This window comes from Schistocerca cancellata, chromosome 9 (genome assembly GCF_023864275.1).
Source record: "Schistocerca cancellata isolate TAMUIC-IGC-003103 chromosome 9, iqSchCanc2.1, whole genome shotgun sequence".
NCBI lineage: Eukaryota > Metazoa > Arthropoda > Insecta > Orthoptera > Acrididae > Schistocerca > Schistocerca cancellata.
Window position 1 is genome coordinate 266,448,267 of NC_064634.1, and position 144,179 is coordinate 266,592,445.

Here is a 144,179-nt window from a genome sequence, read left to right on the forward strand (position 1 = left end):
CTTTGCTTTCACTCATAACAGTATCACCGTACACTTCACAAATCTGTCGATGGACTTCCACAGCAGACAGCTTCCTTGTTGACAAAACCCGAATCATTGAGCGAACCTCATACGCGGCGGGCGAGTTGATAGTCTTAAACATTTTGAAAGCACAGAACAGAACCGTACAGGTTAGCTGCAAGGCTGAAACTGAGTACAGTTGCTCCCGAGGCATGCCGGTACACGACACACGGGCTCGTTGCGGTATGCGCGCGAACTACTAGTGTCTACAACAAAACGGATCTTACTTAAAAAACTCGCCTCGTACTTCCATATCCCACTTCTTCGCACATTGATTTTTTCTGAGAAGTCTCTTAAACTTCAGCCTATTTACTCTTCATGACAAATAAATTGTGGCCTGAGTCTATATCTGCTACAGGTACACCTTACAATCCAATATCTGATTTCGGAATACCCCTTCTTTCGAGTATACCCCTTCTTCTTGTGATTCTTGAACAGAGTATTCGTTATTACTAGCTGAAATATATTGCAGAACTCAATCAATCTTTCCCCTCTTTTATTCCTAGTACCTAGACCATGTTCTCCAGTAACCCTTTTTTCTACTCCCCTTCCTACAACTGCATTCCTATCCTCCATGACCATTAGATTTTCATCTCCCTTCACGTACTGAATCACCCGTTCAATATCCTCATGTACTATCTCTTCACCTGCTACTTGCGATGTCGGCATGTGTACCTGAACTACCGGTTTTGGTGTTGGTCTGGTGTCGAACCTGAAGTTAACCACCCTGTCACTGAACTGTTCACAGTAACTCACTGTTTGTCCTTCCTTCCTATTCGTAATGAATCCCACTCCCGTTGTATCATTATCTGCCGCTGTTGATATTTCTCTGTACTCACCTGACCATAAATCCGTGTCTTCCTTCCATTTCAAGTCACTGACTCCCACTAAAGTAATTTCAGTATTTCTCTTTTCAGGTTTTCTAGCTTTCCTATCACGTTCAAATGTCTGAAATACTACGCCCCTACTCGTAATTTATTCAATCTTTTTCTCATGTTCATCTCTAATTGGCAGTCACCTCTTGGAGATGCTGAGAGAGGACTGGTCCGGAATCTTTTGCCAATGGAGAGATCATCATGACATTTGTCCATTACAAGCCACATGTCCTGTAGACACACAGTAAATTTCTTTACTGCAACGTTCTCCACTGCCTTCTGTATCCTTATGCCGATGATCCTTGCTGATTTCTCCGCCTAAAGGGGCATTTTCCCACCCCAAGGGCAAGAGGGTGCCCTCAACCTCTTTCCGTTCCTCCGTCCTCCTTGAAACAGCCATTGGCTCAATGACAGGTGACGTCTTATGCGAAAGCCTTCGGCCACCATTTATGACGACTTTTTTTAAAATATGTGGGTTGGTGGGGTTCGAACCCGGGACGGTCCACATTTTGATCACTTATTAGGGACGTTATCGCTTGACCGTGGGTTCCTTATAGCTGCTCATGAGTACAAGAGAATTCGCATTTCCGAGGCAGGCGTGAAGAATAAGATTCCTGCCGATCAGAATCTAGTTTTTCACAAATGCACAAAGACAAATCCTCAGCACTGGCTTTAGCAGACGCCGATCGGCTCTCTGTCACAGTTCCTTTGCACTACGCACTGTAAATTTTGTAGCCTATTTATTTTGTAAGCAATTTAAGTAGCTCTCTTTCTCCAAATACAGCCTCGTGACCTTTTCTTAAGCGTTCACTTCCAGTGGTCATCTTCAATGGAGATCCTGAAGCACAGATTGCTAGTTACAAAGGCTACATTGCCTCAGCCGTAGAGTCTTAACACAACGAAACACCGACGAGAGAAACTCCTGGTACTGTCCCTTGAGCTGCGTGGGAAACCCTCTGTGTGACATCAAAGTGAGCGTTCTGATTAAATTGGCCTTGTTCGTTTGAATAAGGTCCGTATTCATAATTCTCCCAACTCATTTATAGCGTGTGCAGAGTTTTTTCATGTTTTTTATGTCCCCCACTACATTCCATGGAGTTAAAAACGTTTTTCTTCTGGCATTTCCCTGAAACTTATTGTTCATCTCCTCCGTGTCTATTCAAAATAAGACCTATTACAATACTTGCTTAGTATTCTGTACATCAAATAGCCCAGAAACTTACTTATTTTACTCGTACAGGATGCGGCAGCGTTCATAGTAGAATATTAAAAACACGCCATCAGGCAGTGACTGTCATTTATTTATTACCTCTTATGTCAATTAACAGTTAAAGATATGCCATTTACTAATGTGTAAGTCATTGTAGGTTGCGTGTATTACTTTTTCAATATGACTCCTGTCAAAAGATGGCCTCTTCTGCACAACACATTCATCTAGGCGGCGTTGGAAGCATTCCATAACTCGGCGTAACGTATTCCCTGGGCAGTTCTGATGCAGTCCTTCAACTGAGGAACGGTGGCCAGAATTCGCATGGATTTCTTGTTACGGACATTTCCCGGAAGAGTAATTTCTCGTTTTGGTGACATTTCCTGGCCCCCGTAACTGACCTGACCTTTCATGTGTACGCTTTTTTCTTTGGGGCTACCTGAAGCAAGACGTGTTCGGAACACGTTGTGCCACCATTCCTGAGTTGAAGGATCGCATCAGAACTGCTGTCGGCAATTTCACATGGAATACGTTGCGCCGAGTTACGGTAAGCTTCCAGCGCCGCCTAAATGAATGTGTTGTGCAGAGGGGGCATCATTTGCAGGAGTCATATTTAAAAATTAATCCACGCAATGGACAATGACATACACATTAGTAAATATCATACTTTCAACTATTAGTTGACATAATATGTAATAAATAAATAACAGTTACTGCCTGAAGCTGTGTTTTTAATATATTACTATGAATGCTGCCGCACAATGTATTATTTACTGCACAGCATAATTTTCACCTCATCTTATTTAGATCGACTCTTCACCAAAATTGTCCAGTGACAAATCTTAGAAAGGACTTTGCCATTCCAGATCATTGCATTCCTTTACATCTTCCCATCATTTTCTGCGACTTTTATTTTTTTATGCTTCAGATGTAGTTTAACAACTGCGTCTGCTTGCTGTTGATTTTCTTTGGGCACTTGTTTCAAAATACTCAAGATCTGTAAGAGCATGCGATACAGCAATTCGTAATAGATGTATTTACTTATTTGGTCAACTACGCTAGTAACCGAAATAGAAATAAAAATAATTATTTTATGAAATGTCACCTATCAGCTAATATTAACACAAAATGTCTCACAACTAATGAAAATATTATGAATTTGAAAAATATCCAAAAGCAAATATCAATAAATTAATTTTTTAAGTAAATCTTATTCGTAAAAAGTGTTTTATTGCTGAAACTTTTTAACTAATGAATATTTTCTTAAATACATCTCCGTCTGCCGAAGTTAGACTATTACATCAACCTTCGCCCCCTATATCTTGTACCTGCATCCAGTGTACGGTTTAATCTTGTGTCTACATAGATACCTTCCGAGACGCTTTCTCATCTAGTAATTTAATGTGCACACACATCCGCTCGCAGGACGAAACTACTAGCGTGTTACTCCACAAGATACTGTCAAGCGTATCGGACCGATATCAGATATTACTACAGACGATACTGAACGTATAAAGAAGGGCAGCTGCATGGATGGTAACAAGCTTGTAAGATGCGCGAGATAGTGTCACTGATGTAGTGCAAAATCTGAAACGGCGAAAACGTGTTTGTAATATTTTTTACCACCACCTGATTTTATTTCAGTAACAAGGGTTGTAATCGTAACTCAGCTGAATATATTAATTTTTGCACATGAACTGAACTGTTTGGAGATAATAAATTTTTAATTAACAGTACAACATTTTTAAATGCAAAAAATATAAAAAAGGGTGATTGGTAGAAGCGGTAATGATACCCCGTACCAACGGTTCGTCTGTCCGTGAACTAGACATTCTTTCACTTCTTTCTCTGACTCGAACCCGGATTTCCCGCTTATCATGTGAAATCTCCTTCTTTCTTGTTCTTGCTTGTTTTTGTTTCGTGTTTAGGCCCAAACTATAGCACCAGTAGCATGGCCGCGTGGGATTAGCCTAGCGGTCTGAGGCGCTGCAGTCATGAACTGTGCGGCTGGTCCCGACGGAGGTTCGAGTCCCTCCCTCGGGCATGGGTGTGTGTGTTTGTCCTTAGGATAATTTAGGTTAAGTAGTGTGTAAGCTTAGGGACTAATGACCTCAGCAGTTAAATCCCTTAAGATTTCACACACGTTTCAACATTTTTGAACCAATAGCAAGTAGTAGATAAAAATGTGTAATATAATGTAATCAAAAGGAGATATGAGGGGTAGCATCACCGCATTATTGCCACCTCTCTGTATGAAACTATCCTAATCGCCATCTCCAGCGTTATTGTTGAGTTCTGGTCTAGTCACTGTTTGATCTCTTTCTGGTGACCGATCATATTTTCCCCGGGACCGTCGAAATCTCAAAGTTCGTCTCCTCAGGCTGCCTGTAACTCACTGGAGTTATTTCTGTCGTTTAACTCTTTCGTTCTCGCGTTCCTTTTCTTTTCTCGTCCGTCAGCTGTAGCTCCATCTTCGCAAGGGACAAGGGTTCGTAAATGCCATTACATGAAAATTTGCTTTTGCATTCCTATACTTGAGAGTTCGTTAAAGACGATTTTGCTGTCTATTCAGAAAATTCCAAAAGTTCTTAATACTACGTTCTGTATTGGGGAGAACGTGATACATTGCTTGTCCTTTTAGACATTTGGAGGTGTTTATATATGCATCCTGGTAATGATCGTCCTTCTGGGAATAACTGATTACCAAGGGTTACGGTGTGTAGTGCGCGCTAACATCCAAAAGATGTTCGGTCTCACATGAGGCTCCTCTTCGCCAAAATGTCTTGGGCTCAAACTCATCTAGAGCTTGAACCGCACGTGTCGCATCACACGCGCTAAATTAGACACTTTTGATTCTTGGGTTAAATTGTCTGGCTGATGGCAAGTTTGCGAAATTGTATGAAACGAAGTTAATGTAACATATAATAACAGTAATAATAATATCGGGAGCTAAATTAACGACCCATAGGTGACGTAGACCACACAGTTGCGCTTTGGTTAGAATGATGTTCATTCAGAAAGAAAACTAACAACGAAAGTGGTCGTATTTAGAATTAATATTACACTAGAGCGCATATCCATTTGACACAGTTCGATCATTCACAATCTCAACCCGAAACAAATTTCCAATACTTTACCTCGAAATTTACAAAAAAAGTTAGAGTTCACTCCAGGCGCGTGGTCGGCCAGTGTGGCCGAGCGGTTGTAGGCGCTTCAGTCTGGACTCGCGCGATCGCTACGGTCGCAGGTTCGAATCCTGCCTCGGGAATTGATGTGTGTGATGACCTTACGTTAGTTAGGTTTCAGTAGTTCTATGTTCTAGTTGACTGATGACCTCAGATGTTAAGTCCCATAGTGCTCAGAGCCATTTGAACCAGGCGCGCGGCTGCTCACCATTCAGAGACAGAGTCCAGTGATACCACACAACACGAAATTTTCTAAATCGTTTCACTTCCTAGCTGCCTAAGACCGACCGTACGCCTTCGTGTCTGCATCCGAACTGTACTCTTTGGTATCTAGATCAGCACTGTCCGTCTTTTGCTTCTGCACCAGTTCTGTCTCTCAGCCCGTCTCCGGCCACGTTTCCCAGGCGCCGAATATCCTCCCTCTGATGACTAGGGCAGTTACCTTTGCTGATCCCGTCCATGTGATTGACTACAGCTTAATCTACGTTAATTCAAATTGTAACTTATTTAAGTATTCAAAGCTAGATGACTTTCACGTATTAAATAAAGTAACAGTAAAATGCATTACATAATAAACTTTACATTCTTTTACATAAAACCAATACAATTTCCTTATTAACTTTGAATGTCACAGCCAGTAGCCGTGCACCAACGTGCGTTCTGATAAATAAATAAAGAATAAAAGTAAGTATTATCCATTAAACTTTACAACAAATGTTCTATTACCTAATGATTCAATAAGGTGTAATGCTGTCATCGTTCAATGTGTTTGTGAAGAGGAAATGATGATCTGATGCTTAACTGAAAATACTGATAGTTTAAATTTACCATATATTTTAAACAAATGAAGTTACAGAGTTGACATTTACAACATCTGACATTTTAATGATGCGCTTGTATATGAAATGTCGATCGTTGAGATCGACTAAAGCGTTCAGGTTTTAGCATTCAGGTTTTTGTTATAAAACTTGTGATTTTAACTTCAACTGTAAATCTTAAACTGTTCTAGATATGAACAATACTCATGTTATGTTGGGATCACCATGAAAATTTTTGAAGGATGGTAGATTAAAAAGGCTGTGGCTTCATTTCCTCCATTACTACAAAATTAAATAGTTTTCATAAATGTTTTCCTTTATGGCCGATCTTAGGTCTACCATATTTAACACTGATAGTCACCTTGGCCACAAACTATTTCTACTGGGTTTCCCTATGACGAATGTTCTCGTCTGTCTCACTCACACACTTTAGCGCTTAGGCTTCAATATACAATACACGCATGTGAGTTTCCCCATCTTGTGGTGGATCTGCGCCCTTTGCGGCACACGGTCCTGTACGACAGGGTTCTTTTAACAAATCATGTAGGCTGACTCATTCGGCTATATATTTAAATGAGAGCGCAATGCTCGTTAACACACAATAGTGCTATACGTCTAACTGCTTCCCATATTTCAAGCACTGTTGCTCAGGTAAATTGTTATTCATCCGTATCTTGCACACCATAGACTGCACAGAGGGTAGAGTCCGCTAAGTGTATTGTTTGCAATTGGTGGTTTTGTAAGTAGGCTGTATAGGTTTTTATATTGGTAACTCCTTGTAGCGCTCTGTATGAAAATCACTGTCTGTGCTGTGTGCAGTCTGTGGCTGGGTGGCATTGTTGTAATATTCGCTATTGTAGCGTTGGGCAGTTGGCTGTTAACAGCGCGTAGCGTTGCGCAGTTGTAGGTGAGCCGCCAGCAGTGGTGGATGTGGGGAAGTGAGATGGCGGATTTTTGAGAGCGGATGATCTGGACGTATGTCCATCAGAAACAGTACATTTGTAAGAATAGATGTCATGAACTGCTATATATATTATGACTTTCGAACACTATTAAGGTAAATACATTGTTTGTTCTCTATCATAATCTTTCATTTGCTAACTATGCCTATCAGTAGTTAGTGCCTTCAGTAGTTTGAATCTTTTATTTAGCTGGCAGTAGTGGCGCTCGCTGTATTGAGTAGTTCGAGTAACGAAGATTTTTGTGAGGTAAGTGATTTGTGAAACATAAAGGTAAATTTAGTCAGGGCCATTCTCTTGTAGGGATTATTGAAAGTCAGATTGTGTTGCGCTAAAAAAATATTGTGTGTCAGTTTAGTGTTGATCAGAATGGGTAAAGAGCGAAATGTCTGAGTACGTTCAGTTTTGCTCAGCTATTTGAAAATCAAATAATGTAATAGATTCATCAGCACAGTAATTCAATAATTTTTCTAAGGGGACGCTTCAGTTTGAGTGGAATTTCCTGCTGGTCACATACGTGGTCTAGCCATATCTGTGTGATAACCGCCAATGCTCAGCGTCAGCAAGCAATAACTATTCATAAATATCAGGTGGCAGCACCAGCAAATGTTGATGAGTTAGAAGGCATGATGGGCGAACGCGGAAATAGAGAAGTCATTGTCGTAGTATGGAAACAGAGCTATTTATCTGAAGTCTGAAGGGCCATTCTACACCGTTTGCCCAGTTGCCTGTCTTTCTGAGATTGCCGACGCCGTCCCGCCGTTGCAGCGCTGCTTGCGTGGCCTTTTCAGTGTCGCATCCCTGCAGCCCCTCTCATCTGTCTGTTCGGTGGACTCTTTTCTTCAGCCTACTCAGGAACGGTCACCGAACAAGGCGTCTGATGATTTCCGTCTTGGTGGTTACCCGATATTCCTCACAGGGTACGGATGATCGTCTGTGCTCTTTCGCGCATCCGCCTTGCCTTTTGGTCCTCGTTTCGATGCGATACCCGTCGCTTATTTTGTATTTTTGCTGTGCATGTCACGGTCTCCCATTGTCACGATCTGACAGTGTGCTCTGCTCCTGTGCCACTGAGTCGTCCACCTCCTGTCATCCAACATTTTCACCTGTTACCTCTGATTTTGGTAGCCCAATGATCCGCTATGTCAGGAGGAGATTCTGTCTAGGTGGTAGGCATTGATGTGAAGCGTTTCCCACTAGCAGTCACTCCTTGATTTGCTCCTCGGCTTGTAATGCTTCTATTCCTGTCCGCCAGACTGCTGCAATGTAAGTCACTGGTAATGTTAACATTTGCGTCGAGTCAACTGCGCCTCCCACTGTTGATTGGGCCACACTGCTCAACAAAAACTTCAGACCATACGTGTCCTTCCTAGCCACAACCTGATCACGTTTGAGGCTGCCCTTCAAACATTACGATATACACTCCTGGAAATTGAAATAAGAACACCGTGAATTCATTGTCCCAGGAAGGGGAAACTTTATTGACACATTCCTGGGGTCAGATACATCACATGATCACACTGACAGAACCACAGGCACATAGACACAGGCAACAGAGCATGCACAATGTCGGCACTAGTACAGTGTATATCCACCTTTCGCAGCAATGCAGGCTGCTATTCTCCCATGGAGACGATCGTAGAGATGCTGGATGTAGTCCTGTGGAACGGCTTGCCATGCCATTTCCACCTGGCGCCTCAGTTGGACCAGCGTTCGTGCTGGACGTGCAGACCGTGTGAGACGACGCTTCATCCAGTCCCAAACATGCTCAATGGGGGACAGATCCGGAGATCTTGCTGGCCAGGGTAGTTGACTTACACCTTCTAGAGCACGTTGGGTGGCACGGGATACATGCGGACGTGCATTGTCCTGTTGGAACAGCACGTTCCCTTGCCGGTCTAGGAATGGTAGAACGATGGGTTCGATGACGGTTTGGATGTACCGTGCACTATTCAGTGTCCCCTCGACGATCACCAGTGGTGTACGGCCAGTGTAGGAGATCGCTCCCCACACCATGATGCCGGGTGTTGGCCCTGTGTGCCTCGGTCATATGCAGTCCTGATTGTGGCGCTCACCTGCACGGCGCCAAACAAACATACGACCATCATTGGCACCAAGGCAGAAGCGACTCTCATCGCTGAAGACGACACGTCTCCATTCGTCCCTCCATTCACGCCTGTCGCGACACCACTGGAGGCGGGATGCACGATGTTGGGGCGTGAGCGGAAGACGGCCTAACGGTGTGCGGGACCGTAGCCCAGCTTCATGGAGACGGTTGCGAATGGTCCTCGCCGATAGCCCAGGAGCAACAGTGTCCCTAATTTGCTGGGAAGTGGCGGTGCGGTCCCCTACGGCACTGCGTAGGATCCTACGGTCTTGGCGTGCATCCGTGCGTCGCTGCGGTCCGGTCCCAGGTCGACGGGCACGTGCACCTTCCGCCGACCACTGGCGACAACATCGATGTACTGTGGAGACCTCACGCCCCACGTGTTGAGCAATTCGGCGGTACGTCCACCCGGCCTCCCGCATGCCCACTATACGCCCTCGCTCAAAGTCCGTCAACTGCACATACGGTTCACGTCCACGCTGTCGCGGCATGCTACCAGTGTTAAAGACTGCGATGGAGCTCCGTATGCCACGGCAAACTGGCTGACACTGACGGCGGCGGTGCACAAATGCTGCGCAGCTAGCGCCATTCGACGGCCAACACCGCGGTTCCTGGTGTGTCCGCTGTGCCGTGCGTGTGATCATTGCTTGTGCAGCCGTCTCGCAGTGTCCGGAGCAAGTATGGTGGGTCTGACACACCGGTGTCAATGTGTTCTTTTTTCCATTTCCAGGAGTGTAGATACCCTGCATCTCTCCTCTATGTTGATCGTAGTGCAGCTGACAAACCTGACAATTACTTCTAATTACTGTGCAGAGAGCGCTACAAAACATGTTTTCATCCAATTTATTTGCTAACCAGCAAGCATTCCAAGAGAAATGGTGTAATTTTAGTGTGATTGCCATCTCAAATGAAATGAGAAAAGGAGTAATTCTATTGCGACATTTACAGTGCGCTGTAGTACATTAGGACAAGATAATTGGCGGCTACTGAGTTTGACATTCGTTTTGCTATAAAAATCATTCAGGTTCACGTTGTAAATAGCGATTACTAGAGGAAAGAGCGTAAACTGCAGTCTACTAACATTGCTTAGTACCATGCTGGTAATGGAGAGCAGCGTAAAGCTAACAGCGTGCAGAATACGGAGCCCAAGTAACTTTATACTGCTCCCAGTATTTTTCACACCTTTCTTTCCCGATTTCGAGTATATCTTGCTTAAATCCACTGTACTTCCATTTCACAAACACATATTACGGCAAAGAGCTCTCTTTTCGACACTCTAATCCCTTGTTTCATGTTTCTGACGTCTTTCTGTCGTTGTTTCCTGTGGGATGCCAGTATTCTTGAAACCCCACAACGCACTTCCCGTGTTCGAGTACATCTTGCTTAAATCCACTGTGCTTCCATTTCACAACCATATGTTGTGGCAAAAATCTCTCATTTCTACACTCTAATCCTTCGTTTCATTTTTGTGACGTTTTTCTGTCGTTGTTTGCTGTGGCACGCCCGTACTTTCGAAACCCCAGTTTTAAACGTTTCGGTGGGTTTTTAAGTGAACCATAATATAACAGTCCCCTCGTCTACCCCCACGACAAGGCAAAACGTTGATTCTTAGGTTGAACCCCATTAAACCTACAAAAATGTATTAATACAGTAATCCTCATAATAAATATGAAAGACTCAATAGTTATTTTATAGTCACATTCAGTGAATTCTTGCGGTTTCGACCAGCAGAACACACGTCAAAGTGTTGAACCTTACTGTTCAATTGATACACGGAAGATTACGACATGAGGCGGAACAGAATAAAGGTTTAACACAATGTTTTACGTTACAATCATGTACTTTAAATTTCTGTGGAAGTAGAATGTTAAGCACTTCAAACCAGCAGCTGTACGATGACGCTTAAAAGAAACAGATAACGATCACTGAGTGTCTTAACTGAAAGCAAGAGTGATTTGGGCGAGTTATCCATTGGAGTAGTTAATGAAATTCATGTAATATAAATTCTATTTGCTAAGATGTTTCTGTACAGTCTGTCACTAACAAATGCCACCTAGATTAACTTCGAAAGAATTATAGTAGCTTGAAAACATGTGGGACAAATGTTGCATGAGACAACTGGGCCAATTTTTTTAAACGGTATTCTATAGATTGGTACTTATTTTTTGATATAGGCTATCAAGACGAATCCAATGATGTGTAACAGTAAGGTCTTTGAAGGTCAACGGAGGTCACAAAGGCGGCATGAACGTCCATTTACAGAAGGTGTTCGAAGTGATGACCATTGGTATCATTGCAGTGCTGCAACCTTCTTATCATGGACTGAGTAGTATTCCTTATCACTTCGGCACTTATCGAAGCACATGCTCTGACAATTCTCTCTCGTATACTGTGCAAATAGTAAATATTCGCCGAACACGGCGTATCCATTGACTTATAAACACCATTCGACGGTTCGCAATACAGCACTAATAGGAACGGTAAGACTAGTATCGTCGAATCAAGTGAATGTGAATCACGTATTCCTTCGAAAAAAAATTCGATATGCTTCTCATTTACGAAGAATGCCAACGGAATTCAGTGAGAGTTAGAGACTTATACGCTGAAAGGTATCCTCAACGTACTCACCCTACACGTCGTACACGTAAATACAGTATGTGTATGATAAATTGAGAAGAATTGGATCTTTAACGCATCGGAAACATATCCGGCGAAGGAAAGTTACTAATGAGGAAATGGATATTGATACTCTAGCCTCTTTATTTCGGGATCCTTGTGTTAGTTCGCATCAAATCGCAAGGGAATCTGGCATGAGCCAGAGTAGTGTAGTTCGTGTTCTGCATCGCCATAGGATCTTACCACATCAGTCACAACAAAGAATGAACTGGTACGGATTGTATGCGTCGCATTGAGTTTTGCCGATGGGCTCCACTTCTGATTCAGAGGGATGACACATTCATTAATTTAATTTTATTTACTGACGAGGCTACATCATGAACCATGGAAACGTTAATTTGACTAATATGCATTATTGGGCAACTAAAAATCCATGAGGCTGCCCCAAGTTGCACAGCAAAGACCGTGGTCGGAGAATGTAGGGTGTGGAATTCTAGAGGACAGAATTATAGGCCGCTGCTTCATCGAATGAAATCTTAATGATAGGAAGTACACCACATTCCTGAAAGAAACATTAGGTTTGTTATTGGAAGAAATACCTTTAGGTACAAGGATCAGAATATGGTATCAACACAGCGAGTTTCCGGCACATTTTTCGCTGATGGCTAGAAATGAGTTGCTGAGACAATTCCCAAATTGTAGGATAGGACGTGGAGGAGAAGTGTCGTGGCCAGCTCGTTCACCAGACTTGACGCCTCTGGGTTTTTCCTTGTGGGGATTCGTAAGTGATATTGTTTCTAAAGACGTTCCACCTGCACCTGAAGATATGCGAGAGAATTTTCAGAGCATGTGCTTCGATAAGTGCCGATGTGATAAGGAATACCACTCAGTCCATGATAAGAAGATTGCAGCACTGCATTGATACCAATGGTCATCACTTCGAACACCTTCTGTAAATGGACGTTCATGCCACCTTTGTGACTTTCGTTGACCTTCAAAGACCTTACTGTTACACATCATTGGATTCGTCTTGGTAGCCGCTGTCAGAGAATAACTACCAAACTATAGAATCCCATTTAAAAAAAAATATCTTTTAAGTGACCCCACCTAGCTACCAAAAGCCAACGTTATATTATGGCCCTCGTTGTCCCATGCAACTTTTATCCCACAAACTTTTCAGTTCCTATCGTACTTTTGGACCCTTGGTGACAATAGTTAGTGACTCACCCTGTACATTAAGTAATAATTCTTCAAATATTAGTTATTAGTCTTCACGTATTTACACCAGATACCTGACTTTGTACACGATGTATGCATTATGCAACAGAATTACCCTCCTGCTGTTTGCGTCACTGCCTGATTGAATGAAAAGGAACAGTCATATGTGTGCTGCTCTGTGTAGTTACAGCATGTATTTCCTTTTGCTTCTTGAATGTCTAGCCTTGCTTTAAGTTTCGCTCAGAGAGGAATATAATTTTTCATTAGCCCTAAACAGTTGGGTGCCCGCCTCCTAGGAGACTGGTCGCGTATGTGGTTGCCATGTGGAAGACAGCATTCGACTCTGGCCATTGATAAGAATTTTTACATGAAGGAAGGCCCGGTACGGGATGCAATCAGCCTTGCGATGACGGATGAGGAAGTAGTGGCACAAAGGTCTGGAAAATCGGTAAAATAGCCTAGAAACTGTTGCACTGACCACATGCCCCCTCATACCGCAGCTATAAGACGCCCCATGGCATAGGTTAACACAGTGGCGGGATGGCCACCCCTTGGGCCTTCCCGACTTGGACCTTTTTCACGGTACAATCACATTAGTGTGACCACCGCTTATGTTCGACGTCATCGTAGAATAACCACTGACCGATTGTAGATTGTAAATTAGTATTGGAGAGTATAAATCGTAGCGGGGCGACGCGGTAAATAGTACAGTGGTTGTAATGCGGAAAGGGCGATTTATCTGACGTGCAAAAGGACAGCATCATTTTCTCTCGGGCCAAGGCTGGAAGCATTTCCGAAACTGCTAAGTTTGTAAATTGTTCGCATGCCGCCATGGTTAAAGTACATCAGGCATGCCAAATTGCGCCATCGACATTTGCACGCCAATACTGCAGCTGTACGTCCACTGAGCGGTGAGAGGTGGCGTTTTCAGGTGAATCAAGTTTTAAACTCCACCCTACAAACGACCGTAGGCGTGTGATACATGAAAAGTCACAAATAAAACATCCTGCAGTAATCATCGGAAGAGTCCACGCCGGAGGAGAGAGCGTCACGGTCTTGGGAACATTTTCGTGGAATTTCCTGGCTTATCGCCTAGTTCTTGAAGGCACAATGGATCAACACAAGTATGTAACTATCCTCGGGCCCCTTGTCCTCCCCTACATACAGTTTGTTAATTAGTTAGTTACATATTCCAAATATCATTTGAAAGATTCTTTTACCGAAATGATGTGTAACGAGCTAATTTAAAAGAAATGTATACATGATTAGTGTTAACCTTAACGAACAAATGATCATTTTATCCTCCCCTCATGCAACTACATTTATAAATAATTTTTTTTAACTAGCTAGCAGTTTTCAAGTAGAAATTCGTCAATGAAATAGAAGAAGTTGCCCAGGAGAAATAATTTTAAATTACATTTAAAACTGTCAAACATTTTGTATTATTGGGCAAATGAACAAACATTTTTAATGGTGCATATTGAACTCCTGTCTGAGTCACTGACAGCCTTATCAGTTGGCAATAAAGATTATTTTTTCCTCTGTTGTTGTAGGTATGTACATAACCGATTTTTTCAAATTGTGATGGATTCTTTACGACGAGTTTCACTTGCAAAAATATGTTTCTCCTCAGCACAATAGCATCTACCAGCAGGACAATGCAACGAGTCACAGAGCTCCCACAGTAAGTGCATAATTCGAAGAGCGGCAGAATGAGTTGGCCGTGCTCTACTGGGTATCAACCTCCCAGGATTTAAACCCAATGGAGAATGAGTGGGACTACCTTGGTCGGGCCGTTCGCGCCATGAATCCTCAACCGAGAAACCTAGCGCATGTGACTTCGACACTGCTGTAGACATGGGCATACATCCTGTCGGTATCTTCCAGAACTTCGCTTACTTTCTCGTAGCAAGTCTCGCAACTGTTCGCGTTGCAAAATGTGGTTATTGGCTTTGCACAAGTGGTCTCATTAATGTGGCCAGACAGGTTATAGTCGTATGGGTCAGCTAATCAAAAGCATCTTGTTAAATATTATGTGGAAGAGAGCTTTCACATTCATATTATTATCCCCGCAGTATTTCGTTCATCTTCGAAGTCCACTGTGAACATAGAGTAACGTACCTAAAATAGTAGCCCCACTACGTTCAATAGAACATTTCACAAATTGGAAACAATGGTACCTTTTCAAATGGTATATATTTCTCTTCGCACTTTGTGAGGGCATTATCATTCACATCTTGAGTTGTCTACATAAACTCCATATTCGTGGGTTGGTATGATATTATTGTGATCTTCACTCCGAAGACAAGTCTGACATGCAAGGCTATCCTCTGCAGAGCTCTTAATTTCTGCATAACTACTGCAACATGCATCTATTTGCACCTGCCTGCTCTCATCAGGCCACGGTTTACAGCTGTTAACACTAGACTTCCTACCGTTAACAAATTGATGTTTCCCTGACGCCCTACGATGTGTTCTATAACCCGAACCTTTGTTTTAGTCAAGTTAATCCACAAGTGTTGAGAGGCACCCACATGCCTTGCTCATACTGTGGCATCAAGCAGTCAGGCCTGCAAGGTGAGTGGTCTGCCAAGCGAGTTGATTCATTCTTATCTGTCGAGTAACATGAACTCTAGTACTCACAATAAAGTTACAAATTATCCTCCTGTATGAATAATGCACAACAGAAACACTCATCTGACTATCAGTAATTTACAGAACTCTGACTGTTCACTACGCACTGGCAATACCACATTTTCTTTTTTTTTTTATTTAACAGCTTTTATCAGCACGTGGCCATCGCACTGAATATGAGTGGCGCACACATTATAAATTCTGTATATCATGACAACATACAATTCGAAGGAAAAGGCCACCAATCTTTTTCTTTTCACTATCTTATTTATTCCGATAAATTCTATAACCTAAACACACAAGTTCTATAACCTACAACAATGACACATGAGAAATTCCGCCCAGTGGGCATGGCTTTACATTGGTGATTCTCTATCTTATGGTCTCGTAATTATTCAACGCTACAGTGCACTTTCTGGATGGGACGGTGGATCTTTTCGCTATATCTCACACTTCGACTCTCACAACCATCATCACGAAACTTTCCTCCAGACCGAGCGGTACAAAAGGAACACGCATAACCCACTACCTCTGCAACTACCTAGCTACTCTCCCATGCATACCACACATACCCAAATTACATAACATACACCACACTACAACATGGAATACAACACAATAAATAGTCACAACACTATCACTTTCAGCTTTCCTCCTTCAATTGGTATTTATCCCAGTTTCACACGACACTGCCCCACTTCGTAATTCTTCTTTCCTACTATGAACTCTGGAGATATATGCACGTCTTCCTGTGCAATGCAAGCCAAGTGGCGTTGTTGGATAGACGGCTGACTCACCGTGCTTCTCTCTCAGAGTATTATAGTTTGAATCAAGCGTCACACGGAAACATAACATGGAAAGAAATATTAAGAGCATATTCATCACACACGCGGGTCCTCAACTGATACCATGGACGAGTACTTCTCTTTATCCTTTGTTTCATACACAGATTGAGATTCACACAGTACTGACTACGTGGAAGTACTCGTCTCTAATTTCAAGTCCTGCACACGCCATTCCTTAAATATTCCAACTTATAATACACACGCTAGTAATTTCAGCTTAACTTAAGTACATGGAAGTATTTCAACTTATTGCTACACGTGGTTTCATTGTGACCGTTGGTCCGTTCCGAAGATTACTATGATCCCATTAATATTAACTGCCTGACATTTAATTCTCCCCACAAAAGTTCCTGAAATAGAGAAATCATTATTTCAAACTACTCTTAAATATTCCACATGCATACCATGTCTCCACTCTTTTGTCTTTACGGAGCACACCTAAGACAGGTCTTTAGAGCACAAGATCCAGCGGCAGAGTGCTGAAACATGGCCGTTCTTCAGGTTCTCTCGCACCTCTGCCGAAGTGGGGGAGCACCTTGCTACCGTATTGGTCAGCCACATGTCAGGCGCTCAAAGCTCAGGTAAACTTCATCTCTTTGGTCCCAAAGAGATGAAAGGATCGTCTCAAAGATGATCATATATTCCCATTCACTATCTGTGGTTAGCAGACGACCATACATTCATTCATTTCACAGATCTCACCAGACTGGATGTCTGGATTTATTTTGTGGGAGTGCACATGTGATCAATTAAATAAAAAAATTTGTCATGTGATCAATTAAATAAATAAATTGTCATTCTTTCCCACACTGGTATCCGGCTTCGCTGTATTAATTGAAATTGAGTTATTTTACAAAAAAAGATGTGTTGTTCTGAGCAAAATAATGAGGTATGTTGTACCTATTTTCAACGTCAGGCGGTACTATACCCTTTCAGTGTCTTTATCGCAATTTCGACGCGCTTTGTTCTCGTTATTTATCTGATTTTCTCATCTAATCTTGCTATCCCGTTGCTTTACATTACAAACGCCTCTAATCTCGACTGAATTTTTTATCGTCCACATCTCATTTCCATACGTGGCCATACTCCAGACAAATTCCACGAGAAGTGTGCACTGTATTCAAATTAATACCAACATAATAATGGAGTTGATTATGACACATGGAAAAAGTTGACATCAAATTTCCAAATGTTGTTACTATTTCCAATAGCTTTCTTACTATCTCAGAGTGTTCACAGCATTCTGATGTGTTCCAGCAAGTACAGCGCCACGCGGTCATCGTGTCTCTTGTAATGTGAACTTTGGTCTATAAAATTTTCAGCATTCGTTTTCATATTCGTAAACCCTCGAACAGAGTTACATGTACTGTTATTCATTAGTTCTATAACTATTTAAATTCAATAATGGACTTTTCTCAAATATTTTTAAAACGTTTACTTTTGCAATGACCATCTTCAGATATAAAAATAAAATGAAAGTAAACTTTAATTAATAATAATTTCTTTAGATGGCGTAGCAATATATTTGGAATTAAGCACCACCAAATTGTATCCTAATTTGAAGTTACATAGACTGCCATTGTCTGAAAGATAAAGCAATAAAACAGTACCGTATCAATCATGGTTCGTGAGAAGTCACCATTTTCAAAAAGAAGAACGCAGCCAGAGTTGTACAGTGATTGTAACCACATAAAATCAGTTATACAAATATTATATTGAAACCAATATGAAGGATGCAAATCTATATGTTATCTATGATTGATGGGGCAAGGACAAAGGTGGAGTGGGAGATAAAATACTGATACATGTGAAACGTCCCCTTAGAACAATTATACACGACTGTGCTTAAACTGACACACAATATTTTTTGGCGCAACGCAATCTGACTTTCAAAAATCCCTACAAAAGAATGGCCCTGACTAACATTAACCTATACGTTTCACAAATCACTTAACCTCACAAAAATCTTCGTTACTCGAACTACTGCAATACAGCGAGCGCCACTACTGCCAGCTAAATAAAAGATTCAAACTACAGAAGGCACTAACTACTAGTAGGCATAGTTAGCAAATGAAAGATTTTAATAGAGAACAAACAATGTATTTACCTTAATAATCATAATATATATGCCATCCAGTCTTACAAATTTCAAGTCTCCGCCATTTCTCTCCCCACATCCACCACAGCTGGCGGCTCACCTCCTACTGCGCAAAGCTACGCGCTGTTCGCATCCAGCTGCCGCTGCCCAACGCTACAATGGCAGACAACAATGCAAACTAGCCACAGACTGCACACAGCACAGCCAGTGATTTTCATATAGAGCCCTATGTAACGTTGCCAATAAGAAAACATAAACAGCCTACTTACATAGCCCCCATGCTCCCCACAAAAAATTTTACAAGTTGTTTTGGGCAGTGGCCAATACAGATTTGAAAAAAGTTTTCATAATTACAATAACAAAGAAATCAAATGCACACACTTATCGATACAATGTTGGTCAAAAGCTAAAATTTTCTCACAGACCATAAAGACAGTCCTGATCATTAATCACAATAAAATTGCAGCATTGTTTTTTTTTTCTCAAAGTCTGAGCAGTAAAAGAGAATGCACACAGAAGTAGTAGATTTCCATGCAGTCTTGATGAAGTAGTGTTGTCTTTCCAACTGAAAGACAGTGCTGACTCTTGACATGCTGACAGGTAATGGGCCACAACAGAGGAAACCCACAGCAGAGTCATTCGACATTTTGAAGAATATTGGTAGGTAGGTCATCACAGAGTAGACCCACTGTAGTCCTGGTAGAGATTACGGTATTGGTGGGCCACCAGAGGTGCAGACCCACTGTAGTCCTTGTAGAAATAATGGTATTGGTGAGCCATCAAAGGTGTAGACCCACTGTAGTCCTTGTAGAAATAATGGTATTGGTAGGTCATCAAAGATGCAGACCCACTGCAGCCATCTGTTGTGACTGTGCAGGTGCACAATCACCATCGAAGAGTCTTGTGGACAATATAGCAAGTCCATGAACCACCACTTGTGCACTCACAAAATTTTTTTTGGAATGTCCTTAGAACCAGCAATGTTGTTATCGAGTCCCTTGCTGAATTATGAACACACGTGCAAACACTATCAGTCCCTACCTCTCACATATTGTCCATATACTATGACCAACAGAAACGTGTGGAGTGAAATGTAACGTACAAGTTACTTAATTTGATGAACTGGTGTCAATTACAATTTTATAACATAAGAATACAATAACAAAGGTACAAAATACATCATTAAAGAACATAACAATACAGATAACATTTGTAGTACAGGCTTTACCACAGAATAGAAATAAACATATACATCAATGTTACAGGAATTATGAGATAAGTAGATACATAAAAGATCAGAATAACATTTGAAACATCAACTTCACACATGAGCAACGAAACTGAACAGATAAATAATGTCTAAACATCTTTACAAAGTAAATAACATATTATTAATGCAAATTATATTTGAGGATAACAGTATTCCCCATCATAGTGAATGTAACTTAGTATTAGAAGAAGAAATAATTCTATGAAACTACACAGAGACAGGAAGAAAACAAATACACAAGGGTACACAAACACATAGTGGGATAACATCAAAAAGGAAAGGACAGGGTTTGTTTTCAGTGTAACATTTGATACTGCAGTCCAACCCAAAACTTCATTCCATAGATCTTTCGTCTTATTTCAACCTTTGCTTCCAACAAAAAAATCCTATCCAAGCATGCTTTCTGTATTTTTCTCGTACAACCTCTCAGTGCATTTCTTCAAATTCATCGCAACTCATTCTCTTATAGGCTACCCCCTCTTAAGCTAACTTAAATCTACTGAGCTCAGATGCTAAACTAAGGGATGAGGCAATGCAGCAGCACAAAACAATTAACATGAACAGCAATGACAAAAAATTCAAATTTGCAAACTAAGCAACAATATTACAACTAATATGCAATGAGCAGCAAACAAGAAAAATAAATCAGTAATAAACTGGCTTAGCAGAGTAACACAACGTGAAATTCAGTAACACTATCCCTGGCAAACAGCAGTAACTTATACCTAAACAGCTCACGCAGAAAAAATATTACAGTAAAAACAACAATGCAGATAAGGGAAATGTATATTCACATCTTAATGTCTATGTAATTAAAGTGGTGCACCACAAATTATTCTACAAAAGAAATTACCAAGTACCTGAAAAGAAAATTATGTATGCAAGTCCTGTGAAGGAAAATGTCTTTTTGTGCTTCTTCATTTTTTTTAAACTTATTTTTTACTGGATCTGTAGGCATAAAATATCTATATTAGTACATTCATAAAATTTTATTTTAAACAATGCTGCAGTGCAGCTAGAAACTAGATATTAAAGAAAATGAGCAAATAAATACATAAAGCAAGCCATATGGCATTTCTTTCAACTAGAAAGACAGTAGTCATAATCAGGTGTATAGACATAAAAATATTTCTCGTCATTTCATTCGGCATTGCAGTAAATATCATAAATTAAGAGCTCCACAGTGTTATCATATTTTCAAGTTTGAGGATGTCGTATTTATGATTATTTCTACAAAGGAATGTCAACAGCGAGGATAATGGCCTCCCTTTCTTTTTCTACCTGTGCCTCTGGAAAGGCACACCCTAATGGCTTTTTCTCCAGGCGTCTGACACAGCTGGGTACCCACGACGCATTACGTGCAGGTGGTCACTTACCTTTCTTACGGAAATATATACGACAGCAGTTTCCGCTACAGTGACAGTCTCATATAAAAATATTTCACAGGTCAAGAATTTGCGTTACAAATCTGTAGAAACAAAATCCTATAAATATAACAGTGTTCAAAAAGTTTTCGTCTGCATTGTGATACATTCGCGCATTTACACACATTTCATAACTCTTAAAGTACGATTCTTGGTTTCCAACATCCTTTTCCACAAATCAGAGTCCCTAACCACTACTCATTATTCCTTACCTTATTACACATATATATATTTGTCGACACTTCTTCAATATTTCATCATAATAAATACGTAGCATAATCAAATTCCTCATATAACATCGGCTTATTGATCATATTTATACCTCAACAGCATAATACACATCGTCGTCGTAATAATATCATAACATCTCAGTGAATTCTCAAAATCGTCGTAGCTTCCTCGAATAATTAAAAAAATTCTCTGCTCATGTCAAAGGTGTCATCTGCCTCAAACGTACTTTAAAAATCGTGATCCCATACCAAATATATCATTCAAAGCTCTCATAATATCACAATGGGTCCAAAAATATATGAGCAGTTCACAAAGTACAGACAAAATACAATTTCGTACGTGTGAAGTTATCCAACTGTGTAGTTGCGTAAACATCTGGCACTGACGTAGTAAATAAAAAATGTTTGCTTTTCTGTTAAATAATCAGGTAGCTGTGTAATTCTGTTTTAGAGGAATATGGTACCGATGTGTAAAGTTGTATAAGCAGATACCATATTAGCTAGGGCTCCATGTGCTTGCCAAACACATGGTACACAAAGTAGGTGTGTACCCCCCTGAGGATTATTGTAATTATACCCTCAGGTGTTACAGATTACAGCACTGGAATGAAATGTATCATGGAAAACTTTCTTTGTAATTCAAAAATCTTTAAAAATAATGTTTTAAGTACAAAATTAATCACTCAAATACGTGTCCTGTAGCGCTAAATGTGCGTTTTGCTGTAAGATAATCTCTGTGGAAGTGTCGTAGTTATTGTCCTCCGAAAGCTAAGTTCTGCAGAAGTCAATGTACTTACCTCATGATAAACGAAAGTGCAATGCTTTGCGTATAGATATCTTAGTTATTACGCTTATTGTTGTGATGAAGAAATTACTGTGCTGTAACGTATTGTTGTGCTACGGAAAAGGCTGTCTCATTGTAGCTATACCACAAAAGTTACTGTTAAACATGTTTTACTTTCCAGAGGAATTCAGAAAAACTGTGCAGATATAAAACAGATACACCGCAAAAGCAACATTGTAAATTGTCACTCATTAGTAGCGTCGTGATAAAATCGTGTAGCTGTCATATAAACTAACCACTGTCTCATCTGGTATCTCACAGAAAGTACTTTAAATCCAGAATGATAGTCAGGGCCATGACTAACAGTCATTAATGCCTTTCGAGTCACGGGTGCTGTGCAGAAGTGTACTCGCCAGTTGTTTTGCACAGAGGCTCTCCTGCAAACACACCAACATGATTACACTGTGAGCTAATTTATTCGTAGATACGAGAGCTAACATAGTACAGCAGTCGCGCCACATCAGTGCTTCATTTTATATAGTCTCCAAAGGATTACACACGTACATAGCTAAAAAAACACGCATTTAATACTGTCATCACTAGGAAGCGCTTAACAAAATGTTTTCAAAAAGAAAACAGAATACTGAGTATATATGGACGGCAGAGACATATTTTCATGTCGCAAATGGCATTAGCGTCTTTTCCGCAGCTCCTGAGTGTTTGGGTGGACGTACAGTCAAAAGGATCATGTCACGCTTTTCTATACACCAGCTCACTCCCCAGACTTAAATTCGAATGTACGAACGAATTAGAGCGCTCTTGGCCATAAGTTCCGTACCTTTCCGATACCATTATCCCTTAACGAAATCGGGTGTGAGATAGTCCTCTGCTCCCCGACCACCCAACACTCACCATCATTATAAGCTCGTAACTAAACTTCGAAAAGAAAACAATTTTATTTAAATACTTTCATTTCTAGTATGACGAAAGATATATAACATTAACTTTTGCCGTTGTTTTATAAATGGCGAGCTGATGAATCAATGAGACATTTGGTACCACTTATTTTAATAGATTTTTTATAACGTGAAGAAAGAATTGTCAGTGCATCGCGATGCTGCCTACTACATTGAAAATAAACATGACCGTTCACATCGAGGGAAGACACTTATTACAAAACTTGATTCACCTGCAGCACTTCTCTCCCTAGCGACACGTGATTCACTCACAACTTCCTCCCCCCCCCCCATTTAAAATCAACTAAATTAAAACGTGTGCACAGTCGTACACCTACTGTTTGTAAACGACTTGATTATTGAGCAACTTATTCTGAACTGACAGATATACAAAGACTTCAAACTGCCAATGCTTTCCGTCTCGCCACCTACGTTAATAATAATAATAGTAACAATCCAATGTAGGTGCTATAGCAATACGAATTGCATTGTTACTGGTGTTTTGCTGTCAGTTAGTTCGCTTACTGATGCGGAGTAAGTACTGAAGCAATTTCTGGACTATGGCGGGAATTACGTAGAAGTTAGAAAAATACTTTAATGAGACATTTAACTTATGCGTTGCTGCACTCGTAGTTAGCTGCCATTACCTGTCGACTGGCTTTTTAAAGCTATAAGTCGTATTGACAAGTTTTTCGTTGGAATTTCAAAATGGTGTTGTGTGCTGTCCTTAGGTTAGTTAGGTTTAAGTAATTGTAAGTTCTAGGGGACTGATGACCATAGATGTTAAGTCCCATAGTGCTCAGAGCCATTTGAACCATTTTTTTCAATTTCAAAACATTTTCACGTTTATTAGGCTTTCTACTTTAAATATGTAAATTTTGTTATTGTTATTGTTAAATATAGAATATGCAGATGAAACTTCAATTTAACTGTAATAATCACAGAAAAAAATTGAAAAGGACTTCTAGTGTCACAATACTGTATGTAAGCGAAAATGTGATATTTCTGATTATATTTCTTTTGCAGCCAATTTACATACTGTAAAAAGAAACAAACGAAACACGAGACCAAAGCATCATTTTGCATTCATAACGATGTACAGTGAGATGCAAACCGAAACATCGAGAAATACACAGTCCAACATTACATCCACTGCATTTTTATGCTCACATTCATTTCCTGGTTTACCTGAAGTAGAATCTTTCCCAACGTCACAGTCTGTGAAAATAATACGAGAAATGTATGCAAGAAATCTTGAAAAACTGTAAAGTTACTACAATTTTCAGATGATGTGTAATCTGAATCAGCATCAAAGACTCCATTTATATCGTCAGGAGACTCGTCAGTGGCTTTGTAAATCATTTTCTCCAAACCTTTCTCCTCTTCAGTGCACATTCTGAACACAAATTCAAGAGAAAAGTACACAAAATGCATGGAACAGGGAGATCTCGAACGTCATCTATTGGCTACGAAGCAAGAGACAATAACAAAGGTTTACAAAACGGATTAATTGTTAAGTGATACCGGTGCTGTTATCTGCAAAGCCTGCAACTTCGCAGATGAGTCTGAAAACCGTAAAAATCGTAACTGGCCTGACGCAACATTAAATGTCTGCCGCACATGCTTATTTCCCACAAGCGAAATAATATGACGTCAGTTGCACGCTCCAGTGTCTTGGACATGAGACACACACGCCTCCATTTTGCCGTTATAGATACGTGGTATTAACTAGAAAGTATGCACGTACGCGATAGAGTATGTGAGAAACTTTCGTTCCACAAAATGTAGCCCCCACGTCATTAAGTCATTTCATGCTGCTGCTATTTCAAAAAAAAAAAAAAAAAGTAATTAATCGTAACCTTTAACCTTTATAATTGTGTTACACTATTACGGAGCAGCCATAATATTAATGACTTTTTTTTAAAGTAATTTAGTTTGATGACTGAAACACAACTGAAAATTTTTCTTTACCACTCAGAAAATCACACTTTGCCCCTCATGGAGTAATTATCGCCAGATTGGGAGCCACTGCTCCGCACTGACATATTGTGGTGCCGAAGTCACCTAAACAGACCACTGCTTACCTCCGAATGCTACTTGTCCAGTAATAGCAGGCAATGCCGAAACGATACTGGGCAGTGTGATCCACAGTATGTGGATCGGTTGTACATCATGTTCCCCAAGCGAAAACGTCACAAACCGTAATGGCACTCAGTATACCATCGTTGAAGGACAACCCTGAACCGTAATGGCACTCAGTATACCATCGTTGAAGGACAACCCTAAATATCATTTATCACGCAGATCTCACGTCTTACTCGCATTGTTGTACTACATGCTTTCACCGGAAACCTTTCAGGCAACGCGACGGGTTAACGCCATGGAGCTTCGCGGCATCCGGCTTGGGTGAGACTAAACCCCTGCTTTTTCTCTTTATAACTATACTCAATAGGAAAGATAAGGTGAAAGTTGGCAGGTCGGAGTAATATTACTGCCGAAAATCTAATGAGTCTATGTTTCATATAAAATGATAACGAGGCATGACTTTGGTGATCAACAGCGGTCTTGGCTAGCGAAAGAAAGACGGCACCAAGCCGTCACAACCACGAAGGGCACATGGAACTGCAACCTCTTTGGCGTGCGACGTCGAAGATCGGAAGAATATTGAATTCCTAGCAAGATACACATGTTTCTGATGAAGCTGTCTAATGTTAGAGTGAGTTTGGGGACAGATAAAGAGAGAATGCTATAGCCAGCAATATAGCCAGGTATATTAAGAGGCAGTTGGGCAATGACTATTATTGTGCATTGTGGTGCAGAAATTATGTCTTAAAGTGCTACAGCTTACTGCCCCTTTAACGATCAAGCATCTGCAGCTCTATTAATGTGGTTTAGCAGACGCATAACACGATTCCATGTGACAAAATTTGTCGTAACAGAGCTGACACGGGATTAACCAAAGCAAGATGACGTTCACGTAAGTAATGTCATAAGAGTTATAACAGCCGCACGGGATTAGCCGAGCGGTCTGGGGCGCTGCAGTCATGGACTGTGCGGCTGGTCCCGGGGGAGGTTCGAGTCCTCCCTTGGGAATGGGTGTGTGTGTTTTTCCTTAGGATAATTTAGGTTAAGTAGTGTGTAAGCTTAGGGACTGATGTCCTTAGCAGTTAAGTCCCATAAGATTTCACACACATTTGAACATTTTTTAGTTATAACAGCCTCATCACCGTAAATAACTAAACAGCCACGACATTCGAACAGTGCATCATGCTTTTTGTGAAGCTGAAAACCAATTTAGTTATGTGTGCCAATAACTGGTGCCAAATTTGATTAAAGACTTTCCTGCCCTGGACGACAGTGATTATTAAGAAATGGAAATTAAATGTCTCCTGAATGAGATTTTCACTCTGCAGACGAGGTACTGGCAGAAGTAAAGCTGTGAATACCGGGCGTGAGTCGTGCTTCGGTAGCTCAGATGGTAGAGCACTAGCCCGCGAAAGGCAAAGGTCCCGAGTTCGAGTCTCGGTCGGGCACACAGTTTTAATCTGCCAGGAAGTTAAATGTCTCCTGTTCGCATAAATCTACGAACACAGTACTGCCTAATCTCTCTCTCTCTCTCTCTCTCTCTGTCTCTCTCTCTCTCTCTCTCTCCCTCCCTGCTTAAAATCTACAACTACTCTTATTTATAGAGGATTGCACAATCATGGCAGCATTATCCCTGTGAAAACGTAGTGGCTTCGATATTCCCTTCTGTCAGAACATCAGAGATTTGCTGTCCACAGCAAGTCTCGGCCCCCAGGTATTGAGCTCGCCTGACGTTAAACGGTGGTTCGGGTCGGGCAGCCAATATATCGGGAAATGCTTACCGGGTGCACGTCATAGAGCTGCTTCGAACGGGCCAGGAAAGTGCTGGCGCTGCAGGAAGGCTCGTGTGCAGCCAATATGAGGCGCTTTATTTTAAGGTCAAAAACGTGGGATAGACCGTCACTATGGCGCTGTGAAGGAGTACCTAGTCATTCGTTCGAGGCCCAAAATTTGTAACCCATTTGCAGAGATACTCGCGAGAAGAACTCGATGTATTCACTGTAGTGTGGCGTAACGAAGTCACGCCCAATACTCTGTCAAGTGCTCTTGAAATTTGCTTAAAGAAGGGTGATTCCCAGTGTCGGCAAAGACAGCTACCTACGATAGTAATATTTACAAAAGGAAAGACCGAGTATCAGCTGGAATCTGTATGAAGGTGTACAATTTCAACAGCTACAGCTGGTAGCTGTGTGACAATTTCAGAAGATATGACTGCTACAGGCTTACAGCTTCGTCGGTAAGGCTACCTACCATCAAACAATTACACAGCCCCGACGGACAAGGTGATGCGTGGACCGACAGGGAAGAGTTTCATATTGAACTTTTATGCTCTCCTGAGGCCAGATAGTACACAACTGTTGTAACTGGTCTTTGATATCCAGCATACTGGCACTGGGATGGAATTGACATCCGACTGGTCACACACATGTTGTGTCGGGAACGTGTCTGGAGATCTTTCCGTCCAACGCATGCAGGCACTGAAATAGAGTTCATAGCAGAACGTTCAGTGTGTGAACGAGTACAGTCCTGTTGGAAAATGTCTTCACAATATTGTCCCATGCGAGTAACACATGGGATCGCACCATATGCAGGGTTTCTTATAGTTCAAGTTTCGCTTTTTCAGTGGGCCGTCATGAGAAACGAGTTATCATAGGACAGTTAAAGTTTGTGGAAGGTTTTGTGAGACCTGCGGAAGAGAAGTAACGAATAAACTATTCAAAGAAACACACTTTTTATTTCCACATGAGATAGTGGAATTTTTGTTAACTGCGTGTAATGTAGACGTTCGAGGTAACGAACGTTGCTCAATGTGACGAACAACTGCATCCACAACAACCTGGCATCTTACCAGATATTACTCTGCTGCTGGCAGAAACAACTGTGGAACATGGAATATTCAGCTGTTGTGACACAGCTCGGCAGTCTTGATGATCGCCCAGTGCGTCCGGCATTCTCAGGCATGCACCATTAACCTCTTCAACAGTTCGTGGGGCCATTGGCCTTCGGCCTCTACCAGGGCTAATACCCAAATCAACAGTTAATCGGAACTTACAAACTTCCAAATTCATATTCTTCAGCATCGATGTCGTAAGAGGGTCTCCCCGTACTCCTTCACTGCGTCGATTCTCGCGAAGAAGAGCAGCTCACTGCCGTTGTTTCGATAAAACACTTTTATGTCCTGCTCACCTTATCCAAACCAATGTTTACTGTCTGCAACTGCAATGCACTCTGATGCTTGTGTTTCAGTCCAACGTCTCTGTTGTCGCTTGGCAGGCGCAGATGTGAAGGGGTTGAGGCGTTGTTGGTGCACAATGCGGCCACCCAACTCTGTGATGGTTAAACGTGGTCGTCCAGCAAGTTCACGACGAGTAATCTGCCCTCGCGTTCACATGCAGTCCAGCATCCGATTATTGCCACATCCTAATGCCTCACAAATCTGTATACCGAACGATGTGAGCAGCCGGCCAAACGGAGACTCACAATGAAGAACCATTAACGCTCTGTCAGGTGATGATAACACTGTGACCATGCACTGCGGAGCAGAGCTACGTTTCCGATATTGCACATATAGGCCATATCATTCTTAGAGCCGGATTCAGACAATGTTTAATGTGTTTGAGGAACAGGTAGTGTTTATTCATTTTGCACAGACTTAGATTATCTTCAGCCGGAGATATTTTTATACTGTATGTTGAGCGGTAACAGCTGTTACGTCAAACGTATAATCGTACCCAGAGTACTGTGTTAAATTAAGTGTTGCTCTATATTTATAGCAGCGTCAGCATGGTTAGCTGGGTGGTAACGTGCTCGCCTTCCATGCAAGCGAGGCCGGGTTTGATTCCCGGCCCTGTTGGAGATTTTCTCCGCTCGGGGACTGAGTGTTGTTTCACCGTTTCATCATCGTCACCGGCGCGCAAGTCGCCCACTGTGGCGTGGACTGAAGTATGAATTGCACTTGGCGGCCGAACTTCCCCGAATAGGGGCCTCCCGGCCGATGATGCCATTCTCTCTTTTCCGTTTCTTTTTTATGGCAGTGAATTCGTACACTTTTAATTCAACGATTAACTGTTTCATGATGCGGGAAACTTCGTAAGCTATGTAAGAAAACGTTGGTTTGATTAATATAGAGGGAGATGCTGTTCAATTAACAGACTGTGCAAGTGTTTGTATTTAAAGCTCAAATATAAAGATTACGGTCTCACGGTTAAGGCGCTCAGTCCGGAACCGCGCGACTGCTACGGTCGCAGGTTCGAATCCTGCCTCGGGCAAGGATGTGTGTGATGTCCTTAGGTTAGTTAGGTTTAAGTAGTTCTAAGTTCTAGGGGACTGATGACCACAGTAGTTAAGTCCCGTAGTGCTCAGAGCCATTTGAACCAACCATATAAAGATTACACAAAGTTAGTATAGTTACACAGAAATCACATCGACAATGTTTCATTCGCAGGCTTCAAAGAGAGTTTATGAAGCGTACAGGACTATACACATTCGAAGTCCAAATAAGGAATTTCACATAATCTCGCATGTTAATTTCATAAAGGCAGCTAAATATATGTTTACACAATGATTGTTTTGCAGTCGTGTAATCACACAATAATAGGCATTATTGCCTATTTGTGCGCAATTACAGATGCACTCTACCAAAACTAAAATTTGGTACTTTTGATACACATCATAAATGACGTGGTAAATGGTAGAATTACCGGTAGAATTGCTTTAATTGGTAGTGAAAGAAACATAAATAATCGGGAGAGAAAATGGGAGCTGAAGTTGTTTGTTTGTTTGGTTGGTTGGTTCTTTGTTTTGCACGTAATTGGAACTGAACATAATTCAGTGTCAGTCGATGATATATTATATATCAGGATAGAAACAGTATTATATATATATATATATATATATATATATATATATATATATATATATATATAAGTTTTTTTTGTAATCAACAGACTGTTCTTAGAGTTTCCTGTTATTATCGATAAATACAAAAGTTGCTTACGAAGAACATGTTTTATGTAAATTCGATGAAGTACTGTCTGGTACCGCGTGCCACGGAATTTGAATCCGCGCCAGACGTCATGGACGTCGAAGACCCCTAGAGGTCTCTACAAGAACGCGCCGTAAGCCGTGGCGGCGCGCGCCTCCTGGCCCACATTTAGTGTGAGGGCGAAACAGTGGAACACGTTGTCCCAGCGGCCAATAGCGGCGTCCCCGATCGTGTATTTAAGCGCCTGCCTCTCGTTCAGCAAGGGAGTCTAATCGACGTCTTGACATATCGCCTGGACAACAGACAGCGTGTTTACCGTTCTTTGTTTTCATTACTAGTTAACGTCTTGGATTCGTTTGGTTGTCTCTGTCACTTCGTTGCTTATTGCGCGATGTCGTCGTAAGGTCTCTCTCGATGGTCCGTCGTTGTTTCGTGTTCGTCCTTTCCGTTCGTTTGGTCCCGCCGCGCGTTCTCGGCCACCCCATGGTTACAACATACTGAATCAATGTTTGGCATATAAATTTGTCTAGCGTTTTCTTTATTTTATCTTTTTGTAGAGGAAACTGCGTTATATAGCGCTTTATCGTTAATCTGTTTTTTTTTTTTTTTTCTTCAACTTCTGGCTATTTCACGTTACAAACCACCACCAGTTTACAAGTTAAGTCTGAACTAAGCATTAACAGTTTCAGTTTTGCTATAAATATTGATTATTCTTAAGTTATAGACAGAGGATAACCATGTAGAACAAAAAAAACTCTGTAGGTACCCTCAGTCAGTTTCTACACGGTTCATCACTTCCAGTTTTTAGAGGAATCTAGTAAAACAATGATCGCATATTGCATGGGGGCTTAATTAAAAAGAAATAATGAGTAAATGCAATACTTTTAGTAGCTGTGTGACCGGTTACGAAGTCTCGTAACCGGTTGGCCCTGACTAGTATTAGCACGCAATCTGACTGCATAAAATAAAAATAAAGAATGACAAGGAATTTCCATTAATACAACTGATTAATTAAGTCCCTTGCAACTATAAAAGCTACGAAAAAACAAAGCACAAGTGTAACTGTTCTGTGTGTGGTAGTGTGACTCAACGTACATGTATCTGTTTCGGTTCTTTCTCAATACGATAAATATTTTAAACACCATTTACAATGAACTAATTGAAAAAACAGAAATACTATAATTGAACATAGAAACAAGAATTACAAGTCTAATAAATGAACACGAGCCATATGCCTTGTTGACTGTACCTGTGAGCAAGAGGCATTGTCATTAAAGAAAACTGTAATACCTTTTTCCCTCGTTATGTATCGGCGAAAATTTTCCATTACACCAGCATCATAAATCAAAAGCCCATCTACTTTCTCAAATACACTCTGACAATTGCAACTTCTTCCATCTATACATTACACCAACCGAACCGTATCTACTCTCTCGCCCAACAGAACAACAAGTGCCCTCGACATTCTCTGAACTACTACTGCACCAGTAGAAGCGGCGGAATAATAATCTTCGGTGCAATCTATGGTGCTGTGCCTCAGTGTAGCCACCTTTCAATAAGTAAAGAAAGCGGTCCTTAAGAGGTAACACACAATTGATATGCAACAAACCCAACGTACAGGTTATACTGGCGCGACCTTAACTCAGCAAAGGTAGTAGCAATACTACCGTAGTTTACTCATCGCAATCTACCATAGGCTACGGTAGTTTTACAACTTTACGTGCAGTACATTACATTTATTTATGTTGAGGATCAAATGCGAGTCACAGCACATCAGATCTGTATCTGTAAAAACATAAACTGCACAACAGGATGAAGTTTTTTGATACAACCTATATATATCGATCCACTCCTCTTTTAAATATTTAATAATTTCTGTAGACTACTAGCGCGTAACCAGACTTGATTTTGCCTTCAAAAGTCTCCAATCAAGTTTTATTTATTGGCATTCTGAACGTGCCCATACAGCCGCCTGAACACTGCAAAAATAGTTCTACCGTTTGTTTTGACAATGAAGAATGTATGTTAGTTTCATCGGACACTGGTAAAAAGTTAAATAGTCTTAACAAAGGACAGCTTCCAGCACAAAACAAATTCTACATCGACAGTATACTGAAACGAGTTAAACGTTAATTAGTTGACGGAGGTACTGTAAACCCATCCGTTGTTGCGCAGTCGTCATCAAAAGGTAAAGTTGTTTCAGACCCCACCTCCGCCTGCGTCGACACCGACCTCGCCGACCGGAGTGTTACGAGGCGGTGATGAAAGTAAAGAAGAAAGTTGGCATTTGGAAGGGCGGCGCCTTGGGCAGGCCAGGGCGGGGCAAGACTGGTGACTTCCTAAACAGAAGCCCCCGGCTTCCCCCCCCCCCCTCCTCTTCCTCCACACCCTCTCCACAGACTCGCCAGGCGCCGTTAATTTGATTGCCGACGCGGCAAGGGTGGCGGTGGCACTTCGACTGCCTATAAACCTCGCCGTACAGAACCAAAAACTCCCCGGCTTGTTGCTGCGGCAGTGCCTCGCCGCGAGCGTCCGCCGTCCATTCGGCAAATTAAATTTCCTTACTCATTTCGTAGTCGAGGTGTCGGGCGTTCGCAAAAGGGAAACACTGTGCGCAAAAATGAGCAAAGCAAAGGCTGCTAACGGGTGTAAACAACGCGCAATGCACTTGTCTTTTGATGAAAATGAAGCTTCAAAAACAACACGGTGTTACGGTGTGGTGTCTTTCATCGTGTTATTCTTCGTATCCCTGTCGTCGAGCCTTGCACGTTTTCGCCTGTAGAGAGGTTTGTGCATATTTCTTCTTTGTAACTACCTTCGCCCTAAATAACACCTATCGAAAGTTAGCTTGCTGCCTAAGTTACGTTTTCTCCTTTGTCAACCTTTAACCTTATCTTCGGCAAGAGTTTCAACGATGTAATCTTTCAACGTGACACATTTATAGCTGTATTTTCTCCTTGTGTCAAAATAAACAATGTTATTGCTACCTCAAAAGCTCGTTTTTCATTCTGTTAAAACCAATATCACTCACAAAAGCATTATGGTAACTCTATACTAGAGTATTAGTTTCTTCTTGCAATGGAGCATGTTTTTCATCTTCTGTTGGCAATACTAACTTGCGCTGTCACATGCTTGAGATTAAATGACATTTCACTTTTATAAAATTGGCGCATACATCACGTGATGGATGCTATTGGAGCATTGACGGTCACCATTACCGCAAACGCATTGGCTACATTTACCCCTTGATATATCTGAGTGATGCTGATTGTCAGTTAACGTCTGATGACTACTTTTACAGTACATACTACTGGGTAGGGGAATGATGGTCAGTTGACTTTGCATGCATGTGGCAAGGATGGTGGGTGAAGGGATGGATGGCGATGTATGAGGGTGACTTCTTGGAGGCTTTGCTTGGACGTACATGTTTTCTTACTCAATAGTTTCAAGTTGCTGAGCAGGCGTTTTTCTTTTGGGAACAATTCCTGTCTAGCTTGTATTGCCAAGCCTCAACTTGCTTATTCACAACACATTCTTGTTGAATAAGTAGCACTTTTCATTACACGTCTCAACTTGTTTCGTCAGCGATATATGAGGTAACTTATTAAACTTGTGTTACAATGGTGATGTATTCACAATTCATCCCAATTTCATTTTGGGCTTGGGGTATTATTTGTGATCCACAAGCTCAAAAACCCCTAACAGCACGTTATGTTTCTCAGTTGTTGAATAAAATCAAGCATTTGCGTAAAGGCAGCTATATGTGTCAACTAAACATCATTGACCCACAGTCAATCGTATCTGAGGGTAATGGTAATCATTACAGCAGAGGTAATAGTGAACATCATTGCCCAAATAGTATTCACCATTAATTTACGAGATATGGGTCCATTTTATGTGGCCAGAGTGCCATGTGGTCTACATTGTGGAAAAGAATATCTTGGCATTATCAGTAGAAGACGACAAACAATTTAAACTGCAAAACGTTATTAATCAAGCATGGAGCCCTTAAAATATTTGGGTGACTTCCTAAAGTAGTTGAAAGTGATAGCTGATGACAAAGAGCTTGAGCCTCCTAATGACATCTGCATAAATACTATATTTGTTGGAAGTTCTAAGGAAACTAAAATGGAACTACTTGCGGAAACATAACTGAGAAAACTAGGAAATGAAAATACAGCCTGTAAAGAAGCGTAGAGTGATGTAGCATTGCTGATTGCACTGAGACTGCCATCACCAGAGGACGATACGCACAGGGATCAGACATGGGTGTAAGCAATTCAAGGTGTATGACGTGCAACGTACGATGGGTCGAAAGTAAATTAATTGCACCGGAATTGTGTAAAATCCAAAGACACATAACAGCAACAAACTATTATTGAGGGAAATTTCAATCAAACTGACAAGGGACACTTTAAGTGAAAGGGTGCAGTACTGCCCGACATTGAAAATAGGTACAACATTCTTCGTTATTCTTGTCAAAACAACATATTTTTTGTAATAATAATTCAATTTCACTTAATACACCGAAGCCGGATACCAATGTAGAAAAGAAGGACAATTTATTTATTTAATTGATCTTATGTGCACTCCCACAAAATAAATCCCTTCATCCAAGTCGGTGAGATCTGTGAAATGAATGAGTGTATGGTCGTCTGCTAACTGCAGATAGTGAACGTGCAATATATGATCACCTTGAGACGATCCTTCGGTCACCTTTGGTGGAATCAAAGACATGAAATTTACCTGAAATGTGGCTGACCAATACGGTAGCATGGTGCTCCCCCACCTCGGCGTAGGTGCGAGATGACCTGAAGAACGGCCATGTTTCAGCACTCTGGCGCTGGATCTAGTGTTGGTAAGACCTGTCTTAGGTGTGCTTCGTAAAGGCAAAAGAGTGGAGACAATGGTATGCATGTAAAATACTTATGAGTAGTTTGGAATAATTATTTCTCTAGTTCAGGAACTCTTTTTTTTTGGGGGGGGGGGGGAGAATTAAATGTGAGGCAAGTTATATGAAGGACATCGTAGTAATCTTCGGAAGTGACCAACGGTCACAATGAAACCACGTGTAGCAATCAGTTGAAATACTTGCGAGTGCTAAAGTGAAGCTGAATTACTGGCGTGTGTACAATAAGCTGGAACGCCACTTGGCTTGCATTTCACAGGAAGACGTGCATATATCCTCCAGAGTTCGTGGTAGGAAAGATGAATATGATATTAATATTACTTTGCGTGTTATGTTTCCGTGTGACGCTAGATTCAAACTCTGAGAGAGAAGCAAGGTGAGTCAGCCGTCTATCCAGCAACGCCACTTGGCTTGCATTGCACACGAAGGCGTGCGTATATCCTCCAGAGTTCGTAGTAGGAAAGAAAAGTAACGAAGTGGAGCAGTGTCGTGTGAAACTGGGATGAATACTAATTCAAGTAGGGAAGCTGAAAGTGAAGTGATTCTAACGTTGTGACTATTCTTTTTGATGTATTCTATGTCACCAGTGTGATGTATTTCATGTAATTTAAGTATGTGTGGTTTGCATGGGAGAGTAGCAAGATAGGTTCAGAGGCAGTGGGTTACGCATGCTCCTTTTTTTGTACCGCTCGGTCTGTAGTAAATTTTCGTGATGATGGGTGCGAGAGTCGAAGTGTGAGATACAGGAAAAGATCCACCATCCTATCCAGAAAGTGCACTGTAGCGTGAGATAATTACGAGACTATAGGATAGAGAATCACCAATGTAAAGCCATTCGCACTGGGCGGAGTTTCTCATGTGTACTTGTTGTATAAAATGTAATGGTGTGTTTAGGTTCTCTTTGAATCATAATAGAATTTATCGCAATAAAAAGGAAAGTGAAAAGAAAGAAATTGGTGGCCTTGTTCTTCGAATAGTGTGTAGTCATGACATCCAGAATTTATAATGTGTGCGCCATTCATATTCAGTGCGATGGTCACGTGTTGATCAAAGCTGTTGGGTAAGAAAGAAAATGTGGTATTGCCAGAGCGTAGTGAACAATCAGAGTTGTGTAAATTCCCAACAGTCAGATGTGCGTTATCCGTTTCCGTTGCGTGATATTCCAACAGGATGATAATTTGTAGCTTAATTGTGAGTACTAGAGTTCATAATCAGTCATTGATGTTACTCGATAAATAAGAATAAATCCACTCGCTTGGCAGACCACTCATCTTGCAGGCCTGACTGCTTGATGCCACAGTATGGGCAAGGCTTGTGGATGCCTCTCAAAAGCAGCGAAATATTGTTGTTTTTCTAAATTTTGTTTGTTTGTTTATTAGAACAGCTTGACTATGCAGTTAATGATTGTAGACATTAAGAGCTGGAAGTTTAATGCCGTGTCTACATAATCAGGTGTTTCTCTAGTCCACAGATTTTCGCACCATCATCCATAAGCTACACACGAGATAAATAGTTTATCTTGTTGTAACTGATGGGAGACAATGCAGTTCTGAATAGATTCAAAGTTCGTTGCCACACTTACTGATTTAGTACAAGTTATGATGGTAAAATATCAATAGGACGCTACAAATGCTGACTTTGCCGTGCACAAATCCTAACACAGCTTCATATGTTTTGTTATGAAGACTCTATGTCTCACATTGGTAAGATTATAAGTTTTGGTGTTACACATCGTATCACAATCACTACGTGGAAGCCAAGGTTAGTGGCTATGATGTGACATTACAAGCTGAAAAGACTCACCTTGCAGCGAAACAAGTGCTTAAGCCTTCGTGAGTTACAGTGGCGAGCGAGTGTGCCTGGACTTACCCCAGTTCACTGTTAGTAGCGCCACATCACCATAACGAGTCTGTGAGTAGCGCACAACTATTCTACCATAATTAAGAATAAAATTAAAAGTTGAAGTTACTTTTTCAAATTTTGTCAACATATGCTGTAATGTAATAATGTTTTAAACGTCAAGTCAGAGATTGATTAGAGCAATAGTTTACCTAAAGAGATCGTTTTAAGAAAAAAAATATGTGGCGCTAAATAATAAAGCTAGAAGGCCATAAACTGGTCATAAGATGCAAAAGTATATGAAAATTAACTGGTGCAAGTCTCAACGTGATTAAACAAAAATTGTGGTCAGAATCCCCGTTTTTAAGAAAAATTGAAGGCCCTAAACATTAGACGTACTAATGTGAAATTTTGTATGACGCTTCAGTTCAACATAAAAATAATAACTACGTGACCTCATTAAGCTACCTGTAACAGTTTTCGAATAATTTTCAGAAAACTAAATTTGAATCTAAACGTCATTATTTGTAGTAGATGAAGCATCTGTTATATTAATACTAGAAAGTTTTCGTTACAGCGCATAATAAAAGTTATAAAATGATAGAGCTATAACAAGTTTTAGAACCATGATGTTAACAAGAACCAACACAAGGTGTCTTAAAGTTATAGTTCAGAGATAATGATCTACTGTCAAATTAAGAATATTCTAAATTAATTCATAACTATGTTATTAAATATTGTGTGTATGAGAAAGCGGTCGTTTAAAGACTGCTGCCGTGTGCGTAAGGGCGTAAGTCAGTTGACAGCAGTTGTTCCCTTGGCCGTCTGCTGCGCGACATATATAAATACAGCCCGAGAGGCAAGAGTAGGCTTCAGTTCGCACCCAGCCACTGTGAGATCCGCGTCTGACAAACGCCGGAGTGCTCGCTGCCTTGGATGACGTCAGAGACAGGCTGTTGCAAAACGATTATTTTCAGTAATAAATGATAGTGAACTCACGAGGACTGTACACCGTCCTGGATCGCTTACATTTCGCTAAAGTAACTGTTAGTGTGCCGTCTGTGATATTTACCAATCAACGTGGCAAGTTGTGACATTATTATTCTCTTTTGTGCGGAGCATCTATTTTGATTATCAATCACGACAGAGGACAATTTGATTGAAACTTACCGTAGAGGTCGCCACTGAACTGCTCATAGTCCTATTTGGGACAGAGAGATATACTGTCAATATGAACATAATGAATATCACAATGTTGTGCATGTGAAGCTTGACCAAAATCATGAACCAATTGGAACTCTAAATCGTCATTTATGATCATAGTCTCGATCCCGCTAAGTAAATAGGGAATAGCAACATTTCTTTCAGTGGGCTGGACAAAGATTTGGACGTGCAGACTGCATACTATGGTCAGTATGTTCTCCATTGCCTTCTGGTTGACCACTGAAGTAGTTGCCAGGCCCTTGCAAAAGGCGGCGGACAATATTCAACAAAAATTTACAACTAGTCCAGACTGCTATAATAACCTGCGCCGCACGCCGACATTTGAAGGTGAAGGGTAGGCATGCAGCACGAAAGCGCATTCGTGACGGCTGGGCCCAAGTTCCACCATAAAACTCGCAAACGTTTGGACGTGACATCACAAGAGTCCTTAACAGGTCACACAAAGAGTGTCATTATAATACACACTGACGCACAAAGAGCGTAAACAACTAAATGTGCAGCAGAGCACGATACAATGAATTACAGAGCTCAATGAGACGATTAATTCGGAACTGCCTGTGGAACTGATGTATTTAATCAGTTGATGAGTGCAAAAGGAATGTGTAACGACTTATTGCAAAAACCATAATAACATTTACACCAACAAAGCCACAGCGAAGGTCGACCTACCAACTGAAAGCAATCCTTTATGTATTTAATTAGCTGATGAGTGCGTCTGAATCAAATGAATAATTAAATCTTGCGTTTCTTAATACACAAAACAGATTCACGAACAGCAATGCAGTATGTTTACAACAATTCTGTTTTATTCTTCTGTCTCAGATGCACGTTTTTAAGTGCGTGACTTATCTAGATCTCTCTGTATCACCTTCATATCTAAGTAGTTGCGTCAGTAATCCGTCGTTTCCGAGTCAGAACCTAATATCAGAGTATTGTGTTGCAGGCTTCTGACACAAATACTAATCCAACCACTCTGATCTGAAGTTAGTCCAGACGATCTAGAGTGAAATATATCAAGTATTTAAAAATGTGAAACTGAGACTGAAAAATAAATAAGAATAATTTTAAATATCAATACAGTTCATGTTCTCTTGCGACGAATATGTCGGCTATAATGACTGCAGCATATGTTGAAAAACATAAGCACACATTAATAACAACGTTGAGATTACCAGTGTGTGGTGTTCAACTTCCACTTTGATTAATTAATCATGTTTTTTTTTTAGTTTCGCCCATAATTCAAATTTTATCACACCTATATAAATTTGCATCACATCTGGGGAAACAGCAGATCATTAGCTATGAGACAAATGGCCACTTCTGTGTATATTGTCAATGTTCGAGGCACGGTTAAGACTAAATGTGGTACTTGTTATGTAAAAATTGTTGTCACTTTAATTAAGTTTGAGGGAGAACCATTCAGCCAAAAATTTATTGTAATGTGTCAATTCCATAAGAATTTCATCGCCCATCCTGTGATACCTCCACGTTTACGACAGCACCCCAGGAAAATATGTTCTAATTCGGACTGATGACATATCCAACTAGCTGTTGCTGCAGTTGTCGGAAATCTTGTGTCATTTCTTGGCCTGCAGTCAGCCTCCTTCACACGTTTGAAGAAGTAGGATCTGTGTCACACTTCTCAGCGATATTGACGCTTCACTTATGGACTTAGAAAATTTTGTATCTTTACTTTGACCTAGAATTATTTTTCCGTGAGTAAGCTGGCTTTTGAATGTTTTGCTGTGACGCAGACCTACAACTATGCAAGCGCATGTCGACATAGAATATTTCACATCTGTGGACACATGCCCATGGAATTATTTTACTGTATTTTTATTTAGTTATATTTATAGAGCGTTTGGAATATATATATATGGGGCCTCATGTCATGTTGTTGTTGTTGTGGTCTTCAGTCCTCAGACTGGTTTGATGCAACTGTCCATGCTACGCTGTCCTGTGCAAGCTTCTTCATCTCCCAGTACCTTCTGCAACCTACGTCCTTTTGAATAGTTTAGTGTATTCATCTCTTGGTCTCCCTCTACGATTTTTACCCTCCTCGCTGCCCTCCAATACTAAATTGGTGATCCCTTGATGCCTCAGAATATGCCCCGCCAATCGATCCATTCTCCTAGTCAAGTTGTGCCACAAATTGCTCTTCTCTCCAATTACATTCAATACCTTCTCATTAGTTATGTGATCTACCCATCTAATCTTCAGCACTCTTCTGTAGCGCCACATTTCGAAAGCTTCTGTTCTCTTCTTGTCTAAACAATTTATCGTCCACGTTTCACTTCCATACATGGCTACGCTCCATACAAACACTTTCAGAAACGACTTCCTGACACTTATGTCTATAATAGATGTTAACAAATTTCTCTTCTTCAGAAACGCTTTCCATGCCATTGATAGTCTACATTTTATATCCTCTCTACTTCTACCATCATCAGTTATTTTGCTCCCCAAATAGAAAACTCCTTTACTACTTTAAGCGTCTCATATCCTAATCTCATTCCCGCAGCATCACCCGATTTAATTCGACTACATTCCATTATACTCGTTTTGCATCTGTTGATGTTCATTTTATATCCTCCTTTCAAGAGACGGTCCATTTCGTTCACCTGCTCTTCCAGGTCCTTTGCTGTCTCTGACAGAATTACAATGTCATCGGTGTTCCTCAAAGTTTTTATTTCTTCTCCATGGATTTTAATTCCTACTCCGAATTTTTCTTTTGTTTCCTTTACTGCTTGCTAAATATACAGATTGAATAACATCGGGGAGAGGCTACAACACTGTCTCACTCTGTTCCCAACCATTGCTTCCCTTTCATGTTCCTCGACTCTTAAAACTGCCATCTGGTTTCTGTACAAATTGTAAATAGTCTTTCGCTCCCTGTATTTTACCCCTGCCACATTCAGAATTTGAAAGAGATTATTCCAGTCAACATTGTCAAAAGTTTTCTCTAAGTCTAAAAGTGCTAGAAACGAAGGTTTGCCTTTCCTTAATCTATTTTCTAAGATAAGTTGTAGGGTCAATATCACCTCCCGTGTTCCAAAATTTCTACGGAATCCAAACTGATCATCCCCGAGGTTGGCTTCTACCAGTTTTCCCATTCGACTGTAAAGAATTAATTGTAGTATTTAGCATCCGTGGCTTATTAAACTGAAAGTTCGGTAATTTTCATATCTGTCAACACATGCTTTCTTTGGTATATGAATTATTATATTATTCTTGAAGTCAGAGTGTATTTCACCTGTCTCATTATTCTTGCTCACTAAATGGTAGAGTTTTGTTAGGCCTGGCTCTCCCAAGGCTGTCAGTAGTTCTAATGGAATGTTGTCTACACCTGGGGCCTTGTTTCGACTAAGGTATTTCAGTTCTCTGTCAAACTCTTTACACAGTATCATATTTCCTCTTTCATCTTCATCTACATTCACTTCAATTTCTATAATATTTTCCACAAGAACATCGCCTTGTATAGACCCTCTATTTTCTCCTTCCACCTTCCTGCTTTCCCTTCTTTGCTTAGAACTTGGTTTCCCTGTGAGTTCTTGATATTCGTGCAAGTGGTTCTCTTTTCAACAAAGGTCTCTTTAATTATCCTGTAGGCATTATATATCTTACCCCTAGTGATATGCGCCTCTACATCCTTACATTTGTCCTCTAGCCATCCCTGCTTAGCCCAACATTTAGCACTTCCTGTCGATCTCATCTTTGAGACGTTTGTATTCCTTTTTGCCTGCTTCATTTATTGCATTTTTATATTTTCTCCTTTCATCAATTAAATTCAATATATCTTCTGTTACCCAACGGTTACTACTGGCCCTCATCTTTTTCCTTACTTGATCCTCTGCTGCCTTCACTATTTCATCTCTCAAAGCTACCCATTCTTCTTCTTCTACTGTATTTCTTTCCCCCATTCTTGTCAATCGTTCCCTAATGCCCTCCCTGAAGCTCTCTACAACCTCTGGTTCTTTCAGTTTATCCAGGTCCCATCTCCTCAAATTCCCACCATTTTGCAGTTTCTTCAGTTTTAAGCTACAGTTCATAACCAATAGATTGTGGTCAGAGTCCTCATCTGTCCCTGGAAATGTCTTACAATTTAAAACCTGGTCCCTGAATCTCTGTCTTACCATTATATAATGTATTTGATACTGTGGTGTCACCGCCAGACACCACACTTGCTAGGTGATAGCCTTTAAATCGGCCGCAGGCCGTTAGTATACGTCGGACACGCGTGTCGCCACTATCAGTGATTGCAGACCGAGCGCCGCCACACGGCAGGTCTAGAGAGTCTTCCTAGCACTCGCCCCAGTTGTACAGCCGACTTTGCTAGCGATGGTTCACTGACAAACTACGCTCTCATTTGCCGAGACGATAGTTAGCATAGCCTTCAGCTACGTCATTTGCTACGACCTAGCAAGGCGCCATTATCAGTTACTATTGATGCTATAAAACATGTACCGTCAAGAGCGATGTTCACAAAGTATGGATTCAAGTTATTCCAGAAGCTACGTACGTTTTCTTTACTAGTCTCATTCAGTGTCCTGTTCCAGACCTCACGCCAGCCTGCGTGAGCTTAAACGCGTGCCTTTCGGCTTCCTTCATAGTGGATTGGCTGTCTTGCCAGTCCACAACAGTTGGCGACAAGGCCAATTCGCGTTCGTAACTATACTGCCCTGATTTACTTGTGTAATGGCTTCGCCACCATCTCCAGATGTACCGTCCGAATTTTATCGCTTACAGAACCAGCAGACGCTGGCCTTACTGGATGCCCTTGGACAGCTCGTCCAGGGTCAACGTGCAATGCAAAACGATGTGGCAGCCGCCACTCCATCGCTCACGCAGCCACAACACGCACTTGCACCACCTTTTTGTCCTTTTGATGCGGCACTGGAAAGCGGGACGGAGTGGTCACGCCAATTTGGATTCCATCTCGCCGCCTACAGAATTCAAGGTAACGATCGGCAGCCTTTTTTATTATCCTCCGTAAGGGTGCACACGTACCGTGTGATAGTCAAATTATTTCCCCGACGCGACGTTGCAACTCTGTCCTACGTCGAAATTTTGTCTGCTTTAAATGCATATTTCAAAGAATCAGTCAATGTAGTTGCCAAACGGTATACGTTCTTTCGTACAAAACGTATGGCCGGTCAGACTAATTGGGAGTGGGTGGCAACCTTGCAAATCGTTACTAGGGATTGTACTTTTGAGTGTGAATGTGGACTCCCTTATTCAGATACTACGGTGCGTGATGCAATTGCACAGAACGTTTGTGATGTTCGTATAAGGGAACAGATTTTGAAATTAGTCAGTCCCTCCCTTCAACAAGTGATGGACAAATTGTATCGGCAGGACACACTTGACTTTGCTCAGGAATCATTTGAAACTTCGCCACCCGTGTGTCAGGTTAACCGGCCCGCCGGGCGAGCTGCACGGAACAGTAAACAGTCCTTAAGCCCGGTCGCGCCAAAGCCACCTGGCTCTCAACCACGTGTCCTGCGCCAGCACGCAAATGCAGTGAAATCATGCCTGTGGTGTGCTACTAGACATTCGCGTGAGAATTGCCAGTCACGCCAAGCTATTTGCTTTTTCTGTAATAAAAAAGGACATGTTCAGAGTGTTTGCCAGAAAAAGCTCAGATCGGACTCTCACAACCATTCCAGGCCCTTTGTTTCGCGCCGACATTGAACCAAGGATTCTCAGGCTCGTGAAACTTCGCCTATGGAAATTCATGTAGTTCATTCCACTCCGCCCAGTGCTACTCTCTCTAACAGTGACTGTGTTCGTCCCACAAATAGTGTGCACCGACATCGCCGGAAATCCCGTCAAGTCGCAAGTGATTCTGTACCAGTGTCAGTTCACGTTGCACGAGACAGTCGCTCTTGTCGTTAGCAGGACAATAATCTTTTTGTAGATTTGGACATTAACGGCAAAGTGATACCATTCCAGCTCAATACCGGAGCTGCAGTTTCACTGATCAATCAAGACACGTACAAACAGCTGGGCACACCTCCGTTGCGTGTCGCAAATGTTAAGTTAAGTAGTTATTTAGGACGAGTGATCCCTGTGTTAGGACAGTGCAGCCTTCTTGCAACATGCAAAGGACAAACAAAACTTGTGTCATTTTACGTCCTTCGTTCTTCTTCTGCAGTGAACTTGTCTGGTTTCGATTTATTTCAGTTGTTTCACTTGTCTATAGTAAATCAGGTCCTCTCAGTGAACCAGACTGTGCCTTCAGACAGTGTTTCTCGTCTATGTGAAGAATTTGCAGACATTTTTGCACCGCGTCTTGGTTGCGCTAAGAACCATAAAGCACATTTAGAACTGAAAGTAAATGCGGAACCGAAATTTTTCAGAGCGCGCAATGTTCCCCACGCATTGCGTGATGAGGTCGCAAAAACATTACACGATTTGTAATTACAAGGTGTAATTGAACGTGTGCAGGCTTCTCTCTGGGCATCACCCTTAGTAATTTTGCAAAAACCTTCGGGAAAATAGAGACTTTGCGTGGACTTCAAGGCAACAGTGAATCCACAACTAGTGACTGCAACTTTTCCGTTACCCCGCCCGGAAGATCTATTTGACAAACTGTGCCCGGGTAAATATTTTTCGAAGTTGGACCTAGCAGATGCGTACTTGCAAATACCGGTGGACGAAGAATCCCAGCGCGTTTTGGTGGTTAACACGCATCTTGGTTTGTACCGATTCAAACAACTGCTATTCGGGTGTGCATCCGCCCCTCCATTGTTACAGCAATATATACAAACTGTTTGTGCGTCGGTCCCCACTGCTGCAAACTATCTGGACGATATTGTGATCTCCAGAAAGACGGAAGAAGAACATTTAGCCAATCTCAGAACATTATGTCAGGTCGTGCGACAAAATGGTCTTCGCTTGCGGAAGGACAAATGTGTGATTTTTGCTCGTGATTTGCCATATCTGGGACATATACTTAATGCCCAAAGCATACATCCCAGTCCAGAGCACCTCCGTGCCATACAAGACTTGCCGTCGCCGCAGAATTTGAAGCAGCTACAGAGTGTGCTGGGAAGAGTTAATTATTATCATCGCTAAGTGCGCCACGCCTCTTCCATTTCAGCTCCGCTTCATCGCTTACGCTGTAAAGATGTTCCGTTCGTCTGGACGACGGAATGCGAACGCGCTTTTCGCCAGTTGAAATCGGCGTTGCTTTCACATACTTGCCTTACGCCATTCGATCCCCGGAAGCCCCTTTTGTTGATGGTGGATGCATCGGATTTCGGGATCGGTGCTGTGCTTGCGCACAAAGATGGATCGCACGATCGCCCTATTGCCTTTGCGTTCCAAATTGCTCTCGTCTGCGCAAAGGAATTATTCATAGATCGAGAAAGAAGCATTGGCTCTCGTATTTGGTGTTACAAAGTTTCATGATTTCTTGCATGGTCGTCACTTTACCATCATCACAGACCACAAACCTTTGACATCGGTTTTTCATCCGACCAAGCCTGTACCTCCACGTACAGCGCAGAAATTCATTCGCTGGTCTATTTTCCTCTCGCAGTAGCGCTACGATATCTTGTATCGATCCACTGCTAAGCACGGAAACGCCGATGGGTTGTCCCATTTGCCTGTTACTGAGGACTGGGCATTCGATTCCTCCGAACTTGCTTGCATGTTCATTGATTCGGAAACCAATGACGTGGTCGAATCGTTTCCGATTGATTTTCGTCGTGTAGCTACAGCCACAGCTGCCGACCCTGTCCTTGCTACCGTTCTGCGTTTTGTTGCTACGCAATGGCCCTTGTCAACGTCACGGATCGGGGATCCGTTGGTTTGCCAATTTTTTGCTCACAAGGAGAGACCTTTTGTACTACGTGGTGTTTTGCTGTTGCGTTCTGATAATGAGCAGTCCAGGGTCGTGGTCCCACGTTCGTTACAGTCCTCTGTCTTACGGCTTCTCCACCAAGGACATTGGGGTATAGTGAGGACGAAACAACTTGCTCGTCAGCACTGTACTTGGTTTGGAATCGATGCCGCTATTACGAATATGTGCTCTTCTTGTATGGTGTGTGCCAAATAACAATCAACACCACCGCGGAAGTTCTTTGCATGGCCAAAAGCCACTTCCCCTTGGCAACGCTTACACATCGATTTTGCTGGTCCATTCTGGAATGCTCGATGGTTGGTTGTGGTAGATTCATTCAGTAATTTCCCTTTTGTTGTCCGGATGTCTTCCACGACGTCATCTGCCACCATCCAAGCGTTATCCGCTATCTTTTGCATTGAAGGTCTTCCACAGACTATTGTTTCCGACAATGGCCCACAATTCATGTCCGCAGAATTTCAGTCATTCTGCAAGGCCAATGGTATTCAACATCTGACGTCCGCGCCGTTTTCGCCACAGTCAAACGGTGCCGCTGAACGTTTGGTCAGGACTTTCAAGTCCCAGATGTTGAAGCTGAAAGAGTCGCATTCTCGGGAGGACGCGTTATTTCTCTTTTTGTCCTCGTATCGCTCTCAGCCCCGAGATGGTCGTCCGCCGGCTGAGTTGCTTCACGGTCGCTCTCAACGCACCTTGATGTCTTTGCTACATCCGCCGCATCAGGTTCCTGTGCAGCGGCAAACACCTGCTTTTGCCCCAGGCGACGTTGTCTACTACCGCAACTTTCGAGGTTCACGGCGTTGGCTCGACGGGAGCATTCTTCGCTGCCTCGGCCGCGCTATGTATCTGGTTTTGGGGGCCTCTGGTGAGGTGCGTCGGCATCAATCAGCTGCGCCTCTGTCGTCGCACGGGATCTGCCGCTCCCCGTCTGCTTTCAGCGACGGTGCCGTCTGGTCAGCGCCCTGGAGACCCATCTACTGGCTCGCCTCAGCCCCAGGTGTTACCGACGGTACCTTCCATTTTGCCCCATGGTGACGCGCCGCCACCGCCGGCGCCTGTTCTTCCGCCGGCGACGCCCGCAGTGGACGCGTCGCTACAACCGCCGGAGGCCTCCCTGGGTCACGCGTCGCCGATCGCTTCCCATGATGAGTTGTCCTCCGCCATGGAACTCTTTCCCGCTCCGGACCATATGTCGTCTTCGCCCGTCGGTTGCCCCGGCCCGATGGAGGCGACCCTTCGGCCCCTCCTGTCTCTCTAAGGGCGCATACACCGCATGTGGGCGTGCACCCTGGACTAGGTTTTCAGGCGTTTCCTAGCTCCCCTCGGGCCGAATGGCAGGTTGCGGGTGGCAGAGCCTCGCCTGTTGTTAGGCTCCCCACTTCGTCGCATACGCCAACATGGGGTCCTCTCCACGGCGGGCGGAAGCTTTATACCACAACCGTCCGCCGATTTGCGGGGGAGGAATGTGGTGTCACCGCCAGACACCACACTAGCCAGGTGGTAGCCTTTAAATCGGCCGCAGTCCGTTATTATACGTCGGACCCGCGTGTCGCCACTATCAGTGATTGCAGACCGAGCGCCGCCACACGGCAGGTCTAGAGAGTCTTCCTAGCACTCGCCCCAGTTGTACAGCCGACTTTGCTAGCGATGGTTCACTGACAAACTACGCTCTCATTTGCCGAGACGATAGTTAACATAGCCTTCAGCTACGTCATTTGCTACGACCTAGCAAAGCGCCATTATCAGTTACTATTGATGCTGTAAAGCATGTACCGTCAAGAGCGATGTTCACCAATTATGAATTAAAGTTAAGTATTCCAGAAGCTACGTACGTTTTTTTTTTACTAGTCTCATTCCGTGTCCTGCTCCAGACCTCACGCCAGCCTGCGTGAGCTTAAACGCGTGCCTTACGGCTTCCTTCATAGTGGATTGGCTGTCTTGCCAGTTCACAACAGATACCTTCCAGTATCTCCAGGCTTCTTCCATGTATACAACCTTCTATTATGATTCTTGAATCAAGTGTTAGCTACGATTAAGTTATGCTCAGTGCAAAATTTTACCAGGTGACTTCCTCTTTCATTCCTCAGTCCCATTCCATATTCACCTACTACGTTCCCTTCTCTTCCTTTTCCTACTATCGAGTTCCAGTCACCCATGACAGTTAAATTTTCGTCTCCCTTCAGTATCTGAATAATTTCTTTTATCTCAATATACATTTCATTAATCTCTTCGTCATCTGTTGAGTTAGTTAGCATATAAACTTGTACTACTCTGGTAGGCGTTGGCTTCGTATCTATGTTGGCCAAAATAGTTGGTTCTCTATGCTCCTTGTAGTATCTTACCAGCATTCCTATTTTCCTATTCATTATTAAACCTACTACTGCATTGCCACTATTTGATTTTGTGTTTATAACTCTGTAGTCACCTGACTAGAAGTCTTGTTCCTCCTGCCATCGAACTTAACGAATCCCCACTATATCTAACTTTAACCTATTCATTTCCGTTTTTAAATTTTCTAACCTACCTGCCCGATTAAGGGACCTGATATTCCACACTCCGATCCGTAGAACGTCAGTTGTCTCTCTCCTGATAACTACGTCCTCCTTAGTAGTCCCCGCCCGGAGATCTGAATGGGGGACTATTTTACCTCCGGAATATTTTACCCAAGTGGACGCCATCATCATTTAACCATACAGTGATGCTGCAGGCCCTCGGGATAAATTACGGCTGTAGTTTCCCATTGCTTTCAGCCGTTCGCAGTACCAGCACAGCAAGGCCGTTTTTATTAGTGTTACAAGACCGGATCAGTCAATCATCCAGACTGTTGCCCCCCCCCCCCCAACTACTGAAAATGCTGCTGTCCCTCTTCAGGAACCACACGTTTGTCTGGCCTCTCAACTTAAACCCCTCCGTTGTGGTTGCACCTACGGTACGGCTATCTGTATCGCTGAGGCACGCAAGCCTCCCCACCAACGGCAAGGTCCATGATTCATAGGGAAGGCCTCGTGTCATATTAGCCAAAATAAAGTCAGCTACAACTTTCACCAGTCAACTGTTGTGTAAGAGGATTCTATTTAAAAAAATGCATTTTTAATAATTAATCTTATTGATGGGCAACATATTTTATACACCAAAAGTATTTATCCAAAGTAAGTGACAATTTCCCTTATTTATTTTATCAAAGACTGTTGATATTAATTGATAATGTCGAATAGACTGCAAACTGTATGACCACGACCGCTATAATGCAGAGATGAGCTAAGGACACTATTCACTAGCTGTATTGAGACAGGAATTTGTTATCATAACGTCGCAACTGGAAACGAGAAAGAAAGGAAGATGAGAACTTTGGTTCTCTCCAGCAAACGCCGAGCAAGAACAGAGGTTCCGACAGACGGATAATCAGGATACACTCTTTCCAAATGTATCCTCATTAACAACGCAAGTGCTGTCCTATGTTAAACAAACGTCATTTTAGTTTCAAAGAAGCAGAGTAATTTTAATGGATGTAAGTCGTTTCTCTGTCTTTGCGAGGTTAGTTTCAGGTACAGTAAGTTTTCATCGCAGAAGTTTATCATCGAGAGAAGTTAAGCAAATGACTGAATACGATAGTAGAGATCATACTGTTATGAAGTATACTTCGTTCGACGAGAACATGTGGTTTGACAAGGTGGGGGTCAACGCGTGCCACATGCTGAAAGTATGCTCAACGGAGTGCACAGCACAAGGAAAAGGTGATCTCATTGGCACGGCACGCAGCATTATTCCAAACCGCCAATTTCTATTCCAATCCCAAGAGCAAGGTGGCCATACCGAACGAAGGAATGTCACAATTTTCGCAGAATAATTTTCCTTCGTATTTAAAGACAGTAAAGGAAAATTTGTCATGCCACTCCATTGTCTTAAACCAAATTATGGCACTGCTTTGAAAGAAAACAGACTCTTTCTATCACAGGAAATTGGACCTGGTATTAATAAAACGCAAGTTAAAGGGACATGCAAGGGCACGCAAGCAAAAGACCACATGCTAGCAGGTCAACGAACTCGCTACGATGAAGAGATAAAGCGTAATCATGGGTCCTCCAGTCAATGGTCATACTTTACGAATAGAAAGGTAGTTCATTGAGCGAGCTACCGGAAAGATTCTGTGACACGAGTATTCTCCCTGACAGATTTGATACCGCCCACCACGATTTCCTCTCCTGTGCCAACCTCTTCAACTCATAGTAGCACCTGCAACCTACAGCCTCAACTATCTGCTTGATGTATTCCAATCTTTGTCTTCCTCTACAGTTTTTGCCCTGTACAGCTCACTCTGCTACCATGGAAACCACTCCTTGGTGTCTTAACAGATGTCCTATCATCCTGTCCCTTCTCCTGGCCAGTGTCTTCCACATATTCCTTTCCTGCCCGATTATGCCCAGAACTTCCTCATTTCTTACCCTGTCAGTCCATCTTATCTTCAATACTCGTATGTAGCACCATATCTCAAATGCCTCGATTCTCTTCTGTTCCAGGTTTCCTGCAGTCCATATTTCACTACCATACAACGCTGTGCTCCAAACATACATTCTCAGAAATTTCTTCCTCACATGAAGGCCTATACCAGTAGACTTCTCTCGGTCAGGAATGAGATTTTTGTGGTGTCAACGCCAGACACCACACTTGCTAGGTGGTAGCTTTAAATCGGCCGCGGTCCGTTAGTACATGTCGGACCCGCGTGTCGCCACTGCCAGTATTTGCAGACCAAGCGCCACCACACGGCAGGTCTAGAAAGACGGACTAGCACTCGCCCCAGTTGTACGACGACTTTGCTAGCGACTACACTGACGAAGCCTTTCTCTCATTTGCCGAGAGACAGTTAGAATAGCCTTCAGCTAAGTCCATGACTACGACCTAGCAAGGCGCCATTAACCATATCTGGAGAGAGTCTCACTTGTATTAACAAGAGCGATGTACCACAATGATGGAATAAAAGTTGAGTATTAACTTAGCTACGTACTTTTCTTTATAGCATTAATTACGTATCCTGTTCCAGAATTCACGCCAGTCGGCATGAGTTGACGCGTGCCCTTTCGGTATCTCCGCCTTGTGTCTAGACTGTCTTGTCTAGACACAACAATTTTTGCCAGTGCTAGTTTTCGTTTGATGTCTTCCTATCATTTGTTAGTTTGCTGTATAGATAGTAGAATTCCTTAACTTCATCTACTTCGTGACCATCAATCCTGATGATAAGATTCTCTGTGTTCTCATTTCTGCTTCTTCTCATTACTTTCCTGATTTACTCTCAATCCATATTCTGTACTCATTAGAGTGTTCATTCCACTCAGTAGATCAACTAACTTATCTTCACTTTCACTCAAGATAGCAATCTCAGCACCATATCGAATCATTGATATCCTTCACCTTGAATTTTACTTCCACTCCTGAACATTTCTTTTATTTCCATCATTCGTTCTTCGATGTACAAACTGAACAGTAGGGACAAAAGACTACATCCTTGTGTTGAACCCTATTTAATACGAGCACTTCGTTCTTGGTGTTCCGCTCTTATCATTCCTTCTTGACTCTTGTACATATTGTATACTACCCATCTCTCCCTATAACGTCTCCTATTTTTTTCAAACTTTCGAACATCTTGCACTATTTCACATTATCGAACGCTTATTCCAGGTCAACAAATCCTATAAACATGTCTTGATTTTAGTCTTGCTGCCATTCTCAACCGCAACGTTAGAATTGTGTCTCTGGTGCCTTTACCTTTCCCTAAGCCAAACTCATCGTCATCTAAGACATACTCAGTTTTCTTTTCTATTCTTCTGTATATCATCCTCGTCAGCAACTTGGATGCTTGAGCAGTTAAACTGATTATGCGATAATTCTGGCACTTGTCAGCTATGCCAGTCTTCAGAATTGTGTGGATTGTGCTCTTTCGAAAGTCCGATGATAGGTCGCCAGACTCATACATTCTACACATCAACGTGAATAGTCATTTTGTTTCCACTTCTCCCAACAGTTTTGGAAATTCAGATGCGATGTTATCTATCCCTTCTTCCTAAATCCTACAAATTTCTCTTAAATTCTTATTCTAAAACTGTTTCCTCTAAATCGACTGCAGTTTTTCTTCTATCACATTATACAAATCATCCCCCTACTCTTCCCATCTACCCACTCTCTTCTCGTTGCACTCTTAATGTTACCACCCTTGCTTTCAACATCACCAAAGAATGTTTTGACTTTCTTATATGCTGAGTCAGTCGTTCTGACAATCATTTCCTTTCGATTTCTTCACATTTTTCATGCAGCCATTTCGCCTTAGCTTCCCTGCACTTCCTATTTATTTCATTCCTCAGTGACTTGTGTATTCCTGAATTTCCCTAATCGTATTTGCACTTCCTTCTTTCATCGGTCAACTAAACTATTTCTTGTGTTACCCATGGTTTCTTCGCAGTTATCTTCTTTGTATTTAATGCTTTTCTTTCCAACTCTTATTATTGCTGTTTTTAGAGCTGTCCATTCCTCTTGAACTATCCACTGAGCTATTCTTTATCGCTGTATCTAAAGCCTTAGAGAACTTCAAGCGTGTCACCTCTTAATACTTCCATATCCCACTTCTTTGCGTATTGGTTCTTCCTTATTAAGCTCTTGAACTTCAGCCAACTGTTTTGTGACCTGAGTCTATTTGTGTTCCTGGGTATGCCTTACAATCCAGTATGTGATTTCGGAATTTCTGTCTGACCATGACATAATCTAACTGACATCTTCCCGTATCACACGGTCGTTTCCATGTACACTGCCTCCTCTTGTGACTCTTGAATCAAGTATTCGCTATTAATAGTTGAAATTTATTATAGAACCCAGTTAGTCTTTCCCCTCTCCTATTCCTTGTCACAAGCCCAACTCTCTTCTAACTTTTTCTTCTACTCCTTCCCCTACAACTGCATTCCAGTCCCCATTACTATTCGAATTTTATCTCCCTTTACGTACTGTATTAACCTTTAATATCGTCATATACTTTCTCTAAGTTTTCACCTTCGTCTTACGACGTCGACATGCCTACCTTAACAATCGTTGTCAATGTAGATTTGCTAACAATTGTGATTAGAATAACCCTGTGACTGATATGTTCACAGTAACACACTCTCTGGCCTACCTTCCTATTCATAACTAATCCTACTCCCGTTATGACATGATCTGCCGCTGTTGATATTGCCCTATTCTCATCTGACCAGAGCTCCTTACATTCTTTCCACTTCACCTCACTAACCTCTACTGTTTCTAGGCTCAGACTTTGCAGTTTCCTTTTCAGATTTTCTAGCTTCCATACCTAATGGCATTCAATGCCCCGATTCGTAGAACGTAATCCTTTCGATGGTTATTCAATTTTTTGCTCATGATCACCTCCCGGAAATTCGGATGTGGTACTGTTCCAGTAGAGAGATCATCATGACACTGCTTCAATTACAGGCAACACGCGCTGTGGATACATTTTATGTGGCTCAAATGTAGTGGTTTCCTCTTCCTTCTACGTCCTCATGGCCTTGATCGTTGCTGATTCTTCTGCCTCATGGGGCAGTTTTCCACCCCAGGGAGAAGAGTGTCCTGAACATCTCTCCGCTCCACCGGCGTCTTTGACAAGGCCGTTGACAGAATGAAGGTGACTTCTTACGTCGGAGGTCTTTCGCCGGCAACGCTGATTATTAATCAAAGTTTAAGCGGTGGCGGGTTTCGAACCCTTCACGAAGACGTTTTTATTAGTAATCAAAGACGCTACCCCTAGACCACGGGTTCGGTACATAACAGACAGCAAAACAACGGCAACAAACATAGTACAGGTATAGAAATAGAGTCACAGTGCGACAACTCGTTTCAAAACAGGGATACAGTTCGAAAACGGATATAAAATGCAACAAAACTATGTTCCTTTTAGCTCCTTTTGGCCGATGTCGAAATTACTAAATAAAATTGTAGATCAGATTTGGCAGATCAGGTATTACAAATTTAGCAGATTCGAGGAAAACTTCGGGTGTAAAGCATTTTGAAGTCGTTGATAACAAATACGAGATCGATAATGCAATACTCATAGGCTGCCTTGTCAATGAGAGTGTTTATTACTCACAGATAGCCTTTCCCGTACAAAGCTATTCGTGCCTTTTACACCATTTGTAGAACTAGTGACGGTTAAAAACAAAGTGTGTGGTTTGGGAAAGGGGGAGTCAGCTCGAAATCCCTAAACACTACAGCAAAAAATTGTATGTTCATGCAAGTGTGACGGACTAATTAAAAACTATCCAGTCTGTACATCGGAAAAGCAATGATGAAAATAAAAGAAAGGTTCTGGACTCTGATTAAAATTCAAGGTGAAAAGATATCAAAGATTCGATTCGCTAATAACATTGCTATCCTGAGTGGAAGTGAAGAAGAATTACTTCATATGATGAACGGAATAAGCAGTCTAATGAGTACGGACAGAGTAAATCGGAAAAAAGAAGAAAGTAATGAGAAGTGAGAGCAACAAGAACAGCAAGAAACTTAACACAAGCATTCATGATCACGAAGTAGATGAAGTTAATGGATTCTCCTACCTAGGCAGCCAGATAACCAATAACGGACGAAGCAAGCAGGACATCAAAAGCAGACTAGCACAGGCCAAAACGGTACTCACAGCCAAGTGATGTCTACTGGTATCAAACACTGGCCTTAATCTGGGGAAGACATTTCTGAAAATGTACGTTTGGAGCCCAGCATTGAATTGTAGCAACACGTGGACTCTGGGAAAAACCAGATCTGAAGAGAATCAAAGCATCTACTACAGCTGAATGTTGAAAATTAGGTAGACTTATAAGGAAAGGAGTGAGGAGATTCTGCACAGAATCGGGGAGGAAAGGAATATGTGGGAAACACTGAGAAGGAGAAGGGACAGGATGATCGTACATCTGTGAAGACATCAGAGAATGACTTCCATGGTATTCGAGGAGGTTTTAGGGGTCAAAAACTGTACAGGAAGAGATCGAAATAGATCCAACAGATAATTGAGGACGTATGTTCCAACTGCTACTCAGAGATAAAGAGGTTGGCACAGAAGATGAATCCGTGGTGGGGCGCATCAAACCAGTCAGAAGAGTGATGACTGAAAAGAAAAAAGTATTACAATCCGCTCTGAAAGAGAACGGACTTAAAAAAACAGCAAAGCCGAACGGAAGGCACGATAGTTTTACAGCTGCATCTGTGGACACATGCGGAACTCCAGGCAAGCCATAAATTATGAGTAACACCTATTTTTAAGTCCTTCACAGTCATACACCTGTCGAGGCCCTTCCCATGAAGACAATGACGTCGAATGTGTGGGAGGCAGACGCCAGGTGGTGGGTTGTTTATTACGTAAAAGAGAACTGCAGTGACGTAATGAGAAACCGTGGGATGGGGGTGAAGCACCACTAACCTGTGGTCAACAGAAGTGGCTGTAAAAGTGAACATCACAAATACAGTGTCACAACTGCTTCTTATATCACGATTGAACTTCATAGTGAATGCATCGCTATGGATATAATTATAATTGATTTCCGGTCTGAAGAATTGTCATTCTTTGTTGTGGTACGTAGAATCAGCTATGATTTGGCTACATGTGAAACCCCTAGTAATTTCCATTCCAAAGTATAAAAACATTTAATTCACCGTTACGTTAATTTTAAAATGTTAGTAATTTATAAACTTATACAGATGTAACTTTTACTGTGCATACTGGATACAGTTTAATATGCACGCTTTCAGATGTTTTCCGAAGTGAATGATCTGTTGAGATCTGAGACGATAACATTTAAGATAACATACACAGAAGTCTGCAGCAGACTGTTGTCCATCGACTATAACAGGCGGAACTATAAATTAAAGGAGCAATTGATTCCCGAGAAGAAAACAACATATTATTATTCAGTTCATTACAATAAGTCCCGTTCATTTGGGTATAGCAATGTTAAACGTGTAAGGCTACTAAAAGTGAGTGCTGAAATTGGAAGAAAAGGGAATAATGGAGCGCGCTTGAGCGAGAAGAGAAAAGTCAACAGATCAATTATTCTCAATAAAATTGTTAAGTGAATCTATGTTTTAAAAATGTTTAGGGCCAGTTAGTGATGACAACACGAGGAACAAATGTGAAGCGTTTATTATAGTGCTAGGGGTAAAGAAAGTGGCTTAGTGAACCACATTAAAAGCCAGAACAACAAGACGAACTTGAAAGTTACAGACCGAACAAGAAGTCTTTCACATGTATCTTTGTTTTTAATTCGTACGGGTTAGAGAGTGGCAATGGATACTGCATTTTATCAATTTGAACGTTAAATCTAGAATAATGAATTTAAGTGTAATAATATTCGTAGGAATAGAGAACACATTAATATTATTTGCGTCAAAATCTGAGGAACTCACTATAAGCCATCACTATCGTTTCTGTATATATAGACTCGAGAAATGGCAAAAGGATGGTGCAGTGGTCGACGTAAGATTCATTTGTCAGATGCGGCTCATAATTTTAGCTTCGGTTCACTGCAACGTGTTGTAGAGAAAACGAGACTCAATGTTAAATATTCAACAAGTGCAAAAACAGTAAGTCAGAGACGCACAAACTGCACAAGCTTTGTTAAGATTTTATCCACCTCATACATTTAGGACGAGTTAAATGATGATCTCAGAAACAACGCAGTTTCCTTCATAATTGAATGGAGTCCAGATGTCTACGATACCATGTTAATTTGGACGTTTGTGAAATATACAGACAATTCTGAAGAAGTCAAAGCACTACTTCGTGACGCAATTCCCATAGCTGGAGATAAAGATAACACAAACGGTCGGACAACCTTTTTAAAAACTGGACAGCAACCTTTGAGTTATATTTTGGTAACGTTGTTTTGCATTGATAATATCAGCGTTACGTTAGCTAAGAATGTATCTTTCAAGACCTCTCTCTGAGATAATTGTGAAAAGTTGCTTTTTTCATTCAGTACATTTCGTTGCCGTATCTGATTTGCAAGAATCCCAGGCAATGACGAGCTCTGATACACAGTATTTACAGATATTTCTCTCGCTCTCCTTAACGCCAGCGTATATTATACTGATTTAAAAAAATTCTCAATTAAAAATATAACACCCGAGCAAAGCAACATGGTTAATACTTTCGAACAGTGTTAGTTGTGTCTTGCAACGATATAACGTCCTTTTATTAATTTAAAAATCCGTACGTAGTGGCTTATCTTCATGTTTTGATCCACGTACTGCCACTAATTAACCGATTCATTGTGATGTTTCACTCACGAGAAGTCTCTGCACAGGATCTGTGTATAGAGAGTAGAAGATTTATTATAAGTCTGGCAGTCAATTGTATCAAACCTTTTTATTTCACAAAGAGGGGGAAGTTAACAATTTAAATGTATATGACCATTACGTCGTAGAACCACTAGCTGATCAAAGTATTGCAGTATTTACGGGTTCACAGAATTTTAAGAAACATTGATACGACTCAAACCTAAATTTACCAAACTCCATTCCGAATGAATTCCTTGCGCCTTGGCAAGTTCGAATCACATTTAATCAGGAATGTACCTGTTACATTAAAGTGCAATTACTATGTCAACAGCGACCTTGTGAATGATTCAGGGTCTTCATCACAGTTATTTTTGATTCGCTGATCGTCACATGTCCTTGCTAGAAAGGTATGTAATAGACTTGTTTATAATTTGTGTTCTTTATTTAGTCACTAATTTGTGTAGGTTATTTTATAAATTATGTTTGATATCGTATCGTAACGTAGCGGATTTGAGTATGCTCGTAGCGGAAATAACGTACTTTCGGCAGGCAACACTGTCCACATTACAAAGCGTCAATCACGGCTGTATCGCCGCAACCAGTCACGGGGACCGGCGGTTGCACAGTGGGTCGCGCGACCAAATCGCCAGTGTGTACCACTGCGTGGTAACAGTCGCATTCTTCGTCTAACTTGCAGTTCCAATAAGGCTATACACAATGGCTATTTGACCGCGTGACCAGCTGTGCACCCGCCGACCCTTGTGATTGGTTGTGGCGATACAGTCGCGTTTGACCGTTAATGATGTGGCGATCTATCAGCGCGATTGCAGAGGGCCGTGATAAACAGTTTCCCCCTTGCGCTGCAGTGCTACATTGTTCATTGGTTTGTTTCTTGTGGTTGTTGAAGTAAGTGCATTTTCTGTGTAGTATTAAAAAATTTTGAGCTCTTTCCTGCTGCAAAAGTAACTTTCGATCTGGAACGTTTTACCATTAAAACTGATATCGTCCTTAAAATTTGGGGTTTCAGGTAACAAGTATTACAGCAGGAGGATGAAGAAACGTAACGCTTAGAAAGGGATGTGTAAAAAATTTGTTATTGACTTCGAAAATAAAACTGTATCGATGGAAACTAATGTTGGTATGTAATTTTGTTTTTGTTTATTACTCATTACAATACACTTTATATCTTGATGTTTTGCCAAGAACAGAACCTTCAGTGCTAACAAAATAAACTACCATCTTGTAAATTAGAGGGCTTGCGAATTCTCTTGGGCTTGGTGATTCGTACTTATTCTAAGCTAATTATTTCTAATATTTCATCCAGACTGAATCTATCTCACTAGCTAACGAAGTTATGAAGGACATAACATGCTCTAACCATTACTGCACAACAGACTTTCATGTTAAAAATCAATGAAATATTTGCCATTTCCTGGATAAGATACCGAAAGTGCACTCTTAAGTAGCGACGCGTCCTCGCTAACCTTGCAGTTATAAACTTTACATTTCTCTGTAAATTTTCTTTTCCACTGTACGGACGTTGCATGTCGTCTGTAAGAGCAAATACTTCATCTCTGACAAAGCAGAATGGAAGAGTGTCATTTGAAACACACGCAGGACAATGTTTTGGCAATTTTGAATTATTATCTTTGATTATTTTATAAACACCACCATTTCTACCAATTTGTGAATATCAGGTTTTTCCGTATGAACCTGCGTCTATGAATGGAAAGCAGTAATCAGGTTCAAAACTTACTCGTAACACCAATGAAAATACACTATTGGCCATTAAAGTTGCTAGACCTCAAAGATGACGTGCTACAGACGCGAAATTTAACCGACAGGAAGAAGATGGTGTGATATGAGAATGATTATCTTTTCAGAGTATTCACACAACGTTGGCGCCGGTGGCGACACCTACAACGTGCTGACATGAGGAAAGTTTCCAACCGATTTCTCATACAGAAACAGCAGTTGACCGACGTTGCATGGTGAAGCGTTGTTGTGATGCCTCGTTTAAGGAGGAGAAATGCGTACCATCACGTTTCCGACTTTGATAAAGGTCGGATTGTAGCCTATGGCGATTGCGGTTTATCGTATCGCGACATTGCTGCTCGCATTGGTCGAGATCCAATGACTGTTAGCAGAATAAGGAATCGGTGGGTTCAGGAGGGTAATACGGAACGCCGTGCTGGATCCCAACGGCCTCGCATCAGTAGCAGTCGAGATGACAGGCATCTTATCCGCACGGCTGTAACGGATCGTGCAGCCACGTCTCGATCCCTGAGTCAACAAATGGGGACGTTTGCAAGACAACAACCATGTGCACGAACAGTTCGAAGACGTTTGCCGCAGCATGGACTATCAGGTAGGAGACCATGGCTGCGGTTACCCTTGACTCTGAATCACAGACAGGAGCGCCTGCGATGGTGTACTCAACGACGAACCTGTGTGCACGAATGGTAAAACGCCAGTTTTTCGGATGAATCCAGATTCTGTTTATAGCATCATGATCGTCACATCCGTGTTTGGCGACAGCGCGGTCATCGCCATACTGGCGTATCACTCGGCGCGATGGTGTGGGGTGCCATTGGTTACACGTCTCGGTCTCCTCTTGTTCGCATTGACGACACTTTGAAGAGTGGACGTTACCATTTCAGATGTGTTACTACCCGTGGCTCTAGCTTTCATTCGATACCTGTGAAACCCTACTTTTCACGGCCAGAGGTGGTTGTTCTGGGTACTGATTTCTCCGGATTTATGCACCCCAATTGCGTGAAAATGTAATCATATGTCAGTTCTAGAATAATATATCTGCCCAATGAATACCCGTTTATCATCTGCATTTATTCTTGGTGTAGCAACTTTAATGGCCAGTAGTGTATTATCTTTCATTATTTTATAAACGGCACCATTTTTATCAATTTGTAAATGTCCAGTTTTTTCATATGAACCTGCGTCTATGAGTGTAAATCAGTAATCAGCTTCAAAAACTACTCGCAACACCAATGAAATAATTTTGGTTGTTGTGGTGTAAAGAGCCACGGTGTCCAGGTTTAACAATTCTTACAAGCTTCCCAACAATTGCACCAAGGCAATTCGGAAAATCAGCGTGTTTTTTTAAACTTTCCTGCTATAAAAATCCAGCGTTTGTCCGATGCAGGTGGCACGCATATGCTTTATAAGTTAGCCTATATTTCCTGAGACACGTATCTCATGATTAAGAGTATAGTGGAAATACCACATTTGACGGATTGATGCAGCTCTGTAAATTAACTGCCTGTAGCAAGGTACATGAAATAAGAGAATTTTGTTTTGCTGCAACCACACAGATACAGAAGAAGTGGAAGAACTTTCGTGACGGTTGCTCAAGAGAACTCAACAAGAGTAAAGCCTCAAAAAGTGATTCATCTGCAGAATCAAACATATGTATATTTTGACACGATAACTTTCCTGTCACCTGTAATTGCCACTAAGCCAGCCGTGTTGGAAGAAGCTGTTGTTCATACTGATGTGGCTAATGACTCTGATTTACGGAATGGATTTGCCTCCATTTTTCGTAACAGACGAAGAATGACATAAGAGGAGAAATTGTTTCAGTTACTTACAGCAAACATCAAGGAGAAAAATCATAAAAGTCTGAAGTATATGACGTTGATAAGCATTTTTTTAAATCCATTATTAGATTATTTGAAATTTGTGCCACAGCATTTGAAGATGGACGCTAAATTTGAAATTATGCCACTTTTGAAGAAGTGCAGGGGATCTTACAGTTTAGTAGAAAACTGTAATTTTCAGATCACTTTACGCATAACAGTGCCAGTATACTCCAACACACACGTGACTGGTCTTGTATCCACTCCATGTCCAAGTATATCAAATCGCGATGTTATATTTTCACCTTCATATTCTGATTCATCGGTGGTCATTGATTCATTCTCTAGGCAGCGTAAATATTAAAACGTTCGTGATAAACGTACTTGAAAATGTAAGTGCACATGTGAAATAAGCAATTTATTTTCCTTATCGCTATTCTTTCTTCTATTGATTTACTATTCCTCATGTGCATACTTTTGGTATTTTAGATTATCATTCGGCACAGCACATAACTCATCAAAAGATGTCACAGATATTCTGAGTCAGTGAAAGAATGCTGCAGGACTTTCTCTGAATTCCTTATAAATTGTAAAAAAGGAGAGTCCGTGTTGCTCTCGAGTAGTTTACATAGGATGCATCAAGCACTTTCGTTGATGTTCGTGGTGCCTGTATTTTCTTTTCAGTAGCAAAGCGAAAAGCAACGTTTCCTCGTCAGAACCAATTACTCAACAGGCTCGCAGAAGCACACGGACTTCACTTGCCACAGAGCTTCTGTCGCATGGTTCAGGCACGTGCCTGTCTAACCGCAAGGTTAAAACGCTTCATAGCCGCGCGCGGCTGTATCACCGCGACGAAGTCGCCAGAGTGAAATCATCCTTCGCGAGTCTTTTAACCTCAGTTTCTCAATATCGTCAGAGAAGCTAATCGTAAAAAAGCAACATTTTGTTACTAACAAGTATTAAATACAGTCGTACGAAACATAGGCAAAGTAGATTAACCTTTAGGTGAATCTCCCTTGTTGGTGAGAAGCAGAGCAACGCCTGTCTCGGTGTACGGGTATTCGGTTACAACCACAACTACCGCCAATCCGACTACTATTACAGAGTGTCTGTCCCGGAAGCCATCGGAGACCTCTGCGCTGGTGCGGAAGCCCATTATTGACAGCTGGAATTCCGTTATCACCAGTATCATCCTCTTTTCAGCTGCCACTTAACACGGTATGTGCCTCGGACTCGACAATGGCGTTGAAAAACGTGCTCAGGTGTTCTGTAGATACTGATTGTTTGTGGGATGAGTTCCATGATGCAATCGGTGGGAACTGTTTCTTTTCAATAGTGCACTTTTGTAGGTATCGTACTTATGTGACACCCCTGAAGCACCTTGACTTACTGTCTATTTGTACTTTGGTATCGAGCGCATTCTTGCGTTTACCCTTTCGTATAAGTTGGACAATAGTGGCGGTAATTTATGTGATTTAAATGAACGTAGTGCATCTACATTTACATGATATTCCGAAGGGTACCTTTTTGTGCCACTAACTGAGCCCTCCCATCTTGTTCCATTCGCGAATTGCGCGTGGGAAGAAAGATTGTCGGAAAATATATGTGAACGCAAAATCATCAAGACTGGTGAGGTTTTAATAAAGCTTGAAATTTAATCCGGATATCAATGCGAGATGCATTTATTAGTTTCCAGAACGAAACTCTGTTCCAAAATCTGGGAGAAAATGCAGAGAGATTCGGGTCGCATGAAAATTACACCAGACACATTCAGTATCTACGCTGCGCTATGGGGAAAGTAATACTACCGATAATAGTGGCAGTAAAGCGACGACACTAAATACAGTTTTCCCAAAATCCATCAACCAGGAAAAGAAAGTAAATATTCTAAAATTCTAATTACCGTGTTTACGCGAATCTAGCGCGCGTATGAAGTATTCAAAACTGGGGTGCGCGTAAGTTACGATGGCGCATTAGATTCGAGTACAAACTTGAATCTTTCACCAGTAAGTCTTACCCTGTGTGATCTGAAGTAGCTAAGCATGTATTAAACTCTAGCAAGAATAACTACTGAAGGTACGGTATATGTGAATTAAAGAAAGGAAGCTGTAAATCGGGTAAGAGATTATCGACTTAAAAGAGCTGGTGTGTGTTTCCAGTTCTGAATTCTGTTCGCAAGCTTCAGAACAAAATCCATTACTGCCACGAGAGGAAATTTTCTATAGTCATCGATTCAAATAGAACGGGTCTTTTTTTTGTTTTTTATTTGCTCGTTGAAATTTAGGTAATGTCTCGTACATCACAACGCATTGTTGTATTTCTCAACCTCGTTTCATTATTGTTGGCCTACTACAGTGCTTCGTGTTGTGTTTGCATTAGGTAGTCACGAAATGGAAGGTAAGCAGAGAAGAATATCGTGTGAAGATACTTTCAAGCGTAAAGTAATTCTTCATACTGAAAAATATGGTAACAGAAGGGAAGGAAGAGAGCTCAATGTAGCTGAGCGGAGCGTTCGCTTATGGAAGAAACAGTAATTGGGATTACAGTATTTGAAACTACCGCTACTAGACACATATCTACTGGACCTTGTAAAGGAAGACATGCTGAGGTTGAAGTCAATGTTATGGAATTCTTCCGAGGAGGAGGAAGAATGGGCAACCTGTAACCAGTGACACCATAACAAAAGAAGCAAAAGAGGTGGCAGTAGCTCTTGATATACCGATGCATGAGTTTAAGGCTAGCCGAGAATGGGTTATCAGCTTTATGAAACGAGCTGGTTTATCTGTGCGACGCCGTACAACAATATGCCAAAAACTTCCACAGGATTTTGAGAAGAAACTTAAGGTTTTCAACAGTATGTTATCACAATTCGGAAAGAGAACAATTTTTCGATAAGCCAAATAGGCAACGGTGATGAGACTCCAATTTGGGCTGATATGTTACGTAAATACACATTTGACGAGAAGAATACAAAAGAACTTGCCATCAAAAATCTGGGTTTGAAAAAAGAACTCGTAACAGTAATGCTGGCAATCACAGCAGATGAGAGGAGACTTCCACCTTTTCTAATATTCAAGCGAAAAACAAGACCCAAGACTCAAAAAATGAAGTTATTCCATGATGACACCACTATTCGGAATCAAGAGAAGGGATGGATGACTGAAACACTGATACTTTACTAGCTCCGAAACGTGTGGGAACTCCGTTCTGGTGGGCTTTCCATGCAACCATCAATGATTTGTCTTCGTGCATTTCGTGGTCCTGTCACTGACGACGTAAAAAAGATCCACAGCCTACCCAGTGACCTTTTTATCATTCCTGGGGCAATGACATCTGTATTACAACAGGTGAAATTAAATGTACTGTACCCTATATTATTGATCACTGGGTTTCGGCTGCCTGGAAACTCATCGAAGCACCAAAGATCGTAAAATCATCCAAGAAATGCTGTATTTCAAATACTCTGGATGACAGTGAAGATGATGTGCTCTGGAACGACACCGAGAATGGCGGGGAAGGAGGAAATGAATCTGTTTCTGATGCAGACTCTTCCGAGGATTCAAGTAATGATGACAATAGTGAAAAATGAAGAAAACGACTGTAATTTACAATACGTTTCTTTGAATGTCACGTAGGTTATCAAGTTATTCGTTTTTTTATATTGAAAATGTCACTTATACAGTGATGAGTAACTTAAAAATAAATTATTGTCGTTTCTTATAGTTCATGTATACATTCACCATTGTTTGAAATAAAGTTAGCAATGTAAAATAAATTTCAGCAATGCAAATTCCTTACCAGCAATTTGCTTAAATCACTTTTTTCATCAATTTAATTTTTAAAATTGGGGTGCCCATTACATTTGATGGCGCTTTAGCTTGTCGTAAATACGGCAAGAGCAGCCAGCAAGATGAGTAATTTACGAGTAGATATCTGCGGTGCACCGAAGCAGCTTAAACCGTATAATTCCCGGGCGCCGTTCGAGAATGGAACGGTACAGAAATACCTTGAAGGTGGTTCCATAAACCCTGTGCCAGGCATGTAATCTAGTTGCAGAGTAGTCATGTAGCTGTACAAACAAATGAACTGAGATGTTATTACTTGCAGTACGGTGTCGTCATTCCCAACCCTACGTTCTATTCAAATCCAACGAATTCAATAGCTGCAGTTATCAAGAACGAACGCGATGTTTTTGGGCGTTACATATGATCGATTTGTTACCTATCAGTAAATGAACGATACAATTGTTAGTTTGACGAGGAATCTCGTCTCCAATAGTTTAAAGTAAATTACTATTAAATTTTAACCGAATCGTTTATGCTAATTTCAGTTTCTATAATGCAAAAGGTTACTAACAAGATCACTCGTAAAGAAAGAAATAATAGACGTTTTTTAATAAACATTATTCTCTCAATCGCTTTCTCTTTACTCTCCACTTACGTAATGCAATTTGGAACTCACTCAGTTGCCGTTAACTTTGCTACTGAATGTTACAAATTTATAACGAACATTACTGCTAATAGACTTTATTTAATAGAGAAATTCAGAATCACATTACCGTTCATTTAGTTGCTTTGAAAATTTTTAGTTTATTTACTTTTTTGTGATCGGAAATATTTTATGCTTCCGCAAATGAAATTGAATGAAATTATTTTTTCAAATAATTAAATCTCTCTTACGTGCAGCATATGAGCCAGAAAAAGTTAAAACCGTTGCCTCCCAACCCCGAGGGAAATGCTATTAGCGTGCAGCTGAAAAATGAGCCGATATTATCATAGCTACGCTGGTGACGCATCACTTGGTTGCTGTAGTGAACTTTTTAATGCTCACTAACTGCATTGGGCTCCAAAAATCTTGAGGCTATTGGGCACAGTAACAATTAGATTCTCTGAAACTGCTTACACAATTGCTTCTTATATTGTCGCTACAGTTGTAAAGTTACAGAAGTTATCCGTAGATACGTATTATTTTAAGTTAATCGTGATTAAAAGAGACAAGCCTCACCTTAGGTTTGCGATCAGATCTCGGTAACTTTTGAGGCAGGTTATTATACACGTTGCTACCTTTCTAAATATCTATTATGTCAAATAACTTCTCCTTCCTTCTCCGTAATTCGTAACACACTGTCATATTACTTATGACTATCGCGCACCTCGACACTGGTGGCGTATCGAACACATGACGCGGTAACAAACGTATGTAAGCGGAACAGATACGGTAGAAGAATCACCCTAACGAACGTATGGGCTGCAAATGATAAAATCCATTGAGGTGCACGACTTTGACAAAGAACACATTGTTATTGCGCAGAGCGTGTGAAAATCTGTAAAACGCCGAAGCTTGTCGGATGTTCACTTGCCCCTGTCGTGGGCATCTAAGCAAATGACATGGTCAGTTTTCGATTGAAGTGGGCACGAGAACACCGGGACTCGACCATTGTTCATCGGACACATGTCAGCTCCTGGGGTGAATTACATTTTTGTACAGTAGGTCGATGGTCGTCTCCCAAACGCCAACATCGCCTCGAAAAGCGCAGCGCGCCACGGACGTAGGCTGGTGGCAGCAGTGTTATGCAATGGAAGACATTCCCTTGCGCTTTCATGGGACGTGCGGTAGTAATCGAAGACACTCGGGCAGCTGCGAACCACGCGCTTTCCTTCAAGCTTGATATCTTCCCCAACGGCGATGTCATTTTTCAGCAGTATTACTGTCCATGTCTCGGAGCTAGAACCTTGCTACATTAGTTTAAGCAGCATTGTAGCGAACGCCCGTTCATGTCTAGGCTACGAAATTCAGCTGATGTGAATTCTATGGAATTCATAAGGGTCACTGTCAGGCACTATCACCACTTACGCAGATAAGCAACCCGTTATATACGCGAATTACATGACCTGTTCGTAGACATCTAATGCCACATACCTCCACAAGAAACAGTCTTTTTTTGTTGTGCGGGCCTCATTGATCATACATTAGACCGGTAAGATTCTGTGGGTAATAAATTATAGCGACAAATTTCATGGCGATATTAAAATGGAGGCAGCCATCATCGGTAACAAATTATAGAGATAATAAAGCGTTTGTTCACAAATTAAATCCTAAATAAACACAATGCATTGCCCTAAAACATACCAGATAACACCCCGGGATCAGATATTAGTTCTTAAATCAACAACACTTATAAGCTTCTTGAAGTTTTCCCAGCAAATCGATTATTTTTGGAGTTTAAAAGGAGTATTATCAACTTACATACCAATTGACTAGTCAGCTGACAGGTTGTCAGCCATTCTGAAAGAGAATCGTCTTAAAGCACTGTCTCAAAAACTGGCAGGAAACCCAAAGAGATTCTAATCATACATATACCACACCAGTGGCAAGACGTAATCAATACCTTCACTGCGCGATAACAACTGCTTGAAATGCCACTAAAGCAGAGTTATTAAATACGGTTTTCCGAAACTCCTTCACCAAAGAAGACGATGTAAATATTTCTGAATTCCAATCAAGAACAACTGCCAAGATGAGATACATAGAAGTAGATATCCTCGGAGTAACGAAGCAGCTTAAATCACTTAATAAAGTCGAGGCGTCCGGTTCAGATTGTATACCAGTCAGATTTCTCTCAGAGTATGCTGATAAAATAGCTCCATATTTAGCAATTATATACAACCATTCGCTCACAGAGAGCACGTCGAAGTTGCCGAGCGGTTCTAATCGATACAGTCTCGAAGCGCGCGACCGCTACGGTCCAGGTTCGAATCCTGCCTCTGGCATGGATGTGTGTGATGTCCTTAGGTTAGTTAGGTTTAAGTAGTTCTAAGTTCTAGTGGACTGATGACCTCAGAAGTTAAATCCCATAGTGCTCAGAGCCATTTTAACCATACTGAACCTCACAGAAAGAGACGTACCTAAAGATTGGAAAACTGCTCAAGTCACACCAATACCCAAAAAGGGAAGTAGGAGTAATCCGCTGAATTACAGGCCTATATCACTAACTTCGATTTGTAATAGGGTTTTGGAACATATACTGTATTCGAACATTATGAAGTACCTCGAAGAAAACGATTTATTGACACATAGTCAGCACGGATCAGAAAATATCGTTTTTGTGAAACACAACTAGCTCAACGAATGTCAAATTCAGTCCATATTTTTAGATTTCGGGAAGGCTTTCGACACAGCTCCTCACAAGCGTCTCCTAACCTAACTGCATGCCTACGGGGTATCGCCTCAGTTGTGCGACTGGATTCGTGATTTCCTGTCAGAAGCGTCTGAGTTCGTAGTAATAGACGGATATTCATCGAATAAAACAGAAATAATATCCGGCGTTCTCCAAGGAAGTGTTATAGGGCCTCTATTGTTCCTGATCTATATTAACGACGTAGGTGACAATCTGAGTAGCTGTCTTAGATTGTTTGCAGATGATGCTGTCTTGTAAACTCATCAGGTGATCAAAACGACTTGCAAAATGATTTAGATAAGGTATCTGTATGGTGCGAAAAGTGGCAATTAACCCTGAATAAGGAAAAGTGTGAAGTTATTCATATGAGTACTAAAAGAAATCTGCTAAATTTCGATTACGCGATAAGTCAAGCAAATCTGAAGGCTGTAAATTCAACTAAATACTTAGGGCTTACAATTACAAATAACCTAAATTGGAAAGTTCACATAGATAATATTGTGGGTAGAGCAAACCAAAGACTACGTTTCATTGGCGGAACACTTAGAAGGTGGAACAGGTATGCTAAAGAGACGTTTCTCCGCCCTATTCTGGAGTATTGCTGTGTGGTGTGGGATCCGCATCAGGTGGGACTGACGGATGACATCGAAAAAGTACAAATAAGGGCAGCTCGTTTTGTATTATCGCGAAATAGGGGAGATAGTGTCACAGACATGATACGTGAACTGGAGTGGAAATCATTAAAACAAATGCGGATTTCGTTGCGACGGGATTTTCTCATGAAATTTGAATCACCAGTTTTCTCCTCCGATTGCGATAACATTCTGCTGGCACCCATAGAAATCTCATAGGGAGAAATGATTATCACGATAAAATAAAAGAAATCAGTCCTCGCACAGAGAAATGTAAGTGTTTGTTTTTCCGGCGTGCCGTTCGAGTGTGGAACGATAGAGGGACAGCCTGAAGGTGGTCCATTGAACCTTCTGCCAGGCACTTTATTGTGAATAGCACAGTAATCACACAGGACAAACAATTTGTGCTGTAAAATAACGTCGCAGGTTCGAATCCTGCCTCGGGCATGGATGTGTGTGATGTCCTTAGGTTAGTTAGGTTTGAGTAGTTCTAAGTTGTAGGGGACTGATGACCTCAGAAGTTAAGTCTCATAGTGCTCAGAGCCATTTGTAAAATAACGTTGCATTGAACACCAGCGATACAAATCTGCAATGGCTGAAAATGGTTATTTCCACTGACCGTTCCATGGATTATGGGGAAGATATTCGTCAGAGCCTCATTCTTCTGGGATTCAGTGGTCAAGGAAGCTGTGGTAATGCAATTAGCAGACAACCAGCTCAACTGAGACGAAGGTTTCCACCTAGACAGATCACGGAAGCCCCTGACTTTACGTCTGCGCTCTCAGTGGAAAAATTGTACTAGGTCTTTACTGACTGGCATTTCATCACGTGCCGTCTATAATAACGAACCAAAAACTTCGTAAGCTCTCTGCATTCGCAGACTGTGCACTTGCTTTGTTTTCAATGCATAACTTTTTATCAATGATTGACGTTCTAGTTAGCAACGTATTATCTTTGAAGCATGCACATTTGCTTCAAAGTGTAAGGTTTGTTAAAATTATTACGAGCGGCTCACCTTGGGGTTGGCTGAAAGGTTGTCAACCGAAATAGATGCACTCTCAAAAAATGATGGAGTAAAAGCACAAGTGACGTACACGGAGATCGAGGAGAGAATATGGAAGGATACAGGGAGGGTGCTGACTTTGAGAGTGACAGGGGGGGAAGGAGGTCCTCAATGCTACAAACCCGTATCTGCTTTGCCACCACACTGATAGCGGCTTGCGATAAGTGTCGTCATCGGAACGAACTCTGAGTATCCGTATCTGGCTGGTGGCACGCTGTGACGGTAGTTGATAAGTGAGTAACCGTCAGGAACGGCCCTAGGTCCTCCCTCGGCCCTTTGGAGCATGTGCTTGACCGTGCAGATGGCAGTACCGAAGAACGACAGACCTTGATGTCTTTACCAGCGGACAGTCGCAGTGCGAGGATACTTGTCCAAGACTGTGATTATGGCCCATTACACAGCAGTCACCTGAGCCGTGGAGGCTTGTCGTACTGTATCGATGTCAATGTGCCCTTATATTTGGGTCGATGATGTTGGACAGCCAGCGCAGCTCTCTCTGGCGAGGCCTGAAGGGCCGGCTCACTGCGCCCGCAATGACAGTATGACAGCATGATGAAGGGAGTATCAGAGGAGTAACTAAGCGGAAGGAAGGCCTTATGTAGCCACCCACATGTCTCCGTGTTGGCGTAAACTGGGAAGAATATGCTGGGATCACGTTAGCCTTTATTTGGCTTGTAGTGCCTTGGAATCTGAGGAGGGGATTCTTGAAAACCCTCCGAGCTGTCAGAGGAACGTTTACCGCAATTTCTGGGTGCCGCGGTTCTGTTTATTGGTACTGAAGTCCGCACCTCCATATAATTTGCAGGCTGAACTTTATAAGTTCATAAGACCTGTTAAATATTGAAATTAAATCTTTGTACATCACATATTTTTGAAGTTTTATCTGTGAATTTTATGTGTTATTGGCATCTTTAATCGGGGTTAATGTTGGTGTCCACCCCTACAAAGTAGTTCGTTGTGAAGTTCGTTGGCAATGTAGTATTTATGTGTGTTTGTTTCTGCCTGCCTTCCTTGAGGCTAATAACTATCAGTTGATATTAGTTCTGGCGCACGGTATTGGCCGATGTTTAGCATTATCACCATTTGTCTGTTTTTGTGGTGGAAGAGGACTTTCCTGCTGCGCAATGTTATCAGTGTCAGTGTTAAGAACCGTGTGACTTACGTTTAATTTGAACATTTAGGAAGAGTACTGCGCTCAACTGTAGCTGTCGTTTAGCGGAACTTTAACCGTCTCTCTGCACTTGGCGCCACTGTATCTTATTCATTGAGGTTAATGTACTGTTTAATATGCTTCAGGTCGCGTATGTCGTGTGCTTGGTTTATTTGAGTTGTTGTTTCAGCATAAGTTGCCCCGCTTGTGGTCAACAGAAGACAGATTTGGTGATCGAAAAGCCCAAGGTAACATGTCGTCATTCTGAGGAGCATGTTGGGTTACAAGAACGGTATGTGGACGAACTTGATCGTGTTGGAAAACACCCCTGGGATGCTGTTCACGAATGGCAGCAGAGTAGGTAGAATCACTGTATTGAAATACAAATTTGCAAGAAGGTTGCGTGAAACATCTACACTACATCTACATCGTTACTCTGCAATTCACACTTAAGTGCCTGCCAGAGGGTTCATCGAACCATTTTCATACTACATCTCTACCATTACACTCTCGAGTGGCGCGCGGGAAAAAGGAACACCTACATCTCTCCGTTCGTGCTCTGATTTCTCTTATTTTATTATGATGATTGTTGCTCCCTACGTAGGTGGGTCTCAACAAAATATTTTCGCATTCGGAAGGGAAAGTTGGTGATTGAAATTTCGTAAATAGATCTTGCCTCAAAGAAAACCGCCTTTTCTTCAGTGACTGCTACCCCAACTCGCGTATCATATCAGCGACAGTCTCACCCCTATTCCGCGATAACACGAAACGAGCTGCCCTTCTTTGAAAAAGTGCTAAGTCCTCCGTCAATCCTACCTGGTAAGGATCCCATACCGCGCAGCAATATTCCAGCAGAGGACGGACAAATGTAATGTAGGCTGTCTCTTTAGTGGGTTTGCCGCATCTTGTAGGTGTTCTGCCACCAAAGCGCAGTCTTTGTTTCGCCTTGCCCAAAATATAATCTATGAGATCTTTTCAATTGAAGTTGCTCGTAATTGTAATTGCTAGGTATTCACTCGAATTGACAGCCTTAAATTTGTGCGATTTATCGTATACCGGTACCCAAAATTTATCAGATTTCTTTTAGTACCCATGTGGATCACCTCGCACTTTTCTTTGTTTAGTGCAATTGCAACATTTTGCACCATACAGAAATTCTCTGTAGATGATTTTGTAATTGGAATTGATCGTCTTTTGAGTTTACTAGGCGGTAAATTACAGCGTCATCTGCAAACAGTCTAAGGGGGCTGCTCAAGTTATCACCTAGATCATTTATGCAAATCCGGAACAGCAGAGGGTCTACGTTGCGGAACGCCAGATATCACTTCTGTTCTACTCGATGATTTATCGTCCGTCACTACGAACTGTGACCTCTCTGAGAGGAATTCACGAATCCAGTTACACAACTGAGACGATACCCCAAATGCACGCAATTTGATTAATAGTTGCTTATGAGGAACGGTATCAAAAACCTTCTGGTAATCTAGGAATATGGAATCGATCTGAGATCCCTTGTCGACAGAACTCACTACTTCGTGCTTCGTTTTGCACAGGAACGATATTTTCTGAAGCCGTATTGGGTTTGTATCAATAAGCCGTTTTCTTCGAGGTGATTCGTAATGTTCGAGTACAGTATAAGCTCCAAAATCCTATTGCAAACTGATGTCAGTGATATTGGTCTGTAATTCAGTGGGTTACTCCTATTTTCTTTCTTGAATATTGTTGTGACCTGTGTTACTTGCCAGTCTTTAGGAACAGACCTTTCGTCACGTGAGCGGTTATATATGATTGCTAAGAAAGGCGCTATTGAGTCTGCATACTCTGGAAGGAACCTCATTGGTATACTATCTGGACCGGAACACTTGCATTTCTTAAGTTATTTGAGTTGTATCGCAACACCTAAGGTACCTACTTTTATGTCACTCATGCTAATAGCTGTTCTGGTTTCGAAATCTGGAATATTTATTTCATCTTCTTTGGTGAAGCAATTACGGAAATCTGTATTTAGCAACTCCGCTTTAGTGGCACCATCATCGGTAACATTTCCGTCGCTGTCGCACAGTGACGGTATTGACTGTTTTTTGCCACTGGTGTACTTTACATACGGCCAGAATCTCTTTGGGCTTCCTACCATATTTTGAGACAATGCTTCATTGTGGAAATTATTAAAGCATCTCGCATTGACGTCCGCACTAAATTTCAAGCTTCCGTGAAACCTAGCGAGTCCTGGAGATTTGCCGTTCTTCTGAATTTGGCATACTTTTTTCGTTGCCTCTGCGACAGTGTTCTGACGTGTTTTGTGTACCCTGGAGAATTAGTCCTACAAAAAAAAAAAAAAACGTTCAAATGGCTCTGAGCACTATGCGACTTAACTTCTGAGGTCATCATTCGTCTACAACTTAGAACTAATTAAACCTAAGTAACCTAAGCAGATCATACACATCCATGCCCGAGGCAGGATTCGAACCTGCCACCAATTAGTCCTGTCTCTTATGAAGTTATGCAGTATGAATCTATCTGTCCACACTGCATCTTAGAATTTGAGCCATATCTGGTCCACACTTACATAATTAGCTTGGAAGGAAAGGAGACTCTCTCTTAGGAAGGCAGTAAGCGAATTTTTATCTGCTGTTTTAAATAGATATATTTTGCGTTTATTTATAGTGGTTTCGGTTGATATGGTTTTGAGCCTCGCTTCAATGACCTTGTGTTCACTAATTCCTGCATCCGTCATGACGCTCTCTATTAGATCAAGATTATTTGTGGCTAAGAGTTCAAACGTATTTTCGCAACCATATACAATTCGTGTGGGCTCATGAACTAATTGTTCAAAGTAATTCTCAGACAAAGCGTTTAGTACAATTTCGGAAGATGTTTTCTGTGTACCACCAGCTTTGAACTTGTATTTTCACAAACAAATCGAGGTAGATAGAAGTCTCCACCAGTTATAAGTGTATGAGTGGGGTACTTACTTGTAATGAGATTCAAGTTTTCTTTGAACCGTTCGGCTATTATATCATCTGATTCGGGGGGTCGGTAGATGGAGCCAATTATTATTTTGGTACGGCTGTTGAGTATAGTCTCTACCCATAGTAACTGGTGGGAACTATATATTATAAGTGTGTGAGTGGGGTACTTACTTGTAATGAGATTCAAGTTTTCTTTGAACCGTTCGGCTATTATATCATCTGATTCGGGGGGTCGGTAGATGGAGCCAATTATTATTTTGGTACGGCTGTTGAGTATAGTCTCTACCCATAGTAACTGGTGGGAACTATATATTTCAACTTCGCTACAAGATAAACTACTACCAACAGACACAAACACAACACCACCAACTTTATTTAATCTATCCTTTCTGTAAAAATTTCAGCAGAATTTATCTCCAGCATTAGACAGCTTTCTGTTCCTATAACGATTTCAGCTTTAGTGCTTTCTACCTGCGCTTCAAGCTCTGGTACTTTTCCAGCACAGCTCACAGCTACAACAATTTACAGCTACAATACCGACTATCGTCGTTTCTTTGCCCTGTACCCCTTGAGACTGGGGCTCTTTTTGAATTTTCCCGAGACTGTCTAACCTAAGAAACCGCCCAGTCCACGCCACACAGCCCCTGCTATCCGTGTAGCCGCCTCCTGTGTGTAGTGGACGCCTGACCTATTTAGCGGAACCCGAAACCCCATCACCCTATGGCGCACGATGCTACAGATGGTGAGCTGTGCCCTCAACTCGCCAGCAAGACTGGCAGTCTTCAACAACTCAGATAGTCCCCGGAAACCAAAGAGAATCTCTTCCGATCCATGGCGACACACCTCATTAGTGCCGACAAAGCCACCACCTGCCCTGTGCCCTGTGCCCTTCATGGGATCCTTAAGGACCCTTTTCACATCTTGGATGACTCCCCCCGGTATGCGCACGGAGTGCACATTTGTTTTCTTCCTGTCCTTAGCTGCCATATCCGTAAAGGGCTCCATCACCCGCCTAATACTGGAGCTCCCAATGACAAGCAATCCCACCCTCAGCGCTTGTCCGGGCCTCTCAGGAAGACCGGCCACTGCCGCAACAGGCTAGGCCGCCCTTGCTGGCTCAGAGTACTTTCAGCAGTGGGCAGTGCCTCAAACCTGTTACGGAGGCGTAGAAGTACAGCCTTGCGGCTAGCACCAACCTTCGCCTTCCACCTAGGGATTCGCGATCCCTCCACGGTTCGCCAATCACCGTCAGGCAAGTGTCGACCGACAGGGAGGTCCGAACGCGTGGGCGCAGTGACATCAGAGATGCCAGGTGATGCTACAGGTTCCAGAGCGCCAAAGCGCTCTCCTCAGGTATCCCAGTGTCACCGCGGCCCAGGGCAACAGCCTGGAGCCCGTCGACCACGGCCAACACAGCTTCCAGCTGTTTGCGGACGTGACCAATTCCCCCTTAATCCGTACACAACAGGCGCAGTCCCTATCCATCCCTAAAAAATTTCTCCTCTCTTATATCTCACAAGCCCTTCAGAACTAACAGATGACTGACTATTACGCGAATTTACACTCTACTGGTACTAAAACTCTGTGCTACAACTCTCAAATACAGAATACGTCCGAAATTTGTGAATTAAACTGTGAAAGTACCCAAAAACACGCAAAAGAATTAAGAATTGAACTATGAAACAAATAAGTGAGTTAAGAGTGTACGACTTGCTGCTGGCTGCTGTTTATCCAACGGCGGCAGGGAGCATCACTGTGATCTCTGCCATATGAATTCGCAACCCAGACCATAAATCCAGGTGGAAGTCCTCTGTCTCTAGCAAGCAGCACGTTGGTTGCAGATCTTCAGGTTTTCTCCTTCTATCCAAAATACTGGCGCCGAGGCAGAATCGTCTTTCATGAAAAAACGCAACAGACTGCCACACTGTCCGCCAATGAAATTTCGCTTGACGCCAATGAAGTCTCAAATGGCGGTGGTCTGGGGGTTAGTGCAGTACACGCTACAGAGTGCCTGGCTCGGAGCTGTCCTTGAAGTAATAGATTTGCAGCAGTGGTGCTAACAGCTGCTCATTTTGCAGTTGCACATGCACTCCTATGCCCAGAACCATACGCCGAAAGCTATGCTCTTCCCTCTCGGCATGCCATTTGGCCGTCTGGAGCTCTGTCTTCTTGCTACCGTACACTCTTGTGGACACCGCTGCCAGCACTGATGCACAGTTTCTACAATCCTGCGAAAATCTTTTTGCGATATCCCAGAAGGAACATCCAGCTTCTCATAGCCCTATTAAACGACCTCGTTCAAGATCAGTGAGGTGTTGAAAATGGCTTCTTTGTCGTCTTGAAGGCACTCTTGACTAACATCAACTCATTACGCCCAGTCTGTAAAGTGCGATATAACTAACGGTCACGACCGTTACAGCTTCTGTATGAAGCATCCAGATCTGCATCCTGTTCTGTGTCTGCGCTTATAGCGCATTTCTAATGCGACTCGCGGGAAACTTCAGTAGATGTCATCTTCCAGTTGTAGAAACAAGCGTACCAACTTAGGTTTATACCACACTAAACTTTCTTGGTGTTGCAATTTTTTTCCAGCAGTGTATTTTCATTCGGCTAAATTTACTGATACTGTTTTAGACTACCACCGTATTTCCATTCACCAAGGTAGTAAAATTAATGTCTGGATCAGTGTATTGAACTTTCCAATTGAAAGTCCTTTTAGCATTTTACTAACAGTTGAATGAGATACGCCGCAATCCACTGCTATGGCGGCGACCGAGGTTTTCTAAAAGCGAGGCATAACTCAGGCGGAGAAGAGGTTGCCCTGCGTACAGTGAAGGGCGAATTTACGGCCGCCTGCCAATAAAAGTGCTAATCCGGCGTACACGCGCAAAGCGCCCCCAACAATTGCTCTGTTTGGCCGGGCGCGGGCTTTAATGAGCACTAAAACGCCCCCTGGGGGGACGCGGCCGATTTTACGGCAGTGGTCGCTGCCGCTGCCAGCGTCCGTTCATCAATTATCCGCGACACGGGCGCCGTAAACGTGACGCAGAGGACGGCCATCTGAAATACTTACCCGACGCGGCTTGCGCGGTAATCTTTACCAGGTGGAAATCGTAAACACAACTGAGGTCTGACCCTCTACAAAGCGTTACGATAGAAGACCGTTTCTCACCAAACACTGTAAGAGTAAACCTAAAAGCAATCATAGAGTTTCTGTAACAAGAACTATAAGATGGCAAGAACTATGCCCCTTACATGGAGTCATTAAAGATCACCTAACTGACGTTGAGCGAACAGTAGGGCTGAACAAAATGACTGACAAGGCACAATGCATCTTGTAGAGGGTACAGTATGGACATAATGGAATAATTAATGTCGGGTGATGGTTTTAAAGTAATTCACACGACATGAAAACTTTGTGGAAACGAGTCGATTTTCTGGACACTAGTTTACCCCAGGGAAGTATTTAGAGTTGACCGTGGCCGGCCGGGGGAGCGGCAAAGGGAAGCGATATAGGCAGCTTAGGGCGGCTCAAGCTCTGAGAAAGCAGTAACGGTGCGCGGCCCCCAGCCGCCTTAAGATGAGTGACAGTCAGTGGGTGGTTGACCCTGACTCCATGCTGGTGTACCGGGAAACTGACGGAGAACTTGTACGCCTGTTGATAAATGTCCGGCGTTCAGTTTTCTGTGAAACATGCAAGAAAGCCGCGCTAAGCTACGGTGCAGCAGTCAACAGACGTCAAAATATGCGTGTTCGTGACTATAGCAACTTCATGCTGAATTCACGGTCTGCAGAGTCTGAAGTAAATCAGGTGAAGAGTGACAGAATGAAATACATCGGCCTCTGATGGGAACATAGGACCAAGGAATTTGAAATACTCTCCTGGGAGTCAGAATTCCGGAAAACTTGGTGTTTGTGCAGACGCTAACCTTGATGGGTGGCCTGGGGGGAGCTAAATAGAAGAAGTCGAGAGGAAGGGAAATTTTGTGGGAATTTGTTCACTTCCCAGAGCAGGCATTGGTCGGCGCTGGGAAGCGACACATAATTAACGCAACTTGCGCTGTAATTGGCGTAAGTGATTTTGCTGGAGGGGTAACCGAGGCGAAGAGCAGACTGGCAGAAGTTCCAGTAGAGGTCTTCCGTTCCCAGCTTGCCTAGAGTGCGGATGTGACATTCTTTACTCAGCTTGCCTGAGAAACAGTGAGCATCTCTGCAGTTTAGGACTCAGCAAATGGAACGATTGAGCTTGGAGATAGAAAGTTTTCGTTCAGCTATGTACTGAGTCAGATAGCTGGGAGTGAATAGACGAGCGCAGCCTTGCAGCACCATGAGGTCCGCCGACGTCCACACAACGACGCCGCTCCGCCACGCTGTATTCGGTGATATTGCTCCCGTTCCGTTAATTTGTTGGATCACATCGGCGAAGTTTCCACGAGGCTTTCATGGGCCGTGTATTGTAGAATTCTTCTAGCACTTCGCCTTACGCCTGGGTCAGTCGATAGGAATTACTTTTGATTTATCACGCTGTACTCCACGCAAACACAATTTATTACCACTGCCTGTTAGGAGAGTCATGTAATCTGATGATTGAAGGTCGTGAGTTAAAATAAATGTGTGCTAATCGACTGCATCTGTTTTCAGCCAAGTAGTTGAAATCCCAAGTCACTTTCTTAATTAATTATATGTTCAAAATTTGCATCAGGTGTTCAATAGCTGAAGATAACATCAATGTCCAACCCTTTTTAATTAAAGGTATCAATTCTGAATCAATTAATGGCAACACTGCCACTGCAGTTCAATCAGGAGTCACAGGACCTTATTACTTTCATTGCGTCATCCGACATTGCGGCAGTTTTGCACTCACTGTTGCTCTGTTAGTCAATTACCTGGGGTGAACACACAGCAAAACCAGATAAGTGACGTGTGGGGTGTTACAGAACGAGTGGAAGCAGAATTTTCATGGAAGGAGTGAAATTACGTGAAATGTAATTTTCATGGAGAACGTATATTCTATCCCCAATAATTATCAATATGCAGTTATTTCGTACACTCGACAATTCAAGAAGAGATTATCATTAGTAATATAGGACGTAAATTATCTGGTTGTGTTCAGTTTCCCAATGATCAAAGTAATTATTGTCAACGTGTTACAGGTCAAGGCATATCTGTGTACTGGAACTCAGTTTTGCCGGTCACAGCGTTCGAATCGCTCAGGCGCGGAGCGTGGGGGACAGCAGGCACGCTGTCAGTGGTAGGTGGCGTGGGGCGTCTTCTGTTCTGCCGGAAGCTGTGCCGACTGCTGACCGCTGTCCGCGGGTCTTCGACAAAGCGCGCCGGACGCGGTGGTGCCGTCAGCACGCAGTTGACGGTTGCGACATGTGAAATTATGTTCGCCTTTGTGCATATACAGCGCAAACCGTGATGCAATTGAATACGAAGTGTCATTCGAAAGAAAGTTTCGATACGATTCCAATATGTGCAGATATGTCCAGTTAATTAAGTCTTTAGAGAGGTACAGCGACGAGTCGATCTGATTCATTGTTATTCACTAAATAATCTGTAACTTCCAAACTATTTATGGTAGCCAAGAAACCAAGTTCACGAATTGTCAATTCGCGTCGACAGAACGATCTACATATTTTGTAACATTGTTATTTATTCTGGTGAACACATTTCAATTTCACATTTAATTATATCACAATTTCCTTTGTTCGAAGGAAGACACAGTTTTACCAGGTATTATTACACACAACACACACTATTTTGATTTTAAGATTTGTTATTTGTACTGTATGTTTTCATTATTTAGGGATCAATTTGCGTAGTTTCTCATGAAAGCTCAATTTGATTAGAGAAACATATAGTCCGCCAATGGCAATGGACCCATGAGTCAATTTAATATTAAAATCAGGTACAGTAATGTTTGTATGATAATTGTTAAAGGTACTGCGGACAAAAACTATTTTCACCATCATCAAGTTCAAAGTTGGAAATTTTTTGTTTGTAGGCAAGCTATGGGTCATATAGACACATCAAAAAATGTTTTGCATCACCCCTTTTCCCAGAACCCCTGATGATAGAAGTTGACTGTGGATATTGTATCACAGACAAAGTCCCTTTGACTGTTCAGAGATGTCGCTAAACCCGCCCAAAGATGTAAACAACCCTGCTTAAGCAGCGCCTATTCGACAGAGGGGGTCCTACAGCTGATTAGTTCCAGTCATTCCACAAGGAAGGATGTACACGGCTCTTGTTGTCTGTGGTTCAACCACGCCTAGACGGCTGAAACGTCCCCTTAGAAAAATTATGAATGACTGCTCGGATAAACTTTACGTTATTTTATTTTCAAACAACTGAGCAAAACTCCACGTACTCAAACAGTTTTCTCTTTACTTATTCTCATCATCACTAAACTGACACACAATATTTTTAGCGAAATCAATCTGACTTTCAAAAATCGCTACAAAAGAATGAACCTGACTAACAATAATCTATAGTTTCCATGAATAACTTACCTTACAAAAATCTTCGTTATTCGAACTACTGCAATATAGCGAGCGCCAATACTGCCAGCTAAATAAATTATTCTAATTACTGAAGGCACTTACTACGGATAGGCATAGTTAGCAAATGAAGCATTTTGATAGAGAACAAACAATGTATTTACCAAATTCATGACATCCATCTATACAAATTTCCTTTTTCTGGCGGGCACACGTCCAGATCGTCCGCTTATAGTAACCTCGCTAAACTCTGGCATCTCTTTCTCCACATACACCACTGCTGGCGGCTCACCTCCAACTGCCCAACGCTACGTGCTGATCACATCCAACTGCCCAACACTACACAAGCGAATATTCCATGAATGAGTCAAACCAGCCACAGACTGCACACAGCACAGTCAGTGATTTTCCTACACAGCGCTACGTGATGTTACCAACATAAAAACCTAAACAGCCTACTTACACCGTCAACGTCGCGGTTCGATAGCGTCCGCTTTGTTACTTTGTGCTAGGAAGAGCTCTCAACAAGATAAGTGTCCAGGCGTCTCTGAGTGAACCAAAGCGATGTCGTTCGTACACGAAGGAGATACAGAAAGACAGGTACTGTCGATGACATGCCTCGCTCAGGCCGCCCAAGGGCTACTACTGGCTAAAAAAATGGCTCTGAGCACTATGGGACTTAACATCTGAGGTCATCAGTCCCCTAGAACTACTTAAACCTAACTAACCTAAGGACAACACACACATCCATGCCCGAGGCAGGATTCGAACCTGTGACCGTAGCCGTCACGCAGTACCAGACTGAAGCACCTAGAACCGCTCGGCCACTCAGGCCCACGGCTACTACAGCAGTGGATGACCGCTACCTATGGATTATGGCTCGGCGGAACCCTAACAGCAACGCCACCATTTTGAATAATGCTTTTCGTGCAGCCACAGGACGTCGTGTTACGACTTAAACCGTGCGCAATAGCGTGCATGATGCGCAACTTCACCCCCGACGTCCATGGCGATGTCCATCTTTGCAACTACGACACCCTGCAGAGCGGTGCAGATGGACCCAACAACACGCATAATGGACTGTTCCGGATTGGCATCACGTTCTCTTCACCGATGAGTGTCGCATGTGCATTCAACCAGACAGTCGGAGATGTGTTTGGAGGCAACCCTGTAGGCTGAATGCCTTAGACACACTGTCCAGCACGTGCAGCGAGGTGGAGGTTCGCTGCTGTTTTTGGGTGGCATTATGTGGGGCCGACGTATGCCGCTGGTGTCCATGGAAGGCGCCATAACGGCTGTACGGTACGTAAATGCCATCCTCTGACCGATAGTGCAACCATTTTGGCAGCATAACGGCGAGGCATTCTTCTTCATGGACGACAATTAACGCCCCATCGTGCACATGTTGTGAATTTCCATCAGGATAACGACATCGCTCGACTACAGTGGGCAGCATGTTCTCCAGACATGAATCCTATCGAACATTCCTGGCATCGATTGAGAAGGCCTGTTTGTGGACGACATGACCCACCAACCACTCTGATGTATTTAAGCCAAATAGCCCTTGAGTAGTGGGACAATCAGTGCCTTGATGAACTTGTGGATAGTATGCTACGATGAATACAGGCATGCATCAATGCAAGAGGACGTGGTACTGGATATTAGAGGTAGCGGCGTGTACATCAATCTGGACCACCATCTCTGAAGGTCTCGCTGTATGGTAGTACAAGATGCAAATGTGCAGTTTTCTTGAGCAATAAAAAATGCGGAAATGTTGCTTATGTTGATCTGCATTGAAATTTTCTGTACAGAATTCTTAACTCTCGCAACCGAGGTGATGCAAAACTTTTTTAAGTGTGTACTTCACTCTGAAATACGAATCTTGTAAAGAATTTCAGGAAACAGATAATGTCGCAGTCAGATGTTTCATTAAATTTGTGGAAATTATATTGTGTGAAGGACTGGTTCTCACATAAAGTCATTGTGTGACGTCAATGCAAGCACTATCGAGAACTAGGGAGCCGGAAGCATGGAGGGGTTGAACCGAACATTTATAAGGGTGGTGGCCACATTGCTTGAAGTGTATCCGTGTTAGGCTGTTTTGGAGTGCGGTTCATGTTGGCTGGTACTGGAGGCAGTTGAAAGGTTGTAGGTGGCGAATTGGTTACAAGAATTTGGATTATGAAAATGTCTTGACGTGAGTTTATTTTTCGTCAGCAGCTGTTTAGGATTCTGATTTATTCGACAGTGACTTAGTCTCAGATTACCCCGTGGGGATTCTGATTATTTTCAGCACTGATACGCACATATGGCTGTGACTTAGAGTTTGATTAGGCAGTTCTTTAGTGGAGTTAGTCTTCAGTCAGACTTCAGCAATTTGTGGCTGTAAACACCGATTTGTTTTTTCGAGCAGACGTTATTTATGTTACATTGTGTGCTGCTGACACATACAGTGGGGGCTCGAGCCGTCATTGTTCGATACAATTACTTTTCTGTTGATCACCATATGACGATTAAGAGCGAATTTAGAGGATAATAAACTTAAATACCTTTAATTGGGACATGTTATATGGTTAGAGCACCTAATTCAACCCAGAAGTTGTGTGAGTTCTCACTAGTTCGTCAGTAACTATTTTAGTAAATCATTCATTTAATTTAAGGCAATACCCCTTGGAAGATTAGCTGCCCCTAGATAAATGTTAGAAAATCATATCAGTACAGGGTTACAGGTATTTCATAGATTGCTTATCTACACATATATTCTGCAAGCTCCAATACAATGCACAGCACATGTAACCTCTTACCAGTATTAGCAGTTATGTGTATTAACCAACTTCAAATATTAGATGGTATGTGTATCGTGACTAAACATGGTTGCGGAGAAAGGAGAAATACTTTGATGATTTTGTGATGTGGATTTTGAGATGTGGATTTTGAGAAGACATTAAGGTATGAAATAGAAAAAATAAGGTACGATGTTGTGGTACGCAGTTTGAACGAAGTAACATAACTACCGGAAATAATTAAGTGGAGCAAAAGAAATTTTCTAAGACACTGCTTGAGCTATAGAAAGAATGGTGGCGCGGAAGAAAACCTCTCGAAGAAGAAGGAGAAGAGATCTAAGTGACGAGACAGAGATAAATGCATTATACACAGCTACAAAAAGCACAGCAAAAACCGGGAGGATTGAACAAATGCTGGACCTGTCAAGTGGGCAGCACACATAATTAACAGATGAAACTGGATGTCTGTGATATGTATATGTAGACTGAAGCGACGAATGAAAATTTGTACCAAGGTCGAGATTCGGAACCGGGTCTTCTGTCCACTAAGGAGACGAACTCATCATTACGCCTTCCTCTTCAATCCAAATACTTGTTCACGCTTCAGCCCACTTGAGGTTATTCCCCCTGAATCCGAACAGCATTACATAGGCTCTATACCTGCATTGGGTTAGTACCTGAGCATTGAATGAAAAAGAAGATCATGCCAGAAACCAAGGCACAGGTGCTTTAATCAAATGAGACATCATTACGGTCATCTGCATTATTACAGTCGGGCTCCAAGCGAGAGAAAAATCGCAGTCTAAATGCCCTTGTAATGCAACATAGTGTTTCTTACTCTTACGCGAGTTCGAGTGCTGAGCAAAAACATTACGACCGCCTACTTAATGGAGTGATAGTCAACCTTTGGGGCGCCAAAACAGTAGTAAGGTTTCGATGCGTCCTTGGTAGTTTTCCGTACGTATGTTGCAATGGTTGTAGGCTTTAGCTGGAGTCCGATATTGTCACAATTTTCTTCGATTGTGTTCAGATCAGGTAAATTTTGTGGCCAAGACATCAGCGAACCTGCAGTATCCATCTCCTGTAACCACTTTAACACGATTCTGGCCTACTGACACGGGCAGGTACACGATGGGGGATGCCTTCGCCGTCTACATAACCTTAAAAACTTACGTTCAGCACATATCTGTCGAGCCACTTCGTGAACACAAAATTTTTCATCGACTATTAGCTTTCTTAATGTGTGATACTAAGGTACCACCAACGCTGCAGAATACTGACGTTCATTTTCTGCTCTAGAAAGGAACCAACAACTTCGTTGAAGGATTTCACGTAGTGAAATTGTATTATACCACTACATATGTCTTCATCGTTATCCTGTAGATTACACTGTGCTTTTAAAGCTTCAAGACACGATAGAAACAAATGTTAAGTTGGCTCGTCGTCACCATCTAGATCAACTACAGTTTCCTTAAATGGTTTAAGAAATGCAATAAGCTTATCTAAATTTGTTCGGTGGCGATGACACCATGACGACTTCTCTGCAGTTTAATTATCCCAAAAGCCGGATTCCATGCTTTGTCCAAATTAAAACTATTATCTCAATGTATTAAATTATAAGCTAATCTAATCTCTATAGTTTCCTTCAAGACAGAATCCCAACAGGAAGAGGTGGATGTCAGGATTTTCACATCTATTTAATAAATAGAGATAATGTTTTATTTAAGAAAAAGCATGGAATCTGGCTCATGGGGTAATTCAGCGGCAGAGAAATCGTCATGATGCCGCCGACGCCGAACATACATCGATAAGCGAATCGAATGTCCGTACGCTTTCGCCGAAGGCAGTGAGTGTGTAAGCGTATCTCTTCGCTGCCGACCAGCGTCTATGACTCGTAGGCCTGCACCACCGCGTTGGAGCACATAAAGCCGCGCTTGGCACCTTTTCGTCGATCTTGCAACTTACGCTATGGATGACCAGGCAGAATGCAGTTGATATGTCAGGGGAAGAAATTAAATTAGCCCGAAATTTAATGAAACGGCTAATACGTAAGAATTTCGCTGGAAATATCTGTGCGTCATATTGCATAAACCAGCAGGGAAATACATCTGTCGGTAGACAAAAAGGCGAAAATGTTCCTCTTTAAAAGACTGACACAACAATAGGGAACCAGCTGCCTCATTCTGTCTCCCTCGCCAAAATTTTGGCACTCTAACATATACGTGCTCTTTCAACGTAGAAAATTCTGAATTTTTTCATCCAGTCCCTCTTTGTAGAAAAGACTTCATCATCTTCCTCCCACTGCCAACGTCTAGGTCTCTGCCCCACTGTATCGTTTTTCTCTCACTCATTTACAGTACATCCCACAGCCACCGTCACCTCTCTGGCTTACACTTTCTTTTAGTCTTTCTTTGCATTGCCACTATCTCCACCGTACCTCGGACGCTCAAAAGTTGTGGGTGAGACGAGGAGGAGAAGGTTTCCTAATAATTTTTTCCCTATATTACGAGTTTAAAATTTCGGTCCAAAATGCACCATCCCCGATACCCACATGTTAAAGTTCCCCGCTCTAGGAGGTCTTAACCCATCAAGCCTCGGTAACGTGACTACTCATCTCTCTTTCTCCTTTCCACTGTCTCCTCTCTGTTTTCCTCCACCAGCTTATGTCTCCATGCATCTACCTGTTTCTCTTGCAGCCACTGTCTCTCACTGACTATCTCTCTTTTGCTTCGATCTCTTTCTCTTTTAATGAGTCTATCTCTCTCATCGTCCCTGTTCCACTAGCAGTGTCTCCTCTCTTTCCCACCGTCATTGTATTTCAGCTGTTCTCTTTCAACATAAAAACTGCGAATGTGTTCGCATGCAAAAATTTATGGTGAGAAAAGCGGAATGAGGAATAAGGTAACTGGATCCCCCTTCTCCATCAGATTCTTTTCAAGAGCAGTTTATTCACCCTTTCGTGCCCCAGCAAGAGCATTTTTCTGTTGGTTCCCTTCTTTTCGCTGCTACAGCTTATATAAAACGAATCCTGTACGTCAGTAAAGTTTCCACAGTCTATTCATGCACTTCGGCACATTTATATATTTTGACGCATATAAACAACAAACAAGTACGCATAATAAAAGGTTAACCCAAAATCGTTCTCCTTACGTTTGTTCTCAATACTTTGCGCATCGACAGCAATTCATCGAAAATGTCCGACCTATAGTTTGTATCGTAAAAGAGTAAAAATGTTATGAGAGATATTTTATTGTGTTCTAGTGTTCCGTAATTTTTATCAGTCATTTTAAGTTATCTTCGGGCATGTTAAAACCCTTTTGGCCATTCTTTGTTACTCCAGTACCTCTTTGTGCATATTTGTATAGACGTGAAATGCGCATGAGTGTGTGTCATAGCTTTTTAGTAACGAAGAAATGCTGACTAAAAACATAGTCTGATGAACTTAGATTAATTGCGAAGATCCTAGACCAATTGCCACAGGTTGACAACGTCAGTGAAAACCACAATTACGCCTCAGACAGGATATTATGTGCCTATTTTACTAAGTACGATCAGTTTGATCTTAGAAACAGAAAATGATATCGAAAAACGTTTCGACTTTTTGAGAGAATATTATCTTAAGAAAAAACAGCAAAATTGTCCACGTTCTTCCATCAACAGAAATTATAGAAGTGGCTGTCCCCAAAACAAGTACTTTTCGTGCACAAAAATTGTTGTTTTTCGTGGTTGTCTCAGAAATCGTCAACGCAAAAATGGTGCTTTTATAATCCGCCTAAGGACCACCCTAGATCACACCTAATGCAAAAGAACCAACCGATTTGCTCACTTTGCGTCGGCTAAAGAACCTATGTAATTTTTAATTTTTGACGCTGTACCGTAGGATAGACAATCCCTCCGACAGGAGTACAATTGGTCGCTTGGTTGAGGGCAATCCGAAACAGTCGACCTCTTATCTCTGTGATCAGTAAGGCCCGAGATATGACACCCTGAATAACTCAATTTCCGTGAACGGCTTTTTAGAATATTGGTACCAAACGCCGTTGTGCACGGACCGAGTGCAATTGCGAAGATATGTTTAGTGCTTAAGAAGAAATTATATTTATTTTATATTTCATCCCAATGAGTATTTTTTTTGTATGCCCAATAATCCCCAAATTGTGTTATGTTCAAATCATGTGAAACATTCTTTAAAATAACAACAAAACTGGGTTGCTATGTTTGAAGATGGGGTCTAGCCACACATTTTGTCCTGGGGCCAGTTCAGGCTCTCAGCTACTCTGGGTCTAACTGAATTAAGGAAAGATAATCCACTTGGGAGAGTTTCTTTCACAAGCTGTTCGGGCAGTACTAGCTTAAATACCTTGTTTAGACTATGAGCCATGCATGGAGGACGTTGTATGTGACCTGACACCTAACAATATTATTGGTCGGGAATGTGACTATAGATTTTGGCAATGTTTTCACGAAAAACACCTATAGTTTCTAAAAGATCTTCCACTTCACTACGAATGTTAGTTCCAGTTCTTGGCTAATAGGGAAACTCTGAGCATATATATAAATATACTCAAATGCCAATCTGAATTGATGTGTATTCTGACAAATATGTAATGAAACACTTTGCAAGTGCGTGTCCATAAATCAGTTGTGGGGTTGGGGTTGGGTTGTTTGGACGAAGAGACCAAACAGCGAGGTCATCGGTCTCATCGGATTAGGTAAAGACGGGGAAGTGTGTCGGCCGAGCCCTTTCAAAGGAACCATCCCGGCATTTGCCTGGAGCGATTTAGGGAAATTACGGAAAACCTAAATCAGGATGGCCGGACGCGGGATTGAACCGTCGTCCTCCCGAATGCGAGTCCAGTGTGCTAATCACTGCGCCACCTTGCTCGGTTAATCAGTTGTACTTGCACAGATACCAGAGTGAATTGTATGCACTATATCAGGGAGCAATTTGCTGCATGCTTTGTCAGCTAAGGTTTGTACTTTCCTAGCTACTCGAGTATCTAATAACCACTGAATCATATATTTTTTCCTTTTTCAACCAATATTTGTCCTAAATTTCGAAGGCCTTCTCCTTCTATACTGCTACTTGATCTCAAGTACTTAGCATACATTTCCATTCACATGTCAGCTATTAAGTCTTTGTCCTTTTTCAAAGTATTTATGGAATTAGGGTACTGCTGATTTCATTCACAAACAAGTTGTGACACACTAGAGGTTCCCGAATGAGTGCTTAGTAACGTTGTACACAATTTGCAATACGAGATACCTACTGACGTATCTGAAGCTGCCTGATAAACACACAAAAACTTTTCCTATGCTGAACACGGGCTGTGTTCCGTGGCTAGTTTATATATTGCGCAATTCTTAATTTCTCCTGAAGCATCCTTAGGTTTGGGTTGTTTATTTTGCGGTTTCCATTGTTACGATAACTGAGCTTCAGTGAAACTATCTACGCAAACATATACCTGGATATTCTACAGTCATGGAAGGTTGATGCGGTCTAAGGTGCTGCAGTCATGGACTGTGCGGCTGATCCCGGCGGAGGTTAGAGTCCTCCCTCGGGCATGGGTGTGTGTGTTTGTCCTTAGGTTAATTTAGGTTAAGTAGTGTGTACGCTTAGGGACTGATGACCTTAGCACTTAAGTCCCACAAGATTTCAAACACATTTGATCATCTGGTTGATAGCACAACCTCTTAAATCGTGCCGCGGACTGAAGGTATAACTTGAAACTTACCAGACTTGTGAAACCACGCTGGCTTGCTTTAACCTAATACACATCAGTAGACATGCACTCTAGCGTCTCCGTCGAGACGGGTTGAGTTGCTTCAGTGATTACGGCGGGTATAGGGTCACGCAGGCTGGAAGTAGAATTTGTAGACTTTTGCACTTCTCACAGACACATTCCGCTCCCAACAATGCGTGTTTCGGGGTGTGGGTACCGATTCATCTTCCCAGAATGCTCTAACAGCGTACACTACGATGTTAAATGAAGGAATAATTCTAGATATTTTCCCTTCAGTTTGGAATACTTACGTGGACAAGAGGGAACAACGTAGACACCAAGTAAGAAACCCTGTTTGCCCGGGAGACGCAAGCTTTCAAAACCGCGACCAGCTAACACGAATTCAATTATCAGTGGTTTTCTGAAAGCATGTAATGGATGTGTTGGAAAGTTATTTCAATGATCGGCTTCCCTAGACTCTGTTGACCTAATTCAGAATCTCTGATGATTTACCTTTTTAACTGTTTTCGTTTTGATATGAACACATATTTGGAAGGACAGTGTAACTAGGGAACGGGTCAATGATTTACGTGCCACACTTAAACTTTTTGGTCACTTCATTATTAAATTTCTGCACTCGAGTCATCATAATACAGGACTTCAACAGAGTTTAGTATGTTCCTTACGCTTTTTCTGTGCATGAGTCGAAATTTGGCCATAAAAAATAGGAAACTTAATAAAAAAGCGCAGTTAAAATGTTATGGACTGTAAATCTGGTGCAGGAAACATCATTTAAGATAGTCTACTTTAGACAACAACTTTCCATTCAGACTCGACGGAGGCACAGCTGCCGGAGGCATATTAGCATAGATAAGTATGGTAATGTTACAAGTACAAAATTTCATGAGACACACCAAAGTACTGTACCAAATAGTAAAACATAACTACACGTCTGTTGGCAAAGACTGATCTACATTACGTCTGTTGGTGGAGGATACAAAACAAACACTGCAACATCTAGCTGGAGAGAGTAAGTACATTGGCATGTGTCTATAAGTTAAACATTAAAGTCTGCATAACAACATAACAGAATAGAGTTGAATAGCGGTTGACAAATTTAGTACAAAAACACAACCTGGCCGAATTTAATTTTATTTAAGTAATTACCAAGATATCAAAAAGCCGTCACTAGGTGAGCTAGATTGTTACTAACCTTAATTCAGAAGAATAGCTATCAGTACAACGGAGTAGTCTGGTAGCCCAAATGTTTCGTTTAGCGATCTGCGTTGTTAGGTTAGAAAGTATCAAGAGGCGATATTTCTAGTAGATATGTTATCAACGTTAAGTAAACTATCTTTTTGGAGCGAGCTCGTAATGATATACAACACACCAGTGTGTGACATAAAATAAGAGAAAAAATCTTGTTCCAATTTGTAGCAAGTAAAATGTGGTTTAAATGAAGTAGAATTAAATGAAGTAGAATTATGACGAATCTTGTAAAGCACACGCAGTTTAAGTTATTGTCGCTTCAGGTACTCCTGTGATAAAGTGCGTCCCTGGAAGCCGAAGGGTCACGTGATCGAATTCCATCCGAATTATAGAATATTTCGGTCTGCCTATAACTAGACCTCACATCTCAAAGACGGTCATTTCCGACGTTATGGTGATTTACGCATATGAATGTTAAACTGCTTCCGTACGGGAGGATTATCGTTCACGTTCAAAACGAGTAGAAAATAAAGTAACACATCGTAGCATCTGCCCGTGTTCCCATGATATTCCTTTGCCTGAAACTGTAATAGTTAGCATCTGGACTACGAATGTGCTACTGAGAATGGAAGCACACTGACTAAAATGGGTTTGTGCAAGATATCTTTTATAAGGTTACAGAAACTAGACTTAGACTTAGTTGCTGTTGTTGGCTAGAGTCACACAAGTTAAAATTAAAAATTGGCATTTCTGACTGACTGAATAGTAGGGGCAGAATCTTCTGTATGTGAATTTTTACATGCAACAACTGACGTTGAATTACGCTGTATAGTTTACCAAAATATGATACTCCATTTCACACAGAATGTTGTATACATGAATGCTAATTCTTCTGAAACTAAATGAGGGCATAGGTTACTACTATATTTTCAACATTAGTTGTATAAATCTTCACTTATTTATATATATTTCTCAATTATCAGTAAGTTAGTTATTGGGTATATGTTTACATATGAACAATGATAACAAGGTTCTAACATTACTGGTGGCTGCAATTAGCACAGTTTTTCGGTAAACTGATTACTTCATAAACTCCTGACAGCCAAAGGGATGTAAGAAATGTTGAAGATCAATTTGAAGAACCCTATGTTAAAATTCAGATTCTTAGTTCTGTTTATGTGTCACAAAAATAACGGTATTGAAGAAGTTTGAAAGAAAACTGTGGAGAAGAAAAACATAACAGGGCAAAGAATCCAGTTGCTCTGTTACAAAAGTAATGTCCCCTTACAAAATTTATGAATGGTTGTGCTAGTAGACTTCTACGTTATTTGATACAAAGACAGCTGAGTAAAACTGAACGTACTCAGACATCTCTCTCTTTACTTATTCTGATCATCACTAAACTGAAACACAATATTTTTTTTAGCACAACGCAATCTGACTTTCAATAATCCCTACAAAATAATGGCCCTGACTAACAATAACCTATACCTTTTATGAATCGCTCACTCACAAAAATTTCGTTACTCGAACTCCTGCAATACAGTGAGCGCGCAATACTGCCAGCTAAATAAAATATTCTACCTACTTATAGGCATAGTTAGCAAATGAAAGATTTTGAAAGAGAACAAACAATGTATTTACTTTAATAATGTTCAAAAGTCATCTCTCAATTCATGACATCCATCTTTACAAATTTCCTTTTTCTGGCGGACACGCGTCGAGATCGTCTGCTTATAGTAACCTCTCAAAACTCTGCCATCTCACTCCCCACATTCACCACTGCTGGCGGCTCACCTCCAACTCTCAACGCTATGCGCTGTTTACATCCAACTGCCCAACACTACACTAGAGAATATTCCAACAATGAGTCCAACCAGCCACAGACTGCACACAGCACAGTCAGTGATTTACATATAGTGCGCTAAGTGGCGTTACCAACATGAAAACCTAAACAGCTTACTTACACATATAGTCCCGATATTGAAACTCAAGTATGACACATTTTACTTTTTAATGTGAGCTGTAATAATTTACGATCAGTTTTGGAACAGTCTGGGCCAGTCAGTGAGTGTAACGATCAGTAAATTTATATCTGCTTGCCTGTTATTCAACCTATGGTAAGAATCTGCAACTGTGATTATCTTAATCTTCCAGTTCAGTGAACATCTTAATCTTGCGATTGAATCAAATGAAGAATCAGAACACACCGGTCGTTTGGTCAGGCACAGTGTATATGTAGCATGTGGTGTCACCGCCAGACACCACACTTGCTGGGTGGTAGCCTTTAAATCGGCCGCGGTCCGTTAGTATACGTCGGACCCGCGTGTCGCCACTGTCGGTGATTGCAGACCGAGCGCCGCCACACGGCAGGTCTAGACACACTTCCTAGCACTCGCTCCAGTTGTACAGCCGACTTTGCTAGAGATGGTTCACTGACAAATTACGCTCTCATTTGCCAAGACGATAGCTAGCATAGCCTTCAGCTACGTCATTTGCTACGACCTAGCAAGGCGCCATTATCCTTTGCTATTTATCTTGTGATGCATGTACCGTCAAGAGCTATGTCACCAATTATGGATTAAAGTTGAGTATTCTACCAGTTACCTCCTGTTTTGCTAGTCTTATTTCTCTGACCTGTTCCAGACCTCACACCAGCCTGCGTGAGCTTAAACGCGTGCCTTTCGGCTACCGGTCATAGTGGATTGGCTATCTGGCCAGTCCACTACAGTTGGCGACGAGGCCAACTCGCGTTCGTAACTATACCTGTGTAAACTTGTGTAATGGCTTCGCCACAATCTCCCGATGTACTATCCGAATTTTATCGCTTGCAGAATCAGCAGACGCAGGCCTTATTGGATGCCCTTGGACTGCTCATCCAGGGTCAACGTGCAATGCACAACGATGCGGCAGCCGCCGCTCCACCGCTACCGCAGCCACAACACGCAGTTGCACCACCTTTTTGTCCTTTTGATGCAGCACTGGAAAGCTGGACGGAGTGGTCACGCCAATTTGGATTTCATCTTGCAGCCTACAGAATTCAGGGTAACGAGCGGCAGCCTTTTTTGTTAACATCCGTAGGCGTCCAGACGTACCGTGTGATATTGAAATTATTTCCCCGACGCGACGTAGCAACTCTGTCCTACGAAGAAATTTTGTCTGCATTGGATGCATATTTCAAAGAATCAGTCAATGTAGTTGCCAAATGGTATACGTTCTTTCATACAAAATGTATGACAGATCGGACTAATAGGCAGTGGGTTGCAACCTTGCAAGGCCTCACTAGGGATTGTGCTTTTGTGTGTGAATGTGGACTCCCTTATTCAGGTACTATGGTGCATGATGCAATTGCACAGAACGTTCCTGATGTTCGTATACGGGAACAGATTTTGAAATTAGTCAACCCCTCCCTTCAACAAGTGATAGACATATTGGATCGGCAGGACACACTTGACTTTGCTCAGGAAGCATTTGAAACTTCGCCACCTGTGTGTCACGTTAACCGGCCCGCCGGGCGAGCTGCACGGAACAGTAAACAGTCCTCGCGCCCGGCCGCGCCAAAGCTGCCTGCCTCTCGGCCACGTGTCCCGCGCCAGCATGCAAATGCAGGGAAATCATGCCCACAGTGTGCTACTAGACTTTCACGTGAGAATTGCCCATCACGCCAGACTATTTGCTTTTTCTGTAATAAAAGAGGACATGTTCAATGTGTTTGCCAGAAAAAGCTCTGATCGGACACTCACAACCATTCCAGGACCTTTGCTTCGCGCCAGAATCGGAATCGAACCAAGGATATTTCGCCTCGAGACACTTCACCTATGGAAATTCATGTAGTTCATTCCACCCCGCCCAGTGCCACTCTCTCTAACAGTGACTGTGTTCGTCCCACAAAACGTGTGCGTCGACATTGCCGGAAATCCCGTCAAGTCGCAAGTGATTTTGTACCAGTGTCAGTTCACGTTGCATGAGACAGTCGCTCTTGTCGTCAGCAGGACAATAAACTTTTTTGGACATTAAAGGCAAAGTGATACCGTTCCAGCTCGATACCGGAGCTGCAGTTTCCCTGATCAATCAAGACACTTACAAACAGCTGGGCAAACCTCCGTTGCGTGCCGCCAATGTTAATAACTAGTTATTCCGGACAGGAGATCCCTGTGTTAGGACAGTGCAGCCCTCTTGCAACATACAAGGGACAAACAAAACTTGTGTCATTTTACGTCCTTCGTTCTGCTTCTGCAGTGAACTTGTTTGGTTTGGATTTATTTCAGTTGTTTAACTTGTCTATAGTCAATCAGGTCCTATCAGTGAACCAGACTGTGCCTTCAGCCAGTGTTTCTCGTCTATGTGAAGAATTTGCAGACTTTTTGCACCGGGCCTCGGTTGCGCTACGAACTATACAGCACATTTGGAACTGAAAGTAAACGCACAACCGAAGTTTTTCAGAGCGCGGAATGTTCCCCACGCATTGCGTGATAAAGTCGCAAAAACATTACACGATTTGGAATCACAAGGTGTAATTGAACGTGTGCAGGCTTCTCTCTGGGCAACACCCTTAGTAATTTTGCAAAAACCTTCAGGAAAATTGAGACTTTGCGTGGACTTCAAAGCAACAGTGAATCCACAACAAGTGACTGCAACTTTTCCTTCACCCCGCCCGGAAGATCTATTTCACAAACTGTGCCCGGGTCAATATTTTTCGAAGTTGGACCTAGCAGATGCCTACTTGCAAATACCGGTGGACGAAGAATCCCAGCGCGTTTTGGTGGTTAACATGCATCTTGGTTTGTACCGATTCAAAAGACTGCCATTCGGGTATGCTTCCGCCCCTGCATGGTTTCAGCAATATCTACAAACTGTTTCTGCGTCGGTCCCTACTGCAGCAAACTATCTGGACGATATTGTGATCTCCAGAAATACGGAAGAAGAACATTTAGCCAATCTCAGAACATTATTTCATGTCTTGCGACAAAATAGTCTTCGCTTGCGGAAGGACCAATGTGTGTTTCTTGCTCGTGACTTGCCCTATCTGGGACATTTACTCAATGCCCAAGGCATACATCCCAGTCCCGAGCACCTCCGTGCCATACCAGACTTGCCTTCGCCGCAGAATTTGAAGCAGCTGCACAATGTGCTGGGGAAAACAAATTACTATCATAGATATTTGCGCCACGCCTCTTCCATTTCAGCTCCGCTTCATCGCATACGCCGTAAAGGTGTTCCGTTCGTCTGGACGACGGAATGCAAACGCGCCTATCGCCAGTTGAAGTCGGCGCTGCTTTCCAATACTTGCCTTACGCCATTCGATCCCCGGAAGCCCCTTTTGTTGATGGTGGATGCATCGGATTTCGGGATCGGTGCTGTGCTTGCGCACAAAGATGGTTCGCACGATCGCCCTATTGCCTTTGCGTCCAAATTGCTCTCGTCTGCGCAACGAAATTATTCACAGATCGAGAAAGAGCATTGGCTCTCGTATTTGGTGTTACAAAGTTTCATGATTTCTTGTATGGTCGTCGCTTTACCATCATCACAGACCACAAACCTTTGACATCGCTTTTTCATCCGACCAAGCCTGTATCTCCGCGCACAGCGCAGAAATTCATTCGCTGGTCTATTTTCCTCTCGCAGTACCGCTACGATATCTTGTATCAGTCCACTGCTAAGCACGGAAACGCCGATGAGTTGTCCCGTTTGCCTGTTGCTGAGGATAGAGTATTCGATTCTTCCGAACTTGCTTGCATGTTCATTGATTCGGAAACCGATGACGTGGTAGAATCGTTTCCGATTGATTTTCGTCGTGTAGCTACAGCCACAGCTGCTAACCCTGTCCTTGCTACCGTTTTGCGTTTTGTTGCTACGCAATGGCCCTTGTCAAAGTCACGGATCGAGGATCCGTTGGTTCGCCGATTTTTTGCTCACAAGGAGAGACTTTTTGTACGACGTGGTGTTTTGCTGTTGCGCTCTGATAATGATCAGTCCAGGGTCGTGGTCCCACGTTCGTTACAGTCCTCTGTCTTAAAGCTTCTCCACCAAGGACATTGGGGTATAGTGAGAACGAAACAACTTGCTCGTCAGCGCTGTACTTGGTTCGGAATCTATGCTGCGATTACGAATATGTGCTCTTCTTGCATGGCGCGTGCCGGACAACAATCTGCTCCGCCGCGGAAGTTCTTTGCATGGCCAAAAGCCACTTCCCCTTGGCAACGCTTACAAATCGATATGTCTTCCACGACGTCATTTGCCACCATCCAAGCGTTATCCGCTATCTTTTGCATTGAAGGTCTTCTACAGACTATTTTTTCCGACAATGGCCCACAATTCATGTCCGCAGAATTTCAGTCATTCTGCAAGGCCAATCGTATTCAACGTCTGACGTCCGCGCCGATTTCGCCACAGTCAAACGGTGCCGCTGAACGATTGGTCCGGACTTTCAAGTCACAGATGTTGAAGTTGAAAGAGTCGCATTCTCGGGAGGACGCATTATTGCTCTTTTTGTCCTCGTATCGCTCTCAGCCCCGAGATGGTCGTTCGCCGGCTGAGTTGCTTCACGGTCGCCCTCATCGAACATTGATGTCTTTGCTAGATCCGCCGCATCAGGTTCCTTTGCAGCGGCAAACACTTACTTTTGCCCCAGGCGACGTTGTATACTATCGCCACTATCTAGGTTCACGGCGTTGGCCCGAAGGGTGCATTCTTCGCTGCCTCGGCCGCGCGATGTATTCGGTTTTGGGGGCCTCTGGTGAGGTGCGTCGGCATCTCAATCAGCTGCGCCTCTGTCGTCGTACGGGATCTGCCGCTCCCCATCAGCTTTCAGCGACGGTGCCGTCCGGTCAGCGCCCTGGAGACCCATCTACTGGCTCGCCTCAGCCCCAGGTGTTACCGACGCTGCCTGCCATTCTGCCCAATGGCGACGTGCCGCCGCCGCCGCCGCCTGTTCTCCCGCCGGCGACGCCCGAAGTGGACGCGTCGGTGCAACCGCCGGGCGCCTCCCTGGGTCACGCGCCGCCGATCGCTTCCCGTGACCAGTTGTCCTCCGCGATGGAACTCTTGTCCGCTCCGGACCACATGGCGTCTTCGCCCGTCGCGTGCCCCGACTCGATGGAGGTCGACCCTTCGGCCCCTCCTGACTATCTACGGGCGCATACACCGCATGTTGGCGTGCACCCTGGACTAGGTTTTCAGGCGTTTCCTAGCTCCCCTCGGACCGAATGGCAGGGTGCGGGTGGCACCGCCTCGTCTGTTGTTAGCCTCCCCAACTCGTCACATACGTCAACATGGGGTCCTCCCCACGGCGGGCGGAAGCCTTATAATACAACCGTACGCCGATTTGCGGGGGAGGAATGTGGTGTCACCGCCAGACACCACACTTGCTAGGTGGTAGCCTTTAAATCGGCCGGGGTCCGTTAGTATACGTCGGACTCGCGTGTCGCCACTGTCAGTGATTGCAGACCGAGCGCCGCCACACGGCAGGTCTAGAGACACTTCCCAGCACTCGCCCCAGTTGTACAGCCGACTTTGCTAGAGATGGTTCACTGACAAATTACGTTCTCATTTGCCGAGACGATAGCATAGCCTTCTTTTGCTATTTATCTTGTGATGCATGTACCGTCAAGAGCTATGTTCACCAAATATGGATTAAAGTTAAGTATTCTACCAGTTACCTCCTGTTTTGCTAGTTTTATTTCTCTGACCTGTTCCAGACCTCACGCCAGCCTGCGTGAGCTTAAACGCGTGCCTTTCGGCTACCGGTCATAGTGGATTGGCTGTCTGGCCAGTCCACTACATAGCATACGAAAGTTGGCCGAGTATTTCGTATTTCAGTACTTGCTGAATCGGAACCGCTCCCTTTGTTATGCATTGATTTAAAATTTGTTTCCTGATTTGGAAAAGAGTTACATTTAGCATCTCTTTGTATGGCATCTTATTGGGATTATATTAGGATGTATGACATTTGGTGACTTGATTTCACATGCGAAGAGAAACAAGGTTTGTGGCTTTCAGTTCAAGAGGCACGGTTTTTTTCCTTTTTAAAATCCATTCTGTAATATTGGAATGTTCAGCCTGAAACGTCCTCTTTGAACAATTTTACATATGACTGAAACGTACACTTAGAACAATTGTACAAGACTGTGCTTAACCTGGCACACAATAATTTTAGCGCAACGCAATCTGACTATCAAAAATCCCTGCAAAAGAATGGCCCTGACAAACATTAAACTATACCTTTCACAAATCACTTACCTCACAAAAATCTTCGTTGCTCGAACTACTGCAATACAGCGAGTGCCACTACTGCCAGCTAAATAAAAGATACAAACTACGGAAGGCACTAACTACTGATAGTCTTAGCAAATGAAAGATTCTAATAGAGAACAAACAATGTATTTACCTCAAGATTCATAATATATACAGCAGTTCATGACATTTTTCAAAACTCCGCCATCTCTCTCCCCACATCCACCACTGCTGGCGGCTCACCTCCAACTGCCCAGCGCTACGCGCTGTTCGCATCCAGCTATAGCAGTTCATGACAACAATGGCAGACAACAATGCAAACTAGCCACATACTGCACACAGCAGAGCCAGTGATTTTCATACAGAGTGCTATGTAACGTTGCCAATAAAAAAACATAAACAGCAAACTTACATAAAGAAAACATAAACAGCCTACTTACATAGCCCCCATGCTCCCCACAAAAAATTTTACAAATTTTTTTGGGCAGTGGCCAATACAGATTTGAAAAAATTTTTCATAATTACAGTAAGAAAGATATCAAATGCACACACTTATTGATACAATGTTGGTCAACAGCTAATATTTTTTCACAGTCAATAAAGACAGTCCTGATCATTCATCATAAGAGTAAACCTGCACTTTGTTTGCTCAAAGTCTGAGCAGTAAAATACAATGCACACGGAAGTAGTGGATTTCCATGCAGTCTTGAAGAAGTAGTATTGTCCTTCCAACGGTAAGATAGTGCTGACTCTTGACATGCTGACAGGTAATGGGCCACAACAGAGCAAACCCACAGCAGAGTCAGTCGACGTTTCGAAGAATATTGGTAGGTAGGTCATCACAGAGTAGACCCACTGCAGTCCTGGTAGAGATTGTGGTATTTGTGGGCCACCAGAGGTGTAGACCCACTGTAGTCCTTGTAGAGATGGCCAGCAGCCATCTGTTGTGACTGTGCAGGTGCACAATCACCATCGAAGAGTCTTGCGGACAATATAGCAAGTCCATGAACCACCACTTGTGCACTCACAAAGTTTTTGGAATTGTCCTTAGAACCAGCAATGCTGTTATCCAGTCCCTTGCTGAATTATTAACACACGTGCAAACACTATCAGTCCCTACTTCTCACATATTGTCCATATACTATGACCAACAGAAATGTGTGCAATGAAATGAATGCTTACAAGTTACTTAATTTGAGTAACTGGCGTCAATTACAATTATATAACATAAGAATACAATTACAAAGATACAAAATACATCATTAAAAACATAACAATACAGATAATATTTGTAGTAATAGGGCTTTACAAAAGAATAGAAATAAACATATACATCAGTGTTACAGGAATGATGACATGAGTACAAAAATAAAAGATCAGAATCACTTTTGAAACGTCAACTTCACACATGAGCATTAAAACAACACAGAATAAATAATGTCTAAGCATCTTTACAAAGAAAATAACAGAGTATTAGAAAAATTCTACAACATAGCTCTCATCAGCACATAAACACATCAACACATAAAGACAGGAAAACCACAAATACACAAGGGTACACAAACATATAGTGGGATAGCACAAAAGGAAAGGACAACACACAATTACATATTGGGAAAAAGCAGCAAAGAGGAAAGGACAGGGTTTGTTTTACTGCAGTATTTTGCTCGGAGATCTCCCTTCATTCCATAGATTGTTCGTCTTCTTTCAACCTTTGCTTCCACCAAAAAAAAATCCTATGTAAGCATGCTTTCTGTATTTATATGTTCACACATTGCTTACCTCATCATTTATTTCCAAGAAAATCCTACCTATACCTCGTTCCTGTATTCTATTCATATTTCTTTCAAAATAATTATTTCTGATTGTATAATACTCATTGGGGCCCAAATCTCTCTTCGCAATGCATTCTTTACCTATTCTCCATAGTCAGTTTCTTATATAGTCTACCCCCTCTTAAGCTAACTTAAATCTACTGAGCTCAGATATATATACCAAGGGACGAGGCAATGCAGCATCACAACAAATCAACACAAACAGAAATGACAAAAAAATGCAAATTGGCAAAGCTAGCAGCATAAATTAGCAAAGCAAGTGCAATATTACAACTAATATAAGGCAATGCAGGAAACAAGAAAAACTAGCTTAGAAGAGTAACACAAAGTCAAATTCAGTAACACTATGCCTGACAAACAGCAGCAACCTATACCTAAACATGACATAGCTCAAGCAGAAAAAAATATTACAGTAAAAACAACAATGCAGACAGGGGAAATGCATATTCACATCTTAATGTCTATGTAATTAAAGTGGTGCACCATAACAACTGATTGTAAAAAAATATTACCATGTACTTGAAAAGAAAATTATGTTTTACTGTTACGAGTTCCTTCGTATTGTTCTTTCCTTTCCAAGTGCTCCTTTTTAAAGAATGTGGATCATAAAATAATTATTTAATAGATCTGTTGACAGAAAGTGTTCACATTAGCAAATGCATTTTATTTTATAAAAGCAATGCTGCAACACAGCTGGAAACCAGATATCAAATGAAATAAGCAACTATGAAAAGCAAAGCATAAAAATATCATTCAGTAGTCATGTGACGTTTCATAAGTCAGTAGCACTCAACTCTCGGAGAAAGACACTTGTCATAATCAGGTATGCAGATGTACGAATATTTCCCATCAATTCATAAGCATTTCAGTAATTAGCACAAAGTGCGAGTAATCATATGTTTTCAAGTAACGAGCGTGTCGCATTAGCGATGAAAGACACACCCTAATGGCTTGTTCTCCAGGTGTTTGATACAGCTGTGTCCCGACGACGCACGTGCAGGTGGTCACTTAACTTTCTTACGGAAATATTTACCGCTACAGTGACAGTCTTCACAGGTCAAGAATTTGCGTTACAAATCTGTAGAAACCAAATCTTATGAATATAACAGTGTCCAAAAAATTTTCGCCGGCATTGTGATACATTCACGCATTTACACACACATTTCATAACTCTTAAAGTACGATTCTCGGTTTCCAACATCCTTTTTCACAAGTCAAGAGTCCCTAACCACTATTCATTACTCCTTACCTTATTCGTCGACACTTTTTTCATATTTCATCATAACAGATACATAGCATAATCAAATAACTCATATAGCATTAGCTTATTGATCATAAACATACATCAGCAGCATAATACACATCGTCGTCGTAAAAATAACATCATAAAACCTCAGTCAAATCTCAAAATCGTCGTAGCTTCCTCCAATAATTTCAAAACCTAATAAAATTCTCTGTTCATGTCAAAGGTGTCATCTGCCTCAAACGTACTTTAAAATCATACTCCCTTACCAAATACATCATTCAAAGCTCTCATAGTATCACAATGGTTCCAAAAAAATATGAACAGTGCACAAAGTACAGACAAAGTACAATTTCTTAAGTGTGAAGTAATCCAACTCTGTAATTGCGTAAACATGTGTCACTGACGTAGTAAAAGGATGTTTGTTTCTCTGTTAAATGATCAGATAGGTGTGTAATTTATGTGTTAGAGAAATATGGTACCGATGTGTTTAATTGTATAAGCAAATACCATATTAGCTAGGGCTCCTTGTGCTTGCCAAACACATGGTACACAAAGTAGGCGTGTACCCCCCTGAGGTTTATTGTAATTATACCCTCAGGTGTTACAGATTACAGCAATGGAATGAAATGTATCACGAAAAACTTTCTTTGTAATTCAAAAATCTTTAAAAATAAATGTTTTAAGTACAAAATTAATCACTCAAATACGTGTCCTGTAGCGCTAAATGTGCGTCTTGCTGTAAGATAATCTCTGGGAAGTGTCGTAGTTATTGTCCTCCGAAAGCTAAGTTCTGCAGAAGTCAATGTACTTACCTCATGATACACAAAAGTGAAATGCTTTGCGTATAGATATCTTACTTATTACGCTTATTGCCGTGATGAAGAAAGTACTGTGCTGTAACGTATTGTTGTGCTACAGAAAAGGTTGTCTCCTTGTAGCTACACCACTAAAACATGTCTCACTTTATAGAAGAATTCAGAAAAAACTGTGCAGATATAAAACAGATACACCGCAAAAGCAACATTGTAAATTGTCACTCATTAGTAACATCGTGATATAATCGTGTAGCTGTCACATAAACTAACCACTGTGTCCTCTGGCATTTCACATAAAGCACCTCAAATCCAGAATCCACTCGTAAGCAAACCAAAATGTTGCATGTTAACAGTTTCTCAGTGTGACAAATTGTACAAGTAGCGTGAAGTGAAAATTGCAAAGACTAAGTTAAAAAGCAGATTATCTGTCAATAAATGGTTTTACATGAGAAATGTGGTGTAAACCTTTACTCTTCCTAGTACGCAGAGTTTCAGCTTCAACGCAATTATCATGTGGTATACGTCGGATTCTGTAAGGTCCATTGTAAACTAGAAAGAATTTGTGACTCAAGTGTTTCTTCTTATGTGACAATGAATGAGCTTTAATGAGAACTTTCTGACCAATATATAATTTCTTTGCATTTGCTTTACCGTGTAGTTTTCTCCTTTTGTCTGCTGCAGATTTTATATTTTTTTAGAGCCAAATCAATTATGTCTTTGTGTCGAAGTTTACGTGTATTCGGGAAAGGTACAAGCTCTCTGATTCTGTTCGGAGGTTCTTCATTCTTCAGTACAAGAGTAGGTGGTAAAGCAGTGGAATCATGAGGCATTTCATTCAGCACATTTTGAAATAAGTGTAAATATCTGTCCCAATGCTGATGCTTTCTGTGACAATAAAGTCTGCAAAGTTTATTGATTTCTTTCATAACCCGTTCAGACGGGTTACAATGTGGTGAATACAATGAAATAAAAACAGGTTTGATTTTATGATTCCGAAGCATGCGTGACCAAACAGCAGATCTGAATTGCGGTCCGTTATCTGAAATGACTTTACTAACGTGTCCAACTTCACGTAAGAAATTTTTAATAAAGGCGTTGGATACAGACCGTCCAGTGGCTTTACGTAACGGAGTGAAAGAAACAAATTTTGAAGTAAGTTCAACAGCGACTAGAACGTATGCAAATCCATTAGATGTTCTGACAAGCGGTCCCAAGAGATCAACAGCAGCAAATTCTTTTAATTTAGAAGGAATGATAGGAAACAGCCGAGCACGATGTGAGATAGTAGACGGTTTCGCCTTTTGACAAAGTTTACAAATAGACAAGACTCTTCGAATTCGCTTTTCCATATTGTTAAAATAACAAGTCGTTCGAAGAATATGAAAACATTTTCGTGGGCCAAAATGTGCATAGCTGAAATGAATGTACCAAATGAGCTTATTAACAAAATCGTCTGGAATGCAAAGTACCCATAGCTTGTCATCAACAGTGCAGCGTTTGAAGAGTATGTTGTTTCTAACCAGGCAATAATGCCGAATCTGAGTGTGTGTCTTTTCATGCCATTTACTTTTGATATCTTTCCAAATCGGATCTTTATCTTGTTCATGAGCAATGTCCTTTAAAGATGTGGTGATGAAGTTTTCAAAGGCGACTTTCTGAATGTAAAGAATACTGAAATTTTTCTCGAGGTTGCCTTCTGTGTTACTTTTCTCAAGCCCAGCCGGTGCGCGTGACAGCGCGTCCGCAACAATGTTCTCCTTGCCGGGAATGTAGACTATTGTGAAGCGGAATTCTTGCAGAAACAATGCCCAACGTTTTAACCTATCATGATTTAATTTTGAAGACATAATAAATTGTAATGCACGATCATCACTGTATACTTTTACGTGCTTACCAGAAAGAAAGAAACGGAATTTGTTAAATGCCCAAACGATAGCTAAAGCTTCTAATTCAGTAACGGAATAATTTTTTTTCAGATTTTGTTAGCACTCGGCTAGCAAAAGCAATGGTTTTCTGAACAGTAATGTCATCTTCTATGGCTTCTTGAAATAAATGGGCACCAAGACCAACTTTGGAAGAATCAGTGCTAAGGCAGAAATCTTGTGACAGATCTGGATGAGCTAGTATTGGCGCGTGAAGTAACGCTTCTTTCAAAGAATTGAATTCCAACTGTGCTTGTTCGTCCCAGTTCCAAATAGTATTTTTTCCAGTGAGAGAACAAAGTTTTGGTGTAACTAGAATTTGCATATTCAGAAAACGACGGTAAAAATTTACGAGACCTAGAAAACTGCGGACTTGTCTTTTTGTGGATGGAACAGGAATGGCTCTGATTGCTTCTAACTTTTCTGGATCCGGCTGAATGCCTTCAGAAGAAATAATATGACCCAAAAACTTCACCTTTGACCTACCGAATTCAGACTTTTCCAAGTTAACTGTAATTCCAGATTCTGCAAAAATACGTAACAAACTGTTGAGGATGCGGTTATGTTGTTCCCATGAAGCTTCTGCTATTAGAATATCGTCCACATATAAAGTGATGTGACGTTTTAAGAACTCAGGTAATATGGAATTTAGCCCCCGAATGAATGCCGCTGAAGAAATGTTCAAACCAAAAGGAAGTTTCCGAAACTGATAACAAACGCCGAAACAAAGGAAAGCTGTGTATTTTCTACATTCTGGATGAAGTTCGATCTGATAAAAGCTGGATCTGAGATCAATGGAAGATAACACTTTTACACCATTAAAATTTTGAAGAAGTTCTTCCATCGTCTGCGGCCTGTCTGTTTCAGGAATGATGATAGTATTGATTTGTCTCGAATCTAAAACAAGCCTGATCGATCCATTCTTCTTCTCAACAACATGTAATGGGTTGTTGTATGAGCTTACTGCAGGCTCAATAATGCCCTCGACAAGCATAGATTGTATTTCTGTTCTAACACGGTCCCTATAATGCGCCGGAATTACGTAAGGTCTAACACAAAATTTAGTATGCTCACGAACACGAAATTGGTATTGAAATCCCTTGATTGTTACTGTTTTGTGAGTAAAAACTGTGGAATGTGCTTGTAAAATCTCAAAAAGGTCCTGCCTATCAGTGTCATTACAATTCTCAATTGTCTGAATTTTATTCTGAATTAACTCATTAATTTCAAATATGCCGTCGATGTCATCCCTGTCAGTACTTGCAGAGTGATTGTTGGTGTCTAGTTCCGTAGAAAATTCCGAACTGTTGTCTAACAGAACGTAAAGCCGATTAATTTCCTCATCATGGTTTGAGAGCCAGTCTTCAAATTTCAAAGCTATTGACTTACCTTCTTTCTCTAAACTTATTTCAGCATCGTGAAAGCTTAAGATTGCTTTGTATTCATTCAAAAAGTCTACTCCCAGTATAATTTCCGTCGACAATAATGGAACAATAAGGAAGTTCGTAGAGAAGCTGTGGCTTTGACAAAAGAATTCTAAATTGGTTTGTTGGCGTACATCTACACTTTTTCCAAAGATTGCACCTTGTAATTTAATCTTACGTAACGGAAGTGTGGGGCAATCGTTCGATTTGTTGCATTTGCTAAAAGCTGTTTCACTAATTACTGAAATGGGACTGCCAGAGTCAAGTACTGCCGTAAATTTTACGTCATTTACAGTAATGTGAATCACAGGATATGCAATGTTGTTATGTTTTACGTCGTGTTCCTGGAGTAAGATGTCCCTAATGTCTTCCATTTTTACGTAATTACTAGCTACGGCAGCTGCGTCGTCAGTTTCATAAGTACGTCTTGTGGCTGCCAGTGGTGTGAGTCATCGCCTATTGTCTCTTTGTTGGCGCGCGTCGTTATTGGGATTTGGAGACCTAACTTCTACAAATTCATCGTGACGAGAGTGCTCTGCTCTATTTAAATCTCGCCAGTTCTGATGCAATTCAGGTCTGTCGTTACGATCATATCGTCTGTCGTCATGTCGGTAGGTTCGATAGTTTCTTTCATGTCGGTCATGTGGTGGAGAATTTCTCCCAGAATCGTAACTACGCGCTGGACCGTTGCGTCTAAAGTTATTCTGTCTCCCTTGATAATAGTTATTTTGGTTCCCATATTGTCTGATTCTCTGATTGTCTCTGTGATAGTCATTACTGCGGAAAGGTGATCTTTCCCTGTAACTATTACTCTGCCAGTGGTTGTCATATGGGTGGTGTCTGTTTTGGTCACGATTTACGTTGTAAAAATAGGTTTGTCGTGGCCATTTATTGTTTCTGTCGTCACGGAGTTGTGACAGATGTGACCTGTAATGATTGTTTTCCTGTTTTCGCATCCCGCGACTGTCTGTGTCAATTTCCAGTTCTTGTAACAGTCCCTGAAAAGCTTCAATGTCGTCTTTGCAACGTCCTGCTAAAATAATATGTCTCAAATGTTCAGGCAGTTTGATTAAGCAAATGCGGATGAGTTCTGAGGGGCTGTATGGGTTTGACAGGTACTGATTCTTGTGCAACATGTCTTCAAAATATTTGACAAGACTGGAAAATTCAGATTGTTCAAAGTGTTTCATCATCATGATGCTATGTTTTACACGGTCTTGTGTGGCTTGAGACCAATATGCTGAGAGGAAGGCATGGTAAAATTCTCCTTCACTGTGGCAATCGTGAATGACCGATCGCATTCTTACAGCTGGTTCCTTCTCCAAGTAGCCACACATAAATTCTAATCTGTGCTCCAATGACCAGTTGGGAGGAAAACAATGAGAGAATTGATGGAGCCATGCTTGTGGATGAATGTCGTTGCCAGAATTCTTAAATGTTTTGAATTTACGTGTAGTAATGAACAGCTTATAGTCAAAATCATCATGTCGGCGAGTCACATATCGGTCATTGTTAAGTCGTGTCGGCGGTTCCATATCAAAATTCGGTGCACCTTGCCAATTCCTTTCATAATTACCGAAATGCCCTGTGCTATTTTTTTGTGGCTTTTCCGTATTTCTAAGTTCCTCTTCCCGTGTTGGAGCGCGAGTATCCTCTGAAATATGTAATTCTTGTATTACCTGTGTCAGCTGATCTTGTACTTCCCGCATTTCTCTTTTGTATTGCGTATTAATTTGATTCTGATTTTGTTTGAATTTTCTTATTTGTTCATACACTTCTGTGTCAGTGAAGGCTACGGGTCTTGTGTCATTCAGATCATCATCTACCTTTGTAGATAAGTTAGTGTCCTGATCCGAAAGTTCGGCTACTTTCTCTGATAATGAACTAATTTCCCCCATGTGTCTTTCTACTGTGTCCTTTAAGTTTTCCTGAGTTTTTGCAAGTTGCGTAACCGAATCGGTAGATGCAACTGAGTCCATTTTAGCTTGCAAGGTCTCATGATTTTCATGAACAATAGTTTGCAGTTCTTTTATGGCTGCTTCGTGATTCTGTAATGCATTTTCATGCCGCGAAAAAATAGGCTGAAAATGCTCACAAATTTGTGTTTTTACGTCATTACAGACTTTTTGACATTTCGATTCAGTGTTATGTAACTCAGTAGTTAAATCTTCACGTGTTTGTTCAAGTGTGGTGTCTAACTTTTGAAGCTTTTGCTGTGTTTGTCTCTGATTTTGTTCCATTGTGTCTAACTTTTTAAGATTTTGTTCCACTGTGTCTAACTTTTTAAGATTTTGTTCCATTGTGTCTAACTTTAGGAGATTTTGTCCCATTTGTTGCATTAATTGTAATAACAATGCATTAGTGTCTGGAATCTGTTCCTCTATGCTTTTCGGCAGTGCATTTGCACCAGCAACATTCACATTTTGACAAGCAGAAAATGTGTCTTGACTCATTTGAGAAAACGGTGAGGACGCAAAACCTGTATCTACAGTATTTGCAAAATTGTGTCCTATCATTTCGGATTCCTGAGGCGAGCTGTTGCCGACCGATCGATCGATAATGCTTCCCTGTTCACTACCTGTTTGACTGTCTACGCCATTGTTTGACGCCCGCTCCATTTCCCTATGCACAGTTACCAAATTACTACTTTGAACATTAGTTAACTCATTACACAGTGGCGCTAACACATTGCTTTCGTCTTCACTGTCGTTTCTTAGTTTACTTTGGAGCCGAGTGTTACGTTTTTCACACGCCATTATTGTGACAATATTTCACACGATAACACAGAAAAGCACAATTTGAATAGCAAAAATAAGAGAACACATTAACATAGCACTGAAAATAATATGTAGTTAATTACAAGCGCAGCTGCGAAATACTTGTTGCAAATCTACATGCATGCCACAACTGTTTTACATTACAACAATGAAAGACTGCAACTACAAAGGAGATTCTCTCTACAATTACGCGCTAGCAATAAACAAAAGCTACACTAAATACACAAACTACAAGAAAAAAATCAGAAGATTCCAGTGAGGTATCCTAGGCTAAGGGTCGACATATGAAACGTCCTCTTTGAACAATTTTACATATGACTGAAACGTCCACTTAGAACAATTGTACAAGACTGTGCTTAACCTGGCACACAATAATTTTAGCGCAACGCAATCTGACTATCAAAAATCCCTGCAAAAGAATGGCCCTGACAAACATTAAACTATACCTTTCACAAATCACTTACCTCACAAAAATCTTCGTTGCTCGAACTACTGCAATACAGCGAGTGCCACTACTGCCAGCTAAATAAAAGATACAAACTACGGAAGGCACTAACTACTGATAGTCTTAGCAAATGAAAGATTCTAATAGAGAACAAACAATGTATTTACCTCAAGATTCATAATATATACAGCAGTTCATGACATTTTTCAAAACTCCGCCATCTCTCTCCCCACATCCACCACTGCTGGCGGCTCACCTCCAACTGCCCAGCGCTACGCGCTGTTCGCATCCAGCTATAGCAGTTCATGACAACAATGGCAGACAACAATGCAAACTAGCCACATACTGCACACAGCAGAGCCAGTGATTTTCATACAGAGTGCTACGTAACGTTGCCAATAAAAAAACATAAACAGCAAACTTACATAAAGAAAACATAAACAGCCTACTTACAAGCCTTTATTATTAGGAATCCTGTACGGTACTCGTACCGAAAACTGGAGCATTTTAAAGCTGAATGGTAACTTACTTGACGTGAGTCGAATTCTAAGTATGAATACCTATTCTTTTCCGGTTGCTATTTCCCCTTCAGTGTTGTTTATTTGCTTTTTTTTTTTTGAAAAATATGATTCATTTTCTCTCCCTGATGTCGTACGCCGTACTCGCTCCTTGTTGCACTACGTCACTTCTTGTTGCTAAGTTTTTTCGGTCACACCACCATTCTTATTATACGTGATTTTTTCCTGTAGTGGATACTTTTTTGATGAGTCGTTCCTCTGTCTTTACGACGTTTAAAACTCACTGGTTAAGACGATTTACACTCCTGGAAATTGAAATAAGAACACCGTGAATTCATTGTCCCAGGGAGGGGAAACTTTATTGACACATTCCTGGGGTCAGATACATCACATGATCACACTGACAGAACCACAGGCACATAGACACAGGCAACAGAGCATGCACAATGTCGGCACTAGTACAGTGTATATCCACCTTTCGCAGCAATGCAGGCTGCTGTTCTCCCATGGAGACGATCGTAGAGATGCTGGATGTAGTCCTGTGGAACGGCTTGCCATGCCATTTCCACCTGGCGCCTCAGTTGGACCAGCGTTCGTGCTGGACGTGCAGACCGCGTGAGATGACGCTTCATCCAGTCCCAAACATGCTCAATGGGGGACAGATCCGGAGATCTTGCTGGCCAGGGTAGTTGACTTACACCTTCTAGAGCACGTTGGGTGGCATGGGATACATGCGGACGTGGATTGTCCTGTTGGAACAGCAAGTTACCTTGCCGGTCTAGGAATGGTAGAACGATGGGTTCGATGACGGTTTGGATGTACCGTGCACTATTCAGTGTCCCCTCGACGATCACCAGTGGTGTACGGCCAGTGCAGGAGATCGCTCCCCACACCATGATGCCGGGTGTTGGCCCTGTGTGCCTCGGTCGTATGCAGTCCTGATTGTGGCGCTCACCTGCACGGCGCCAAACACGCATACGACCATCATTGGCACCAAGGCAGAAGCGACTCTCATCGCTGAAGACGACACGTCTCCATTCGTCCCTCCATTCACGCCTGTCGCGACACCACTGGAGGCGGGCTGCACGATGTTGGGGCGTGAGCGGAAGATGGCCTAACGGTGTGCGGGACCATAGCCCAGCTTCATGGAGACGGTTGCGAATGGTCCTCGCCGATACCCCAGGAGCAACAGTGTCCCTAATTTGCTGGGAAGTGGCGGTGCGGTCCCCTACGGCACTGCGTAGGATCCTACGGTCTTGGCGTGCAACCGTGCGTCGCTGCGGTCCGGTCCCAGGTCGACGGGCACGTGCACCTTCCGCCGACCACTGGCGACAACATCGATGTACTGTGGAGACCTCACGCCCCACGTGTTGAGCAATTCGGCGGTACGTCCACCCGGCCTCCCGCATGCCCACTATACGCCCTCGCTCAAAGTCCGTCAACTGCACATACGGTTCACGTCCACGCTGTCGCGGCATGCTACCAGTGTTAAAGACTGCGATGGAGCTCCGTATGCCATGGCAAACTGGCTGACACTGACGGCGGAGGTGCACAAATGCTGCGCAGCTAGCGCCATTCAACGGCCAACACCGCGGTTCGTGGTGTGTCCGCTGTGCCGTGCGTGTGATCATTGCTTGTACAGCCCTCTCGCAGTGTCCGGAGCAAGTATGGTGGGTCTGACACACCGGTGTCAGTGTGTTCTTTTTTCCATTTCCAGGAGTGTATATGCATGGAGGAACTATGAAATGTGTTCTGTTTCCAAGTTCTTCTCTAGAACATTCAAAAACATTCGTTAACATTCGAGAATATCTGCAAAAGCTCTAAAACGTTATATGATAATCTTGAACTCTTTCACTTGAAAAATACGTTGATGGTGTGAAAGAGACAGAAGGGGAAGCAGGAAAGATAGCACTTGACAGTCACTACAGTACACAGCGGGGGAGCCAAGAGTAGCAATAGACAAAAAAGCCATTAGTAGGTGGTGGGTGTTTTTCTTTATCACCAACTTCCGTCACAAACATACGTATTTCATCATGATGGAGAGTCAAACACTGTAAGACAGAAAAAGAAAAAAAATCAACGCATCACGAAGGAATTATCCGAATAGGACGGATATTGGTAGATGTTATGTAAAAACAAACGATTGATTACAATTCCAGAAGAATCAGACGATTCGTTCAAGAGATAAGGCTCTAGAAATTGAACAAGTCAGTTACGAGTTGGTCCACCTCTGGCACTAATGCAAGTATATATTCCGCTTGACATTGACGGAAGGACTTGATGGATATCCTTCTGAGGGATATCGTGCCAAATTCTGTCCTATTAGTGCTTTAGATCAGCGAAATCCCGAGCAAGTTGGAGGGCTCTACCGATAACGCTCATAACTTTCTCAAGTGGGGAGACATACTGCGACCTATCGGGGCAAGATGGGTTTGGCAAGCACAAAGAGAAGCAACGGAAATTCCGGCCCTGTGCGGTCGGGCGTTATTCTACTGAAAATGAAGCGCAGGATGGCCTTCCTTGAACGGGAAAATACCGTAGTACAGACTACTGTCGACGTATCCATGTGCTGTGAGGCTGCCGCGGATAACAGATGTGAAATGAAACGGCACCCGGGACCAGGACTCTTGGTTGTCGGGCCATATGAAGGGCGGCAGTGTGGTTGGTATCCCACCACTAAAGAGGGCGCCTCCAGACACTTCTCGCTGGTCGTGGGGGCTCGAATCGAAGCAGCACTCAATCGATGACGACAATTCTGCCCCAGTGAATAATATTACAGGCCGAATGTACCTGACACCGCTGAAAATGGGTTTGTTGTTGTACAGAGGTCAACGGCAGTCGGCGCAAGGGGCGCTGTGAGCTCAACCCCTTTTCCTTGAGCCTTCTGTCAATGGTCCCCTAGTCACTGAACCACAAATGGCAAATTAGATTGATGATAATGATGTATTCTGGGCTACGAGTGCCTCTCTGGCGGTTGTTCGGCCCTCACGCTCTGCCGTCTCTCGCAATAGACCACTTCTTTCTTGACGCTCCTGTTTTTGGTCATGGTTCACGCTGTTCTGCCCCCATTGCGAGCCGTGGCATAATAGATTGATTCGCTAATTGCTCCAACCGGCTTCTTTGAGCCCGAGTACACTTCTTCTACCAAAGCTGGCATACGAGGTAGCTGTTCACGTGCCTGTCTACGAGATATGGTTACTATCCAATTGTAAAGGATAGATCCTCAGTAGTGCGATAGATTTTTGGAAACGATCTATACAGTGCTGTTGGGCCGTCGTTTGTGAGTGATTGATGAAAATAAAATTCGGAATTTGGTGTCATTCTCAGCAGCGTCAAGTAAGTTGCATTATATTATATGGTTGCATGGTATAATGGATAACACAGGCCAACGAAAAAATTTTTTTTTGAAAACTTTTTTTACTTTGATAGCTGATCTATATAGCTTTCTATGAGCTGAATCCAAATCTAGCCTTAGTTTTTTTGTATCACCCATAGTTTACGAGCAATATTGTTTTTACTATATGGTATAAAATACTATGCTATACAGTAAACGAGTAAATTAATGAAACGCTTTGTTACAACATAAGTATGGTTTATATTTACAGTAAGTTACGTAAAACAATGATATGTGTTAATAGAGGTTTCATTTGTCAACTGGAATTGGTTTGTATTTTCTTTCTCTGTTTTCCTTGAAGCTTCTTGTGTAGCTTTTTCTACAACGAGTCGCTTGCTGAATTTCTCGGTGAAGTGACCAACAGTAGTCCCCCATATTGTTGGTGTTCCAGCGGTCTTGGTAGCGTTTTCCCATCACTTTAATGTCCTGGTGAAAGCACTCTCCTTGCTCCTCACTAACATCTCCCATATGGACCGGGAAATAATCAAGGTGGCTGTTCGAAAAGTGAACTTTCAGGCTCATTAAACAACCTAAAGTTTTAAATTTATTTGACATTTTAGCTATAATTGAAACATATTCTAGGTCTTTTCATGTCCTAAGAACTTTGTAACGACTTTCTTGAATGATACTCATGCTTCTTTCTCATTTAAGGTCATCGTGGATTCAAAGTTAACATCAAATATCAATTTTCTAATGTCACGTCCGAGAAAGACGCCTTCTTTTAGTCTAGTTTCTGACAGGTGTGGAAACTTTGTGCAGAGATACTTAAAACAAGGTCCAGCTTTAGGCAAAGTCTTTACATACTCTTTCATTAGGCGTACCTTTATATGTAGAGGTGGTAGGAGGAGGTTATTTGGATCTACAAGGTTTTTGGTAGAATGTTCTTCTCACCAGATTTTAAAAACTCCCTCACAGGCTAGTTCTTTCTGCAGCAGTGTTGATCCCTAGCCCTACTGTCCCATCCACATGAGAAACGTGGACATTTGGTAAAGCCCCCTTGCTGACCAAGGAACATGCATGTTACTTGTAGATCGCCACATATCATCCAACCATAATCAGAATAGCCTATTCTGTTTAGCACTATTTCTAGGTTTTCATACCTTTCATTCGTATGTACAGAATATCCAACAGGTATAGATGCATACATGTTACCATTTTCTTATGAAACAGCCTTTAAACTAGTTTCGGATGAATCAGTTCCAGTCTTCCTTTTTGTAGTCAATAACAAACTCATTCATCAGACCTGGAATGTCTGAGCGGTACCCTAAATCACTTTCTTGCTGAAGAAACTTGGAAAAATTTTTGCTCTCTCTTTCTATACATATGTATGCTGCTTCGAGCTGCCAATAAGTTCTTTTATTTTAATCTAGAGCCAAGCAATTCAGCTCTTTCTTTCGTCAATCCTAGATCCCTAACCAGATCGTCAAGCTCGGTCTGAGTAAACATTTGGGCTCTAGACTTTCTGTATTACAATAGAATTCATCATCATCTGGTTGATGTAAATGAGATTGTACAGCAGAAAATACTTCTGCTGCTGGAATACAATTTCAATCATCTGGTGGTTCAGGAATCGTCAAATCTACACCATGCCCTACTGGTTGGATGACGGATGGAAGGTTAGGGTAGCTTATTAACCTCTTGTTTTTCGAATTATGACCAGTAATATCAACACTGTAAAAGTAGTAATTACTGCAATGACTTCTTGGCATCATAGGAACAGCAAATCTAAAGGCTTTTTTTCTCCTTTTTGGACCATTTTCCCAGACCTTCAACACACATGTATTATACCTTATGCCTCGCCCAAGGTTTATCTTGATCACCAAGTTTAGATCCTAAGTATGATAGATAAACCCTTTTCGCACAGTCTGCAATATTTCTTTTGTATTTTTTAATCACAGATTCACCACAAATATAACAAAACTGTAAGCAGAGTTCTTATATCCTCGATTAGACATTGTCCTGAACACATGTACAGGAAAAGGGAAAGTGAGGTTAGGTTGACAGTAAACCAAACACCATCTGTTAACACAAAAATATAATCCACCATCCTTTGCCAGCAAATGTTTTTTGGCAGTGCTACCAACGTCATCTACATTCATAACACCTCCTTTTTAAATTATTTTAACTGTATAATAGCAGTTAAATTCTTTAAAAAATTGCCTAATTTAATAAATTTTACTGTAAAATGTGAAGAAATGGTGGGAAAATAGTATTTTAAGTATCATGTTTGGATTTCCCACCCTAAAAACCATAAGAATAAGGTATTTTCAGCAAAAAAGTTTTTCCATTGTTGGCCTGTGTAATTACCAACTTCATAAGCATGAGGTTGTGTATTCGAATCTCGTCAGCAAATACTTATTTTCATTTTAAAATCTTTATCGGAATTACTTCTATCATTATTTTTATTGAGTGAATTGGTTTAATTGTATTTTTGTATTTCTACTCCTTTGTTACATCATTTTAATCACTATATGAACGTTTCCATTTGTTTGATTTTTTTTATTTACACCATTCTTTTTCCAATCAGAATTTTGAGAATATGAATTTAATTATACTTATCTATTATAATATTCTGTTCGTTGAAAATTCCGATCTCTCAGTTAAAAAACAAAAGACGAAATAATCTACTGATTTTCGCATAATCGTGTAGAAATATAATTTTGTTACCAGATGTGTAATGATTTTTCCATAATAATAGCCATAGAAACATTTAAAACATAAGCTGAATACATACTACACTATGGACAAAAGAATGTAAATGAAAATTTAAACGAAAGACAGGTTTCTAAGTGAAACGAAATTCAGGCGAAATGAGAAAGAGATATCATGAACTCATCAATGTGGACGTAAATACAAATTGATAAAACAAAAGAAATTAAATGGAAATTAATACATAAAATTAATGAAAATCACCTGAAGAATGATTTCCTTTGGAGAAGGAAAGATAGGGAGAAAAATGAGAGCTAATGCAGAAGTTGATATGATTAAAATTATGTGACAAAGAAATGGAATTAAAAAATTACATTTAAATAAATTAACTCAATAGCAACAATGATCAAAGTCATGTCGATTAAGGTTTCAAAATAAAGAAAAAGAACTTCCTGCACCTAATGAGAGTCTAACCCATAATCTCCTGCATGTTAAGCTGTCATACAATCCATTATAACACGCAACTGACTATATAACCAGACCTTTTTGACGTTATTGAGTATCACACAAAATTCCGAATTTTGTTTTAGTCAATTACTAGTAAATGAGGGCCCACGAGGGTGAATCGCTCGAGTGTGTTGTACCTGTGATATTAAACTACATCGTCCTATAGACAGTTTCAAAAGTCGATAGCACCACGGGGAAACTGTCCTTGTGAGTAGAAGGAATTAAATTCCAAAAGTCTCTATGCCGTGGTATCGACTATCGACATGTCCTCTGTTTACCATTCTTTCCAACTGTGCTGTGAAATAATGCTGCAGCGTCACACATTCATCCATTGCCAACAAAAGTTCCGTTTGTGCCTGTACGAATATCAGTCTGAGACCAATTAGTGCAGCTTCCAAAGAGTGCGCTTTTCTTTGTCTTAGAATGTATATTCTTAAACGTTAATCTGATAAAAGCGAGTGCAGTTTTAGAGCCAAAAGTAGTATATAATACGTAGGTCAGATAATGATTCAATGTTCGAAGTGTATACTGTCTGTTGCTACTCAAATTAGTATTATGAAATTTTATTTGACGTTACCTGCACACATTTCATGGAAGTAAAATAACACGTTTGAATGGGTGGTAAATAGTTCTGTATAGTGAAGCGCGTTTAGCAGTGCCATCAGCCCGAATGTTCATAAACCGGTTCCAATCGTGTCAATCTCTTTTACGCCGAGTGATTTTTCTTGTAAGCTTCTGAGTAGCCAGTTTGTAAACGAGCAGTGTACTTTGCTCTTCAGACAATCCTGCAGCAATTCCGTGTCCTGAGACGGACACAGCGGGCCAGGCGTGTTCGCCGAGCCTCGACTAAAAGCCCGTGTGCGGCCCGTGGCAGGCACTTGAGCGTCGCAGGAACGGCTGATCGCTGCCGCTTGCCGCGGATCCCCCGCCCACAAGTGGAACACGTCTCCCCACTTAACTGCGTGCTGCCCTCATTCGCTCACCCGTAATGATGCGCTACCGCTGTGCACCGTCCTCTGACGTCAACCGCTCATAATCGTGCGGACGCGGGCTGTGAGAATGCACATTGTGTTGGAGAATCGAGCTCGCTGTAGGAATGATGGCATGCGCGTGGGGCAAAGCGGAAGAGTTCCGAATATGGCCAACTACTAGGATTCATCCCATTTCACACGACTGCACCTTCTGTACGACTAAGGTTAAAAACTTTATTATGCGTAGAGATACAGAGTTTTCATTTTGAAACGAACCCAGAGCTTATGAGAATATAGGCCTATGCCTAAGGTATAAGGGCACATATACAGGGTGTTTCAAAAATGACCGGTATATTTGAAACGGCAATAAAAACTAAACGAGCAGCGATAGAAATACACCGTTTGTTGCAATATACTTGGGACAACAGTACATTTTCAGGCGGACAAACTTTTCGAAATTGCAGTAGTTACAATTTTCAACAACAGATGGCGCTGCAAGTGATGTGAAAGATATAGAAGACAACGCAGTCTGTGGGTGCGCCATTCTGTACGTCGTCTTTCTGCTGTAAGCGTGTGCTGTTCACAACGTGCAAGTGTGCTGTAGACAACATGGTTTATTCCTTAGAACAGAGGATTTTTCTGGTGTTGGAATTCCACCGCCTAGAACACAGTGTTGTTGCAACAAGACGAAGTTTCCAACGGAGGTTTAATGTAACCAAAGGACTGAAAAGCGATACAATAAAGGATCTGTTTGAAAAATTTCAACGGACTGGGAACGTGACGGATGAACGTGCTGGAAAGGTAGGGCGACCGCGTACGGCAACCACAGAGGGCAACGCGCAGCTAGTTGTTGCAACAAGATGAAGTTTTCAACGGAGGTTTAATGTAACCAAAGGACTGAAAAGCGATACAATAAAGGATCTGTTTGAAAAATTTCAACGGACTGGGAACGTGACAGATGAATGTGCTGGAAAGGTAGGGCGACCGCATACGGCAACCACAGAGGGCAACGCGCAGGTAGTGCAGCAGGTGATCCAACAGCGGCCTCGGGTTTCCGTTCGCCATGTTGCAGCTGCGGTCCAAATGACGCCAACGTCCACGTATCGTCTCATGCGCCAGAGTTTACACCTCCATCCATACAAAATTCAAACGCGGCAACCCTTCAGCGCCGCTACCATTGCTGCACGAGAGACATTCGCCAACGATATAGTGCACAGGATTGATGACGGCGATATGCATGTGGGCAGCATTTGGTTTACTGACGAAGCTTATTTTTACCTGGACGGCTTCGTCAATACACAGAACTGGCGCATATGGGGAACCGAAAAGCCCCATGTTGCAGTCCCATCGTCCCTGCATCCTCAAAAAGTACTGGTCTGGGCCGCCATTTCTTCCAAAGGAATCATTGGCCCATTTTTCAGATCCGAAACGATTACTGGATCACGCTATCTGGACATTCTTCGTGAATTTGTGGCGGTACAAACTGCTTTAGACGACAATGCGAACACCTCGTGGTTTATGCAAGATGGTGCCCGGCCACATCGCACGGCCGACGTCTTTAATTTCCTGATTGAATATTTCGATGATCGTGTGATTGCTTTGGGCTATCCGAAACATACAGGAGGCGGCGTGGATTGGCCTCCCTATTCGCCAGACATGGACCCCTGTGACTTCTTTCTGTGGGGACACTTGAAAGACCAGGTGTACCGCCGGAATCCAGAAACAATTGAACAGCTGAAGCAGTACATGTCATCTGCATGTGAAGCCATTCCGCCAGACACGTTGTCAAAGGTTTCGGGTAATTTCATTCAGAGACTACACCATATTATTGCTACGCATGGTGGATATGTGGAAAATATCGTACCATAGAGTTTCCCAGACCGCAGCGCCATCTGTTGTTGAAAATTGTAACTACTGTAATTTCGAAAGTTTGTCTGCCTGAAAATGTACTGTTGTCCCAAGCATATTGCAACAAACGGTGTATTTCTATCGCTGCTCGTTTAGTTTTTATTGCCGTTTCAAATATACCGGTCATTTTTTAAACACCCTGTATATGTTTCTCACTGAGAACGGAGCACTGAACAACACTGCATCAGAATTTACGTCTTGGGTGGACTAATATTCATAGCTATTACAAGTCGTATATTTTTAGATAGGTTAATACCTCCAAGTACACGAGGCAACAGTAAGCCATTAATATTTATTTACCACTGGGCAGTATGTCAGGTGTTGAAGTGTGGATGCATTCACTCGAAACTACTGGTCTACACTTACATGCGTAGTCCACTTAGTGGTGCAGTTACGAGCGCATGAAAACATCAGATCATAAAGTTTGAGACGTGTTTGTGGGGAGACTGTTCGGCGCAGAAAAAAAAACAACCGACACACTAATTGTTTTCACATATAAAACTGCCACGTATAAAAATATCTGCACTTAAATCTGTTGTACCCTGTATTTCCTATGAATGCCCATACAACATAACGGTACTTTATAAAATTCCGTTTAAAATCAAAGTCCTCATCTACCTTTCACAAATATACAATGTGCCTTCCGTAGGCAATGCAATTATTATCTCGGCTATAGAAAAATTCGCCCCCCTTGTTTTGTGAAAATGTCCGAAGTCGCTGCGTTAAGAGCTCCATATTAGTTCACCCAAATTTTTTTGGAAGGTAAGGCACAGAGACGAATACACTCGTCAATCCACATAAAGGGTGAGACGATCTTTAATACCAATTATGCAATGGGAGTACCATACATCCTCTCTTTATTTATTTGGATCATCAGTTCAGTGACTGGATTGATGCAGCCAGTCACGAATTCCAACTTATGCCAAGGTCTTCATCTCATAGTTGTATTTGAACTCAATTTCTCTGCTGTAGTCCAATCTATGACTAGCACAGTTTTTACCGTCTACAGCCCCCTCTAATCCATGGAAGTTATTGACTGATGTCTCAACACATCTCCAATTATAGGGTCATTTCTTTTTGTCAGCGTTTTAAATTAGTTCCTCTGTTCGACGATTCTTTGGAGAAACTCCACATATCTTACGAGTGCATCTAAACTTCAACAACGTTCTCCCCCTAGTTGGAATTGGCCGATAAGATGTCATTACATACACAAATTCTAATCAGTTGGATTTACTGAAATATCAAAAGTTGCTTAACTCTTCATATACAATGACAGGAACCTGTAGCAGCTTCTTAATAAACATTTAATAATGACATCCTGTGCACATGCAAATCTGATTAATCTAACATGAGCGTCAGGCGAAAACCGAAGATAAATTGTGCAAGTAGTGAAATAGCACAGAACTATTGAGGTAATACATTATTGAGGGTAGCACACTATGTGATCAAAAGTATGCGGACACTCCCAAAAACATACGTTTTCCATAATAGGTGCATTGTGCTGCCACCTGCTGTAAGGTAATCCATATCAGCGACCTCACTAGTCATTAGACAAAGGGTGCTCCGAGCAACTCACGGACTTCGAACGTGGTCAGGTGATTGGGTGTCATTTGTGTCATACGTCTGTACGCGAGATTTCCACACCCCTGAACATTTCTAGGTCCACTGTTTCCGATGTGATAGTGATGTGGAAACGTGGAGGGATACGTACAGCACAAAAGTGTACAGGCCGACCTCGTCTGTTAACTGACAGAGACCGCCGACTGTTGACAAGGGGTCGTAATGTGTAATAGGTAGACATCTATCCAGACCATCACACAGGAATACCAAACTGAATCAGGATCCACTGCAAGTAGTATATCAGTTAGGCGGAAGGTGAGAGAACTTGGATTTCATGGTCGAGCGGCTGCCCTAAGCCAGAAATCACGCTGGTAAAAGCCAAACTACGCCTCACGTGGTGTGAGGAGCGCAAACATTGGACGATTGAACAGTGGAAAAACGTTGTGTGGAGTGACGAGTCAGGGTACACAATGTAGCTATCCGAGGCAGGGTGTGTCTATGGCGAATCCTCGGTGAACGTCATCTGCCATTATTTGTAATGCCAACAGTGAAAATAGGAGGCGGTGGTGTTATGGTGTGGTCGCGTTTTTCATGGAGAGGGCTTACACCCCTTGTTGTTTTGCGTGGCATATCACAGCAGAGGGTCACATTGATGTTTTAATACCTTCTTGCTTCCTACTGTAGGAGAGCAATTCGGTGATGGCGATTGTATCTTTCAATACGATCGAACACATGTTCGTAACGCACGACAATAATATACCTGTAATGGACTGTCGTTTACAGAGTCCTTAAAAATGGTTCAAATGGCTCTGAGCACTATGGGACTCAACTGTTGAGGTCATTAGTCCCCTAGAACTTAGATCTAGTTAAACCTAACTAACCTAAGGACATCACACACATCCATGCCCGAGGCAGGATTCGAACCTGCGACCGTAGCTGTCTCGCGGTTCCAGACTGCAGCGCCAGAACCGCGCGGCCACTTCGGCCAGCACAGAGTCCTTACCTGAATTCTATAGAACACGTTTGGGATGTGTTGGAACGCCGACGTCTTGCCAGGCCTCACCGATCGACATCGATACCACTCCTCAGTGCAGCACTCTGTGAAGAATGGCTGCCATTCCGCAAAAACCTTCCAGCAACTGATTGAACGTATGCCTGCGAGATTTGAAGCTGTCATTAAGGCTATTGGTGGGCCAACACCATTTTGAATTCCAGCAGTCATTTTGTAAGTAGGCTGTTTATGTTTTCTTTATGTAAGTTTGATGTTTATGTTTTCTTATTGGCAACGTTACGTAGCGCTCTCTGTATGAAAATCACTGGCTGTGCTGTGTGCAGTATGTGGCTAGTTTGCATTGTTGCCTGCCATTGTTGTCATGAACTGCTATAGCTGGATGTGAACAGCAGATTGCGTTGGGCAGTTGGAGGTGAGCCGCCAGCAGTGGTGGACGTGGGGAGAGAGATGGCGGAGTTTTGATAATCTGTAAGACTGAATGTCAATTATGAATATTAAGGTAAATACATTGTTTGTTCTCTATTAATATCTTTCATTTGCTAACTATCCCTATCAGTAGTTAGTACCTTCAGTAGTTTGAATCTTTTATTTAGCTGGCAGTAGTGGCACTCGCTGTATTGCAGTAGTTCGAGCAGCGAAGATTTTTGTGAGGTAAGTGATTTGTAAAAGGTATAGGTTAAAGTTAGTCAGGGCCATTGTTTTGTAGGGGTTATTGAAAGTCAGATTGCGTTGCGCTAAATAATATTGTGTGTCAGGTTAAGCACAGGCTTGTACTATTGTTCTAAGTGGACGTTTCATATGTATAATTTGTTCAAAGGGGACGTTTCATATGTCGACCCTTAGCCTAGGATACCTCACTGGAATCTTCTGATTTTTTCTTGTAGTTTGTGTATTTAGTGTAGCTTTTGTTTATTGCTAGCGCGTAATTGTAGAGAGAATCTCCTTTGTAGTTGCAGTCTTTCATTGTTGTACAGTAAAACAGTTGTGGCATGCATGTAGCTTTGCGCCAAGTATTTCGCTGCTGCAATTAACTAGATATTATTTTCAGTGCTATGTTAATGTGTTCTCCTATTTTTGCTCTTCAAATTGTGTTTTTCTGTGTTATCGTGTGAAATATTGTCACAATAATGGCGTGTGAAAAACGTAACACTCGGCTCCAAAGTAAACTGAGAAACGACAGTGAAGACGAAAGCAATGTGTTAGCGCCACTGTGTAATGAGTTAACTAATGTTCAAAGTAGTAATTTGGTAACAGTGCATAGGGAAATGGAGCGGGCGTCAAACAATGGCGTAAGCAGTGAAACAGGTAGTGAACAGGGAAGCATTATCAATCGATCGGTCGGCAACAGCTCGCCTCAGGAATCCGAAATGACAGAACACAATACTGCAAATACTGTAGACTTCGGTTTTGGGTCCTCACCTTTTTCTCAAATGAGTCAAGACACATTTTCCGCTTGTCAAAATGTGAATGTTGCCGGTGCAAATTCACTGCCGAAAAGCACTGAGGAACATGTTTCAGACACCAGTGCATTGTTATTACAGTTAATGCAACAAATGGGACAAAGGCTACAAAAGTTAGACACAACGCTTGAACAAAATCAGAAACAAATGGGACAGAATCTTCAAAAGTTAGACACAATGGAACAAAAGCTTCAAAAGTTAGACTCAGTGGAACATATGCTTGAACAAACACGTGAAGATTTAACTACTGAGTTACATAAAATAGAATCGAAATGTCAGAAAGTCTGTAATGACGTAAAAACACAAATTTGTGAGCATTTCCAACCTATTTTTTCGCGTCATGAGAATGTATTACAGAATCACGAAGCAGCCATAAAAGAACTGCAAACCATTGTTCATGAAAATCATGAGACCTTGTGGGCTAAAATTGACTCAGTTGCATCTACCGATTCGGTTACGCAACTGGCAAAAACTCAGGAAAACTTAAAGAACACAGTAGATTCGATTTCAACACAAATGGACACTCTGAAACTTGGTTCAGAAAAACACACTGAGGAAATGTGTTCACTATCGGAGAAAGTAGCTGAACTTTCGGATCAGGTCACTAACTTATCTACAAAGGTAGATGATGATCTGAATGACACAAGACCCGTAGCCTTCACTGACACAGAAGACTATGAACAAATAAGAAAATTCAAACAAAATCAAAATCAAATTAATACACAGTATAAAAGAGAAATCCGGGAAGTACAAGATCAGTTGACGCAGGTGATACAAGAATTATGTATTTCAGAGGACACTCGCGCCCCAATACTGGAAGAGGGACATAGAAATACGGAAAAGCCACAATATAATAACACAGAGCATTTCGGTAATTATGAAAGAAATTGGCAAGGTGCACCGAATTTTGAGATGGAACCGCCGACACGACGTAACGATGACCGATATGTGACTCGCCGACATGATGATTTTGACTATAAGCTGTTCATTACTACACGTAAATTCAAAACGCTTAAGAATTCTGCCAACGACATTCATCCACAAGCGTGGCTCCATCAATTCTCTCATTGTTTTCCTCCCAACTGGTCATTAGAACACAGATTAGAATTTATGTGTGGCTACTTGGAGAATGAACCAGCTGTAAGAATGCGATCGGTCATTCACGATTGCCACAGTGAAGGAGAATTTTACCATGCCTTCCTCTCAGCATATTGGTCACAAGCTACACAAGATCGCGTAAAACATAGCATCATGATGATGAAACACTTTGAACAATCTGAATTTTCCAGTCTTGTCAAATATTTTGAAGACATGTTGCACAAGAATCAGTACCTATCAAACCCATACAGCCCCTCAGAACTCATCCGCATTTGCTTAATCAAACTGCCTGAACATTTACGACACATTATTTTGGCAGGACGTTGCAAAGACGACATTGAAGCTTTTCAGGGACTGTTACAAGAACTGGAAATTGACACAGACAGTCGCGGGATGCGAAAACGGGAAAACAATCACTACAGGGCACATCCGTCACAATTCCGTGACGACAGAAATAATAACTGGACGCGACAAGGCTATTCTTACAACGCAAATCGTGACCAAAACAGACACCACCCGTATGACAACCGTTGGCAGAGTAGTAATAATTACAGGGAAAGATCACCTCTCCGCAGTAATGACTATCACAGAGACAATCAGAGAAACAGACAATATGGGAACCAAAACAACTATTATCAAGGGAGACAGAATAACTTTAGACGCAACGGTCCAGCACCCAGTTACGACTCAGGCAGAAATTCTCCACCACATGACCGACAAACAAGAAACTATGTAAACTACCGACAAGACGACAGACGATGTGATCGTAACGACAGACGTGAATTTCATCAGAACTGGCGGGTTTCTGACAGAGCTGGGCCCTCTCGGCAAGGCGAATTTGTGGAAGTTAGGCCTCCTAATCCCAGTAACGGCGCGCGCCAACAAAGAAACAGACAATGACTCGCACCTCAGGCAGCCACCTGCGGCGGCTGGCTCCGAGAAAAATAACATTGACGCTAACCTTGAGCAAAATTTCTGTATTCTTTACGGACTAATACTGCATGATAATTGCATTCAAGTTGAAACTCTGCGTACTGAGAAGAGCAAAAGGTTTACACCACATTTCTCATGTCAAACCATTTATTGACAGATAATTTGCTTTTTAACTTAGTCTTTGCAATTTTCACTTCACGCTACTTGTACAATTTGTCAGACTTAAGAAACTGTTAACATGCAACATTTTGGTTTGCTTACGAGTGGATTCTGGATTTGAGGTGCTTTCTGTGAAATGCCAGATGACACAGTGGTTAGTTTATGTGACAGCTACACGATTTTATCACGACGCTGCTACTGCGTGACAATTTACAATGTTGCTTTTGCGGTGTATCTGTTTGATATCTGCACAGTTTTTCTGAATTCTTCTGTAAAGTAAAACATGTTTTAGTAGTAACTTTTGTACTATTGCTACAAGGAGACAGCCTTTTCATAGGACAACAATACGTTACAGCACATTACGTTCTTCACCACGACAATAAGCGTAATAACTAAGAAATCTATACGCAAAGCATTTCACTTTTGTTTATCATGAGGTAAGTACATTGACTTCTGCAGAACTTAGCTTTCGGAGGACAATAACTACGACACTTCCCAGAGATTATCTTACAGCAAGACGCACATTTAGCGCTACAGGACACGTATTTGAGTGATTAATTTTGTACTTAAAACATTTATTTTTAAAGATTTTTGAATTACAAAGAAAGTTTTTCGCAATACATTTCATTCCATTGCTGTAATCTGTAACACCTGAGGGTATAATTACAATAAAACCTCAGGGGGGTACACGCCTACTTTGTGTACCATGTGTTTGGCAAGCACAAGGAGCCCTAGCTAATATGGTATTTGCTTATACAATTAAACACATCGGTACCATATTTCTCTAACACATAAATTACACAGCTATCTGATCATTTAACAGAGAAACAAACATCCTTTTACTACGTCAGTGACACATGTTTACGCAATTACAGAGTTGGATTACTTCACACTTAAGAAATTGTACTTTGTCTGTACCTTTTGCACTGTTCATATTTTTTTGGTACCATTGTGATACTATGAGAGCTTTGAATGATGTATTTGGTAAGGGAGAATGATTTTAAAGTACGTTTGAGGCAGATGACACCTTTGACATGAGCAGAGAATTTTGTTAGGTTTTGAAATTATTGGAGGAAGCTACGACGATTTTGAGATTTGACTGAGGTTTTATGATGTTATTTTTACGACGACGATGTGTATTATGCTGCTGAGGTAAGTTTATGATCCATAAGCTGATGCCATATGAGTTATTTGATTATGCTATGTATCTGCCATGATGAAAAATGGAAAAAGTGTCGACGAATAAGGTAAGGTGTAATGAATAGAAGATACGGACTCTTGACTTGTGAAATAGGATGTTGGAAACCAAGAATCGTACTTTAAGAGTTATGAAATGTGTGTGTAAATGCGTGAATGTATCACAATGCAAGCGAAAATATTTTGGACACTGTCATATCAATAGCATTTTGTTTCTACAGATTTGCAACGCTAATTCTTGACCTGTGAAATTTTGTATATGAGACTGTCACTGTAGCGAAAACTGCTGTCGTAAATGTTTCCGTAAGAAAGTTAAGTGACCACCTGCACATCATGTGACGTGGGCACCCAGGTGTGTCAGACACCTGGAGAACAAGTCTTTTCAGACGCTCAGGTAGAAAAGAAAGCCATTAGGGTGTGCCAGAGGCACAGGTGGAAGAGAAGGACAAAGAGAGGCCACTGTTAATGACATTCCTTTGTAGAGGGCATCGCTAATGCGACACGCTCGTTACTTGAAAACATATGATTTTTGTAATGCGTTGTGGGCACACAGCTGTGTCAAACACCTGGAGAACAAGCCATTAGGGTGTGCCTTTCATCGCTAATGCGACACCCTCGTTACTTGAAAACATATGATTACTCGCACTTTGTGCTAATTACTGAAATGCTTATGAATTGATGGGGAATATTCGTACATCTGCACACCTGATTATGACAAGTGTCTTTCTACGAGAGTTGAGAGCCATTAACTTATGAAATGAAATGTCACATGACTACTGAATGATATTTTTATGCTTTGGTTTGCGTAATTGCTTATTTCATTTGATATCTGGTTTCCAGCTGTGTTGCAGCATTGCTTTTATAAAATAAAATGCATTTGCTAATGTGAACACTTTCTGTCAACAGATCTATTAAATAATTATTTTATGATCCACATTCTTTAAAAAAGGAGCACTTGGAAAGGAAAGAACAATAAGAAGGAACTAATAACAGTAACACATAATTTTCTTTTCAAGTACATGGTAATATTTTTTTTACAATAAGTTGTTATGGTGCACCACTTTAATTACATAGACATTAAGATGTGAATATGCTTTTCCCTTGTCTGCATTGTTGTTTTTACTGTAATATTTTTTCTGCTTGAGCTATGTCATGTTTAGGTATAAGTTGCTGCTGTTTGTCAGGCATAGTGTTACTGAATTTGACTTTGTGTTACTCCTCTAAGCTAGTTTTTCTTGTTTCCTGCATTGCCTTATATTAGTTGTAATATTGCACTTGCTTTGCTAATTTATGCTGCTAGCTTTGCCAATTTGCATTTTTTGTCATTTCTGTTTGTGTTGATTTGTTGTGATGCTGCATTGCCTCGTCCCTTGGTATATATATCTGAGCTCAGTAGATTTAAGTTAGCTTAAGAAGGAGTAGACTATATAAGAAACTGACTATGGAGAATAGGTAAAGAATGCATTGCGAAGAGAGATTTGGGCCCCAATGAGTATTGTACAAACAGAAATAATTATTTTGAAAGAAATATGAATAGAATACAGGAACGAGGTATAGGTAGGATTTTCTTGGAAATAAATGATGAGGTAAGCAATGTGTGAACATATAAATACAGAAAGCATGCATAGATAGAATTTTTTTGGTGGAAACAAAGGATGAAATACGAGGAAAGATATAGGGAATGAAGTTTTGGGGTGGACTGCAGTACCAAATGTTACACTGAAAACAAACCCTGTCCTTTCCTTTTGTGTTATTCCGCTATATGTTTGTGTACCCTTGTGTATTTGTGTTTTTCCTGTCCTTATGTGTTTAGCTGATGACAGCTATGTTGTAGAATTTTTCTAATACTCTGTTATTTACCTTGTAAAGATGTTTTAGACATTATTTATTCTGTTTTCATGCTCATGTGTGAAGTTGACGTTTCAAAAGTGGTTCTGATCTTTTATGTATGTACTCATGTCATCATTCCTGTAACACTGATGTATATGTTTATTTCTATTCTTTTGTAAAGCCCCTATTACTACAAATATTATCTGTATTGTTATGTCTTTAATGTTGTATTTTGTATCTTTGTAATTGTATTCTTATGTTATATAATTGTAATTGACGCCAGTTAATCAAATTAAGTAACTTGAAAGCATTCATTTCACTGCACACATTTCTGTTGGTCATAGTATATGGACAATATGTGAGAAGTAGGGACTGATAGTGTTTGCACGTGTGTTACTAATTCAGCAAGGGACTGGATAACAGCATCGCTGGTTCTAAGGACAATTCCAAAAACTTTGTGAGTGCACAAGTGGTGGTTATGGACTTGCTCTATTATCCGCAAGACTCTTCAATGGTGATTGTGCACCTGCACAGTCGCAACAGATGGCTGCTGGCCATCTCTACAAGGACTACAGTGGGTCTGCATCTCTGGTGGCCCACCAATACTCTCTACCAGGACTACAGTGGGTCTACTCTGTGATGACCTAGCTACCAATATTCTTCGAAACGTCGACTGACTCTGCTGTGGGTTTGCTCTGTTGTGGCCCATTACCTGTCAGCATGTCAAGAGTCAGCACTGTCTTTCCGTTGGAAGGACAACACTACTTCTTCAAGACTGCATGGAAATCCACTACTTCTGTGTGCAATTTCTTTTACTAATGAGACTTTGTGAAAAAAACTGTAATTACTATTATGATGAACGATCAGGACTGTCTTTATGGACTGTGAGAAAATTTTAGCTGTTGACCAACATTGTATCAATAAGTGTGTGCATTGGATATCTTTGTTAGTGTAATTATGAAAAATTTTATCAAATCTGTATTGGCCACTGGCCAAAAACATTTTGTAAAATTTTTTGTGGGGAGCATGGGGGCTATGTAAGTAGGCTGTTTATGTTTTCTTTATGTAAGTTTGATGTTTATGTTTTCTTATTGGCAACGTTACGTAGCGCTCTCTGTATGAAAATCACTGGCTGTGCTGTGTGCAGTATGTGGCTAGTTTGCATTGTTGCCTGCCATTGTTGTCATGAACTGCTATAGCTGGATGTGAACAGCAGATTGCGTTGGGCAGTTGGAGGTGAGCCGCCAGCAGTGGTGGACGTGGGGAGAGAGATGGCGGAGTTTTGATAATCTGTAAGACTGAATGTCAATTATGAATATTAAGGTAAATACATTGTTTGTTCTCTATTAATATCTTTCATTTGCTAACTATCCCTATCAGTAGTTAGTACCTTCAGTAGTTTGAATCTTTTATTTAGCTGGCAGTAGTGGCACTCGCTGTATTGCAGTAGTTCGAGCAGCGAAGATTTTTGTGAGGTAAGTGATTTGTAAAAGGTATAGGTTAAAGTTAGTCAGGGCCATTGTTTTGTAGGGGTTATTGAAAGTCAGATTGCGTTGCGCTAAATAATATTGTGTGTCAGGTTAAGCACAGGCTTGTATAATTGTTCTAAGTGGACGTTTCACATATAAAATTGTTCAAAGGGGACGTTTCAATTTTCACCTAGGGAACAAAATACTTTTGGTTACAAAGTATAAGTTATTAAAGGCAATAAGTCCCACATGTTGTGGATTTAGGAGGCCAACTATTCATTAATTCACAGCGAGGCTCTAATACGGTAAAATTATAAACTCACTTGAAATCCTATACATCTCATGCAGTAGCAGCTCAGTATCAACACAATGTACCTGGCGACGGCTGAAACAGTGTGACTTCAGTCAGTGGCAACGCCAATGGCAGTCTCCTGCAGCTAAGTGATGGATGGACAGAAAATTTCCTAAGGCCGCAGAATGCATGAGATCAGCAGGTGCCAGATGAAGATAGCAGAGTGTCATCAGTGCTTGAGAGAGGTCTTACAAACAAGAGTAATAAAGGAAGTGAAGAGATTCTCATTTGATGGTTTAAATTCCTTCCCTTCGAAACTGAAGTTAAATTATCTTGACTGAACAGTATCTAGGTACTTGAATGGAATCCTTTTGGGCAGAGAAGTCGCTTCCCCAATATTCTTATATAACTATCTCCCACAGTCCCAGGTATAAAATTAATTATTACTTGAATTCTCAAATGCATAAATCAAAATGATTACAAGTTACAGTTCATAATCATACTCTGATGCTCGTTGTCGAAGTTAGTATCTGGAATAAAATCTCTGTGTCTCGGCAGAAATCCGGCGATCGTCGACTCTGAAAATTCCTAAAAGAATCAGAAGCACAATCGTACCCCATGGGGAAGCCGTCGTGGGTGCTATGACGTATTCTATCTGCAGCAAGGTAATCAGTGTCGAAGTTGTGTATCAATTTCGATAAAGTCCGTAATTTAATCTCTTAAAATAGAGCATTAATCACCGTGGAGCAGGCTCTACTGATGTCCCAGGATACAAAGTATCCTACAAGTTAAGACACACATGGTAATATTCCGAGCCACTGACAAGGGAGAAGTTGAAATAATCGAAGAATTGAACTTACCTTTTCCATTAATGAAATTATGTTTTTCGATAAATGATATTCCTAACTTCTTTCGAGTATACATACATAAGATGAAATGTTATAACAGTTAATTTCAATCCATATTCAAGATCGCAGCTTACAGTAATGGCGCTAATTACAATTCCACTGTGAACCAACCATCCGCAGTTCTCAATCAGAAGTAGTCCATTGTACACGTAATATTAAACTTTATTTCTACAGAGTTTATATATTATTCTCAATGTGTCTCTTGCAGTCGTAAAGAGTATTTGAGCAATCTAATTTACTTACTCGTAGGCATAAGAAAACGAGTCAGTCAGGCTGGCAGAGTGAATAGGGGACAGGACAGGAATCTGAAGTGTGACACTTCGGCCGCTCCCTGGTTCAACCGGGGGATTATAGGCGACAGACGTTAGTGTATACTGTCTGATAGGGCCCTGCCTACGTCAGTCTTGCCAATGCGAAGCATGAATAGTGTAAAGGACAGGAATCCGCAGCTAAGCGACCCTTCCGCAGCCCCATATTGTGGCATTTTGACACTAGCCAGCCGATCGTCAGCTGTCCCAGCAAGCAGCCTCAGACACCGATTCCGACACCACCCAGCGGGCTTAGTATCAAGTGCTTTGTACCCCCGGCCACAAGTCGCTGGTAACCATTGATACTGATACCCTTTCATGGGAATAGCGTCCACATTCTCACATGTGTGACCATCTTCCTCTTCGTCATCTGATGGCTCCCATGGCTGTCTGATGATTGACCTCTCACCCAGTGACTGTGAAGCCAGTTCAGCCCCCAACACTGATACAACTGACCACCACGTGAACGTCCCGTTGGGTGCTGTTTCGTCTCGTCTCTTCAGCCAATAGGACCTTCTGGGAACTCTGACTCTGTTGGTAACCCTTCCCCCTCCCCCCCCTCCGCCAGTTTATGAGACAGGCTTCTTCTCGCACACATTGCAGCAGCCATGGAGCAGCCACAACTGTTGCCGTCATGGATCAGGACATGGGTTCCCCTCCCAACCCCAGTTTTCTGAATCCACCGCCACCACCGCCAAAAGAGACGATCCCTCCCATCACTTTTAATCTCATGAACTACATTAGACTGAACACCAAAATACAATGTCTTATTGCAGGTAAACCGTGAGCAGTTTACCAGAAAGACCCTGTTGAGCACCTGACTGACACAAAAACGATTATCTCCAGCCGGCCGCTGGTGGCCGAGCTTTTCTAGGCGCTTCACTCTGGAACCGCACGACGCTACGGTCGCTGGTTCGAATCCTGCCTCGGACATGGATGTGTGTGATGTCCTTAGGTTAGTTAGGTTTAAGTAGTTCTAAGTTCTAGGAGACTGATGACCTCAGATGTTGGGTCCCATAGTGCTCAGAGCCATTTCAACTATTTTTTTTATTATCTCCAAGTTCTCGACTTTGCGACTGCGAGGGCTATTGACTACTACACTGATGAGGCTTCTGGCGACAGAAGAACAAAAATCGTCATCAAAATCCATCCCTGCAAAGTTACAGAAACAGATGTCAGGGATGAATTACTCTGTCTCAAGTGCCTGGACCCTTGGTCCACTTACAAAATAAGAGGGACAGTGAGACCCAGAAGTTAATCTCCATGTCCATCCATGTTGTATTAGAAGAGAGGACATCAAAACGCATTTATCAAATCAGGTATTGCCTGTGCACCAAACTGGTTATTGAATCACACTGACGTCACAATAGCCACTCCATCTGCCATATGTGTCAACATTTGCGACACATCAGCAGTTGCTGCTCTATGCCTTTTCAGTGTACCAAGTTACCTATTGACTGCTGCCACCATGAGGTCCATCGGTGAATCTGTACTTTCACCTACCACAAATAAAGGAAAGAAAAAAGAGAGAGAAAGCGTGATACTGCAAATATCTCTGGTGCGAGCAATAAATTTTAAATACCACTTAAATTTTGTTGCTACCAATAGAATGGTCCAATATTTTTAATTTGTTGAGAATGAATAACTGTTAATCATGTTCATTTGCAAAAAGGCCAAAATTTGGTACTTTAACCATTTCTTACAGAACTTCTGTAGATTTTCTTTATCCTAGCGTGGGTTTACAAAAAGCTAACTCGTCTGGTACAAGGTTCCTGAGTTTCACGTGTTAAGAGGTGTGTATCTCACTCTACCACACAAGCGGGGAAGATCATAATAAATCCAGGTCTACCCTTTGGGAAGCCTTATCTCGGAGGGAAACCATGGACAACCCCGGTATATAGACCTGCAACCAGTGATGTACAGTACAGATAAGATGGATATTAGTATTTGGAAAATTATACACAGAAAAGAGAAAACTAAAACCGCATGTACAAATCACCTTGGATGTTTTAAACGCTAAAAAATATCGTTGGGTAAAGTGTCTGAGTATTCAGATTACTAATAGAGAATAAACTGTAGTTTGCGTGTTTAAAACAATTTATTGAACGACAATAACAATTTGTTGGCTTGAATATACGGATTCGACGAAGTTTGATGGAGCTGGTAGATGTTGTAGGAAAGTGAGATAAGCTCGAAACTCAGCACCAGACTGGACCAAGAGAACATGAAACAATTTCAAACACTGAATCAGTCGGAGATCTTTACCTTAAACACAGCAAAAGGATGGGTTAGTAGCACATTTCTCCATCGGATCCTTCATGAATTCAGTAGATTCGGAAAAGGTACGATCCAGTAAAGTGTCTACCGCATAGCAATCGATTTTATCTATTTTAAACAAGCCTTTCCGAAGTAAATCGCTGCTCATAAGCAATTCATTATGCTTAGGTTTCTTAGACTATATGCAGTCAGCAGATCATCCAGTACTTTTTTAACCACTTAACTGGACGTACACAATTTTTTATGTGAGCCAACATTTAAGAAAGATCATCCTTCATTTTAGGAAACCTCTCTCTGCATCAATATCACATTAAGATTCTTCATAATAGACAAGACTAATATATATATATATATATATATATATATATATATATATGTGTGTGTGTGTGTGTGTGTGTGTGTGTGTATCCAAAGTGAATATTCCACCTGGGAAATGGTTCCAACGACAACTACGAATCACTATGCCTTCACACCACTTCCATGTTTTCATCATACATTTCTCTATTAAACACCTACACCTTCTTAATTTCTTTTCAGACCACGTTCGGATCAGAATTACTTTAGAGCAGATAAATAAAGTAATTCCTCTTACATTCATGATCATTTGTTATCAAATAATTCACAAATATACACACATCAAAATCACTTTTGCATTACCTCAGTTCCGAGAGTTACGAAACCTGTATAGAAAATTGCATTAAAGATCACCATAAACATCATTTCCGCCATTTTTATTGCTCATGAAAACCACACATTGCATTTGGTACTACCATACAGCGACACCTTCAGAGGTGCTGGTCCTCAATGCTGTACACATAGGTACCTCTAATACCCAGCAGCACATCCTCGGGCATGGATGCACAGGGGCGCGGAAGACGAATGCCTCGCCAATATGCTGCCGACATTGTTGCACTATAGGTTGGAGGATGGTATTTGCGTATCGTACAGTCGTTACGGCGCCTTCCATGACCACCAGGAGCGTACGTCGACCACACATAATGCCAAGCAGCAGTGAACCTTCATTTTACTGCACATGCTGGACAATGAGTCTAAGGCGTTCAGGCTGACCTGGTTGCTCCAAAAACATCTCGCACGATTGTCTGGCTGAAGGCATATGCAAAACTCATCGGTAAAGAGAACGTGATGCCAAACCTGAGCGACCCACTCGGCATGTTGTCGGGCCCATCTGTACTGCGCTGCATGGTGTCGTGGTTGCAAAGATGGACCTCGCCATGGACGTCTGGAGTGAAGTTGCACATCATGCAGCCTATTGCGCACGATTTGAGTCGTAACATGACGTCCTGTGGCTGCACGAAATCGTTATTCAACATGGTCACGTGGCTGTCAGGGTTCCTCCGAGCCGTAATCCGTAGGTAGCCCTTGGGTGGCCTGAGAGAGGCATGTCATCGACAGTTCCTGTCTCTCTGTACATCCTGCATGTCCAAGCAACATCGTTTTGGTTTACTCCGAGACGCCTGGACACTCCCCTTGTTTAAGCCCTTCCCGGCACGAAGTAACAATGCGGACGCGATCGAACCGCGCTGCTGACTGTCTAGGCATGATTGAATTACAGACAACACGAGTCGTGTACCACTTTCCTGGTGAGTGACTGGAACTGATCGGCTGTCGGACCCCTCCGTCTAATAGGAGCTGCTCATGCATGATGGTTTACGTCTTAGGGCACGTTTAGTGACATCTCTGAACAGTCAAAGGGACTGTGTCTGTGACACAATATCCACAGTCAACGTCCATGTTCAGGAGTTCTGGGAAACGAAGTGATCCAAAACTTTTTTGATGTGTGTATACAAAGCATTTGATCTTTCTGAAAGTAAAATTCGTTAGCGTCAGGAACCATCAAACAAGTCTCAATTTGTGCCTTATATACCAGCCAGCTTACAAATACACTAACTGGTAAGAATGTAGCAAAATTTAGTTGTAATTATCGACGATTCCTACAAGTCCCTATAAGTCACCATTATTATAAACCAGAATACCTTCTTCCGGTAAGTGCAGTCAATTCAGGTACATTTACTTTCGCACAAAAGATTAACTTATGATGCATGCAACTGAGTGGTTAAAACACATATACACATATTAAATCAAAACTGAAATAATTGATACCGAACATTACACAATCATACAGATATGCAGGGTCGTCCATTGATAGTGACCGGGCCAAATATCTCACGAAATAAGCATCAAACGAAAAAAAATACAAAGAACGAAACTCGTCTACCTAGAAGGGGTAAACCAGATGGCGCTATTGTTGGCCCGCTAGATGTGCGCTGCCATAGGTCAAACGCATATCAACTGCATTTTTTTAAAAAATAGGATGCCCCATTTTTATTACATATTCATTTAGTACGTAAAGAAATGTGAATGTTTTAGTTGGACCACATTTTTCCCTTTGTGATAGACGACGCTGAAACAGTCACAAACGTATAAGTACGTGGTATCACGTAACATTCCGCCAGTGCGGACGGTATTTGCTTCGTGGTACATTACCCGTGCCAAAATGGACTGTTTACCAATTGCGGAAAAGGTCGATATCGTGATGACGTATGGCTATTGTGATCAAAATGATCAAAGGGCGTTTGCTATGTATGCTGCGGTATCCTGGACGACATCTTCCAAGTGTCCGGACCGTTCGCTGGATAGCTACTTTATTTAAGGAAACAGGAAGTGTTCAGCTACATGTGAAACGCCAACCACGATCTGCAACAAATGATGTTTCCCAAGTGGGTGTTTTAGCTGCTGTCGCAGCTAATCCGCACATCACTAGCAGACAAATTACGCGAGAACCCGGAAACTCAAAAACGATGGTGTTGACAATCCTACATCAACATCGATTGCACCCGTACCATATTTCTATGTATCAGGAATCGCATGGCACGACTCTGAACGTCGTATACAGTTCTGCCACTGGGCACAAGAGAAATTACGGGACGATGACATATTTTTTGCAAGCGTTCTATTTAGCGATGAAGCGTCATTCACCAGCCGCGGTAACGTAAACCGCCATAATATGCACTATTGGGCAACGGAAAATCCACGATGGCTGCGACAAATGGAACATCAGCGACCTTGGAGGTTTAATGAATGTTGCGGCATTATGGGAGGGAGGATAATTGGCCCCCATTTTATCGATGGCAATCTAAATGTTGCAAAGTATGCTGATTTCCTACGTGACGTTCTACCGATGTTATGGCAAGATGTTTCACTGCATGGCAGAATGGCGATGTACTTCCAATACGGTGGATGTCCGGCACATAGCTCGCGAGCAGTTGAAGCGGTATTGAATAGCATATTTCGTGATAGGTGGATTTGTCGTGGATGCACCATACTATGGCCCGCACGTTCACCGGATCTGACGTCCTCGGATTTCTTTCTGTGGGGAAAGTTGAAGGATATTTGCTATTGTGATTCACCGACAACTCCTGACAACATGCGTCTGCGCATTGTCAATGCATGTGCGAACATTACGGAAGGCGAATACTCGCTGTTGAGATGAATGTCGTTACACGTATTGCTAAATGCATTGAGGTTGACGGACATTATTTTGAGCATTTATTGCATTAATGTGTTATTTACAGGTAATCACGCTGTAAGGGCATGCGTTTTCAAAAATGATAAGTTCACAAAGGTACATGTATCACATTGGAACAACGAAATAAAATGTTCAAACGTACCTACGTTCTGTATATTAATTTAAAATAGCCTACCTGTTACCAACAGTTTGTTTAAAATTGTGAGCCATATGTTTGTGACTATTACAGTGCTTATCACAAAGCGAAAAAAGTGGTCCAACTAAGACATTCATATTTCTTTTCGTACTACACGAATATGTAACAAAAAATGGGGCTCCTATTTTAAAAAAACGCAGTTGGTATCCGTTTGACGTGTGGCAACGCCATATAACGTTACAACCACAGCGCCATCTGGTTTCCCCTTTCAAGCTAGACAAGTTTTGTTCTTTGTAGTTTTTTCGTTTTACGCTTATTTCGTGAAATATTTGGCCCGGTCACGATCAATGGACCACCCTGTATATACACTACACTCTTCCGAAAAATAATGAATTAACCCCGTCATCAATAAAAAGAATTAGTTTCTTACTAGATGAACACTATCATTGCGTCTCTAAAGTACTCACTATGCAGTGCATAATCTCTTATTACAAACTCTGATCTCACTGTGAATGGATCATAGTCAACACAAAGCACGAATGCTACAAATTAAGTCATAGTTAGTCACTCCTCGCTATGTAATTCCTAATTACTATCAGTTTAATCATCTTAGTCCCATTCACAGTTTTAATAATTTCATTAAATACTTGTTAATATCTTGATGGGGATACAGCACTCTGATTCGTTAATTTCTGGATACGCCAATAAATACACACCTGGAATTGGAATGTTCAAAATTACGAATGGTCCACTGCATAATAATTGTAACTTTTAATTTTTTAGGAAAGAAATGAGGATCGCGGGTGTACTCGCAGCAATGCCTTTTCGCCGATCCTAAACGTCTGCAACCGATTGAGTTTGCTGTCTGAATCCCTGTTTCTGATCCTAGTCTTCTAGGTGAGATTAACCAGAGCTTGTCAAATTTTCTCTTCCCAAGGTATGTCAGTATCTTTTGTGTTCGTAATTTTATCTACCCTTTCTTTTCTTTCCTTTCTTCTAAAGATCAGTTCAGCAGGCGTGGATTCCTTAAAACAGTAGGTGTCCGGATAGAAGTTATACCCCTATAGCGTATACGGCATAACAAGATGACGTACATAAACTTTTTTTTCTTCAAAAACAACCGAATGAGGTTATCGGAGGCTTGGTAACTGATGGTTCTGTTTATCATTGAGGTGCATAGCTTCCTTTAATTTCTTGATTATTTGATCTGAAATTTTAGATACTTTCATTGCGTTCCGAGTAAAATAGTGTTTGGCATTTATTATTTGTGAAGTTCAAGCTTAGGCGGGCCGCACGGCAGAACTCTCGTGTACTGCTACCTACCTTCTGTGTGGAGTCAGCCTCCACTAAAGAACCGTCTATCCAAAATTTCGCCTTCCCCACTGAGAAGTCAACGCTTCCGTCCCTCTCTCATATGCTGCTAATGCCCAGGATACATTTCACGATCCTTATTTTAAGATTCAGGAACGCGCGTATAATTGCTGCATTTCACAAATTCACTTTCAATTGTGTCTGCATCTTGACATTTGTGGATCTTGTGCTTAGTGCTCCTATAGCTGTGCAGTTTCCCACTGGCTTGCTTTAGCTTGGAACACAGGCTCCTGTGTCTAATGTTACATTGACTTGAATTCCTTCGACTGTAGCTAGGATTTCCGGTACTGGCACGAAAGGATAAACCTTGTAACACTGATAAATATACTAACACAATTCCTCCAATAATTCCATCCATCCTTATACGCAGCATCTACAATTGCTGGTCGTAGCCCCTGCCCGAATCCCTGACTGCGCCTCTGGGGCTAGAGGCGGTCACAATTAGTTTATTGGACTTGCTCCAGTGCCGCTATTTTCGTCGTCTGTTACTATCGTAATTATTGGTGTCTGCATGTGCATATCTCCTGGCATAGACTGCCGCTGATTCAGTTGTAGCTGTTGTGGAAAGTTATTGTTCCAAGACTAGCTAGAAGCCAGTTTCTGGTTACTTGATTGGACTTGATCGCCTCTATGAAATTTGTTTCTGGCCGATCGGAAGCCACTAAAATTTCCACAGTTGTTCTTCAAAAATTGTTCAAGTGGCTCTAGGCGCTATGGGACTTAACATTTGAGGTCATCAGTCCCCTTGACTTAGACCAACTTAAACCTAACTAACCTAAGGATATCACACACATCCTTGCCCGAGGCAGGATTCGAACCTGTAACTGTAGCAGCAGCGCTGTTCCGGGCTGATGCGCCGAGAACCACTCGGCCACAGCGGCAGGCAATTTTTCTTCCAGTTATTATCATTTGGTGCATTCTTTGGATTTGCTTTAATCATTTGGTTGATTCTTTTTGCTTTATTATCATTTACACGGCCACTTGGTGAATGATAGGCACGTGTTCGCATTATTATATCCATTATTCGATTCTGACGTGGACTTCAGGTCTCCTTGAATTAGGTACATCGAATCTAACACAGATAAAAATTTCTCCAAATTTTCGTCTAACACATTAACAGCTGGCTTCTGACACTAACTGGTAATCTTTCTTCCAATATTCTCAGTATATCAAGTTATGGTAACGGATCGTCCCAGTAGCGACATTTACGAAGATATTTTTCGAAGTACTTTTTTAACGTTCCTTGCTTGAATGAGAACTGTTTCTTGACGAAACCTTTGTTGAAATCCATGCGACCAATATTTTGCTAAGATTGCCTGTTCGAATTAATCATATGTCCGACAAAATTAGCATGCGTCGATTGCCCACAGTGCACCTCCTCCTCGAATATAATCTGATACGTAAATGGAGTTCCTTGGTGACGCTCTCTTGAATTTTCCCACGAACACTACAGGATGTACCGTCCTATCGGGATTTAACATCTTAAATTGACGAGACCTGAGTTTTTCCTCGATATTAGGTGGAAAATACATGTACTGGCCCATAGTGGCTTCTTGTAGACTACATGGGAGACTATAGTACGGCGAATACACGTTTGGATTTCCGTAACTAGACGTGTCATCCGAAGTTTGTTGCCGTAGAGCCTGAAATACCTTGTTACCACTTTTCACTACCCCTTGAAACATTTATAGCTCTCCTTTGGTCATCTTAATAAATTCCTCGACTTGCTCCTTCCATTTCACGAAATCGGAGCCTAGTTTCTTAAAGAAATTCTCTTTTAGCAACTCATCCGAGGATAAGGGTGAGAGAAGAGAATTTACAGCCTATGTTATCGCCTCATTCAGCTGATGTTCCTTCGCCTATGCCCAGTTATCGTTCTCCTCCGAAAATTAACGCTTATGTACCTCAAAATCTTCTTTTATTTTATCTTCCTGTCCTGAGGAAATATCTTCCAATAATTTGCTGAGGCTAGCTACCGTTTGTTCTACCAAATTCTGTCGATTCATAACTTCATTGACATTATCCGCTATCTTTCCGATTTCTATCGTAAATTTGTCTTGAGCCTATCACATTGTAAACTCATATTCTACATGGCCTCTTGCTTTCTGATAAGATCAGGTATCGTCACCTCCACTTCGTTTTGATTTCGCACAAGTAGAGGATATTAAGTGAATCTGTGTCTGGGTTTCAGACTGCGCTTGTGATATGGTTGACTGCACTTGCACGATATATTATCAGATAACAAACTGTATAGCTGCGCTCAGAGAGTCAATCGCCGATGCTGAGGATCTAGCTAGATCCTGCGCCACAGCTGTTGGGTCGTCTATAGTGTACGGTACGTTATGTGACTGCATTTCACTTTCTTGTTGTATTCGCATTCTAAACTGCACGCAAGATGAATACATGAAATGCTTCCAACAGTACCCTAAATTCTACTCTTCTGATTAACACGCAAAATAAATTGACTCAATATTTGACACGTAACTGAAATCTCGTAGCCTTCACAAAGTACCGTTACAGAAGTTTGTCTGCAGAATGATAACGACAGTGGAAAATTATCTTTTACATAGAGCAATAACAGAGTCCTTGATACTTCTACCCACGACAAGAACCAAGTTCGGGGGCATAAAAGATGTAGAAAGATAAATGGTTAGGGGTCCTGTCTTTATACGTTGTCTTCCGTCGAGTTTCTGGTCTGACCATTCACATGTGACGGATCTGCGTAGTCTGCACACAATGTCGTAGCAGCAGTACGCGTTTCGTTGTGGCATCAAACACATATACAAATACTATACACAGAGGATTGTCCCCAGCGATCACCAATTTAACTTCCCTCCCCATGAAACTGAAGTTAAATTATCATGACTGAACGGTATCTAGTTACTTGAATGGAAACCTTTTGGTCAGAGAAGTCGCTTCCCCAATATTTTTACACAGTTATCTCCCACACTTCCTGGTATAAAATTAAGTACTACTTGAATTTCAAAATGTATAAAACAAAATGATTAGAGGTTACAGTTCATAATCACAGTCTCGTTGCCGAAGTTAGTAGCTGGAACAAAATCTCTGCGGCTTTGCGGGATTCCGGCGATCGTCGTCTCTGAAAATTCTTAAAATGATAAGAGGCACAATCAAACGCCATGGGGAAGCCGTCTTGGGTGCTATAACTCTGCAGCACGGGGATGTGTCCCAGTTAAAGAATAAAATTTTCACCCTGCAGCGGAGTGTGACCCTATATGAAACTTCCTGCTGGCTTAATGCTGTGTGCCGGAGCGAGACTCGAACTCGGGACCTTCGCCTTTCGCGGACAAATGCTCTTCCAACTGAGCTACTGTAGTACGACTCTTTATCCGTCCTTGCCGCTTTAATTCTACAAGTACCTCGTATTCTACCTTCCAAACTTTACACAAGTTCTCCTACGAACCTGTCAGATCTAGTACTCCTGGAAGAAAGGAGAGCTGCTGCGAGATTTGGAACGTAGGAGACGAGGTACTGGAGGAATTAAAGCTGTGAGGACGTGTCGTGGGCCGTGCGTGAGTAGCTCAGTCGGTTAGAGCACTTGCCAGCTAAAGGCAAACGTCCCGAGTTTGAGCCTCGGTCCGGTACACAGTTTTAATCCGACATGAAGTTTCAGTGTCCAAGTTATGTATTAATTTCAGTAAAATCCAGAATTTAATTTCTTAAAATAGAGCATAAACGACCGTGGTGCAGGCTCTCCTGATTTCCGGGATACAAAGTTCCATACGCGTTACGACACACCAAAAAATGTTTCGAGCCATAGACAAGGGAGCAGTAGAAGTAACCAAAGAATTGAACGTACCTTTTTTACTCATGATGTTATTTTTTTCCATAAATGATCTTCCTAGCTACATTCCAGTATACATCATCCTCTTGTATGAGATGAAATGTTATCACATTTAATAAAATTTCATTCCGTCCGCAGCTCGTGGTCTCGCAGAGTCCCGGGTTCCATTCCCGGCGGGGTCAAGGATTTTCACCTGCCTCGAGATGACTGGGTGCTGTGCCATCTTCATTATCATCATTCATTTCCATTGCGATCGAAGGAAGGAAATGGCAAACCACCTCCACAAGGATCTTGCCTAGCACGGCGGTGCGGGTCTCCCGCATCGTCCTCTTCGCTCTGTCAAGAAGTATGGGACTTCATCATCTTCATCATCACACAAGATGGCGGTTTACAACACTGTCACTTAATTACACTTCCACTGCGATCCTACTGTCTGCAATTCTCAGTCAGAAGTGGTCCAGTGTATACGTAATGTTCCACCTTATATCCACAGAGCTTTTATATCGGGTCAGGGATAATATGTCCTTCTCAGACGTTAGAAGTCTTCGAGTAATATAGATCTTTTTCCTCGAATATAGATGAACAGCTCAGGTATGCACTCGATTGGAGTTTTGATGCGTGAAAGTTTGATTGGCTTGTGTTCTCACTTCTTCAACTGATCACATGAAGGTGATTCATAAAGCTCTCGGAACGGAACAGAAATACTGAAACTTATTTTTATTTTTCAATGCAGTCTCCTTATAGATTCATTCACTTGGTCCAGTTAGGTTCAAGTGCCTTGTTTCCTTCTCGATATTGAGTTACCTCCAGGTCTGCAAAATCGTTGTCAACTCCGGCTATCAATTCTTCGTTTGAAGTGAATCTTAGTCCACGAAGAAAAATTTTCAATGTTGGAAGATGTGGAAGTCTGACGGAGGTATAACAGGTGAATAAGGTTGCAGTGGAAGTAGTCATACGGGCCAAACATTGTTCGGATATGTCCATTCTGATGCGTTTTTGATCCAGCGTCAAGAGTAGTGCCACTCATCTTGCAGATAATTTTTTTCATTTCAAACCTTCACTTAAAATGTGATTTACCCTTTCAGATGACATCTGGTAAGCGTGAGGAATTTTACGCACTTTCAATTGGCGATCCTTCATGAACATTTTATGCACTTTTACAATGATTTATGGAGTAGTGACACCTCTTGGCCGACCACTGCTCTCCCTACCAAATTTAAATTCATTTGTACACTTGCCAACAGTTGAAAATGAAGGAGCAGAGTCCCCCAGTGTATTCTGGAAATCGGCATGAATGTGCTTTGCTTTCATACCTTTCTTTAAGAAGTACTTAATCACTGCTCGAATCATGTTATTTTTTTCCATTTTCGCAAATCACTAAGCGATAACAACAACAGAGGCACGTCACGGCCACAGCTTTCTTCCTAGAGCTCTGAAGTGGCACGTGTTTACAGGCAGCATTCCAATGAATATCATGTGAAAAACTCGTTACGCTACCGCAGACCTCTCTTGGTGATTCCGAGAACTTTTCAAGACAAAAATGGTTCAAATGGCTCTCAGCACTATGGGACAACTTCTGAGGTCATGAGTCCCCTAGCACATAGAACTACTTAAACCTAACTAAACTAAGGACATCACACTCATCCATGCCCGAGGCAGGATTCGAACCTGCGACCGTAGCAATCGCGCGGTTCCAGACAGTAGCGCCTAGAACCGCTCGGTCACTCCGGAAGGCTTTTCAAAACACCCTCGTAATATTTCTCAGATGATGTCGGTCCCCTTCTCACGACAGTGCTTTACTTTGTTAACCAATGACATCATTTCTACCATCCTACTCTGAAAAAAATCATTCCTCATTATTCCTGTCTTTCTCCTTGGCC